At 42.7% G+C, this 144,179-nt stretch overlaps 3 protein-coding genes across 3 annotated transcripts; 2 read left to right on the plus strand and 1 right to left on the minus strand.

Annotated features, from left to right (window-relative positions):
• Window positions 1-4,296: 4,296 nt before the first annotated feature.
• Window positions 4,297-64,542, minus strand: clmpb (CXADR like membrane protein b; the record flags this gene model as incomplete). The annotated part of the gene is given in 9 exon segments (XM_079166630.1): window positions 4,297-5,080; window positions 7,369-7,510; window positions 8,022-8,144; window positions 9,555-9,722; window positions 12,292-12,496; window positions 17,377-17,528; window positions 64,447-64,498; window positions 64,501-64,521; window positions 64,525-64,542. Coding segments are annotated over 9 exon segments (1,215 nt in total). The 3' UTR covers window positions 4,297-4,746.
• A 48,689-nt stretch (window positions 64,543-113,231) lies between these two features.
• On the plus strand, window positions 113,232-118,368 carry rbm7 (RNA binding motif protein 7). Its single transcript, XM_079165946.1, has 5 exons — window positions 113,232-113,405; window positions 113,721-113,883; window positions 114,802-114,877; window positions 117,095-117,182; window positions 117,395-118,368. The coding sequence occupies exons 1-5, from the start codon at window positions 113,313-113,315 to the stop codon at window positions 117,752-117,754; spliced, it is 780 nt and encodes a 259-aa protein (XP_079022072.1). The 5' UTR covers window positions 113,232-113,312; the 3' UTR covers window positions 117,755-118,368.
• Window positions 118,369-121,424: 3,056 nt separating this feature from the next.
• Window positions 121,425-132,086, plus strand: barx2 (BARX homeobox 2). The gene is made up of 4 exons (XM_079166563.1): window positions 121,425-121,820; window positions 126,982-127,291; window positions 129,904-129,988; window positions 130,408-132,086. Exons 1-4 carry the CDS (start codon window positions 121,634-121,636, stop codon window positions 130,693-130,695), a joined length of 870 nt encoding a protein of 289 aa, XP_079022689.1. The 5' UTR covers window positions 121,425-121,633; the 3' UTR covers window positions 130,696-132,086.
• The last annotated feature ends 12,093 nt before the right edge of the window (window positions 132,087-144,179 follow it).

Genomic DNA, 144,179 nt, shown 5'->3' on the forward strand with positions numbered 1-144,179 from the left:
AAAAAAAGTGCAAAGTACATGGATGATAAATTCAAAATGAAGAAGAAGACAAAAATAAAGCTTCATAAAATTGTCTGTGAATATATTTACAATTGTAGATTTTTATTTTTTCGTTTTTTTATTTTATTTTTTCCTATTTTTAGCCGAATACAGTTATGTTACATCAAAGCAAAGCATTCCCGTTCGTCTGCTCAATCTCCTATGACATGCAGGTACCTTTGCTTTCTTCCCTTGAGGTTGACTACAGCCCCTCCATCTCCTCTCTCAAAAGTAACAATGCATCACATTCCCCTATACTGACATACAAGGCCAAACCACAAAGTCTGAGCAATCACTTTGCCCTGCTCAAAAGCTTCAATCAGAAATAAAACTGCTTAATAGAACATAAAACATAGTGGCTACGTGAGATTCACACTCCTATCATATAACGCAGGATAACCATTTAATGATTTCATGTTTACTGCACCTCTGAGTGTTGATAATAAGACAATATATAGTGCTGATGGTTACTGTTTTAAAGAATGATATTGGATGTGCCGCTTACACTCTGAGGTGCTTTAAGACTTCCCTCCTCCACCCTCTGCTGAAGTGACAAAAGCTCCTTAAAATTCATTTGTTGGAAAGAGTGCAAGTTTGTCAGGCCACAAAGCTGCACACATGAGAGGAGAGACGCAACGCGAGGGCTCATAAACTGGGGAATCTGCCACCTGAGACTTGCCGTCGCTGGAAAGCAAATCAAAAAGCTTGCAGGAATTTAACAGCTGGAAGACTTGCATCTCGTCCTCCACCTCCACCGCTACTTTCATCGGCGGTGGAGGGAATTTCAATGGCAAGAGCCTACAGCCCTGGCCCAAAATCAATCCTGTTATACCTCTCCTGATTCCCAGTACCACTCTCGCACATTCCCATGTAAGAAAAAAGTCCTTAAGCGTATGCTATCCAGATAGTTAAGATGCATAGCAGAGTTTGTATTTTCGAGTGCATGTGTGTTTGCATGCACGTGTGTGTGTGTGTGTGTGTGTGTGTGTGTGTGTCTGTGTGTGGGCGCACATGTCCCCTGGGTGATGTAGAGTGTCCCTTTCTGTGCTGCATTCGGTATCCTGGTTCCATCAGTCAGTCCTAATACCTCCAGACATTCAATCCATCAAATTGATTCTGAAGGAGCAGAAATAACAAGGACTGCCGTTTGGGCTTTTGTTTGTGCAAACCGTGTGTGTGTGTGTGTGTGTGTGTGTGTGAGCGCATGCGTGCATGTGCAAACTGTGAATGTGCATTAAGCACACACCTGTGTTTCCGTGCGGACCTGAATGTGCCACGTGTACCTGTTTGTGTGTGTGTGTGTATATACAACTTTGACCTGTTTTGTATTTTGTTTGTGTGTGTGTGTGTATGTGTGTGCCTTGAGATGCCATTTAGTACACCCAGGGCCAAGTGCATTCTATGTTAAGAGACAGCAAGAGCAAGGAGAGAGCATACAAGTGGCCTCCAGAGCTGACAATATTATGAATTATGGACGTGCTTTGTCTCGAGACACCACCCCCGCAAGCAAAAACATGACTGCTGCCTGTGAAGCCGAGTTCAACAGGCATAGAAGTCAGTGAATACTAAAATAAACACTGCCAGTCTGCAGTCACATCAATTTGGATAGAGGTTACTTTGCCCGACTGGATCCTTCTCACTCATTGAATGGCTAACATGAGGATGTGTGGGTGTGGCCCAAGGGCTTATACTGAATTTACATGCACACACCCACACAGACGCACTCACACACATTCACAAACATGCATGCATGCACGCAAGCACGCACGCACAGACACACGCGCACACAGTAGCTTCCCTGCTCAAATATGAACCGCTGTCTCTGGCTGAATATAAAAGGCATTTTTCTCTCATCTTCCCTTACAGAGTAACAAGTCACATGTGAAATCCCCGCATGTGAAAGTCAAACCACATGTGCTTTTCAGACAGATGTTGGTTTTCAAAAACTTTTGAGGTTGAATTACTTCATCGTTGCTTCAGTGTGAAAACTCGATCGAAGCCCCACTACAGGCCCAGAGAGAATAGCAACATTCGTTACAAGCTATTAAGTAATATAAGTGTTAGACATATTGACAATTTGCTCTTCTTTGAACCAGTAATGGAGCTTCAAATGTTTAGTTTGTCCTGAGAGTCATTCAAATAAAGACTGCTTATTTGCGTTGACAGTATGAACAGGCTCACAGAATGTACATTTGATATATCTTGTGCACATGTGGAAATTTGAGCTGGATATGGTGTGCCAGAGTAAAGGTCAAGGTTCACCAAAATGTTTATCATTAGTTGTCTATAAATTCTTGCAGCAGATTTTTATGATAATCTGGCAGTTACTATTCAGGATCAATGCCCACATTTTGACCCAGTGGTGGTGCCTGAGGAGAGGTTATGGGTTCACCCAAAATCTGTATAAATTATCCTCGGGGATCAATAAAATCCATACAATATCTGTATCTGTGGCCACTAGTTGTGAAGAGGTCTTGACTTTGACAAGGTTCATTTTCCTCCACTTTTACTTTCCATTACATATGTATGTACTATTTCTATCACATGAGTACTGGCTTCAAATTAGGGGCTTCACTTACTTGCGCAACATGTGTACAAAGAACACACGGTTTAAATTCACTTTGGGGTTTCCCATTTGACTCTTTTGTAAGGGGCATATCTCCCCTCACACGCCTGTAGTTATTAAATTAAATGACATCATGTGCGTATATCTATCTGTATGTACAATATAAAACAAGACTGATTACAGAATGTACAGTACATTGTCCCATGGCATGGGATTGCTTTCTCACCATGGATAATTCACTCTGCTTGGTGCTCCCTAGTTCTGCATCTGTTATTACTAGGGCAAGTTTTGTGAAGCTGAACCTCTCAGCATTTGCTACTGTTGACCCTCAAAGCTGGATGTGAACAGAGACTGAACCACTGGTGCGCTGACGATAAGGAGAAAGAAAGAAACCAGAAGAGAAGAGGGATCGCAAAGGCACACTATATAGGCTACTTGCCCCTTTTTTTTTTTTTTTTTTACTTTCAATCAAACTGCACTGGGTCTTTCTGAGGATACGACAAAAGGGGAATTGGCTGATAGCACAGCTCGACCAATAACCAAGCAGGTCCCGATGATTCAGCGAGACAGCAATCGAGTGCCACTCCATTGTTATGGATCCAGGGAGAGTACTGACAATGATACCATACACACCCTATACAATTGAAGTATCTTGAATCATACTCCTCGCTCCCTTCATTCAGACATAGTAATTGTAAAATTGAACGTCAAGGTCAATTCTTTGTGCCTTAGCTCGAATATTGATTCAGTACCTTATAGGGAGCTGAAGAGAATGGGATCCACCATCTTTGTACATCACACATTCACGGTGATAGATTTTGGTTTCAGTTCATAAATGTAGCAGGTAAACAAAAGAGTAAAAAATAAAAAAAGCAACAATAATGACCCATCCTAGGGATTGGTGGCACTTCTTAATATGGATGAATGGACATATAGCTGTCTGTCACCATTTACAACCTGTTTAGAGAGAAGAAACACATGAGAACGGAAAGAAAAGAAAAGAAAAAACAAGTCCAGCTGGTCTAATAGATGCTTATCCCCTATATTTAAAGTATTGACACGCTATAGGCCTAATACATACTATTTAATTATTCAGGAAAGATATTCAGTTCCAGAAAAAGATGTCCATAGATGTAGACAGGATGTGGGAGGGGGGTATCAATTCCACTGATTGGCTCCACTGTCAATGCTACACCCGTGTACCTGAAGTTTCCCCTGCTGATTGGTAAAGCAGATGAGCTGTTTGGGAGCCAGCTGAGTCAGTCTCAAAGACCGCTGTGGTTTCTCACGGGTTTCGTCATGAGAGCACGGAAGACAGAGAGCACTGAGGCAGATGATGTCCACGCCGCACACTGTGTCCGTCCACATGGATGGGCACAATCGGCCCGGCCCATGGGAGGCAAAAGGGGTTTGTGGTTTCAGAGCAGGTGCTGGAGGCGGCGAGTCGGAGGTGCGGGGGTGACATGAATCAGAGAATCACGCCACGCCCCCCCCCCTCCCCTCCTCACCAGAGAGAGAGAGAATCAGCAGCTGTCTTACGCGCTTGCGTTCTCTTCGTCCTTGTTTCCGTCCTGCTTGTATCCATCTTGTGTTGGTCGACAACCAAAAGCTCAACAAGCTGTATGACTCCATTGGTATCTGGCTCCGAGTTTGGATCCACTTTATCATTCTGCTTTTACTGTCTCTGTTGTTGTTTTTTTTTACCTCTTTTTCTCCACTGCATGCCGAAACCCTTTGATTTGATAAATAAATAAAAGCTCTACTACTGTAGGGGGCTCCTTCCACCTCGCTGCGCACGGTGCTTCCCTGTGTCTTCCAAAGCCAAAAGACGGAACTCAGAAAAAAAAAGCTCTGCCTTTAGCGATGAGACACAAACAGCGTTGCATCTCAGGTCATGTTTTTTCTTTTGTTTTGTTGTTTTACGTAATTCAATAGGGGGCAAGCATGTCTTATTTTCCCTTTTAAAGTACGCATTCATTTAAAGTACTTTTGGACTTATAGTATTGATTCTTTTAATTACATCCTTTTAACTAGTTGCATTTCTTTGTTTACGGAAGAGTCTTAGTCTTTGGGAGGGGGCTGGGGGTCTTGGGCTGGGCTGGGAGTCTCGCATGGCTGCAGGAAGTGGTTGGCTTTCAGTCCTACACAGTCTGAAAGGCCTTGGTCTGGGCAGGGACCATGAGGGTTGGGGGTGTGGGCCCAGACGTGTTCCTGGAGTTGTATTTGGGAGTGGCAGGGGGCTCGGGGGTCTTGGGCACCACTGTGGTGTAGGCCGGAGGGGACTGGGGGAAGCCTGGAGGCTGTCCATTTTCCTTGAGAGCCGCTACAGCAGGTGGGCGGGGGCGGTGACCACGCTGGGCGCTGTTGTGCACCATGGACTGGGTGGAGGAGGCACCGGAGCGGGAGCTGCCGGAGCGGGACGAGGAGAGGGAGTTGGGCTTCACTAGCTTGGCCTTGGGAGCCTCCGCATCCTCCCTGTGGTTGGAATACACACACAAAGACACAGCAAACAATGACGACAAAGCTCCATTTATTTTAACTGTACACACACACACAAACCCACACAATGGACCACACAACAGCTTTACAAAGTACCATTCCCGAACACTATTCTAAGACTCTATTCACACCGGTATTATGTTGGGACCTCGTGTAATTTATGAGATACCCCCCAGCTTCTGAGTTTTGTGAAAAACATTTGCATGGAATAATGAAATCTGCTGAAATCACTAGCTCCCCAGATACGATATTTGAATGGAGAAAAATAAAGTTTTTGCTTAGAGCACAATGAAAACTTTCCTTTATAATTCTACTTTCATGACACAAGGAGGATAAAAAAAATGTACAAAATGGAAAAGAAACTGCGTTGCAAAAACAACTTATAATTGCAAGTAACATTAATCACTGAAAATACGATAATTTGTGCTGTGATTGTTACTTGGATGGTATTGAAATTACAGAGGATCTTTGCAGTTATTATAAATCACTGTCACCAGGTCACCAGGGTGTGTGGGCTGCTAAGTCAGCAGGTAATATCATCCCATTGATATGAGGCTTATATTCTCTACAGAGAGTCAGAAATAGAAACTTCTCATCTGTGCACTGTTGGCTGCACTGCACCCTCTCAGACACACCAGAGATGGTTCTAAAAGTCTTCAAAAAAAAAGAAGACATTTTTTAAACAGCAGGTTCCAAAGCCATACCCAAGAGATGTGCGCTACTAAAGCTGGCGTGGTCTGGTTCAGCACATTAGTGGAGAGGCTCAGACTCTTAACATGGTATAAAAACAGAAAACACTTCATAACATCTACATTATTTACTTAAAGCTGTCCCTCGACCGTTGTGCATTATGCATTGTTACATCAGTAATGCACCTACTCGAATCTGTCACAAAAAAGAAATACTGTCGCTTTTACAATTGTCATTGGCGGTACACAGGGTCCTCTGCTGCAGTGAGGAAGGAACACGAGTGTGATCCCTCAGCTCTGATGCCACACACACACACACACTCAAGGTGGGTGTGGAAAGAAGGCCACTTTAAAGATAATCGATGAACACTTGACCTTGTAGTTGTTTTTATTTTTAGACAAACACACACACACACGCACACACGCACACACACACGCACACACACGCACACGCACACAGGCACACAGGTGCATAGGTACACAGCAAACACATTCAAGAAGAGAGGGGCTGTTGCTGTTGTCAGTTAGCATTTAACTTGACCTCTCAGTGGTTTCAGTTGAACTGTTGCTTATAGGGTAACACACACAGGTTAACTCACAGCTATGTGCTAAGATTGGCGCTATTCCTCAACACAAGCCTGCGTTCAGCTGAACTGCAGCTAAATATGAATTCAACACGGGTGTTTCAGGGGCACGCTCTGTTAGTATGATACTCGCATGTGCAGCAAATTCAATTTTACTGTATGATTCCCCCATTTCCCCTTACTTTTCCAATATATTATTTTTCATTATGTTTTAAAGCAATTGCTAAGCAGAGTCTTAGCCAGTCAGAAAGCACTGTTGCATGGAACAACATATATTGACAGTATATGTAGGCTTGTCATGTTTAATACTTGTGTATATCAATTATTAATAACCTATATCCCCTTTTTCCTCCTCTACAGAATTGTACTCAAACTGAGTTCCAATGCCATAGCACACTCAGACATAAAAATGTTTTATTCTCACACTATAATTCGAGGGAATTATTTCAGTCTAGTCTGGGGCAGTGACCTGCATAAAACGGCAAGAGAAATTTCGACCTAAAACTTTTATTGTAACATTAACTTCCTCATTTGTCTGCATTGGTTTTTTATGGCTCACCTGCCAACTTTGCATACAGTACGTATATCATATGGTCTACTAAAATTCAGATAGTTCTCATGGTAAGTACGGGTGCTGCAGCGCCCACATCTCCAGGTGCATCGCCCCCGGCCCCAGGTGGCTGAGGTAGCCTATAATTGTATTGTTGCAAGATATCTCTTTTCTGTCTCATTACACTGCACATGCTTCCGTCTCCCTCACCTGATATGTTTTTGCATGAGATATTGCATCATGTAATACATGTTTGCCAGATAATCAAAGAACACATACAGAAACACATGCGTAAGTACAGTATCTGCACTCATAATCCCACATATCCATACAATCTTAGCGTTGTAACATGCATTTTAACTCAAACAACTAGTATTTTTAACTAGTCCAAAATGGCAAAGAAAAGGGAACCATTCACGGAAGAAAAGAGGATGTCTGTACCTGATCTCATTTGGAGTCTCCTCCTCCTCGTACTTCTTTTTCTCTTTCTTGCGGAAGACGAGCCAGATGATTAATATGACAATGAGGACACCGAGGGATATTCCCACCACGGCACCCGCTACCTTACCTACATCCTTCACATCTGTGAACGAAGAAGAGGAAGTGATGAGTGACGAGAGATAGAGTCACTTACTGTCACATATTATTCATCGTTCGCAAACACTCATGGTCCATGCTCATTCGCTAGAAATATCTAAACAGTCCCTGCATTTGTGCCACAGTGCCCCAAAATTCAATTTACCACCAGGACCATCAAACTGTTTCTGCCGAGCTACGATATGTGTCATTTCCTCCACACCTGACGCCAACCGTCCTGGGCCTCTCAGGAAATGTGTTAGTGTGACAGTGAAACATAACTGTTGGGAGTATAGGTGGTGACCAGTCGCCACCAGTTTAAGTTTAGCGCAGTCCCTATAGTGTTAGAGCACTGGAGGGGAGAATGGGGAGGGGGAAGACTGTGAGGATGGAAAGGCAGACAGGGGAATAAATGTATTTCCAGCTGCAGATTTGAAACAATAACCATCAATCAGTGTGGCAGTTTGGTGAGAGGCGAACGCCACCAGATCGACTCTCCCTTCCCTCCCAAAACTCACGTTGCATCGTGACCTCAACGGTGCAGTTTTCCTCGCCCACGTCATTGCTCGCCGTGCACCTGTAGACTCCTGTGCTGTCCATGGTGAGATTCCTCAGAGTCACAAGCTCTGGGTTCTTGAGATCTGGGGAATCCAAAATTAAAAAAAAACATTTGTGTCTGCCGTATATTGTTGAGCATTCCTGCATGTTTATCCACATTGTCGGTTACATTTGCAGGACTTGAGAGACAGCTGAAATGTATTTTATGGTTGAAGAAAGAGAGATAAGGGAGAAGCGTGAGGGAGAGAGACAGAGAGACAGAGAGACAGAGAGAGGGAGAGACAGACGCTGATGGAGTGTTTATTTAAGAACGAGGCCCATCGCACTGAGGAGAACTTGAGGAGAGTAGCAGGAGTGTGTCTGAGAGAGCGATGGAGCCCAACAGCCCCATGGGATATTTAGTCATCCCCACCAATGACAACCATGTGATATTACTTTTCACCAGACCCATAAATAATGGCTGCTGACGCTGTGTGTTATCGTCCAATGAAAACTAATTAGACTGAACAGGTGTTGTTTGGTGGAGGTCATTAATTTGAGGCTTTTTGTCTGGGCACGTGCTGTCACAGATGCCAATTGTACACTGGAGGGAAAACTGAGGCAGAGAGAGGTCGGCACCCCGGGGATGTTGATGCCGGTTTAGAGAATACACAGCAGGGAGAGTTGGCCTACCATTAGCTTTTTCTGCTATAAACTGTCTCTGTTGCTATTTAGAGGCGGATATGTCTGGTTATGATCCAAGAAGAATGCCAGAATCCACACCATGTGAATAAAGTGTGCCTCAGGGCTACTAGCGAGCCAACGTTTGTTTGTTTTTGGTACAGAATGTAGTGGGAGCTGCCAGAGCAGTTCTGCGTATTACATTTGATTTTCTCCACTTTACACACAATCCAAAAAAAACACTCAGTTCCCAGTGACTTCACGCATGCAGGTATAATTCACTTGGGCCAAGCTGACATTTCAATGTCACGGACATCTTCATCAGATTTCGGTATCAGCTGGGATCCTTGTGTTTATACAACTCATCCCAACAGAGTACAACTAGAAATCACAGGGCTGTGTTCTGTTTGATTTCCTGGGGAAAAAAACCAAAAACGTTGTATGCATAATGTGGTCTTTAGCTGATGGAGGAACTGGCACTGGTCTTAAGATAAGAAAGGCATGCAGAATCAGTGGTCTAATTGGGACAATCTGAGCCCATCTAAGTGCCCTTTAGTAAAGAATTGTAACTGCTAATGATCTAGTGAACGAGTTCAGAGAGCCACCAGGAGAATGTCGTTGCAGTGGGCAGACATGGGTGTCAGTGTTCGCAAATGTATGAACATGAAGTTGGGAGGAGACGAAGGAAAGGCAGCGTGCTCAGCAAAAGACTTCCTTGGATGAATGCAGGCTATAAAAATCACTAATATGAACATGAATCTTGGAAGCATTTCTCTGCAGAGGGCTTGAATGATGAATCAGCACATCAGCGTAGTGCCAATTATTTTCCTTACCTATCAGTGCCAGGTTTGGCAACTTGCCCAGACTCTTGCCTTTGTCCAGTACTCGCTCCCACTTGTAGTTGATGGGGTCAGAACCATCGCTGGACTTGCAGCTCAGCTTGACGTCACTGCCCTCCAGGAGTTTTCCATCCATCCAGCACCTCGGCTTGGAAGGTTTGACTGTGAGAACGCATGGGCATCAGAAACAGTTTAATACAAATGTGCTTTGTCACATTGGGACATATATACTTTTGAGTTTTGCATGACATTTGAATCATTTAGATGCTTTACACCTATAGTGATGTAACGGAGCAAAGTGACCGAACAAGCAAAAAAGTAAATGTTTGAAATGTCTTACATATACTGTATCAGTACTATGTGGAGTTTGAAATAAAACAAATAATAAAAAAATATGGCAAATAAATTCATCTAAATTTACATACTAATAATCTAATTTGTGGATATGTAATCATTTAATTAGCCAGAGCTAAAAAAAAAAAAATACTAAGATTAATTTGTAGCAGCATCAAAACAGGCATTGTAGTTGTTGACAATGAATGAGACTGGCCTGTGTGACTTTATGGGAATACAGACACCTCTCCTAATTTGGAACTGTTATTGCTATCATAAAATAAAGCTTACAAGTTCAAACAAATATTCTTTGAGTTTACAAGATACATCTTCCATTCATTGTCAGTGTTTAGGCTTGTGGCGCTATTACTCTCTAAGTGTCTATGAAGTGTAGGTTATGATGGATTATCTATTTATTCCACAATGTAAAGCCACATATTAAAACAACACATAAAATGAAGTGACCTAATAAAAACTAAAGTGACTGTTTTACGTTGCACAAAGTTGAAATGTTTAACATACATTGTAAACTTTATTAGAATATGTCTTTCTCCAATTCTAATAAGGGGTTAATCTAGCATCGCAGTCGTTTCTCCGTGCTGGTGACACATGCAGAAAAACAACAGTTCCATAAGGGAATGAATCAATGTGACCCCAAAGCTGGGTGTGGACGCCTGCGGTATTATGTTCTCCACAGGTCAAAAGGTTTTGGTCACGGTCCAGTAGCTGGAGGCACAGTACAGTATAGCTGGTGCCTGCTAAACCCTGTGCAGCTGCTCTGTTTAGATACACGCTCAGAGGCACTGCACCGCCATAAAAGCGGGAAAACAGCACACGGTTTTCTCCCTCCCAAGTGATGTATTTTTAGATCAGTGGTGAGCTATTTTTAAACAGCTATTTTGTGTTTTTGTCATGCTGTCATATTAGAGATGTCGACTTTTGTGTATTTACCGTTGCAGCATAAGTAATGCTGAAATGTAGAGAGTTGGAAGTAAACGGCACACACAGCCTGATAGCTTATGTGCCTTTGTCCGTCCAACCCTCTTTTCCTCCATCCTGTCCTCATCCGTGTGTGTATGTCACAGCTTTGTCAGGGTCAGTTAGGCCTAACTACAGCACGAAGCAGCCACAGACACACACACACACAAAATACAACACACTCAAACACACTAAGTCAAAACTTCTGCACATGCAACCGGCCCCACTTCTGTAACAAGAACGGTGCACGCATCCAAGCGTTACCGCGCAAGCTCGCACGCGGACACAAACACAGCCACCGGAGGCACGCATAAACCCCGGCGTGCACGCAAATACACTCACACGCCGTCTCATGCCAAGCCGGCTACCAGCTTGGTTTGCCAAGCTATTATCTTAGAGCGGGGAGCGGGAGAAAAAATGCAAATGTTCGTCCCTCTCAGAATCGAAAGTGTCACCCCGAAGCTGAGGGCAATTTGTAAAAATCGAGGCACTAACTCACTGAAATGTCTTTATGGAAGAGAGAGGAGAGTGAGTGCGAGAGGATTAACAGACTGTTCCATTAGAAAACCAATAACCGCGGGTTGAACTAATCTCCCATGATGTTTTAATAAATCGCCTGCTTTTCTGACATTGAGAACGCTCTTGCTCCTCCCGCTGGACTTTGTGGTGGGCTTTTGTGGTGCAGCCGCTCCCCTTTTGCTGTCTGTCCTTCAGAGTTGTTTTTTTGAGATACTCAGGGAGAGACACATATTGCCACTGAGCTATAGTTGTAAAGCTAAGCCATTTAGATCCATCTCTACATTGGGCAAATGAGGAAAACAAAAAGCAAAAGAAGAGGATACAATGTAGGGACCAAAACAGGCTTTTCTATAGTTGCAAGAGCTAAGACATGACTTGTACAAATACTTTTCCCAAGTTGCTTATCAGTGGTTACATTGATGACAGATGAATTTTTTCAATGTTCTTTTCGACTACTAAATTTCATTTCGCAAAGTACCTCAAACTTAGAGCAGGGTCTGTTTTCTCATCGATCACATAGAGGACATGTATTAGCCTGTGCCATATAGGCACATAAAGCATTTATCTGGATGCCTGTCCATGTAACTCAGACCCTAACATAATCAATCATGCTCTTCCAGACCCAGTCGCATGTCTCTGGTCTCACCTCATCAACAAACCAATCCAAACGAACCCAAACAGCATGAGCGAAATCAAATCACACTGTCTGAATCAAATTGAATCATTAGGACAGTCAGCATGTCGGAGGAAATGTGCCAGGCTAATGATCCAATGACTAGGTCTTCTGTGTGTGTGTGTGTGTGTGTTCGTGTGTATATTTATGTGTGTGCATGTATAAATGGGTTTGAGTCTCTTCATGACCTGAGTGTGTGTCTATTACAATGTGTCTGACAACACTCACCCAGCACAATGAGGTTGACCTGGCTCCAGTGGTACTTTCCCCCGGTCTTGACTTTACAATAGTATTCCCCAGAGTCGGTCAGCAGCAGGTCACTGATCAGCAGGGAGGCGTCTCCACCCAGGTACTCCCCAGCGAAGGACAGCCGGCTGGCCTCGCTGCTCGTCGCCTCGTTGGTGTACACCTGGCCCCCAAAGAATGTAATGATCTATGTACATCGGAGAGAAGAAAATCAGAGAAACATTTTATCATTGTTCTGTGGTCACTGATTATTCTGATTAAATACAAAACTCTCTTGTGTGACAAGCTCCCAATGCCTTCTTCTGCGTTAGTGACGGTAAACCAGCAGTTCGCTTTTGGTGATGTCAGTATTCATCTAATTAATGCAACCAATCCCCTAAATAAGGCTTTCATATTACTTAACAACATGGTGGGATAATTTACTGTAATGTCTATGTCCCAACAGTAATACCCTTGGTATATTTGACTGGTAGCCTGCCATCAACATTTACGATTACTCTAATTATGGTGCACGTACAGCTCAGAAGTATCCACCTAGTCCCTCACTGGGTGAACAGTGTTGAGAAAATACCAGCACTCACGGGTAACATTGCTAACAATCACTTTTTAATTAACACTTGGGAAATAATATTTTACAAATGAACGCGTTCGCTGGAAGGCCAGTATCCTGCCAGTGTTCATTTAGCTGATTATCTGTGAGCGCTGTTATCTCCTTATGCGCTTTCTACGAGTCGGAGCTGTCAAATTGACCAAATAAAAATCTATTCTGGTACTGAGATAAAAGATTAGAGTACCCACAGTGGCACTGATGTGATGTTAGGGCTCTGCTAAGCAAATGTCTCACAACCCCCCAAAAAACAATACATGCTAGGATACTATATATCCAAAGTACATAGAACTTATATACAAGGTACATGTATTTTTTTTAACATGGGAAATAAAAATTAAAATTACCTACTGAACAGATTTCAATGAAAATAGACAAAAATAGGCCATGTGTCAAGTTAGAGGTATTAGTTTCATTTGTTTAGTTACTTTTCCTTCAAATTATTTCAGTCCGCCGCAAATAAAAGTTATTCTTTTGTTTTTATGATGTGATACTGTTATCTTACAATTGGTTGGCAAAGTTCTGCAGCGTGGCATAAACCGCCATTAATCATTAAAGCGTATAGTGATTGCTGCATCAAAATATTTGCATACATTAGCATGTTGGCTTGCTGGCCCGTGTCATGACCCGGGGTGCCTCTGGATCACTCCATTTAATGTTCACAGTGAACAGCTATTGAGTATCGCAGTCAGTATTGTATTTAAGTCAGGACTGTTTGTTTGTCTGTGTGTGTGTGTGTGTGTGCACCTCACACATACAGGGTACATACAAACATACGTACAGTATGTGTGTTTGTGTGTATTTAGAATCAGATGCATAATCTGTATCGGTAAGTCTTTATGCAATAAATTATTTTTTTTCTGTATGATTTGCTTATCAGAGAACTTTTGCATTTATCTAAATCACAAATCAGATAAAATACAAAACACAAAAGGAACAACGATCAGATGAGGTGCATCTTCATCAGAACTTTGAAACAAACTAAAAGTAGGCTGGAACAGACAAAGTTGTTGGTGTTGCAGTTTGTGATTTTTCTTTTTTTTCTTTTTACATGTATTTTTAGCACACGGTTCATTGATGTTTGCAAAGACTTGGTCTTCAAAGAAAAAATCCGATGATTTGAAACTTCATTGCAGACATCTAACATCTGTAAACCTGAACTGGAAAGCTTTCATTTTCTCATCTCTGCCTATTTACGTCTTTGTATGGCTTATTTCAATATACTCTCCTGGTTTCTCTTTCCCTCTCTCTCTCTCTCTCTCTCTCTCTCTCTCTCTCTCTCTTTGCCTCTCTTTCTCTCCATCCACATCCACAAACACAAACAAACACAGCTGTCACAGTGGCCTATTACTCAGGGCAAGTGAGAGCCTGCAGATGGGGACTGCTAAATGCCGGTGCCACAGTGCATCAGGGCCTAAGAAACAAGGGTACCTGCTGTGATCACAGGTGACGACTGGCCATTTACACACACACAGACACATGCACAGACCTACACACACAAGGTAGCTTTCTGAGCAAATGTAGAGTAGAAACACACTATGAATGCAAACAGACATACATTACTGTGCCACAGCTACAGGCACAGAGCGACATGGCCCTGGCACCTACACAAAGTGGGACATATTTTAAAAACAGCACCTGCCTATGGGCACACTTCAGCTGCCTTCATGAACTCATTTATTACTCAGTAATAACCTCACTACAAGTGGATATGTGTATTCATGCTCCTGGTTATGTCTGAGTGTCCTCTGAACACTTACTTATGACAGCATGAGAGAGATAGTGAAAGTGCCGGCGAGTATGAGGAATTTAAGAAGAATTTAGAAAATGGCCACAGGCTGTTGGCATAGTTTGCAATTAAAATGAGGTGGTTTGTTTATTCGATGAAAGTTGAAAATATTGTATGCAGGCATGGAGCGTTTACCTACCCTACTTTTTCTTTTAACAAATAGGAGTCATTAGATGAACTATACTGAGAATAACAGAACCTCCTCTCTGCCTGGACTGTGTGCTTTTGGCAAAAATATCAGTTCTGCATTCATGAATCTTATTTCTATATCATACATGATACTTTGTTAAAACAGATGATAGCTATTCAGCTCATTTCTGATAAAGGAGGAATTGTTGAGGAATATTGGGGCCAGATTTCACACAAACCAATAGTTTTTTGTTAACATTCAAACATTCAAGGCACTTTCATTATGTGTTTCATTAGCCTCATAAATGATATATATATATTTATTGAATGGTAGAAAAGATACAGAAGGAAATACAGAAAAATACATATTCTGCATTATGGGCCACAATTGTCCTGGTAATGAATGCCAATATAGTAGACCTATGTTCAAAATTGTGTACTGTACGGGCAGCAATTTTTGCATTTTGTTGCATTGAAAATTAACAGCATACAGTAAACCCTAGTATTACAGTGCTGCTAGTGTTTTCCAAAAAACAGGATGATAATTTGTGAAACGTGGAGAATTTCCGCTTTAAGCAGCTTACTTTCATTCTTTTATTTATTTTGGAAAATTACATTTTTCCAGGTCTGTGCCACTGCTAGTAAGTTCTAATAAGATGTAAGATGAACTTCGATGAGACGTCTCTCGCCCCTCCGTGTCCTTAACACATGTAACCTGTACATTTGGTATGTTGACAAGATGCTCTTTCCTTCTCAACACGACCCTCCAGCAGAACAAAAGAATGATTTATTCATTCAGCTACAGGCGCAGTCTCTTTCCTAATCAAATTTTCAGACGTTTGATTTTAATTAATGGCGCCTTCAATGTTATCGTCCCGTTAAATATTCATCGCAATGTGGCAGCCCCCCTCTGAATCATCAAAGCATAAGAATTGTTTTCCCCTTTCTTTCATTCCTAGCCCCTCGGTTTCCCGCTCCACACACTCTTCTTCTTTTCTTTCTCATATTTCCCTGCGCTAACCAACACATCAGCCCACGAACGAACGACTTCGAAAGAGAAAGGAAATCTCTTTCTTCCGTCAGGAAGATGGTGAGATTTTACGCTCTGTCTATCATCAGATACTATACGCTCAATTTGGGTGAAGAAAGGCAATGATTCAAAACCACTGAAACTATAACAAAAACGTCTCAAGAGGCTGTGAGACACAAAAGCAAGTTACGGCTCTTTAAAGACTTTCAGCAAGGTGAAGATTTATTTAGGACAGAATAGTTGCACTGTCATAGTCTTGAATCAGCTGCCATCTATGTTTTGAGTTTTTTTCTAGCTTTCAGGCGGACACACAGCAAAGGAAAACCAACGAAATGCCACTGTAAGTAGTGTATTGTAATAACATAAATCATGTATTAGGAAATGAAGTTTTCTTTTTTTACTTAAGCAAACAATGTAAAAGACAGAGAGCATACAAACAGATGCTTAATATGCCCAGAGGTAATTCAAACTCATGATGCGAAGCCTTGAAAATCAATGGGTAAAAACAAGTGGGCCTATAATAACTTGAAAAGAAAACAGGAGCACTTCAGAGTGACAGATATGCAGCGCAGACTGTCTTTCTTTCACGAGCTGACGTTTTCGGGAAACAACAAAATGCCCTCGGTGGAGCTCAAGGGAGTGTGTGAGCCGTCTCACGTCAGTTGTGTGTTGGTGAGGCAGGGTACAGAAAACTCTCCAGAGAACCCGGAGTCGCCACTGAAGCTGTTTTAGTGAGAAATACTGCAGTAACGCCGCTCCGTCTGTTAGCTAACTTTAGCTTGAGTTAGCGGTTTCTGGCTAGCTTACGACATTCCAGTTCTTTAGGTCGCCACCGAGCTAACAGCCACACATCAGATGGAAAGAGATGCAAACATAATTTAGGACTGTTTCTGTGTTTCTTAAATGTGACCACAAAGGAACGTCACATTTAAAAAAAAGAAAAGAAAAACAAAGCTCATCGAAAATTGTGTCCAAGTTGTTTACATCTTTGTGTCTTTAATGCTGTAGAAAAAGGGTCCAAGGTTAGAACTACAAAATGAGTTGGGGAACATTCTGGGCATGATTGTTCCTCTGTGAAAGGTACTAAAACTTGAAGTGCCACAGTAACTTTGGGCATTGAGTTAATGTGCAGCTATTATGGCTCCTTTTGTAAATCCATCAGCATGACTCGAAAGGAGGAAAGATAGAAGGTAAAAAAAATGGATGTATGAAAGTAGAGAAAGGCGGAGGAAAATAATAAGGAGGAGAAGATATACAGTATGTCAGCTAGAAAAAATACAGCAGTAGTAGAGGTCTGCGTTTTAGCGCAAATGTTTTAGTGTTTATGTTCGGCCTGTAAAACACTTTTTACCCCTGAAGAGGACACAGTTCAGGCTGCTCCTTTTGGCAATGAACAGTTAAATAAGCATTATCTTTTTTGTAAGTTTTACTTTGCAGTACTTCCAAGGGACTCATTTCAATGAATGTCTTAAAATCTCACAAAAACAGGAAGAAAAGGGACTCTTAACTCACCACTTTCTGTTTGGAGTTTGGTTTCTGCAGTAGCCACTCGATGTCGAGGGAGCTGGATGATGGGAACTGGTGGTGGCACGGTAAGGTGGCATTGTCCCCAACGACCTTCTTCATCTCAGTCTGGGCACCCACTGACAGCAGGCTGAATAGAACTGAGGAGGAGAGAGGTAGGGAGGGGGATGCAGAGAGATGTCAGATGGGGACACATGCTCGATCCAAACTTAAGACAAGAGGCAGATGCTGCAGATAGGAAGCAAAACCATGCCGATAGAGGAAATTGAGACGGAAGGCGCAGCAAGAGATATGACCCAGAATCCCAATCACTATCTGACAGATGCTGAGATACGTCACAACCGGATGCTGAAGAGAGATGATTCTTTTTTACAGGAAATTGAGTTTGGCATAGGAGGTCAGACAGAAGTATTATGATGATTTTTTGTTAAACCCTTTTGACAAGGGCAGTCAAAGAACACTTTTCTCTTCGCAGCAACAGCTCTGAGCAATTGTGGCCTGGGAAGAGAAGGTACACAGCTAAAACTGATGGGATATAGTTATTGAGTCCCTCTGTCTTACTAACATTTTCCAACCTAGTCCTGCTTACTTTCCTATTATCAAAATGGAATTGAGATCGGACACTGTCCACAAACGGAACATGCAATCAGTAAGTAGCAGTAACAGCAGTAACACACGTACCAACAATTCCCAATTTTACTCAGTGAAGATCTTGTGGTTGCAATAAAAAGTTGCAATAATTATGATTGTGTGCACAAGCGAGTGACTCGGGCACCGGCCAGACTGTCAGGGCCTGTGTCTCAGTGGGGGAGCAGCGAGGCTAATTTATTGGAGGATGCAGGACAGGCCTGCGGGCTTGAGTGGAATTAGCCAGAGGCGTCAGGGATGGTTTGCAGGAAGCTGAAGCTATGGATGGTGCTGTTGTGTGTTTTTGTGTGCGTCCAGAGGGGGTCGGGCACTGCTGAGATATTCGACTCATTCCACCTGGTAGAAAGACTTTACGATACTGCAGAGCGCCACTGAGCTTACACACTCAAATGTGACGGATATTTTTGGCTCAACATCATTTAACTTAACTACCGGTCTTTAATTTGATTGCCGAACGAGTCAATAGCTCCTGGGGATTCTGAGCGTGTAAATATAGTTACATCTCCTTTTCATTATCATGCTGCTTAATAGCACGGAGGTTCAATATTTCCCCCTGTTTGCACAGACTAAATAAACATCATGGCGTGGAACACGTATTTAAAGAAAAAAAAAAAAACGGTACTGTAAATTAACAGGTGTTGTGTTTGCGGTGGAGTGATTCAACCCAGAGCCACTCTTTTAAAGAATCCCTTTGTGCTCACCAGACACAGCCACATGCTGTCAAATGTTCCACAGGAGGCCAAATGTGGCCTGCGAATGCATCAGCATTCACTGGGCGCCTGTCCACTTGTTCACTGGTCCACCCTCACAGGAGCCAACACCCTGTCCCATAAGTGATCTCTGGGCCAATGAAAATGTCAGCTCTGTGCTGTGAAACCAATGAGTCAGTGCTGACGCAGGACACAGAGGAGTAGCCTCACACAAACCACTTCTTCCGAGGGAGCTTCAGTCATACGGATGACAATCATGTGGATTTCAGCAGTTATTCAAGTTTTGTTTAAGCTCTGTTTTCACTTTGTTGAGGCTTCCGCTATAAGCCCGAGCTCCCCACTGTCAATCAAGTTTAAGGTTTCCAATTGCATTCGCTAGTTGGACAGAGAAAGGCCATTTCATGGTTGAGTGTTTGTGTGTCCATTTGTCAGCCAAAGAGTGACAATACACATTGCCGAGGTCCTTGTGCTCTGTTGGACCACCTGTTCAGTTCAGGTCATTAGTCAGCAGAAAAATAAGTGCCACCCCTTCGAACAGCGGAACTCCAGGACCCTGAAGGTATCCCCGTTTATGACTTTTTAATGCAGCATTTGCAGGGTCATTCATCTTGTGGGCTCCCCACCGATATCAGTTTCGATGTCAGAAAAGAGAGAGTTTTGCAGTGAAAAGATGATTCAAGAGTGTGTCAAGAGTGTGTCCTATTGTGTGTGTGTGTGTGTGTGTGTGTGTGTGTGTGTGTGTGTGTGCAGTTGGTTGGACTTAATGGTGCAAGTTAATGCTTGATAGTGGTATTGGGGTCTGCTGGGAGACCTGTGCCCACTGTCTCCCCTCAGCTCCTCAGGCTAACCTCTATAATCAGGGCTCCCACAACCATCAGCAGCCCCCGGCTGAACCCAGCACTGTGTAGCAGGCCTGATAAGAGCTCCCTGGCTCTTCTCTCACCTTCCACCTTCTACTTAACTTCTCACCGCTTCAACTGTATAGGCTCTGTAAATGGAAGAGTTTACCTGAAGGATAGATAGGGGCCAGGGTGACCGCTGAAAGCGGGGCATTGCAATCTTTTTTTCCGCACAAAGTATGAGACTTTCCACAACCTCACTTTAGATTGACCTTCAAACAATGACTGGGGCCAGCTCACACACTTTGGAATTGCTGGTGTCGTAAATGTGCTTCATTGCCATAACACTGACGATTTGATTACCATAAATTGTACGTATCGTATTTCACAGTATGTATTTCACGGAAAATAAATAAACAGCAAATGTGCTGTACCTATGACGGAAAGAAAATTGTCTTTTGCCATAAAGAGTTGGCAAACAAATCCAAATTGGTATTGGTTGGTATACAGCCGCTGCTCCCCACATTCCCACGTATTAATGGTCTTGTTGAGGGGCTTTTGTGCTGTGGAATGGATGACACAGTGGTCCTAAAATAGGCTCGCCTTGGTGTGCGTTTGCATTTGGATTGGCCTCATTTACCATTTGCACAGCTGGGACGGTTGGACTGCAAGACCCCATCATTTGTGTCAACATTAACTATGAGACAAAACAGAATTCATTGCTGTGGCAGCTATGCACACACAGAAGGAAAAATTGTTTGGTCAGTCAAGTTTGGTTTGATGACCTTGGTTTTCAATTTGCAGCGAGGTGACCTAGAAAGAATAAAACCTGTGAGACATATTAAACCGAGATAAACCTCCCGGTCAGGGTGCTGTTCATGCATTCACGTGTCTTTATGAGATTCCATAAGGACATGGGAAAGGCCGTCTAAATAAATGGCCATCTTGAGGGAGAGATAAATATGGAGAGGACTTGTGATATGATAGCTTGCACGTTATTCCAGGCCATGCCCTCCATCCCTCTTTCTCTGTCATTGTGTCGGCTTTTCTCAGCTCTGTTTGGCTCAACTTCATGCTTTCAGTTCTGGCGAGGTTCAATCTTTATCCGAAGAAAGAAAGGACAGAAGCATATCATAATTAACAAAAGCAAGCGGAGGCTAACAACAGAGGTTTGGAGAGAGAGAGAGAGAGAGAGAGAGAGAGGGAGAGAGAGAGACATATAACAGAGAGAAATACAGACACATTTGACAAAGGGAGAGAGTGAGAGGCTCTGGTGAAATATGGAGGAACCCATTTCTATGAAAAAGCCCTAGGGGGAGTTGTGCTCCAGTAAATCCGCCTTACAGAGCCCTGCAATCTTGTTATAGTGTGGCCAGTGAGACGGACAGACAGACAAACAAGGCAGGCCTGGATCTTTCACACTGCCCAAAGTCAAGCCCCATATCCCTTCAGTCAGCACATTGGCCTGGCTGGGGCCTTTGCTATGTCCAAAGCTTGTGACCTCTGGTACTCAAACACAGCAGATCAGAGAAGGGAGAGGGACAGCGAGAGAGAGTGGGGGGGGGGGGGGGGGGATGAAAGGACAGAGAAAAATGGGTTGAGGGAGGGGTGGAGGGATGGTGCAATGCCTTATTTTGAGCACTTACTGTAAGTCAGTGGTGTGGAGGATGGATTAGACCATCACAAAGGTGGTTTTCGACACAGGTTAGCAGATGCACAATAGGGGAAAAAGACTGGAGGTACCGCTGTTTTATTACTCCTGACAATTTCCTATTGTGTGCATTCACGCTACTTTTTCGTGTTCAGAATACATGCGTGTGTGTGCACACCTACATTTTCTGTACGTGCGTGACTGCTGGTGTGTACGTTGTGTGCTTTATGTGAACACATGCTGCATAGCAGAGATGAGAGGGACTATCTTTTGCCGACAGTAAATAGCGCCTCAGCGCACAAACCTTCAAGTCACATTTGAGTAACGTGTACAGCCTCACTGCAGCAGGCGGAGGTAACATTCATCTCCCTGACAATATGTAAAAGGACTGCTTATCTTCTGCCAAATACAGGTTTATCAAGGTCAAGGAACGGGATTTAATGCAGGAGAGAGAGAAAACAGTTTGGGCTATGACCTCCATATACATTCTCTATAACATAGGACTTTATGCATGTAACTAGCAAAATCCTACAAGGCAAATATGAATACAATTCCTCCATTCTTATTGCTGACATGAAGCTAGTTTTTAGCTGAATAGGGGACATGCTGAGAGGAGCATGGGGCTGATGAGACAACAGTGAAATACTCACAGCTCAGCGTGTTGCTTAAAAGGCTGTGTCTGCGCCACACCAATAGCACAGCAATCCCGTGTGACCTGAATTGGCTATGAAATGCCAAACATATATGCCATAAATACCACCAATGAAGAAAAGAGATTCACAGATAGTGCATGTAGGTTACATCTTGCCCTCTCCTCTTTCCCGATATCTTCGGGGATTTCGAGACAGACCCGCTCAAAGAAATCTTCAGATGTCTCAAAAGACAAGAGGCCGCCTCCAGTTGAGTGCCTACAAAAACAACCCCCTCTGTGAGGGAGTCCTTTACTCATACAGCCACAGCTCGCTTTTTAATTACAGCTTCTTAAGGGGTACGTCTCTTTAAATGTACCAAGTTATCATGCCCTATTAAAACACATGTTTTGCATATGGCACACTACACTAGTCTCCTTGTAGTTTCAAGGTCCAACTCATGAATATATTGCTCCCGTGAAAATCAAAGGGGCTGTTTTTTTTCCCCTGACTGGAGGCTGACTCTTTGAAGGGATAAAATCCCATAATCCTCCTCGCCTCACACCCGGCCAGCGACGCTCCCTTCTGCTGACACAGAGCTTTTGTTGGTAACACTTTTACAATAAGGTACATAGAGTCATTACCAAGGAACGAGTAAGGAACAAATAAGAGTGAACTGCTAATTAGCAATAGCTTACAATTTCCGGAATAACTCCTTCTACTTCTCTCATCTCTCGAATGTTATTGTGCCACGCTCATGTGAGAATTGTACAAGAAACGTGTCATTGCATCACCAATATCTAACCGCGGCTTGCCATGTTTTTGTCTCCTCAAGGGGAAAGCAGCATTTCCAACTGACAAGCAGCGACTATTTATTGATGAATGACGCCACCCAGAGCTAGGTAGCTTACTAGTAAACATTATGATGTAAAGTAATTACGAAGTAATGATCCATTTCTTACAAAAACTAATAACGAGGCACCATCTTTTCTTGGCCAGATAAAAAATAGCACAGTGTCACCCTTTTATATCCATTATTTGTAGCACCATGAGGGCCACATGAGGAGTGAGTCATCTGGAGCTTGAAAACATCTACAAGTGAAGGGCTTCCTGTTCATGTTCATCTTTGACGAGGGGTTTGAAAGAAGTCCGGCTGGAGCAGTAATGGATAGCTTGAGGTAGAAAAAGAAGGCATGGAATCATTTCCACATCCCTTGAACTTGGAGGAGGGGGGGGGGGGGCGGATGGTAGAAGAGAGGGAGGACCAGTGGCTATAGGGAAAAGGGAGATGAAATACCACCGAGGTCTGAATAATGTAAGGCCTTGTGGTAAATGTTCACCTTGTACTGCTCTTATTGCCTTCATTAGCATCCCTTTCATGGCCCCGTCACTGCTGTCACGTCGAGCAGTAGGGACGCCGTCCCGCTGACAGATCCCCAAAATAGATCCAAAATTTGTTTCGCGACAAGCACTTTTAATTCCCTCAACGCATTCTGCATTTTCTCCCAGCAAAATAGGGAAGCAGGGAGGAGATGGGGAGAAAAGCTAATTACACCATTCCCCGAGGGAGGGAGAGTCAGTGAAACCTGCTTACAGTGCTATATGTATTTTATCAACGCTGCATCTGGTGGCTCCACCCACGCTCACGGGTGTAGCTGTCCAACATGCTCCAGTTACTCCATAAATCTGGTTTTAGAGTCCAAAGAGCACAGAGCTCCTCGTTAAGGGCTACACTCAAAGCCTTTCACTCACCAACCTGTACGACAAATGCTGCTTGCTTTTACCGACTTTGTATGTAAGTTTACTGTGCTGAGTTGGGGTTGGTCTCCAAAAATAACACATACACATATATTCAAATCAAAAGAGAACACTAAGACACTACACAGTATTGTGAGCAGCCTGACTTGTCATTCTTTCCAACGTATGCAGCTTTTGTTAATGTTGACACATGACCAGGTGGAAAGAGTGACAAGCAAGAGACTTAAAACTCCTGTAGCAACAAGGAAACAGTGATTGTCATTGGCTGGAAGTTGTTTTTCTTTCTTTCTACTTTAAATTAAAAAAACAATTTATAATTTTGGAAAGGATGGTCCTCATTTAAAATGTTAATTACAGCAATGGCATTTTAGAGACTTCAGCCTGACTTGCAGAATAATCTGCAGAAGCTTGTGTGGTGTTAAACCGTTTACAGGGTTACATTCGGCTTAAAAAAACCCACCAGTATTCGAGACATTTTTCGTCCCTTTAATGTGTTCAGACTGAACAAGGTCCGAATGTCAAATGGTCTGTTTTGCACCAGATAACACGCTTCAGTTAAATGGGGCTTGGACAGTGACCTCTCCATTTTGCTGCAGCAACAGCTCCTCCCAACATCTGGCAAAGAAAAGCCTAAACAGACCAGCATGTGTGCACATTCACTTTGTTCTGCTTGAGCATCTCCAAATCTGAGACTATATAGACGAGAGGGGAGAGTTCAATGTCTTGTAGAAACTTATCACCAAGGTTACTGAAGCTGTCTGTGGCTGCGGGCTCCCTGCAGCACGTGCACACTATCTTGAACAAACCTGCTGTCTCCCCGCGGAGAAAACACATTTTAATAGAGAATGAATCCTTTGGCATATTTAGATATGCACAAAAAGTGCTTCATATTTATTTTTTTTTGCTGCTGCCATCAACATTTAGCTGCAACTCATTTTCACTAGCATGTGTCTAAGACTGAAGAAAGAAAACAACCGGTCTCAAAGTGGAAAGTCAGCAATTTGGGCTATCAAAAGAAAACAACTCCGAATCCGGTTCGAGAAATTATATTTGCTTTGACAGAAATCAAATTTGGTCTCCCTGAAAACGTTCATGTTCCTCCGTATTCAACAAGGTCCCGGGGCTGAGCTTATTCCTTGGCCTGCGTGGCATTAAGGTGTTTTTGTTGGCAGGGCTTTGTGAATAAGAGCGCTGTTTGACCCTGCATGCCCGACAGATGGTGCAGAGAGAAACGAGATGAGCCGTATTCATTAAAACACCGTAGAAGACAGGTCTGCCTGCTGCTGATCAACTTAAAGCTCTCCTGTTGGGCATTGGTCTGGTTGGATATCATATCTCAGCACTGCTGGAGTTTGGACAGATGGGCGAGCTTTGATATAAACAGACATAATGCCCACAGTGCACACATAAACAACCTTTTTCTCCTGCCTCTCTCCCCGGCACGTCATGGAACCGTGGGCATAGTTCCCCCGGGACACGAAATGCTCCTCAATTTCCCTTGTTATTTATGTGGACTAATCTCAATTTGTGGCTGGCAAGCGTGTGAACGAACTCCTACTCACATTGTTGGAGTGGCTGGACATGGGCACTGACCTCAGCGGATCAATACTTAATAAGCTTTTGTGCTGCCAAGTCCATTTTGCTGCAATCTGCAATTTTTTTTATGTCCATTAGGTTGAAAATAGAGCTGACTAGGTGTATGACCACAGGAAGCGGAATGTATCTCGGTCGCCCAGGCTTTCTCTGATGATGGATGCTTCGCAATAGTGCGAGACCGATGTAAAACTTAACAAATACTATCTACCCCATGCACTATAAAGTACTACACCCATGACTTTTATTAAATGCAAGTCAATACCCCAGTGGTGTTTTCAAGAAGCCTTTAACAACTTGTGGAAAGACAATAAAAGCCACAGTGGGCTCTATGGTTAAGTTTGGCTGCACGTGACGAACAAGGGGGAACGGGAAAACAAGCCCAGAGCTCGAGCTATATTTGGAGCAGCTCAGCTTTGGAAGCATTGTAAGATAGCCCCAATCTGGATATGCACGAGAGTGGGGTGATTCTGGACGCTCCTCGTATTCTTCTCCTCCTCTTCCTCGCCTCTCTGCACACACAGATTAAATTCCATTATTGAGGTCACTGCGATTATTTGTCACTGTCTAAAGTCCAAGTTCACCTGGGGTTAGAGGCGAAGCCTCTCTCAGCGAAGATGCTAATTTACTGCATTGGCGTCCACGGGAAAATAGGAGCTGAATGCAACAGAGCAGCTCCCGTGTTGTACATTTAACCGGCTAATTGAAAACAGACGGGACGCTAACTCCCTCTCTCCATCCGCCCAGCTCTAGCGCGCTGCGTCACTGACATATTAGCGCTGTCCCCAGTCTTGTGGTATGCATTTGACATATCACTTTACTCGATCGGTTAAGCAGAGAATAACAAAGCAGGGGACGCCTCATACGCAGATAAGGGGATTATATTGCTATAGCCGCTCGAGCTCTATAGCTGCAGCTGCAAAGGACATAGAGGTAACCTAGCCATCCAAGCCCGTGACTAGGAAGGACACGTCGATGGCTGCCATTTCCCCAGAGGTGAGCAGATGCCACGTCTGTTTTGGCAGCTGTACACTGAGAGGTGTTGACTGGTGGGGCGGCTGACAGAGGCAGAGTCGTGGCTGCACGATGGCCAGGCAGGTCAACAGGGGGCTGAGACGCTTCCAGGAAAGGCCTCACTTAGGCTCATTTAGGAGAGTTAATGGACCAACATACCATCTGTCCTTATGATTAGCTAAGCCAATTCAGGCAGGACACTAACCTTGTTCACCTGCTACACATACATAAAAAACACCTCGTGGAACATGTGCCTTTAATTGGGCCATGCTTTTGCTTAAAGTGGAATATTGCGTATGTATGTTGAATGCATGTACCTTGACATTGAATAACAAAGGAAAGAACACATTAAAGGCAGCATATTATAGAAAGAACGACGTCCATCTATTTTTTTAAATTATAAAGCAGTTATTTAAGTGGAGAAATGCACACAGCCTCTATTCAGAAACTGTGCCTTTTAAGCGAGCTGTCAGGACTTCCATAAGGTTACTATAACCATAAACCATAAAGCCACTGGTAGAAGTGCCGATAAACTCACACACCTAGTGAGTCCCCAACTGCAATGACGCTGTGAAGATGTCATCAGCGCAGATGTGGAAGACCAGAAAGTGCTGACCAATCAGAGCAGACTGTTTTTTTTCAGGACGGTTGCTTAAAGAGACAGTCAGTAAATCAGAGAGTACCAGACAGGGTGAAGTCAGGAAAAGTTTTTTTTCAAACATTAAAGCATGTAAACAAGTGAACCTGAAAATGAGCATAATATGTCTCCTTAAAGGTCAGTCAAGAAAAGTGTGAATGACTTCTAGATGGTTTGAATCACCTTTGTCCTTTTCAAAAGGACCATACAAAAGCATTTCCACTTTTAGCAGCTTTTTTAAAGTCACCAGTAATTCCGTGTCTCCTAACAGTATTACAAAAACACACACACGCTCCTCAAAACAAATACGCCTGCCCTCTGTGCTGCTCAGCACCACTTCTTCCCAACCCCCCAATGTCTAGAAAAGGAATGCCCACGCGGCCACATCCGAGGGCGGAGAGAAGATTGAAACCAGATGAATGGAGCTCGCGTACAGCCTGCTCGCCAGGCCCATATTTCACTCCCCAAAGCCTGATTAAAACGAGGTGCGGCACAAGCTGGGCCAAGGCAGCTTATTCCGGCTCGCAGAAGGACATTTGCTTGCAGTGACACTCTGGGCGAGAAGGAAACGGGGCGAAGGTCACAACTAAAGTATCTGTAATTTGTTCACACTGTCCCTGTAGAGGTTTCTTCAATAAGGCATAGAAAGTCCCTACATTCCTACAGATACAATTATTTTAATAAAACGAGAGTCTGCCTGAAAACAAGAAAGAATCTGTCATCTTGCATTGTTTTGTCTTTTGTTTTTTTTGCGGCTGAAGAGGTATAAAGTAGGCCATTGGCGTGGAATTTGTTAACTGATGTGCCAACAGAAATGAGGGCAAACTGCAAGAATTGAGGAGCAAGAATTATTAGCATCATACAGTGGTTAGATATAGAATGTGATATGGATCACAGTGAAAACAAAAGCCATGTCATTGGATTTATAGCTGAAGTGTTTTGGTGCCAAAAATGACCTTTTAGAGTAATCGAATAACGCCCCGTTGTGAATGTATGGAGTTTCTAAGAGTATGAGGGGTATTGTAGAATATCATGGAGCCTATAAAGGGTTTTGTGTGCTGCATATTAGGGTGGAGTGCACATGTTAAGAATAAATCCTGAATTCTTAGAGGATATGACACTGTTTTCAATTCTCTGAGGCATAATGTTCATGTTTGTGTCCACAGATATTACAGTCAGTGTTGAGCAATGTTGCAAACTTTGGACAAGAATTCTCTGGGACTAAGAGGAAAGACGAAAAACTCCAATACTGTCTCCTATACTGACCAGTTACAGTGCTCACCCAATGAGTGTGTCTTTATGCTGGAGGTCAGAGAGTGACAGCCATGTTTTGTTTACCGTCCACACTACTCCCCTAAAACGGAGACGTTTAAAATCACTGACCCCCTTTTTAGTTCGAAAACTCCAGGATTGCACTTTATTCTGGAAGGGAGTAAATAGGGACTTTTGAAAAGGACGACCTTTCCAGAAAAATAAAATAAAAATGACATCAGCCTCGATTACCAGTGGTTAATTCCACATTGATAACAAATGACATTTTTCTGTTTATGCTAGCAGCCCGTTGTGCAGTTAAATCCTGCATTTTATAATGCCACTAATGCCTACATGCGCAGGAGGCAAGCTATTAGCTACCAGACAGCGAGGGAGTCTGGGTGGTGTAGGTGTGTGTGTGTCTGACTCTGTGTGCCGAGCTTAACACGTGTGTGAGTGTGACTGACTGATGAGCGGCTGTTTTCATCGACTGTCTGCAGTCGCCTCTCCCCAGATAGCGAGGCAGAGTGGGAGAATAACGTACTATTTTCCAGCGCTGTCTGCTCTCCCCTTCGCTTCCCATGCAGCTGGTCGGCCACACTCGCCACTTGATGCCAAACACGCTCCCCTCTATCCCCTTGACATTTTAGCTATGTTACCGCTGAGAGAGTTGCGGCTCGCCTGCCTGTCGCCTGCCTGTACTCATGAGTAAATAAGGCCCAGCTCATTTCATTGGGCTATAATGTTTAATCTACGTTTGCTTGGTCAACGAGAGGTTAATCTCATTACCTTTTGCTAAATGGCATGCTCGGGCATCCTCTGACAAGACGAAGGCTGGACACAAGTTAATTAAGAGAGCAATTAAAAGAAGACAGTAAGTCCCAGTGAACAGCGGTAATATGTTTCCTTGACACCAGCCCAGCGTTGTTCAGTAACACAGTTCTACGGTAGTTTGTCACTAATAACATTTTCATTACAAACAAAGGAGACTAGTTAGAGTGGAACAAAAGAAAACCCTGGCATGAGATTAGCTTGCTTTGTGGTTGAGCATGTGCTTCCAGCTAAACTTTAACACTGTTTGTGGTTTACCTGCTGTGAGGCGCCTTATTAAAAGCAAGCCTTACCACAATACACACGCACACTATTACAACAGTTAATCAACTCTAACAGGCTGTTAAAAATCTGACATGCAATTAGTTGAGACTGGATTGGAGGGGACTTCAATGTCGTATTGGATTCTAACTTGGGTGCACCAAAAAACACTAGTTTGAGGCATGTAACCTTCAAAAATTTAAATATTAGAGTTAACGTTAATTTAAATCGAGAAATCAGAAGCAATAAAAAAAAAAAGATTCTAACAATTTTCCCAGGTGGCAAGTTTTGCACAGCACTTTAGTGGTGCAGTTTTTCCCCGATGGCAACATCCAGGTCTAAAAAGTTAAGCCAATGCAAAAGTGCCTTGAACCTGCATTCTTCCTAATGGCCATCAGGGGGCGACTGATTTATTACCTCAGTAAACATTGTAATCACGTTTTTATAGTCTCAATAGCTAGTTTCAAGATTTCATCAATACTGCATAGTGTTCATTTAGTAAATTGGATTTAGAGTAAAATAAGACTGTAAAGCAGGATAGGCTTTTAGGGCGTGGCTACCTTGTGATTGACAGGTCGCTACCATTGCATTATCCTGTCTGGGAATTGTCCGTGTTTTCGTCTTACAACTAAACTTAACTTCAGCTCATGTAAGTTAATTGTAACATTCTTTTTGCATAACAATGTCTTATTCAGCTTTCGGTTGCACTTAGCTTGCGTCCACCATCTGCATTGTTTCTGCAGTGCCACTGCGTCCTAATGCGCTGTTAAGAGGTCATTGTCATTTCATGTATTTCTGTGAGATCAGGCTGAACTAATTCTTCATAAACTGAGTGAAGTACAGGAAATCTGTTTTAGTGATGCACAGCAATGTTGTCAAAGCCTATTATAAATCTAATATGTGACAAACACCCATTAACATATGCTAACAGCCAACTTCATACAAATTTAATATTGCACATCATGACGCAGGATTTACGTCATAAAGATTTACGTCATCCCGAAATGTGTAATCTGACTGTACAAGAGTTCTCCCTCTGTGTCATCTCTTTGAGGGCCATTAGGCACTTTTTAGTGTTCAGTGTCCTGTTAGGGAACAGGAAAGCGAGGGGAGCTGGGGAAGTAGCCTGCTAGCATGCCTGCCCTGTGGGTACCACTACTGGCTCAAGCCTCCCTAAAGATGAATCATAAACAAGTCCCCTCGGCCTCCGTGACTTAATCCCCTGTGACATCGCCACGGGGGCATGGAGAAAGAGGGAGCGGGGGAGAAAGGAAAACAGGCCCTGTGCTCAACTTTCAAGTGAATTAAACATTAGGATGAATGCGTATGAGGTGTATCTGAGGATATGTCATTGAGTTGAAGTAGTAATTTAACAGATGATAGCATCTGGATGCGAGGGTGGGGATGTTTGGGGGAGGGCAAAGGGACTTTAATTTTTGCTTCATAGAAGTAGCAGTCACTTCATCTCAGGCTCTACCTTCGAGCTCCCTTCTTTTCCTCTCCATGTGTGTACTATGCTAATTCATGTCCCACAGTCCTTTCATTTAAATTTGGCCACACAGCTTACGTTTGGGTAGTCTACAGAGTGAGGCAGCTACAGCTATAATCAACATCGTGCTCCTTTTAGGCATGAGAACGCATACCCAGGAGGGAGCAATAAATGGATTTATTTTAGGAACCTGAATGTAGAATCTTAGTTTTGGCCAGACATGCTAAGTGCTTTGTCCCTTATGCATTAGCCCTTGGGCAGTATTTCCTCCCTAATTAAAAAAAAAAGAACAAGGTACAGGCGCAAAACAATGTAGGCAGTGTGCTGTAACAGAGGTGGGAGCAGCCCGGCCCGGTGGTGTATGTGGTTTTTTTTTCTCTGAAAGTTTGGGATATGACTCTCACTTTGCAGGCACTCTGCAGGCTGTGCTGATGCAAGGAGCTTTTGTCTTGAGATTAATGAAAGACGTTTGGCTCTTTGGCATTTTGAATCCCTCACAAAGGTTAAAAACAGCCCGTGACCAGTGAAAGGTTTATGGGGCGCGCCGCTCAGAAGGTTCTGCTCGCTCAGGGAAGCAATTCTTTCGTCCTACACATTCTTACCGACACATCAAATAGATGAAAAAGGGGAAAAAAAACCTTTTCTTTCCAAGTATCCCTGCTGACAAATTCGATTTCCAATGAAACCCATTAACATGATTTTTTCTCGCCTTTCCGACAGGTGTTGAGCTTATGTGGCTGTGTGTTGTGTATTCCAGCATGCTGACGCTAATAACAACAATCTGGTTAATGTATGTTTATGTCAGACGAAGGCCTCAGTATAACCACCCTGAATCTTCCATGGGCATGCTGGCATTGCTATTATTATCTGGAGGAGTGATTTAGGCGGCCAGGTGTAGATTACAGGTCCCATCTGTCTACCTCAGGTATACAGTCTGATGTATTCTTAAGTCACTTTGATTTTTCTGTTCAAGAAACTTTGGGCAACAGGTTTTAACAGGTTTAGGTGATTCTGGGTGGTTATGTTCTAAAAAGCTTCCTGAGATAAGCACTTGGCCTAATCCATTGTGGTGGGACTGAGTAAATGTTACACCAGGTTGTCCCTCTGATAGATTGTGAGAATCTCTCTTATGGTGGGGCTGAAAGAAGCAGGTGTGGACATCAAATATTACTTGACAATAGTCAAGATTAGTACATAACCTTCATGCATGATTACATAAAATGAAAAGGGCTTATCCCTCTGCCTAACCTGGGAGCCTTTGAGGAAGAATGGTAGAAAAAAAGCCCGACTGTGTGTGATTCCCTGCTCCAGACCAAATGTGCCACACGACGTCCCCTCAGACCTATCTCTTCCGTGAATTGCACCGCTTATGGCTCTCAAAACCTATTCTCCATCCCTTTGCTCTCTACGCGGGTATTGGACGAGGCTGAGAGGGGGGAGGTTACTACCACCACCAGCTCCGCCCCCACAATCATCATCATCTATCTTCCGTGTCTCTTATCACTCAGCCCTGCTGTACATCAGACCGAATGAAGAACACACGCACAAACAGCTAATGCTGTGAAAGCACACTTTTCGCCCATGCATGGTGCTTGCTCAGCCGAGAGTACTTAATGCCTGTGCCATGCATGGCTGGACCAATGCCAGGAAGATGAAAAAGTTCTCCCCTGAGTCCAGAAGAAGAAACTGTTCAGACATCTCAGCTTTCCTGCTACTTGCCACATGCTGGCCCGGTACATCGCTAACCACTAATTCCATCTGAAGAGCCATCAGGGTTGGAGCAAAAAATATCATGGCTGAGATCAAGGCGAAGATGTTAAAACCAAGGCCACAAAGAAGCTTCTTATACCAAGATAAATATCAAAGACTGAGAACAACGACAGCTGCTGGAGTCTGAAGTGATCTGTGAACAGATCAATGTTAAAAGTCATTTTCATCATGTTGTAACTGGATAAAGAAATTTACATTTGGGTATCTGAAGCACCTACCAACCCACAAACTGTAAAAATACGACAACACAGTCAGTTTTTGTCTGTCATACTCAATCATTTCACGGGACAATCAGAGCAGTCAGGGGTTTTTCAGGAAAACATTAAAACATCAAAACATGTTCTCGTAGAAACCCAAAATACAAGTATAAATCTGAAAATGAGCATGATGTTCACACGTTAAAGCTTGGAGATTGATCTATGTTATTGTGCTTTATCTTAAGATGTATCATAGAAACTCCTGAACCAAAAAACTGCATTTGATTAGAAAACAAGGAGTTATCCCACTGGCAGAATTCAATTATCTCAGAAAGTGCTATACATGAGTAGAAATGACTTGATAAAAATGTCCTTCTGCAGTGTAGATCCATTTGCAACAGACATGTGTTTATTTATCCCAATGTAGCCAATCTGGGACAATTTATCTCCCCTTATCCCTAATGGATTAGGTACTAATCTGTTTGCTGAGGGGAAAAAGAAAGCGAAAAGAGCTTTTCTCCCTCATCCTCCCCATATTAATATTTCTATTAGTGTTGCCTCCATATGATGTGATGTGACACTTGTGGCTCCGCTTGAGAAGCCAGGCTAATAGGGGGGGGGGATAGAAGAGGAGGTCAGCCTGGGAGACAAGAGGATTTCCTTCCACCTGAGATCTAGCACCGCTGCAAGTCTGTGTACGTAGTGTGTGTCTGCATAATCATATGGTGCGTGTGTGTGTGTGTGTGCATTTAAGTGAGATCTGCTGGACTCGTAAATGCAGATGTTCATTCGGTGCGCGAGCAGTGCGATCGGGGCTGCATCGCATGCTGATTAAGGCTCTCTGTGCGAGAGTGATGGGAAGAAGACTACTCCTGTACGGTTTAATGAGCAGAAGAGTTTAGCCTGGAGCGAGGTCTTTGGGAGCAAACACACATTCAGCGTTAAGCCCGAATGTCCTCTTCTCTTCCCATATACTCGCTAGATAGAGCATCCATACCTAATTAATTTGTGCGCTCACATACACACCGCTCTGATTGTGCATACCTAGCAGATTTGTAAACACACGTGTGCACGCACACTTGAGTGAGAGAGGAATGCTGCCCTAAGCAATGTGCTCCTGACTCCATGCTATACGACCTTCAAGCCCCAATGTCCTCCGTCCCTGAGATGTCCTTTATTACAGCCTTGCTCCAATCCCTCGCTAATGCACAGGGAGGAGGGGTGGAAATAACATCTGCATGAGCACGAGAGCGAGGATGTGACAAGAGAATCGGTGGGTGGGTGGGTCGGAGGTGGGGGGGACTCCCCTTCTCTGTCAGCAGAACCATTCTGAATGGCTAATGTATTCTTGTCACTACAGTATCAATGTGCAATTCCCTTTACTCATACTCAGCCATGCATATCTTTAAGTAACACAACCATGCAGGTCCCCGTCGTGTATGCATAATGTGTCAAACACACGCATCGCAAATGCATCAAACATGTTAATGTCCTCGGTAACAAAGGGGATTCAGATTCTGATCACGACTAGGAGGGGGCCGTGTCCCTCCCCTTCAATCCTCCAGCTACCCTGTACAGTATACGTAGATCATCTCAACTGCTAAAGCGCAGAGAAAAATTGCCTAATGACATTTGAAGGGCTGCTCGTTGCCATAGAGTTCCCACCGGCAATTTCGGGCACCGCATTCTTCACCAAAGAACGCAGTAGATTAGAGATGGTCAGTGAATGTCTGCGCTCTAGTTGTCCAACAGTTGCTGTAATGTCACTGGGTTTTAGCAGGAATTAGTTTTAATGTCACTCTGTCTCCCACACCTGAATGTCACTGGCTTTTAATTGGCCTGCTTGTGAAACGGCGGTGTTACTTGTGGCTGAGAGCTATGGTTGGATGGATGGATGGATGGATTGAAGGAGGTTTAAATATAATGCATGGCATTGTATTTCAGATAGTTCCATTTCTGGGACCAAGCTATGGTACAGTGCACCAGACCCTGCGCCAAATAGTTAAAGCGTTTGAACATGTGCCATTGCAAATGGGCCGATCCCCATTGTAAATGGACTGCTCCACTGCTGCATTGTTTCATCAGTGCCAGGAATCCTAAACGATGGAGTGTGAAAGAAAGTGCATAGAAGGTAAAAATTGAGGGTTTTTTATGCCAAAAAATGTTGCTTTCATTATTATCAGCATCCAATAAAAAGACTTCTGCAGGGCCACTGATGCACTGCGAAGCTTTATACTAACAGTCCCACAGCACTTTAGTGGTGCAGCACAAATAATAATGTATCGGAGCAAATAGATCTTACTGCTTATAATGCACTTCATCTGTACTACAGTCAAGTAAAAAAATATCAGTCTGCAGAAGCAAATGCACTACCCTGGGATGTACCCTGAGAGTAAAACATTCAGAGGTCAGAGGTCAAACCAGTCACAGCTGCTTTAAAGTCCATATAGCCGATGGGCTCCTGGGACACGAGGAGACTAATCAGACACACACATGTACACATTCACGCTCTTGATGTCTCTCTCTCTCTCATACACACAAACACACACATTCACACATATACAGCCCAACAAAGCTGAAAAGGGCATCAGTGACATTACATGCCACTGAAATAATCTGATGAGACCTAAACTGTCCAGAATCACATCCATTATGTTCACATAGACCCAGGGAAGACAGGAATCCATCCCTGAATCTATTTCAAATATCTCAAAAACATAAATTGGATCAGAAAGTGATACTTATTCTGTCGCTGTTATGTCGACATTCTCTCCTTTCAGTTATTTGGCTCCAAACCCCCCATTGAGTGCATTCAAAAGCACACACCCAAACTCTATCACATCACTGACCATCACATACCAAACTCCTTTCAACCTCTTCCTCCCATTTGACCACGGCGACACTAATGTGCATGATGGGTGTCTCCACTTGTGCCAAAAGTGGCATCACTGTAGCCTCTTCACCACAGCCTTGCTTCAGGCACATAGCAATACAGTGAGTTCTGATTTCCTATTCTTTGCTCACACACATTGCAATTGGAAGAAATCTTGGCCATGTCTTCTAGGAGAACGAGTCACAGTTCTTCAACTGAACTGTTCATTTGAATGCTGGGGTATGCATTCAAATCCCTATTGATGAAGACAAGGGAGCAGTGTGCTGTGGCATTTTCTAGTGATCTTCAGAGTAAGTTGGTCGTGAATGAAATCCCCATGTGGGTACATCGGGCCCCATTAGCTCACTGGAAAACCCATGATATGCAATAGCCCTGTTGATGACAAGCGGCTAAAGATCCCTCTGGCTCAGGCAAACAGTCGAGTTTCCAAACCTCGACTGTATTTCACCCGGAGGAAACTGCAGATCCACACTCCGTGGTTAGAGTTCTGAAATACAACAGGAATCTCAGGAAAGAGCCAAATGAGAATGTGTTGCGCAAATGTTACTGGAATGGAAAAAAGGAAAGAAAAGTATATTAGGTTTCTACTTTGAGGAAATAATATGAGTTGTTTTTGTATCCAGACCTCAATGTCTCAGAGCAAGCACTTAGACTCAGATAAACACACGAAGAAGACGGATAAACACATGAAGGAAAAGTCGCATAGATATAGAAAGAAATACAAGTGTTGCTGTGGTGTATGCGGATGAGGTTTTCTCTTTCTTTTTTTTTTTTAACTCCCTTGTGTATGATTCTGGTGCAGACTGAATATGTTCCAGCAACAGGGAATTTATCATCTCTCTATGACTATAGATGGCAATCAGGTAAGTCTGGGGATAAGAACAGCCCGCCCACCAAGAGGCTCCTTCAAGTTAACACAGCTCTGCCTCTCAACTGCACGGTGAAAATGCTGAGCTGCATGCAGGCAAAATCAAGCGCGCGCACACAAACACACACACACACACACACACACACACACACACACACACACACACACACACACACACACACACACACACACACACACACACACACACACACACACACACACACAGACAACAAACACACTAAAACCCCTCTCAACACTCATCCTGGTTGACCCTTTGCGTCTATGACCAACAGTGCCGACATTCCTCTTTCTGGCTCAGCCTGAGCTTTGTTTGGATTAGCTGAGAGAGAGCAGAACCCCTTCGGTCCCTGTGGCTGCACGGCACACGTCAGCCTGCTGCTAGGCTGCAGTCACACAAAGATACACAAAGACACACATACACACACATTGACATGCCATATATTCTAGTGAGTGACATATACTTCAAAGTCAAACCCCAAAACTCTTGTGCGCGCCTCAAGAGTTCACAGCGGTAAGTACATTTACCCAAACGTCCATAGATAAACACGAACATGCGCACGCACTAACGCGCACGCGACACCGGCCAGTCATCTGGCCTTATACAGGCATGGTGGCGACCCATTGCCTTTCATGGGAGCTGACTTTCTGACATGCTGTCCTCGGGCTCTGTGTTCTCTGCAGCCCAACTAGTTCACAGCAGGAGAGGAGGGAGGTGAAGGGAGGGCCGGGGAGAGAAAGATGGAGAAAGACAAGATAAAAAAAAAAGCAGGGCTGGTTTGAAAATGGATCGGATCGTGGAGAGGGTGAGAAAGGAGGGAAAACAGGAATGTCACAGGGGGGAAGGGGGGAGATGAAAGACTCGAGGAGCACACGGCAGGAGACACAGGGGATGAAGTGTGCTCTCACAGTGTTTAGGTTTCAGTCATTTGGCACCAGCCTCTTCCCCTCACAAAGCCTCTGTTCCCAAACTCCAAAACACCTGAGAGGCTTCCGATACGGCTGGACTGTCACAGCAGTGTGTGCCTTCAACTTCTCAACAGCTACAGTTAATTCACACTATGTCCCGTCTTCATTAGAAATATGGAGTCATCCTTTTACAGATGAGTAGTGTCTACTGACATGTAACATGAAATGGGTTGGCATTTGTTTTGCGTACATGAGCTAATTGGATAAGGCACTTGATAATGTGATGGAATAAAGTGGAATTTTACAGAAATTGGTTACGGCGCAGGGATGAATAGTATAGTGACACCCTGACACGATGTTGGAGCAAATACTGAACCTAGAACTTAATCAAACAACAACCAAACGAAGTCTGCAACAAAGAACTTGATAAAGCATGTATGGAAAATGACACAACAAAAATGCACGAGCTCAAGCGAATCTAAAATAGCAGAATCATGCTCCCCACAAAACCCATCTAGTGCTGCCGGTTGGTAAAGAACTAAAAGAGGAAATCACAGAAGGCATCAAATGAAGGTACCGAAGTGTATAAAAGAAAATGAAGGATCTTGGAACTTGAATAACCCCTCACCAGGCACGCAATTGAGTTCCTGGCTACTTACATGCGTGTCACACATAGTACACGTCTATCAAAACCTGCGGAATTAAAAGGAATCCTTTTTGTAGTAATGGGGCTTAAATGCTGTTTAGATTCTGGATCAGGAGTGCTGACCTTTTCCAGTGTGAACCATGCAGACGACTGTTTTTTACGACACTGGAAGATTGCATCTCGGTTAATATCACTGTTATTATTATTATAATAATATATATAAATATATATATTATATATTGTGACTATTATACTGTCCCCTGTGGAAAATGCCTGTATTAAAAGTCCTACTTCTTGTTTCCTTGTTTTTTTGTTCAACAGTTCTTAGGTGTCCAGAGATCATTTTAAAAGCCTGGAGGAAAGAACAATGTGTATACCACTGACGCACGCGAGGAAGCACAGAGGTCATCAATGTATACTCATAGCTCACTGCTTTGCATGTACATTACATGAATCAAGCGGCATAAATTTGAACATGTATGATCATAAAGATATTCTGCTCATTGCCTCTGGAAGTGTGGGGCTTGTGGGCTTCCTTAAGTGCCCAATATTCATTATGAATTCATACCCTAATGACCTGAACATGAAGCTAGGAAGCTATGAAAGCTAAAGCTCTTAGATGGAGAAGTATAAATCAATCATCTATAAGGATGAAGGAAATGCTGTATGGATATGTTGAAACAAAAGCACACCTCTAAAATGTAAGAGCTTGGTACCGTGTTCAAAGATAAGCAAGATAAGTGTACTGTTTATTTTAAACTGATCTCAGATAGATAATCGTTCCTCATTGACAAACATGGCCTTTTTTCTGTGGGTTTTCAGATACGGGCTTAATGAAATTCATTCAAATGGGTTGTATTAAGCTTCAGTCCAAATAAACGCCACAGCTGGAGTTTTGTTCTTTCCTGCTCTGTGATGATAAATTTGCAATTATAACCAAATGTGTTGTGTGCTAAATAGAGCTGTATTTTTCAGCCCTCTTAAGCTCGAGATGCTTATATTACAGCAGCTCCTAAACTCTGTATGTGGCACATCCCTGCCTTCCTGCTCCAACAGGAGGTTCTGGTTGACCGAACAGTAAGATTCTGGTCTCCAGCGTGACTCAGGGGAGTCATAACCCACTCATTATAAATGAATGAGTCGGGCCGAGGCTACAGTATAAATGCACAGCACGACAGGCACAGTGTAATGGTCGGGGCATTTACAGACGTTTTTTTTTTACCAAGTCCCAGGAAATTCACAGCCCGGAATATTGATTTTAAGTTAAACCATTATGACCCGACTTAAAAGCATCGCAGGAGGAGCAGCTGGGTGGATGTTTATGGCCTTTTTGTAAATGACTCCACCTTGTGTGCTCATCCGGGGGGAGAAGGAAAAACAAAAACAGCGAGATTCTAAGGTAGGTGGTGGCCAAAGCAATGCATATGTATGATGTATGACAGGGAGGCGAGTGGGTGTAAGATGATGTCTCATGGTGGAAGTGAGTCACTGGGTAGTGTCTGAGCCAAACAGCCTTTTACGGACATGTTAACTGCTCTGAAGGCTGTGGTGGAGAGCAAGGGTTGTTGGGCAAACCATCGAGGAGCCAATGTTGTAGCGCTGCTTTTAACATTTGCCAATATCCTCCTGTGTCGCTGCCGCTAGCTAATGCGCACGGGTATGAATAGCTCGACTCAGGGTTACAGAATGACCATTAAAATAGTGCCCCTCTCTCTGTGCTGAAGGCCTTTTTAGCGGGCGCTGGCGATATACTACATTCTGGCCCTCCAGGAAAATAATGCATGTTCCCATCAGTCATGCTACACCGCAGTGCTCCGCAACCCCCTCCGCTTCCATGCACCCTCGACCCAATCCATCATTCCTGAGTACGGTGGCCTCAGGGCACTGTCTGGGAGCTCTCTCTAAAGGAATTGAGGGGGGGGAGTCAAAAAGGGAGCAAAAACAGAAAGACAGTGAGTTCCACACAGAAACACAGAGGGAGACAGGGGGGGGGGGGGTTAAGGAGACAGTGCAGGACGAAGGTGCGGTGCATGGCAGACTGCATGAGGCCACTCCCATACTGTTTCTGCAATGTCTCCCTGAGGAACTACATTTTATGGCTTGAAAATGGAGTTTTGTTTTCAAATTTCTTCAAGCCTTTCATTGCTTTTCCCCCTCCTTGTCCTCGTCGTCTGCTGCTTTCCCATGAGCTCAACTCTGCCTCTCTCTGATGTCCCCTTTTCTTCGCAGCTGTAGTTCATTTCTTGCTGTTTCGTCTTTTTTCCCTCTCTGTGCTCATTTCTCGCACATTTAGTTTTGTCCACCTCTTGACTCCATACTTTTGTCCCTCTCGCTTTCTTCTCCCATTGACTTTCTGTTCCCCCTTTTTTCTGCCAACTATCCTCTCATTAACACACCATCTCCCTCTCTCTCAGCTCTTTTATCTGTCCTCTGTTTCCCTTGCTCCCTTCCACTGTCTCATTAGCTGACAGCTACAGCAGTACTCCTATGAGAGCGCCAGATGAAACCCAGAGAGTGCTGTGACCTTCGTTTCACGGTGGGGCCACTATCAGTGACAAGCCATCAGCCTCAATGCCGTCTAAGGTGCACACACATACACACACACACACACAAACATACATGCACGTGCAAACACATACAATTGTTCTAATAGGCCACACAAAACCATCATGAGCACCCAGACACACACACACACATGCACGCAAACACGACACATTGTGGCCTATCATGGTCTGAGCGTATGCCAGCAGCCTTCAACCTTCAACCAGCCATTCACCAAGGCAAAAGAGGTGACACACACGCAGCAGAAAGAAATGACAGCCATCTTGGCCCTCCTTCTTCTTTCTCAGTCCCTCACATGATGCACTGCACGGCAGGGAGATGGGCGGGGGCGGTGGGGGTTGGGAGGCCAGGAGCCTGCTGGGGCTAGAGTCCTTGAGACGCATGCACACGTAAACAAAACACACACACACATATACACACACACACACACACACACACACACACACACACACACACACACACACACACACACACACACACACAGAGAAGGGACGTGCTGTAAATAACACCCATCAACCTGTGTTTTAATCAGCTTCAGGGACGCATGGGCGCTCCCTGTGATGCTAACAGGCCATCCTTCATCGATACGGTGGGCGGTCGGGTGGACGAAGCATGGCCGCATAGACCTGGAAGGTCAGTGATCAAGCCCTCAGCTTGACCCCTTAGGCATGATAGTGACAAGTTGGCAAATCGCTGCACCATAAACCCAGGATGAAATAGCAACAGGGCCAAGAGGAAGTAACAGCCTTGAGAGCAGACGTATTTGAAATGTGTATGTGGGCAGTGGACATAGACCTCCATTCAATCTATCTTCTTCACACCGCTATCGGTTAAACCTCAAACTACCTGCGATATAGTTGATTGTAGTTGATTCTGCACTTTGAGAGGGAAGAGACAATCATTATTATGTTGGAGCCTCTGCTGAGATGATTGCAAAGATCCACCGGATGCCAATACAGCATTAAGCGAGAGGAGCTGCACTCAAGACAGTGATTGGTAATTGCCTTGATTAGTTCCCCTCTTTCCATTCCCTGAATCAAGACAGGGTTGTTTATTGCATAAGCGCGTGTTAGAGCAACATCATACCCCTCTAATAAAATAACATCGTACCTTGGGGTAGAGAGAAAAAGCTGCTTTGACGCTCTCTAATAAAGCACAACATAAGTAAAGTAAAACAATGGTTGATGGTGAAATAGTTCAATATAATGACATCATGAGAATGTTTAATGGGGTTGGGACTGAAGCTGGGGGGAGAAAACGACTACGTTGCACACAAGCACTCTGTGCCAAAGACAGGGCTGCCTTGACTGTGCCAAGCTTTTCCACATCTTGCAGCATGCCGCAACGGCCAGCCTTGCCATATTCCGTGCATGTCCACAAACATCTGGCACCCAACCCATCCCGGCCCATCAGTGACTCAGAAACCGGATTCCTCCAGCCCCCTGGCCCCTCATTTAGCAAATCCAACCGGGCTTTCACGAGCTTCTCTGCGGTAACACCCTCATCTTCTTCTCCCTTCCATGTCAACATGCCAGCTGAGCGACTTCCTGAACTTTTCTCCTCAAACAAAATGGATTCAGTATGAAAAACTGCAAAGAATTATGACATACTTTATTGTTTTCATTAGCAACTTAATATACTGAGCTGAATTTTAATGTACTCTCTTGGAGTTGCAGTTCATCTGAATTGCTACATCAACAAATAACTTAATGGATAACCCACACAAAGCACAATACAGTACACTTCTACAAAAAGGAGATTATTAACACCGGTGGGGAATAGCTCGGGGTAACAAAAACAGAAAGAGGATTTAAACTCACCATCATTGAGTGCTTCTCATTTCCACCTGCTTTGCTGAATTGTGTGATTAACAAATTAGCAGCTATATGCAGATGAAGTGCAGCCAGGGGGTCAGAGAACTAACTAACTAACAAAAAACTAACTGTGTCAAATATGCAAAGCTTGATCTGGTGCACCTCCAGGGCCTCATGTGGCTTCTTCCCTCTCCGTGCTGCAGACACTGCTTTCATACATTTCAGAAATGACATTTCTGCAATCAAACACAGTATAAAAGATGCTGCTTACCGAACAATATAGAGAGGGAGACAAAGGAAGGAGTTATTACATAAAAAAAAGGTGTTTTATTGACCAGATCGCTGCCGTCCCCTCAATAAGTAACGGCACACACCTTGAGCTGTGCAGACTCCCCGTCTCCTTGCTTTTCCTCAGAGATAGGCAGGGATGAGACAGCATAAACCACACTCTGTTACCCTCTGTGGCTTGTCTTCAGTGGCTCTTTCAGCAAGTCAAAACTGCCTTTCACTCACTAAATCATCTCATAACCAGTCTTAGGCTTTGCTGTCATTGTCTATTTGTATGCCGAGCTAATTTTCCATGACATGTCGGTGATGCAATTGCTTTTGTAAATAGAGCTTTTGTAAATGGTGTCTTGACTGATTAGGACGCAGGTGCAGCTGCTCACATTTACCAGATTTATCAATTTCGACCCTTCTTCCACACAAAAAGGTTCCACTGGGCCCCGTCTATGACCTGTGTGAGGATGCCAGGCTCAGTCCCGGAGTAATAGGGGAGGTGTCCCTGTTACTCAAATGGAGCGTTGCGCTCCGGCTCCCTGGGTGGGGCAAGAGATAATTTGTAGGGACAGGCAGAGTCTCAAAGAAGACACTGATGCAGCTGAATAGACAGGATTCCAGACAGATGCACTTTAACTTACACAAAGGAAAAGGGTGAGCAAATGCCATCATAGTCCCACCAAAAGGAAAGAAATCCCAAGGGTCTGGTACATCAGCTAAAAGCCCTCTTAAAATACAAAAAAAGTCATACTTGTCCCCGATTAAAGTACCTGTGATCATTTGTCGGCAGCAGGATCCAATAAAGTACATATTGGACAGTACAAAAGAGGTCAGCCAGGCAGTTAAACAAGCTAATTAACAGAAACTCTAATAGCCCATAATGTGTAGGGAGACAACGTTTAACACTTTAAACCATTAAAGCCCTCTATCATCAGTATGTCGTACTTCCTACTTCGCCACGCTGTAGCTCAGAAATTGCCACCAAGAGCTCCATCTGGCAAACGCCGCTGGAACTCGAGTGATAAGGATCGGCTCCCACATTGGCCACTACCAGCATTGCTTCATCATCACAAACAGTCATCCAGAAAACACTAAAGCAAGAAAATGGGCCGTGATTAATCCGCCCCAAGCATACACTTTTCTTTTTCTGTAATGAAATCCTCTGTAATAATTAATTTCAGTCTCAATCACGGTGGATGCGGTCATTTCATCAGGAAACTGTAGTTCAGCTAAAGTTCCTTCTTCCCTGCTTCAGACTCAACCGTCATCTAGAATTGGAGGTGATAAAATATTTAGATTGGTGTCGACTCCTACATTTTAGGATTGATTATTCTCTCTGCTCGCTTGTCTAAAATGAACCCAAGTCAGCCGGAGTTCAAAAGGTTTGTTTAGCAGACTTGCTTTGCCAAACGAAGCGGAGACACAGAATCCCTGGGTGGCGGGGCTGCAGAGGAGAAAGAAATCCAGTAACAAGGAAAAGTGGAATACTTCAAAGTTCTGCTGATTGCAGTTTCTCTACCTCCAGAGGCCAGCTACATAAACAAGCAGAAACTGTACAGCAAGCACAAATGTGGCCCTGGATATGAGCTGGAGAACAACAGAGAGGCCTTTTAGTCTGTGAGCTTTTGCCGCTTCCACGCTAAGCTCCTGGCCTTCCCCATGATGAGTCCAAGTTAAACATACCTCATGCAACCTGGTGCATAATACTCACAGTCCACAGGCGAAAGCAGGGAAACATTACTTATTCAAACTTCATGTGTAGTTAACCCCCCATCAGAGATTAAAAAAACCAGGACAGCTATCTGAGGTTCTGTTTTTCCCCAGATGTTCCACATTTCCCCCAAATAGCTCAGACATTATTTCATAAACTGACTTTTTCTCCAGTTTCAGAAGCACAAGTTATCTTTCATTGTTCATGGCTTTGAAATATACGACATTATATTATTATTATTGCCAGTGGATTATCAATCTCTGTCTGATGTTAAATTTGAACATTTCTCTCATTGTCTCTCAAGAGTGAAATACAGCTCTTCTCAGGCGATCTGCTCCAATTTCTCTTTAAACAGATGTGTCATTCATGCATTTCCTCACCTAAAAGCAATCAGGTTTCTCCGATTCGTAACCATTATTTTTGAGCGGAGGAGTAAGACGTGTACGCGAAGGGACAAGAACTTTATGATTCAAATCTTCTTCCTTCAGAAATGGGGTTTGTTTCTGAAAGAGAGATCATGAAAAAAACAACAACGGCATCACATAAAATACAGCATGCTCGTCGCAGACAAATAATAGGGCCTGTGTTTGAAATGCCTATTATGGGGTTTGTCCTGTCTATGGAGAGATCTCATTTCTGGCTGGGTCACACCTTAATTTGCAAAGCTGTGGGATTGACAGACAGAGGGGAGAGGAATAACACACACACACACACACACACACACACACACACACACACACACACACACACACACACACACACACACACACACACACACATAGCTATTAGGTTTGTAGTGCAGTTGCCCCCCAATGATTAGAAGCTTGACTTAATCAGTGATGGAGGGGCTCCAGGTGTTTTTAATTGTGCATTAGGCCTGTTTATTATGACTGACTGAGAGCTTCACAACAGGATCTGCTAAACACCCTCAAACATCTGCACTCTTTCATTTGTGCCTCATATTTTTTCCTTTTAACTGGCTGTCTGTTTATTTGTCTGCCCCACATTCATTCGCTCTCCCTTTCATCCTTTCTTTGTGCCTCTCTCCCTCTCTCCCTCCCCATTCTCTGTGTTTTGTTCTAGCTTGCTCGTGACACACTTCACTGTACAATGGAAATTTGCAAACCAGCCCAACCTCCCAGCAGGTTCGGGGTTTGGGCCCATTTGTATGTGCGTGCTGCCGGTCCAGGTTGTATTCGGACATGAAATGTTACAATTTCATTTAATTAAATTCTAATTATGTCCTTGAATCAGTCGACGACACATGAGGGTTTCCATTCTGCTGCAGAATCATTCAGAATTGTTGCTTGGCTACCTAATTATTTGGCTTTGTGTCGGCACAAAGCATAAAACGTGCACACAGTAACGCAGAACTATTAGCAGTCGCCAATTTCTCCTCTGACATCAACACAGCGCTGATTCATGAGGCAGCTGTTTGTTGGTTCATCTTATTTTATCACACCAAAGGGTTTAAACGTTTTGTCCGCACATTTGTGATGCCAAATTGTGAGAGGGAGGTTAAGAGCTGAACCATTTCGATAATGGTTCATTCAAGATAATTTTTTAATCATCCAAGTGTTGAATTTTTGCAAATGCTTTTAGTCTGCTACAGTAGTGAACTGAAAATGTTTGGGTTTTAGAGTGTTGGTTGGACTAAAAAAGCGATAACAATTCTTTTATTTTTTCCACTTGCGATATTACTATAAATGCAAACTTTGAAAGGGTTAAAAATCACATACTTTACAACCATCATCCACGGATTTTCTTTCATCTCTAATTGCATAGTGGAATGCATTCCAAGATGAGGTTAAAAAAAAAACCTGAAATCATAGTGTGCTGTAATGCCACTCAATCCCATGATCTCATGACGATGAGCTCTCACACTACTGGAAAAAAAAAAAAAACTCTCCACCTTTCCCTTCGACGACTATTGGTGGCTCACGTGCCACGTGATGATAAGGCAGAAGAGAGTGATCGGATCGGACAGGGTGACGCTAATGGTCGCGCTAATGTACTGAAAGGCACACGCACTAATAAATCTATAAACAAATATTCATAAATGCAAACTTGCGTGACGAACGGATGGCCACACACACTCATAACACATTAGCAGGGATGTGCATTAATGTTTGTGAGCTGACATGCAGAGTTACTGTTAAAAAACAATCACACATGTAGTCACTCACTGATGCTTGGATGCAGTTTTCACAATTTTACCTTGCATCCACTGAATTAAAATACTCAAGTCAGGATGTGTCATATGGTACAGCCTGATTTGCTGACACAGACAGCTTTGCCTCTGAAACACACGCGTATGTTCACCCACTTACACACACACCTATTTGCACTTGTGAAAATCACTAAAGTATAATATCTGTGGAGCATCTGTCCTTGCCCGGTGCAGTAGTAAATAACCCAACCCCTTGAAGGGAGGGACCGGCTAATGAAGTCGATTGTATGCCACTGCACTGCGTAACTCACTGAGGCTGGCCGGCCGCAGCGCAGGGCTCCTGCTCACCGGGGCACTGGTCCTCGCTTTGCTACTGGCTTGTACTGCGGCGACACAGATCGATTCATGAATAAGAGGAGATCATGCCGCTTTTAACTCGCGAGCCCTCCTCTCACTTTCACTCTCGCTCTCCATATGGCGGAGATAGCTTTGAATGCAGTCATTAGAAATCCGCTGATAGAGCGGGGATACAGATGATGTAGACAGATAATAGAAGCCTCTCCGGCGTAGGGGCCCTCCTTCTTAATGCGTGCCGCGCTATCATCTTGATGTCTTTGTGCCAGTACATTGTTCCCCAGTTTGGAAAATGAGGTAAATCGGATTCAGAAAACAAGTGGATTAATTTAATCACCCCTCGGCTTTGACAATGACCTTCGCTTCTGAGGCATAATAAGGATTAGTTAGAAGTGGAAGGACATATGCCATGCAGAAGGAAAAGATTATAGTTCTCCCGTGACAGAATGATTGAAATGTGCTATTCAACATTCCTTCATGGTGCGAGGCTGCGATAAGAGTCCATGGAGCAATGCATCATAATACTTGTCTGTGATATTCAAAAGAAAAGTAACCATACGGAGTAGAATGCCTTCAGTGCAGATTTCTCAGATACGAATCTGCCTTCGGTGTATAGAAATGTACATAAACAAACCACAACACCATCACTGAAACAGGAAGGGAAGAGTTTACATTTACATTAGCGCTATTGATTCCAGGCTGGCTTGCATATATTCTCCACGAATCCTGTCATTATTGCAGGGGAGAAATAGAGTAATATTTCTTAAGGCCATTGCTACATTATTGATCCCCTGCACAGGAAGGAAGTTATTCTCAGGGCTGTATGAAAGACAATACAGATGCGCCACTGCTCCGCGGCTCAATAGGACATCAAAGTCATCAAGGTCATGCAAATTAATAACAGCCTGTGACCTTCGTTCTGACTTATGGGGAAGGTGAGGTCAGGTGGGAACATGAGGTCGCCGGGCAGGCTGCTCCAGGCGAATGGAGGAAACTAGATCCCCAATGGAAGAGGACGGATGGCAATTGATCAGCAGCGTCAGAACAGGCTGATCAATCTGCCACCAATCCCGGGATGTCCTAACACGCTTGCAGCTCTGGAAACTGATCCTTTTTCAAATAAAAAAAAATAAAAATACAGATTTGGAGAAGAGACGGAGAGGGGAGAATGTGCTGACGTGTGCTGAGTGAAGGACGTGGCTGTCCATCGCTGCTGTTGTTGTTGTTGGGATCAGGATTTATGCTATTGTTGCTATTGTCAGCTAGAGAGTTTATCTATGAAAGGAGGCTTACTGGAAAAAAAGCTGTGCATGTACGTCTGTGTGCGCCTCGGTCGGTGTATCAGTAGATTTGTGTGTATACAGTGTATGTGTGTTTTTCTTCATCTCTGTGTGCGAAGTGGCAGGACTGATGAGCAACTGCTTTAGTTGCAGACACGGGATGGAAGGAACGGGGAGGGCAAACATGCTGCAGTCCCTCAACTCCCTTTTCCCTCCTGATAGTCCTCTTTCTGTCTCTCCTTGTCTCCCTCTGTTCTTTCCCTTTATGCCTCTCTCCATTCTCTTTTTTTTCTTCTTTTTTTTTATCTCTCTGCTTCTATTTCCAACTCCCCCTCCCCCCCCTTCCTCCAACAACAAGGTGCCGTTTTGGGAGGAATGACATTAAAATGTGTTGACTGCAGTTACATAATAGGAGCTGGTGGTTGAGCAATGTCTGCATGCGTTTATCAGTGTCCTCACATCTGTGTCATCTTGTGTGTATGCGTTAAACAGCACCAACCTTCTGTGTGTGTGTGTGTGTGTGTGTACAACTATGAACTAATGTGATTGTTGACCATAGTTGTTATTATCAGCCATGTATAAGTAAGTCAGAGGATCGCATAGCGAAGTGCCTACCTGCGATACTAAGCGTGCACTGTAGCCACACACATAGCATTGATTGGTACATTCATGCACCACACTCACTGTCTTTCTAACTCTTGACGAGAGAGAAGGTGGCACTGTGTGTTGCATTTAGTACTACTCACAGCAGTACACAGTGATCTGGTAGTGAGAAGAAGCATAGAAGTGTCTCACTAGGGCTGCACAATATATTGTTTCAACATCAACATTGCGATTCGATACATACATGTCCGGTAGTCATCGCAGGACGCCTGATGTTGACTCACTGTCTGGCCTAATCGGGGACTTCATTTCAAAATGAAATTTTAAGATGTTTTTTAAACTGTTTTACAAGCAGCATCCTCCTTGCAGGAATAACTCAGCGTGTAATAGGTTGTGTGCGTAACGATAGTGAGTGGTCAGTCCAGAGAGGGAGAGAGAGAGAGAGAGAGAGAGACCCAAGCCAAGTTCCCGTGTTTTGCTTGCCACCTGCTGATTAAAGTCTAAAGTTCGCGACAACTTTGGCCCAGGCTCATTTAAGGTGGACCATTTTAGTGACAAGCTGCTCATCCGTAGAACCTGCAATATTTTCAATCCCTTCTAGACACTAACCTTCTTCATTCAAGGTGAGTAACATGCATTATAAATATCATGACATCTTAGATCATTGACTTTAGCTTGGATTGATAGGAGAGTATTATAAGAATACGATGGTGCCGAGGTGAGTGAGCCAGTGAAGCCTCTCCTAACCCCTCCAACAACCACTTCAGATGTAGTCACAGCGCTCATCTGCCTTTGTGTTTGGTGCATGGAAACCAAATGTATAGCAAGATAGTTCACACGCAAAAAAGGTCTTGGTTAATTAATTTATTTATTAAAAAATATATTATTTTTATTATCTATACAGATGCACTCTCCCACCCAAAAAAATCTATTTTTATTTCTGTAATAATTTTTTCCCCCAAATAGAGCTATTCCAGGCATAGGGAATTGTTTCCAACATCGTGCAGCATAGTGTATTTTATACTATCTGCCCCCTCTTTTCATTCGTTGTTACTAGCTTGTTCAGCATGACCCCATGACCATGACACCTATCACTCTCAGCCGTCACTGAAAGTTAGTCTGATGTGTGCTCGTGCTGAGAGTCGGAGGACCCGTGCTCACACGTACACCACGCCGAGTCACGAAGCGTAAATAGATCAACTGGGCCGCTATGCTGGAGTTGCTCATGCTGACTCACCCCGTACATTACCAGTGAGGGGAGGGACGCAGGACGGGACAGAGAGACCACGGGACTCTCACAGCGTGGTCTCATCACGCCCCCTTTGTCCCCCCACCTGCTTCCCCTCCTCCACCCTTTCCAAGGTTATCCAGCAGCGGGTGGGGGTAGGGAGGGTCAGAGAAGGTGACAACCCACCTGAAGCAGCTTCACTAAACGACCCTGGACAAACAAGGGCCCTCAAATAGAGCGCTGGCTCTGATTAGCAATCTGCCCCCCCTGGATACGCAAAGCTGATGGCTGGGGGGAAGGAGTCTGAGACTGTAGAGGGATTGTTACTGCGGCATCTATGCTGGCTGGAGAAGGTGGGGGTGTGTGTGTGTGTGTTGGGGGGGGGGGGGGGGGGGGGGGCTGACGTGGGGGGCGGATGCACCATTTTTTTAGTCCAAAATGAGCCCAATGTCACCATGACAGCGCCGCGCTCCTCTGAGGGCACCGCGGGCCAGGGGGGAAAATGATGGATGAGTCGCCAAGCAGCCTCTCCTGCTTCATCACTGCTCACACACACCACACACACACGCACACACACACACACACACACACACACGAACATGCACTCAAAGTCGGGGAAATACATACACAGAGTATACTCACACGATGACAATGCAAACCCTGCAATATGTTCACACAAAGGTATCTGGGGATGCACACATCCAGCATGCACACACTACAGATATGCTCACACAGGGCCATGTGGGGATACGCAGACACACAAACATGCGTGTGCACACACGCTTTGAGTGATTTGTTTGTGTCCACATGAGTTATAATTAATCACCGAGATACAAACACTCCAGATGCAGATATTTGCAGGGGTTGTCAGTTATACACACACACACACACACATCTACACACTCACAAATAGAGCACACAGCACTGGCTTCATTATGACTGCAGCCAAGGCTAATGCCACAGGATCAATGACAGATCCTCTCTCTCACTCTCTCTCGTTCCCCATCATTCCTATGATCCAAAAGCAGCAGCGCGCTGCCATGCTGAGCACCCTGCAGCGTTTATTCCTTCTATGACCGAGTCAGTAGCCTACAACAAGGCCCTGGGGTCATCCTGATGCTATAATACTCCACCTCAACGTGCCCATCCCCCCCCCCCCCCCCCCCCCCCCCCCCCCCCTGCATATCCCAAGCCCACCATTCAACTGCAACTACAGTTATGAGGGTTAGGGGGATTACTGCACACGCAGAGGCAATTACTTAAAGTGCTGATTACCTGCAGAAAATTGTAACCAGTAATGCTGCTTGAATAGTTAATTTACGTCGCACTCCTGTAAAAGCATTCGGTTAAATAGGGCTCATTTCAATCTACAATTCTGCAAGATGTGAAGAAGTTCCACAATTGAAACGCCACAGTTGTATTGAGCTATGCAATAACTGAAACATCATGAGCATTTGTGATCTGATTACTGCATATTTACAGTAACTGCAACAGATTACAGATGTCATCTTTTTGGAATCAGATTACTGTAATTCCATTACACCTAATCAAATACTCCTACTCGGCCCTGCTGAGCTCACAGAAAGCAACAATCCCTGACTGTCCTCATGCAGATGAAGGTGTACGCGGCCAGTGAAGGGGAGAAAGATGGCCGGCCTCTGGTGAGCAAAGCGGGGGGGAATAGCTGAGTGGCCATCCATCAAGACCCTGCGGCGGAAAGCTGTACGCGCTCCATCCGCTCAGACCCCTCGTCTCATAAGATGGAGAGGGGATTGGGAGGAGATAGGACGGTCAGAGAAAGGGCTCATAAACATATTCCCTCAGGATGGGGGTAGTGTGGCATGTAAAATCCTCCAACATGAAAAAAAATGCCTGGCCTCCTAGATTGATGGACTAAGCTTCTGCGCTCGTAGTGTTTTTCTTGCAGCACTATACACAGCGGTGTACAGCTATGATTACTTGTAGTCAAGCCACGGCTGGGAGTGGATGGCTGCTACAGTCCAAATATTAGAATTAATGACCATGCTGGTCACTCTAGTGAAACATCATTCATACTTCGAATGTGTTCCAGTGGCATGTAGGCAAACAATAGCAATACAGAGAACATTTGGGGTCTGCAAAAAAACATTCTGCTCTACAATCAAATATAATGCTGTAGATTGTGACAGATGAGATAAATAAAGTGGGATTATTTGAGCCGAACTGCAGTTGAAGTAATACAAAAATCCAAATGTAAAATGAGGAAGGCTTTCAAAACCTATGTGCTGCTGGTCACTGTGTGGCATTCAGAAGATAATGTGTGCAGCAGTATATGACAATGTGTAACCACAGGACAGGGCGGGTTGAAAAGTCTGTTCTCCCTGCCTACTGTATAAGCCCCACTTTCCCTTTCATGAGATCAATTGCAGAAGGTGAATATATATGCAGTTGGTCTGGCCGAGAGGAGGACAATAGAGAAGTGAAGCGGGGGGGAGACATAGGAGATGTCAGCTCTAACTAGGTCACAAGGAGAGCTTCACGCTTCATCACAATAACTTTCATTAATAATCAAAAATGTGCTGGCTGGCGCCGATGCATTATGATTTCCCCGAAGAATCCTGCGTGGTTCAGTTAGCCAACGACAAAACGCTGCTAACTTGCATGTCAACGAAAATATCTCCCTAAACACTTCACAGGGGTGAGTGACAGCGCTATTGACTTCACTTCAGAAGAACTGCGCCCAGGTCTATCCGTCATTCACAAGAGGGCCGTTAGCTTGAGCTAAAAGGACAGCGTCGGTATAAACCGAAGGTTAGTCATATCATCTGTCCAGGGCTTATAGCAACAGAATGTATTAAACTACACATTAGTTCAAATACAACACAAGCATAAAGGAGTGTCCCATTGTCTTCTTCTGCTGCTGCTGCTGCTGCTGCTACTGTGTGAGCTGAATATTGAATGAAAAAAGTCATTTCTCAGTAGAATGCCATCATAAAAGCTCTCTCAAGTGCATGTGGAGCCAAAGAATTAAGACTGGATTGAGATAAAGAAGACTGCAAGTGTTTGATGCTGGTGCTGTGTTATTCCGTATATTTTGCAGTAAAGGAATGCAACCTGTGGTGTCCAGTGTCAGTCATTTTAACCAGCGGCGAACACACATGGTCAGTAGCCTGTGCAGCCCATTGCTAACTGTGCACTTTTCCTGGCGCCATTGCCACTATGCACCTTTCGCATCCTGTAACTGAAAACCATCAGCTCTGTCATTCTCCAATCCTGCCACTTCAGAGACATCCGCGTCTCACACCCGAGCAGAGGTAATCTCTCAGTATTGATCGGGTCACGTGGCGAAGGCTAATATGTTAAAGTGGACACTGTAAGCTGCACAAGAGGGCCGAAATCTGATGCCAAAGGGACACCACAGTGTTGAGTGGCGCTTAAGCGCACCTTCGCCTGCTTACATAAGCTCCGATGAATCTCTTCTGATAAGTTGTGGCAGACACATACTGTAGAGGAAGCTTCGGAAGACCGGCATTGATTTCAAGCAAATCTGTCCGGACATCTCCTCTTTCTGGTTCGGTACACCTTGCCTCCGCTAATGAGCAGCAGTCTTCATTCCCTGCCGAGTGAGATATTCTTTTTTTTGTGATGCCTTGTGTCAGGAAACACTTGCGATTCATTACCAGGGAGGAGAGATGGAGGAGGGAGAAGAAAAAAAAAAAAAAAGAGTATGATGGTTAAGCCTGAGTTTTAAGACAGACAACTATGTCCCCTAATCCCTTCTGAGCAGCCGTAAGCCTTCCGTTATCGCTCGTTAGAATTGGGCATCCCTTAAACACATTAACTTAGGCCCTAATGCTGGGCCCTTTTTGTGGGCCTCGGCAGCTGCTCATAGCAGCCAGCCACTAGGCTGAAAGGGAGGAAAAATGCTAATTGCCGTCATTTAATGGGGTACCAAGTGTGTGTGTGTGTAAGTTCCTTTTTTTAATGGATGCAGAGTATCAGCACATTTAATCGCAATCAATGTTATACTGGAAAGCTCCTGAGGAAATTGCAATTCCGTGCTATTCCTCAGGCGTGTGTCAGTGAGGGGAACTGATGATAAAATCAGGAATGAACACACACATTGACGGACACTCAATCATGTATGCGCGCACATGATTGTATATCCATATCTTTCTTATTCTTTCTGCCACGCATAGGGGATCGGTCTTCTAGCTATCAGCATGCAGGTGAAAAAGAGAGGCATAACCTTGCTTTTCTCATAGGTCTTGTGGGAGTCGGATTAGAGCTACATCCTCACTTTACTCCAGTGTACTGTACAGTAAACCTCCAGCCACAATGTACACCACTCTTCAGTAGCCCGACCGCCTCTCAGTCTGTCAACCAGCAATAGCTCTTTTAGCTGCATGAATAACTCATAACATAAAAGATACATGGTAAATACTGAAGGCCAACCGGACACACAGAGGCTAATACACGGAACAGGCATCAGGCGGATATATTCACTGTTGAAGTACGATTCAGGTATGTTAACTCATTTGCTTTGCAAGCATTCTGAAGCGTTAACAAATGAGACCAGGCAGTCTTTATTCTGAGCGGTGTCGAGCAGGGAGTAAAAGCAATGGTTCACTATTTTATCCCTAAGCAGTGCACCGTGTGCCGCTGTGTTATCCCAAAATGATGTGCAAGCAGTTGTGGCCCATCATGGCGCCACAATAGCTTACAGGTAAGAGCACAAACATCATTGTAATTCAATGTTTTTCTTCCATTTTCATTTGTCGCGATTCAGTGCACATGGATAAAATACGGCCTGATGCCGCCTGTGATCCCCGGCCGCGCTGAGGGTCGCACTGACAGGGGAGGACCACAACGATTGGACGGGCCACTACAACAAAGCAGGGCTTGTTATGTATTCTGACTGCAGCGCGGCTAAGATTCTTGGTGTTTGCTGAGACAGCAGATGACTGGCCTTGCTCTCTCTGCCCCTTGCTCAACCAAGGCAGGAGAGACTTAATTGCCTCATTAGCAAAAAGGGCCAGCAAGGAGTCGGCCTCTTCCACATTGTTCAATGTCAAGAGTGCAAGCGCCAGGAAAGGTTAATAGAGTAAACAGCATCTCCCTCTCCTTAATGCAAAAATGTTTGTTTTCTAGTATGATGGATCAGTGGCCAAAAGCTTTGTTTCACTCCACAGTGACAGAATTATGCATGTAATTTCATTTTATCCGCACAGTGCATAATCTGACCTTCATTATTCCTCATCTCGGATTATAACACAGCTTGCTGTTGCTGTGTGGTAAGTCCCAAAGTCGTCTTCTCTGAGGCTTGGGCCCGTCATGAAAGCAGAGTCATCATGCCAACTTTAATTATTTTAAGAGCCTGAATTTGCAAACTCTGCTATTTCCTCCTCTACGGCGTCTTTGGACCCCAGACAGCAAATCAAGCCAAATGCTAACACTCTTGATTTCCCTCTTGAAGAAAGACACACAAAATAAAAATGATGTCTGCTGCTGAGAAAAGATGTGAGGTCCAAAAAAGCCTCATGTTTAATGATTTTGAGAGACATAAAACTCAGCCCGGCTTTCACTCACTACTGCACCGTTCGCACACTAAAGAGCATCACCGGCCTCATCCAGAAACCATAATAAGACAATTTCATTCAAAGTGCGACAGTTTGGACAACAACGCCAAACCATGACAGGCATCTTGAACGCAGTCCTAAGCCTCTGCCTGTCTCTTCACTTGAGATGTGGTGTGATCTGTAAGTCGGGTCTGACAAACTGCATGATGGGGCCAAGCTAAACAAGTGTGCACTGAAAACAGAAATGCAGGAGATGACGAAAACAAATGGAGGAAACATGCCGTTATCTTCACTGAATGAGCGGGGAGTTATGATTGGAAAGCTGTTGGCATCATTTCGCTAGTCTCTGAGGTACACTCCATTACTGTAGTGAGTTTATACAACCACACGAGCACCACTAACCCACAGCTGCAGAGAGAGAGAGAGCTTGAGAACGAGTATGAGTGTTTAGTTGCAGTAACAGGCTCAAACAAACTCCATGTTTTTAATGCCCATACAAAGCTAATGCTGCCCCCCCACCCCATGCTCATGGAGAACACAAGTCCACTTTTGGAAAAGCAAAACGTAGAGCCTTGTGAGATATAAACCGTTTGTGGATTGTATCCCCCTTATCTGCAGGGCACGTTATGACAGAGGCTACGTTGGAAGATATACGGCTACACATCTGCATGGGCAGTATAGCGTAAAGGCTCCATTTCATCAACAAGTCAAGTCTAACGAGTCGGAAAAAACAAAGGTGGTGGTGCCATCTGTTCTGAACCACTTTGCAGGGAAACGGGGGAAAAAAAGCGTGAGGAGAAGAGAGGGGAGGGAAAAAAAGAAGCTTTTTAGCACTGCAAATATAAACTGTACTCTGAACCACAGCCTGAGCTCAGCCTCAACCTTTCGGCCTGACAGAGGGCTCTGCGCTCTTTAATGTGAAATACTGATGGGAGAGCTGTAGTGCAATCAGGGACATTACATACCTAATTTGTGGACAACCTAGCAATTGATCAGTGATATTCAGTTCACAATGTTTTCTCTGGGCAATAAAAGACCAAACGGCTGGCATTGTGGTTGGGTAATCAAACCATTTGTCACACAACATCCACTGCAAAAGAACTGGGCAGGCAACCCAAGACTAGGCCTAAATTATTGTGTTTTACAGTTCCTAGTGTCAACTAAAGATTTCATCCTATGAATAATGAATCAGCAAAATTGCTATACAGCTTTAAAAGAAATTCCCAAAGTTTTGTTACAGTCAATAAATAGATTAAGCCCACTAAAGTTACTGCACCATCGTTTTTTCTCCACCCAAAGTAAAAATCCTTTTCTTGCGCACACACATTATAGATCTAAATTGGGCAGATTGCTGAGTCCTGACTTCAGCTATCATGCACTAAGAGTGGGGAGGATCCTCCAGATGGTGTTCAGGTCTTGTGCAGGTGACCGCTTTGTCTTCCACCACTCTAATCAAGGGCCACCGAATTCCCTCCCTTCCAAACACCATCCATCTTTAAGTCTTTCCTGGCGGCTCGGTGACGACCAAAAGCGGCTGAAGATAAATGTTTAAAGGGCAGAAGGGCCTCTACTGATTAAAGCTACTAACGCTTTAGGGAAGGCTTGCAAAGCAAAAGAGGAAATGGAGTGAGACAATGGAGCATGCAGGTTCAAAACACCTAATGGAGTGTCCTGCTTGCTGGGCTAATAAACTGCTTCAAATGCAAAGGAACAGCAGGCGTCTAAATAGACCGACGTGGAACATTTGCTCCTGTTCGTTCAGTCAGCTCCCAATTGGAAAAACAGATGAAGAAAGGGAAAGAAATGTATAAAACTCGCCTGGGTTGCCATTGTTTGGCGCACCACAAGTTGCTTTCATTCATCATGGAATCAATCCTGGGGATTGTATTACAGCTGAGTGCCATGTGGAGTGGAAGGAAAGTCAATGTTTTGTGCATCGGCACCACACTGGAATATATAAAATAAGTGCACATTTTAGAAATTCTTTCTGTCTGCATTGAAAATCCTTTGCTTTACGTTTCACTCGGAGGACACCCTGTAGTCGCAGTCTGGCTGTGCGCTTGTCCTTGACCTGTCCAAGTTGATATTTGGACATGATAATCTATAATCACAGAGTGAGATGAGACGCCGCACAGGTTGGGGTCTGCCAGGTGCACCCCACGACCAATTAAAGTGCTAAGCGATCAGTAAGAAATGATCAATTATTGACCGTTTACTGGGGTTTTGACACCACTCACTGAAAATGTCAAGTGTTCGTTAGAGCAGCAGTAAAAACATCAAACTGTTCAATCAGGGTCTGCTGAGTAAAGAGAAGGATTTCATATCATCTTGACTTGACTTGCAATAGGCATTATCAGGCTTGGTTTACATGTAAACAGTCGACAGAGGAAATCTCAGAAAATACACACAGGCATGACCGCTACTGAAACACAACCAATGTCACCCCTGTGCTGCTCATCGGGTGTAAATGTTTTATCAGGAGTCTGCTCTTTCTTCCTTTGTGTCATTGATGTAAGCGCTACGCTAAGCTGCTTGAAAGTGAGAAACACCTCAGCAATAGGGATTTCGGGTTTTTGAGCTGTTTATTTTCCTGCACAGTTGGATCGCGCTGCTGCGCAGAAACAGAGATATACCTGGTTTCAGAGACAGTGAACATAGATCAAAAGCATGTTCTGCTTAGAGAAGACAAGCATGCCAGCTTTATTCCGCCCTGCCAGTTTTCACTATAAGGCAGAACGCACTTGAAAGCACCACAACAGGACTGGGAGCTCTCAGATGATACCATCGCAGCCCCCACCACTGATACAAAAATATAAAATAAATAATCAATTTAAATGTTTTTTTTTGTAAGAAGTATGCATTTTGATCACCTTTGCTCTTGCAGCTGAGGAGCACTCGGTCGGTGACGGATGGAATCCTATTTCCAACAATGTCAATAGCTGCGAAGAATTAATATCAGGACAGACCTATAGTGGGGTGAATCAATGGGAGACAATTCCACGCTCCACCTCGCCGACAGCATCAGCGTTTATCCCACCGTTTTGTTCCCTCTTTGATCTCCTCACTGCTTACATAAAACAATCATAGACCTTGATTCGAAAATTCATGCACACAAGCAGCAAATCGCTTCGCATTTTCTAAGAAAATAGAAAGCTGTAATTGCACCTGCACCATTGACTTTCAAACTGCAAATAAGACAGAAATCCTCCCTTTGGAGGACATAGGCATGTCTGAAGAGATTACAGAACAAGGGGCCGATGTAATGTTTCAGTGTCTAACAGTGACTAACCAAGGTTTTAAAAAGCTACTTGTGTAAATTCCAGGGCAGCGGATGCTAATTTACCTGCTTTTTGCGTCATTTAATATTAGTTTGAAAGGGTTTGGGCTCCATGTGAGGCATTTCATATATGAAATATACATTCTTGATGCCATAATGTCCAATGCCCAAGCTATTATCTATACACATAACCATGTTAATGACATGGTTAACTGAATCCATTTGTGCTGAGGTCAGTCAGTGAGAGATCCAGGGGCAGTGGGGTCAAGTGATCCAAGAGGTGAAGGGTTATTTTGTAGTATGATTACTATTGTCATTGCTGTCTTGTAGTTATTTCATTAAAACAAGCCCTCATGCCTCACTATGACAATGTGTTTTCTAACACGCTGATCAGTTGAAATATATCACCTAACATAAATAAATGCTGAATTAGATAAGATATGCTATCAAACAATTTGCCTTACAATGATATAAACAATAGCAAAAGTCCTCATCATTTAAGAAGTCTAACATGGAGAATGATTTACCTTTCTGCTCTCGCCAAAGCAAAGGCTCTGAAACCAAACCCAGTCATTGTGAGGGTTGATTTCATATGTACAGTTACAGTTACACATGCTGGCCGTCTCACTGCTGCGCCCTACTTTCGCAAAAACGTTAACGCAAAAGTATGCTCTATGTAATGTTCTATGGGCAGAGCATGCTCACCAGAGACTCGACACGGACACTCGGTCGTCGAATCGGCGAACGTCCTGTTCAGCCTTGAACTAGCTTGAATGGGGATAAAATAGTTCAATCATGCGCCTCTTCTAGACTTTCCAAATGTTATCGGACAGAATTCTGAAAGTGAAACGAGTCATTTCGTGGGGGTTGTGATGCTCAAAACCATTTATAAATCGTTTAGCAGTCAAACAGTAGCGACGGAGTAGGATACGACTGCATGTTTTTAGCAATTATTTCTGACATAAATAATGTGTTAAGAAACAATTCTAAGATTTTACTTTACCTGGAACTTAACAAATGACTCAAATTATTAGATGGTTAGATTAGAGGTCCTATTTCCCCAAATAACAAACTGTAAAGATTATTTTTATCCCTCATGGGAATCTAATTTTCCCATGAGGAATTACAAATAAATGTCATGGCTCACCTATTGTATAAAACAGCTGGTAGTTGTCATACGTTGTATGTGTTAGTTTATCTGCACAACGTGTCTGTGCCTTTAATTGTTTGTGTACAGCAGTATACTAGTGTAGTGTAATGTCCTGTGCATACCGTGCATGTGGCTCCAGTTAATGTGAATGTGAGCCTCTCCCGAACATCTGTCAAAGATTAGCAGTAAAGTGAAATAGGCAGTTCCTGCTCATACATTCCAAAATAATCTGGCAGTAATTTCCCCAGTAAAGGATGAAAAGGGGGAGGGTGTATCGGTCAGAAACTCTACACAAACCCAGCTCTATCGAGGCATGTGTCTTGTGTTTAACAAGATGCAAGCGCCAAAAGGCCCATGCCTGGACAGCTCGGATGTTATGGGCGTGGCAGAAACACACCAGGAGAACGTTATGGGAACTGTCAAACAAAGAAATATTGTCGAGACGGCAGATGAATCCAAGAAAGCATACGCTCACTCCGCCAGCGCGACCTTTATTTTTCACCTCGGACGTCTTTGGCTGCTATACAAATCAACCTGCATAGGCCCTCGAGTAGTAGGAATAAAAGCACTTATAGTACAAAGCAGGTACACTCTCACCTACAAACACTCGCTCTAAAGCATGGAGTCCAGCTTGCTGCGACAGAACAGAAAGGCCGTCTGACTAAAAGCACCGAAATCAATGAAACATGAAGAATCCCTCAGGTACAAAAGAAGGACGTTTTGTTATTCAGGGAAGCACGCTGTCATTCAAAGGCCGTACACATCAGGGGGGAAAGTGCTTAGAAGGCAAATCAGTATTTGTTAATGATATGGGTCAATTGTTTTGAGGACGGCTTGACCTCTGTGCTCATCTGTAGGCCTCTTCGACCACCCTTGGTACAGGTTTTGTATTCCAGAGTGCTCTGTCCTTGCTGAGCCATTCAGATTTGCCACTTTTGCTTGGAGGAATAAAATCCTTTCTTGACGGAAATCTGTTTACACTTTGTTCTGCATGTCAAATCGTTGACATTGTAGGTGGAAGTCAGTTTACTATCTGGAGCGATGCACCGCCAGCTATTTGCTATTCTTCCCTCAACAGCCGCATCTTTACTGTACTGCACCTCCTATAGTTTGACTGTAATATCTACTGGATGCTGATTCTTTCGCACATATTTGTGTTGTGATTTGTCTGCATCCCGTTCATCAAGTAAACTCCTGTAAATTAATTCGACCAGCTAATTATTCAATTGTCCGCGCTTGTACAATGTGAGATGAAGGTTGACTCGCTGCAGGGCTCCACACCTAACCGACAAATGCTTTAAATACCGCGCACGTCCACGTCCACGTCCCGCAAAGCAAATCTGCCAAACTCATCACATGCTCTCGAAAAAAACAAACACGCTCAAAGCTGGGGAATGTACAGGATGCCACATGATAACGCTGAAGAATAACACGCCTCAACAGGAGATCAAAACGGAGACTTAATGTATGGTAACTAGACGTCAAACATCGAAATGTCTCTGGGTTTGCAGGAATGTCAGGAGTCTGTGGCCGGGTGTGTGTGTGTGGGAGTGTGATTCAGGCGCAAACACATCAAGATGTCACTTCATAACCTCTGGCTCAGGAGGCTCCTGTCATCTTCACATTTCAGAGATCCTCTGCCTACCCCGGCAGACATGCTAAATATAGAATGGGGACAGAATTTCTGTTTGGAGCCACTGCTCTCTTTATCTACATCTAACACTAGCAGGCGTGCACAGGCACCACCGCCTTCTCATTGTTATACACGTGTGCGCATGCAATGTGGACACACACGGCCATCAGCACGGACGCTAATGTCAAGACGCGACTGCATTCCCCCATAATCACTCACATGGCACCGTCTTGCAGATCGAAAATTAGACTCCACCAAGCCAGGGTGCAGAGGTTTGGATCTCACATAAGAGCTGCTCGTTCTTTCCAATTACATTTCTGTCAAGTGACTTACGCGATGTTATTACTTCTTGGACAGTCATTTTCAAATCCCCTCATTCACAATCGTTTAATCGTTTTCACAAGGACAGATAGGCAATCCATCACTGGCGTCCTTTACCTGGATGAATCTACCACACGGTTACTCAGTTACTCTATTTGACCTTGTTCTGTTTCTTACTTCGTATCGAGCTACAGAACTCCCTGTGGCAATTAATTGTGCTACTTATCTGTAATGTGAACAGTGGATATTACATCTCCAGCAGATATTAAATTAAGGACGTCTCAGGACTTGCGAGGCCACAGCCAAATAAAAAGGAAATGAGCCCCTATTAATGACTATCGATTCTTTTATAATAAAACAGCCACTTCCTCTCTTTACTTGGCCTCGGCGTTGATCTTGAACTAATACAGGCTATATAACATTTGAAAAAATGTCCTTCAGTCGAGTGCAGCAGAGCAGCCTAGCCTCTCCCTGGTCAAGTGAAAATGCTCTTTTGGCTGACTGGCAAATCATTTGTTGTAGAATGAGAGACACATGACCCAGGTTGCTGTATACTGTACTGGACATTGACCCTTATGGTATCGTTTTCAGCTGCATTGTTTTAAATAGTCATATCTTGTGACATGACAGGGGAAGGAGAAAACACCTCACCATGGCAACAACAAGCCATATAATACTCTAGGCACAGGCTGATGGCTATTTTAAGAAAAGCGCACTATTATTATAAATATTAGGGGAATGAAATGCTGCTGTGTGATTTCAGGTGTAATGTGTTCACCTTGGCATTGCTGGCAAGAATTTGTTGTGTTTTTTAAATCTTCGTCATCATCATCATCATCACTGCTATTTAGATAATCTACATAAGTAGCTTGAATCATATCATTATCTAATACAACCAGGCTGATGGCTGACACCAAGGCACATTGTGCTATGCAGTGTCCACTGCCGAGTCAGCAGCCTGCACAGCATCAGTGGCCCATCACCACTGAGCACATACTGTGGATCCACTGGTTGGCCAATGTAAAGCTTAACAAGTCAGCTTGTATGCAGGTCCACATATTATCTCCATCCTTCCATTTTCTATACCGCTTATCTTATTCAGGGTCACAGGGCGACTGGAGCCTTTCCCAGAATGCATCGGGCAAGGGGCAGGGTATTCTTCTGAAAGGTCACCGCAATACATAAACTGAATAATGGGAGCCGGAGACCACAGACATTGCAGGCATTTACAAGCCGTCAGCACAATCCGCATCCAGCATAAGCAAATAATGGCAGCTCTATGTCTAAACTGAAAATATGACACAAAAATGATTATTTTGATTTCCCTCCAGACTGCGACGCCAGGAACAGCGAGCATCGCTCAGGCTAGAGCACGACTTTTGGACTCAAACCAAAGCAGAGGAGCCGCCACCTCTCGGTTGCATTTTTCCTCATATGACCACTTTCAACTACTGTTACTTTAACTCTGGGGCTTCCGAACTTTTTCATACCAAGCACCCTTATTCATAACCACTTCAGATTGAAAAGCCTTTGAAAAAACGCTGGTTTAACCCCAGTTACACCAAGCTACTGTGGGGATTTCACTGCAGGTGATGAGACAGCAGAAAGGAGTGTGAAACCTCTTACTGGAAGTCATTTTTACACAGTCTTACAGTGCTACAGTAACTTCCAGTCAGTGAAGTCGCAGTGGAATTAAACAATCCCTCATTTAGCTCTTAACCTGGAATGTCCCTCAGTACATTACTGTAATATAGATGTAATAAGAGCTGTGTTGGTCACAGTATCAGCAATAGTGGCGGTGATGACATAAATAGACAAACAGAGCTTGATTTATAATCATAGGAATATTTTTCAATTAACTTTTTTTTTTTGGTTCAAACAAATGATGTATCCCAACAAATTCCAACATTTATTTTCTTTCTCAAAATGATATTCAGGACACTTAATATTGGGCCAAACAGTAAGAAACAGCATTTTGAATATATCTACCTGTCTGATGTTTTTTTTGTTGCTTTTGTCAAAATATGGTAAAAGGCATTTTGTTCATCTGCAGCAGGCCTGTTTTTCTGAAGAATTGTTGTATATAGATGTTCATACTGGGTCAATAGATCTGGATCGCCGATCTAAAGGGAGGGGTCAGGTGAACTTTTATCCCCGTTAATTCTCCGAAGCAGAGCAGCCTCGGAAACCGAGGTTGACTTGTGCGTTCCCATTTTTCAGATTTGCCTAAATATAAATAGCAATTTCTTAACATATGCCCATTAGAAAGCGTGAAGCTGAAAATAAAAAATAAATATAATCTGACATCATTCTGAATCGAGGCTGAAGTCATTTGCCAGATGTGTTGTAAGGACGTTCGAAACAATAAAAATATATACAAAAAAAAAAAAATCATCGTAAATAATAACGAGAGTCCAACATCGTCCGTAACAATAGGGAGACGAACACGCTCCGCTGCTCTTTAAAATGAACGCATTGTCTTTTACAGCAACGAGAAGTGACTTACCCAGAAACAAAGAGCGGAATATTGCAGACATCACGGCTGGAAATCCCATATGCAACGGAGCTGGAAACAATGCGCTCAGACTGCCTTCAAATTCATTCGGCTGACCGAAGCGGTACCATCAGCGAATAGAGGAGCGAAATCAGAGACAATAAATCTTCAGAGAGCGTAAGAGTCCAAGGACACTATATGTTGAACACGCCCGACATATCTATGTCTAAGCCTCCCAAGGAGCAGAACAAGGAACGTGGCTCTTTCCCTTCATCGTCATTTCCATCGCAGGCTACTTGGCGTCAAATCAAAGTTCCCTGGCTGTCTGGCTCTGGCGTGGGACGTGTTGTCTCCGGATCCCCTCTGTCTCCTCCTCAGCAGTCTCTCCTCCTTTCCTCCTCCGCTGCACAAAATGCCAAAGAGGAGGAGGAGGAGGAGGGCGAATAGGTGGATGATGAGGGGATGCTGAAGGATGGAGACCTCTAGAGTCTGAAGTTCTCTTACACAGCCCGAGCATCCTGCAACAAACACTAAAAGGCTTGTTGAGAGGATGATGACCTCTTGTTAAGTGTTGCAGACACTGAGCGAGCTGATTTCTTTGATATGAATGGATTTAATGTTGCCATTAATGGAAATCTTGTTATGAGCAAATACAAGTCCTATAATAAAGGACGGCAGATGGGTTTATAGTGAGTCGTTGGGACTATTTTATCCTAAATTTGACTATATTATTATAGGGAGAGTGTTATGTTAAGGTTTTAACATGACGCTATGACACTGCTTTAACGTTATACATGATTTTAACAGTGCGCTGTACTTTAAAGGGTTGAAATGATGAATCGTTAATGGATGAGTCGACAGAAAATTTTCTAGCAACTATTTTGATGATTGATTAATCGCTGTGAAAATGCTAACCCTTACAATTTCCAAAATGTAAAGATTTGACTGCCTCTCTTTGCCCCGGGTGATTCTAAAGTGAAGTGAAGGATTTTGGAATGTTGATCACTTTGGGCTCTGCATATGCTCGTTTGACAAAACTATTAATAAATGAATCCAGGAAATCCTCTGCAGATTCATTCGTAATCAGTATAATTGTGATTCGCAGACCTAGTATTTTTGTGTATTTGTATGCATTCACCACTAATAGTAATAAAGACTACAGATATTTTTGTTTGTTTTTCTAACTGTCAAGCTAATCTGTGATTTTACATCAGGAAACAAGAAAAAACAGCATGTTCTAAATTAAAAAGCATGATATATTTAAAAACATGATACATTTTCTAGGCTATTTTTATGTTGCAGGCTGTGATGACGCATGCTTGTGATCAAAGCCACGTTAAAGATCCGTTTTGAACCAGAAGGCATATTTTCGCTCGGTTGCCATTTTTTATTTGTCGACCAGCTTCTCAATTTTTGGATTATTCTATCAATCGTTTTTGAAGCTGCCAGACAAAATGCATCCCATCGCTGGCTTTGGGTTAGATATTTTACAAGTGCAGCATGTTCTGAGTGAGGTAAACAAGCAGCAAGGGGGAGTTCTGCTGTCTGCTGAAGGCTGCTCTCAGACCTCGAGACAAATTAATCCACCCCTTTCTGCGTCTCAACAATCTACAGAAATAACAAAAGGATTCTCACTCGCCAGTGGCCCCTCTTCTCGCTCTCTCTCTCTCTCTCTCTCTCTCTCTCTCTCCCCCTCGAGTGGCCTGCTCTTCAGCACCAGCCCTCCTCCATTCGTTTCCGTTCCAATAACTAGATAGCTTGAAAAAATGTCTCACATGCTCAAGTAGACACTCACACACTTACACACTTACACACATACACACACACACACACACCCCATCTCTCCATTGCTCCTGTTCTCATTGCAGACACAAAGAAACACATGTAAGCAGAGAGCAGTCGATGACATACAGAGGGAGGCGACAAAATACATAATTCCAGAAACTTGCAAGAGGAGGATGAGATCGGACACGCTGACGTGATGTCCTCAGTCTTGTGTGTTCGGCTATTTTGTTCAGTATGACACTCGTCTGCGTGTTTTTTCTCTTTGCCTGTGCTGCTTTGTTTAGCTTTGTATTTCCAGCTGAATATAAAAGGTCATAGTCTCATTGCAAGTCTGCGTTCTCAGAAGCCAGCTGCAACGCAGCGTAGTAAAGTACAATAGCAGAGAAAAACTACTCGAAACTGCCACAAAATCAGCTGTCAAACTATGATGGATTGCTGCTTGTAACAGACACGTTTGCCCCTGCAATCACCACAGTACTACAGTAATCTAAGTTCAGATAAAAACCCTTGACTGAAAACGCACCTGATCGCCATCATATATTACATCAATGTTCAATTCCTCCCCCCCCCCCCCCAAAGCAGGCACGTCTGCAGCACGATGCCATCCGGATACAAGGGTAGAGCATGCAGCTGTACAATGATTACACCGCACTGAGGTTATCATGGTTGCTCCTTTAAAAGATGACCTCACTTAGATGACAACTTAAAATATGGGGCAAATCCATTGTTGATAGTGGTGATTCTGCGATGTGTTGCTTGTCTCACTAGCAGCGTGGATAGTGCCATGGGAGGAAAGCTGCCTGCGTTTGGTGGCTTGGCCTTGGTGCATGATATAGCACCCCAATGCAGATGGCCTCACAGATGGTTGATATTTATACCACGGGGCCTTGAAAAGTCACTAGTGTGGAAAGTGCTCTTTCTCCCTGATTAGTTTCACATCACCAAGAACACAGCAATCTCCACACACCCATTTATCACTGCACTGAGAGCATATGACCCGTTTTAAAATGGATTATGACATATTCGGAGAAATATAGTGATTTTGAATAAATATAACTCACTATGTGGGCTGCCCCTTTTTTGAGGTGATGATGTCGTGGGACCCCTCCACCCTTTTCTTTCTTTTCAGCGCATGAAAGCGTAATCCTCCTAAGTGCAAGGTCCATGATTTTTTAAAAATCTTCCAGGCCCAACACGGCTTGCATTTTAGCTGTGAGCACTCTTGACTTATGTACTTTAAGTGGATTTGCAATTCAAATTTGGGCAACAAGACGCTCCTCAGACCTCCTGGCAGAGATGGAGCGCCTCAGTGAGAGTGTTCCCAATCCGTTAGAACAGCTGTATCTCCCTCACCATGACATCACAGGGACATGTTCATGTGTTGATGCACGGGACGACACCCTGCAAACACACACAAGCAGGCTGGGATGCCTGGATTTGGCCCCGACTCTCTCCTGACCTCGGGGAATGAGAAAAGTGGATAGTTAAAAGGATTCTTGAGTAACAATATGGATAGGGAAAAAAAAAAGCTCTTTTGTTTAGGCCTCTCTATTTTTAGCAACCGCTGTGATGCCTCACCCTTAGTGTTTCACGGCTCGCAGATCCTTTATAATTTAATGAGGGAGAGGGCGGCCCTCAGAGATTTATGGTGAGCGTCTCAAGGCGGCATTGGCCACTCGGCTTATTGATCCAAATCTGATGTTTGTTTATGGGTCAGTAAAGCTCTTTCCCTGTGGTACCATGCAAGCCCACCATTGGAACATTTAAATTGTCAGCTCATTCCAAAGCCAATAAAACAAATGCACTCCTGGTCAATGTTCATTATTTTAGTCTCTCTTTAAACATAAATAGCCAATCCTGACAGCCAGTCAGAGATGTGTTAAACAGCAGTGCCATGTAGTGTAGAGACCGCAGCCATGATGTGTAAAAAGCCAACTGAGACTACTGTGAACCTCTTCTTTGCTTTTCCTGCGTCATTTACACAGAGGCTGGTTTGTTTATCTACAGGATCAATTCAGTTCTCTGTCCAACAACCACATAACACATTCTGTTTTATTGTATTTAACATATTTAACCTGTGATAAACGCGAAGGAGCCAGACTATTTCCTATCATCTCATGCTCCGCATTCCTTGGAAGGAGCGCTTGTCTCCTTGTACTGTGAAGCCCAGTGAGTTCAAAAGTGGATGTTTCTCCTCAATTTATTTATGAGCCTTTCACGGGAAACATGAGGCAGAGAAGGATAGAGTTTAAAAACATGTTATCATGCTCTAATTAAAGGGCGAGGCAGACGACTGCATCGGATTCAGTGGCCCAGCAGCATTCCCAGTTTAACTTTACATCCGTTAGTCTGCGGTGAATAGGTACATGAATCAGCTGAATGGGAATGATTGAATGAATGAATTCATCAACCAAAGCAAGAGTAAATGGCTGCATAAACCAAGCACACGTGATGGTGTCATTTGGAAGAGTGAAATGAGACTGATTGTTGTTTATTTTAAAGCGCACCACTCCGTATTTGGGAAAAGCAATGATGTTAAATTGTTGCCTGCACCAGTTCAGGATAAACAAATCAATCACATTTGAATATAATTTCCAACGCATTGTACGCCGCATTAGAATTTGTTTTCCTCAACACTGGCAATTTCCACAGGCTGAATCCTGCCCGTCTCTAGCATACAAAAAGGAAAATCCAATACATTTTCAATTAGAGGAGGTTGTTTGGGCTATTTAGACATGGATTTTCATTAGTGCGAGAGCCTGAATTAACACCACAATACTGTATGTATAATGTATATGTAGCCTGAGAGCTACAATAATATTACAATAAATAGTATAATAAGACCCTCACAATTATTTCATTTTATTCAATATAGAAAAACTTAATTTAGCCAGTCCTGGTTCTGACAAATTAACCTAATTTCAGCAAAGCAAACTTGTAAGCTAATTGTGCTTAATTACAATGGTATACTGATATTCTGTGGCTCACTTTGCTCCTCAAAACCACCTCCCCTGCTCTTTTGTAGCCTCACCGTTTACACTTTTTTGACACGTATATGCGGATATATGAATGAAAAACTGTGGCGGTTGTATAACTCAACCACTCCGACCACAGTTAACTGACTTATGTAAAATGAGAAAGCAATCTTTATGCACATTACCAGGACATTCGAGTAGCCTCTGTGGTTAGGAAACCACATTGAACCAAGCAAATGAGCTGATTAGCCTCAGATTCAAACGCAAATTGAATGCCTTCTTTGCCATTGATCGCTTTGCCTCTTCAGGTTTATTGACACAGGACGGAGAGCTCGTGAGCCAGTTTTTGTTTAGAAAACAAACAAGGCTGGCTTGATTGAGGACCAAGCGGAGGTGAGTGGTGGAGGGGGGTGGGGGCGGGTGAAGTGTTCAGGGTGCTCATTTGATTTGGCTGATCTCGAGATTCCCCTGTACCTTCCCCCCCTCTACTCTATACTACTACTACTACTCCTACCGCTGCCCTCTGCCTGATGAAGTGGTCCCCACGCTGGTCAATGTGGAAATGAGTGATGGGAGCCATATGGTGGTAAATCAGCAGGCGCTTTGCATCATACTGTATGTCAGGTGTGGGTGTCGCTGGGGGTCATCCATCTTCCACAAATGTCACTTCATCACTTGAGAAAATGACCAAGATGTTGATATACACTTTGACCAAAGGTCATCTTTAAGAGCTACCCTCAGCCTCAAACTGCACGGCAATACCACTGAGGAACAACATTTTTAAGCGATGGCATCTAAAACTGCATTCAACGGACACTCAAGCATAATTCTGCACAGAAATACACCTGCTGCTTCTTAAGGATTGAAGGGCACCTGGGCAAACGGATACTGCGTGTTAAAAAGGTGAAGGCTTCTTTGGGGCTTTTGAACAAATCTGTTCCATTAGTCTGTTAAATGACTGAGGGATGCTTCTCTATCCCCTTACGCTCTCCAGGCTAGCGCAGCCTGCAAGGTCAAATGTGTGGTTGGATCTTTGTACCAAAAGATTCTTCACTTAGCAAGTGACAAAAGGACCTAATTTCAATTTATAGTCATGAAGTGATGTGATATGGAGAGAGGCTTGATGGTCCTGAGGGAACCCAATTGCAAAGGCAGGGGTAATTATGCCCTGGTCAAGGTATTTAAATCATTTATGGTAAAGACAGTAAAAAATACATGTATTATTTTACCTCCAAATGTCTTGTAATAAATAACTTAAAGTGGCTATTATCAATATTTTATGGTAACAATAAATCACATGAGTGCTTGAATGTGAAACTAGTCACTAGTTGTGATTTTGGCTGCAGATTTTCTTTTTCTTTAGCGAAAAAGCCTTTAAAACTGACGGGACATGTCCCGCAACAAGCGGCAGACGGACACAGATAGCAACTAGCTGGTGAACATAGCGGAGCATTGAGCAGCTGAAGATACAGATATTTCCCTCAGGAGTTGGTGGAGACCAAAACAGAGCAAAAAGTAGAGTGAATGTTGGACTTGTATTCACTTGTAAATAAGGCATGTATAAGACATTAATGAGAACATTTGCATATAAGAAGAGACAAACTAAAAGCTGTATTGAAAGATTTTAGGTAAGTTTAGATTTTCACAACATGTCTGATTAATTAGATACAGATGTGTAGGAAATAGTTTAACATATGCACGCTATTGTTCCATATTTAAATTTGCCAGTACGACAGTGGTCAGCAATCGAGAAGTGACTGGCTGTCTTTGGCTTTTGTTCTGTAGCAACTACATTGTACAACTCCATCGGCCCTTTGTCTACTTATTACCACAACATGAAGATAGGGGAACTCTTGTCTGATAAAGACACGGCCAAAGCCAATGTTGAAAGAAAAGAAATAAAGAAGGGACAGAAAAAGCCGAAGGATAAAATGAGCTGTGCGATTTATCTTTTCTTTTTTTAACTAGGCACAAAAAAAATGATGTAGGATTATGTTGTTGTGCTTTGGGGGCTGTCTAAATAAACCCAGAATCAGGGAAAAAAATCATTTTCTGAAGGGAAAAAACGACATTGGTCACAGACAATTCCATGCCCTGAGCTGAGGACTAAAGCCCAGGCAATTTTCCAGAGCAACTATGGGCTGAGGCGTGACTGATGCAGTGACCAGTGAAGCAAGATCATTTCTTTGACAAGCCTTACCAAGAAAGAATGACAAGAAATGAAAAGTTCAGCACAAAGCAATGATACCCTTATTGGCCAATGTGGACCATGTGACACACATACACACACACACACACACACACCTACACACACACAATCACGCGCGTGCACACACTCACACACACACCTGTTTGGGGCTTTCTTTTGATACAGATGATCATGAAGCTCCAGTCCACCGTGCCTCACTGAGCCTGGGTTACTCTGATGAAATATCCGCGATAAATAAATGCTATATTCTATATTTCCTTCTCAGGGTTTAGACGACACCTATTCCTCTCTGCAGTAGCTGTCTCAGCACACTGATCAAACAATAAGAATCATTTGCTTTTAGAGAAATACCAAAGGTTGCCAACACACACACACACACACACACACACACACACACACACACACACACACACACACATTCAACCCCCTCTGTCTGAGCTCATTGGGGCTACTAAGCATTCTCAGTAGGAAGCTGCGAATCATGCTGGGGGGATTTTAGGACCATCTGCAGGCGACCAAGATTAACACACTTACACAAATCAATCAATCGATTTGCCCATTCCTAAGCCGTCCACACTGGTGCTCGGTTCCACCAGATTGCTTGACTTCAGCTCGTGCAAGCAACAGTTGATTTAGCACACACATGTGCACTAAAATAAGATGTTTGTTGAAGGGAATTACATGACTACATAAAATGAAAAAAAGGCTTTTTCATGAAAGGCAAATAGGAGTTCTCTTTTCAGTCATCATTCACGATGCTGTCAGCGAACAGTTTGATGGATTAACATTGCACCAACTCATGTAAAATCGTTTTTGATCGTCGCTGATAGATGAGGCATCACCTCAGCAAATTAACAAAAAACAGAGCAGCCGACTATACGGGTAAAAAGTTCATTTCTGGTTATCACTGTTTCGATTCATCACCTTTATGGCTGTGAACACAAGTCTCCATCTCTGTCCGCACCTTTCAGGCTGGGTACAGGGTTCATTTGTCACCAAAGTTGGAGAAAAAAAAATATCTCTATAGATCCCTCCTTCCTCTATGTGATGAAAGCACAACTGTTAGCACCAACATTCTGGTTTTAATCCAGCCCAGCCATTTGGGGTAAATCACATAACTTTAGTTTAAGGCCTTGGAGGCGCGACTCTGATGTCTATCTTGATTCTCTGCCTCCTTTCTCATGGGCAAGTTTATTCATGGTCTCCCCAATTTGTCCTGATGGTATCTCGCCATGTACACACCCAGCCACATCTTGGATAGGACAAGTCATGATGAGAGTAGTTCCACATAAGACGAACATTAGCTGGAGAAAAGAAGCGCTAGTCTCCGGGGAAGGCTCGCCTGCGTATGAGGTGGAAAGCTCAGCCCTGCATGTGTGTTTTCCAATATCACAGGTAATGAATATGATAATGAAGGTTCGGTCTGCCTCATATGTCAATCATGTTTGAATCAGGTAAACTGGCACGTACTTCGGAAAGTATCACGCTTGAGTTGATGCAAATGCTCCAGAGACGTGGACAGAAGAAACACAATCAAGTGCAGCTACAAGTCCCACAGTCCTCTGGGATGCCTTGCAGCTAGAGATTGCTTCAACCTCTTGCTACAGAAGTAGTGCACTATGTCCTTATATTTAAATGCACAAACCACAACAGGATTGTTTCGATTTTGATTAGCTACAATGTGTAGCGAAATTTGCTTTCGCTGGCAAAACTTTAGTTTTGCATTAACGTATAACTGACGCTATGTAGCCTAATTATGATTACTTTTTCCAATTTACTCCTGCTTTGAGTATTTAATAAATCAAACATTGCTTATATCTTGACAGAAAGTAGCGTATTTCGATATCTTGTGTAGCTATTTTCATATGAAATAGTGCTGGTGGGTTATAATGCAAGACTGGTCTGAGAAGTTTTTATGGACCCTTTGACACCTTGGGCCATGACTCTGAGTCCACATTGGTTTCCATTGTAAGAGATGTAAAATCAAGTTAATTCCATTCAATTAAATTCCAGCAATAAAGCCCATATAGGGCGCACGTTTAAAACGTTGATAGAGTTTCAGTGAGGTAATCCTAGTTATGATTACATGTCCTTTTTGTTTTGATGTCAGGAAATGTATCCTTATAGGTAATTAGCAGACATTACCCACCTGTTTGTTTAGGGGTGTAATTAATTGATTGGCAGGTGAGGGGTGAAGGGTATTGTGCAATTTAAATATGATAACTAATCAAAAATGGGGGCTTTGGCTGTCAATACACTGCACAATTAATCAAGGTTTTACAAGTGGGCATTGCCACATAGTCAACATCAGCCATAGTGGTAAAAGTGAATGTCTTATTTTTGATCCAGGAATGTAGAAAATCAGACAATGCTCCACAGGAAATAAATGGTTCTATGCACTGAAATCAGGTTTAAATTGTATTTGATTCCTATTAGCATGTTTAATTTGAACTACCCTTTGGTGGGATTGTCTGTGGATCCTGATTTTACATTTCAGTGTTTTCACCAGCCTGATGAGTACACCACATTGCCGTTGTCTTGTGTCAGATGCAGAGAGCTGCAGTTTGGCACAGTGTAGCTTAGCAGAGATATGATTGCATCTCGCATCAGCCGTGGAGATTGGAGGTTATGTGTGCTTGAAACTGCTGTTTACTCGCCATCGAAATACAACCGGTGTGACACATTCTCACATGTAATGAGCTTGGACACCGAACTGGGGTTTTATAAGAAACAAATTACAACCTAGCATGCAGCTGTCACTTTGCTTTAGTCAGGAGGACCACCCACTAAATATCACCTAGCTCATTACTGTACCGAGCGTTATGGCTGCTGCGCATGAAAATAGAAATCCATTCTCAAGGTATTTCTAATAAAGACACACTGCGATGTACAACAGAAGAATCCTGGTATGTATTCAGCTTGCACCTCAGGATGTGTTTGTTTTGATTTGGTAGCTGCTTCTGAACCAGTGTACACACTAAATAATATATCACAGTGGTATAGGACGTGTCAGGCTTAATGCTATTCTCTTCTAAAAAAACGGCGAAAGTCAGATTTACTGAATGTACACTCACAAGATGAGGTTAAACAAGGTATTTCTTTCATACACAACATGCCTCGTGGGGATAGTTGCCATTTATGCATGACTGAACTGGTCTGCACCACGTAGGGTCAACTGCTGTGCTGTGGGTGGATACCAGGGCTGTATTTAATGCTTCTAACAAGAGCCTTCATTAAATAAGTTAAACAAGGGCCTTAAGTGAATTAAAGCAAAACGCTTTCCAGCCCCGTTACGGTGGATTGTTCACCGCAATCCACTTTGATCGTGCTCCAGCACTGCCAGCACTTGCCGCTGCTTCGCTGCAAACACAAGTTGAGGATTCTGACTCACATAACACTGACTGATTTGTGGCCCCACAAAATGAATTTGTTGGGCCGAGGCCAGCTGTGCAGCCTCTCTGTCTTCTCATGCTGTCACTTCCTCTCTCGTTTTCCATCCACAGTCTTTCATAACCTTCATCCCCTCTTTCTCTGCTCCCTCTGAGGACGTTGCTACGGTGTGTGTAACGGCCCGAGGTTGACCGTGCAGGCCGTCGGCCTTCATAAAATACTCTGGTTAGTGTCACGGAATATCCAGAAAATGCATCGTTTGACCACTTTGATTCTACGACCAACACGAAAATGGCACAAAAGCTGCAGCTTATTGCAAGCTGGTGCGAGGTTCATAATCAGGAAGATAGGGAATACGTCGGGACATGCGTGAAGCCCAGACTGTGATCATGGCTTTCAAAATGGAACGAGAAAATTATGTGTTCTAAACAATCCTGCATGCGGTAGCCTTGACAACACCGTTAACTTCAGCGAAGAACACGTGTGGCGGAATGACCTCTGCTCTGCCGTCAGAATACAGATTAGAATATGGCGTATGGCTGCCATAATTATACCTGTCACATTCAGAAATAGCTCTCTGGAAGCAGAACAGTTAAATCGGTTGTTTTTTTTCTGTTACAGATGAATGGGTAGAATAGGGAAGCGGTTCCCCGCTGTTCCACTACTCTCTCGGTCTAGAACGACAGCTCGCAAATTGGATATTTTAAGGGGATGATACAATCACAGAATCATATCACTCTCATGTCCTCGTCTCTCTTCAAAATGCTCCAGAAACAATATCATCAAGGCACTCAAGAGATTATCTTATCAGGTGATTTTTTTTAAAATGCTTAATAACACTGTGCTCTGTGTGTCTGAGGCAAGCAGCTGAAAGGGGGGAAAGAGGGGAAAGGGGGAGAGTTTTTGTTTTCTTCTTTTTCCCTGTGACTCTGTTTCTTCTCTTTTGGCAGGATGGACAGGGATAGTTACGGCTCAAAGAAAGAAAAAAAAATGAATGGAAAGAGTGAAGTGTTAGGAGGGAGAGAAGGAAATGATAGTCAAACAAAATTGAGAAGCCAAATGTTTGAGTGGAGAGCGAGAAAGCAAACGTGAGAGAGGAGCACAGAGGTGAAGAGAGAGAGAGAGAGAGAGAGAGAGAGAGAGAGAGAGAGAGAGAGAGAGAGAGGGAGAGAGCCTCTGCTCCCAGCTTGTGGTGCTTGCATAGGGGAAGAGGAGGAGTTCTCTTGCCTGCATTAGCACTGCAATGTCAGCGAGGACTAGCGTATATCACTGACTGTATGAATGGCTTTCTTGCATAGCTCCAGCAAGAAACTATTTTAAAGCCCGGCTATGCAGTTCATTAATTTGCCTCTGGCTGAGTCAAATTAAAAGACACAAGATAAGTTTTTCTAAAAATAGAACCCGTACAAATCTATGGTACCCTTACAGGACGTCTCACTGTGGTATTTCCTTTTTCTCCCTGGCGGCCAAATTCTGTGTCTATTTGTCTGCTGCCATGTGGGAGATAAAAGAGGTGGAAGAGCGTGACACCTTGCGATTCTTCAGCACATGGAGCTGAACGAGGGGGGGGGGGGGGGGGGGGGGGGGGGGGGGGGCAATGCACCGATGCCCAGCCAGCACATGGTACGATTCACAACGGAGCATACGGCATGCTGAAATACAACAACACAAAAGAGGGAGGGAACACAAGGATCAAGGCCAAGCACCAGCTGTGTTAAAAATAGCTGCCCTCCCTGGCATTTTTCTATACCTTCCAGCAGTTCTCCTAATAATAGCAAACATACACACATAGCTCAGGGCCACTGCAAACAGAGCGGGAGGGTTGGGCAGACCAGCATGCCTGGAGGATAGATGCGCTAGGTTATGGTAATGCTTTTGGAAGACAAGCTTCCTCCTCAGGACATACTGCTCACCTCACCCAGTCCCTTAGCCCAGCTTAATGAGCTCCAGCCGACAGAAATGAAGTAGATAGAGAGCCATTCGGAAGGGGAATATGGCACGGTGATGTATTGGCTTGCCCGTCCACAGCAAACAAGGATCATTTCCAAACATGCCATAAAACACAGGGAGATTTCACCTTGAGCCTGGTTGAATACCAAAGTCCGGGCCAAGTGAGGAGCGCACTCAAGAGGAACACCTTTCTGACAAAAGCATCAGATGCTCGGGTCACCCGATTGCGTCCAATACAACGACTCTAATTACATGCATTTCAAGGTACCACTATAGCAGCTACGTCACGGCCAAGTAGACAAGGCCTTGAGGGAATAGTCCAACAAATGATGGATGCTTCCCTCCACAATGGTGTACTACTAAATAGGTCTTTTAAATTCATTAAATACTTCCCTTACTTTGGATTAGCCCATGCAGGCCAGAACCATTATACTTGCAGATCACTCAGGCACGGCGCAGGCTGAAACTCATTCCCCAAGATTTTACATATCTGGCCACTGCGGCAGAATATCCTCCGTCACTTGCTGTTTGTGATTGGTGAATACACAATGTGTGTTTTCCCCTGGCACGCCAAACACGCGGGGGAAAACGTCAGAACATTGCATGGACATGAGAGTTGTGCTTGAAGGAGCACACTTTTTCCATGGCCAAACCTGGGGGATGCTCGTTGAACTGAGAGTGCCTTTTGTGTGATTCAGCAAACAAATTACTCAAAATGTGACGGTGAAAAAAAAAAAAAGGTGGCGAGACCTCCTGTGCACATAAAGAATGGAGGCGCTCAGACAAATGGTGTGGTCTCCTGCGCCACTTGAAGGGGGGGAGGGGGGGGGCATCATTCAAGCACGGCAGATGAAATTCAGGAGGCAATGGAAAACAAATACAGCCAGCCGTCTGCGGTATGATTTCTAATTTGCTATTTGCCTTGGTGATGTAAAAGCTGTTTCAAAATAAAGCATCTGAAGGTGTAAATTGGATGCGCAGTGTAACAGGCGGAGCTGTTGTTAACAACATGCGGGTCACACTTTTCCCTACCAGTGCCTCCAACTAAATGTCTGAAGGCATTACTTGAAGAAAGATGGCGTACATTTACAGAACAGAATGAATTAGCGTGTGTATGTTACCGTGAGCGAGGGTGAACCAAACAGCATAATTAAGTGAGCTTGTCTCAGTCCAATCATCCAGAAGCCTTACTGTAATGCTAATACTAATAAACAAATACTGTTACTAGAGACGTTTTTTGTGTAAAATTATAAAAGCACCTCTCATCTCCGAATGGAGTTAGACTGTTGGTATTAGTTAATATGATTTCTGTCAGAAAATGCAAAAACAGTAAAGTCATCATCATATTATCAAACACATTTTACCGACACTGCATCATTGCAGCCAAATACCTGGTGCGTTTCCTCATTTGTGAAGCGGAGACGTCCTGAAAGAAATCACAACGGAGGACAAATTGATTGATTTCCCGTTTGCGTGTTTTTGCACACAAATACAGCCCCAATTAAATTTTTCTCTCCCCTAAAATATCTATGATAATTCTTCCACAAAGACTGAACCAAGGCTTTTTAAATCCCAAATGGTCGTGTCATAATCCAGTAAATTCAGGAGCCTAATTGGATTTCTGGAAGGCCCAGAATAGTAGCAGAATATTAAATACGAGCTCTGTCAAATTCTGTAATGGAAAAGGGGTCAAGTGGAAAAAACGTCGACGACACGCACGCCTACTGCGGCCTAAAAAAGTATTTTTTTCGCATATCATTTACCCCCATGCCAAAATGTGGTCAGTCACCAGAGCCAAACGCTAATGACGAAGTTAAACTCCGGAACAAATATGAGAAGTAAGCCTTTCAACATCCAAATATAGACACTGAGGATTGTAACACAGAACCTAGAAACTAATTAAAGCCCGTCTGTGTGACGCACAGTGCCATGCAAGCATCCAAGTCAACCACTTTCCCGTCAATATGCTGAGAGAGAGGGTGTTTCGACAGACACAGAGCGTCTTCGAGCCTCCTTCTGTCTCATTCCACATCACAATGGATTCGACCAAAGCCAGACGCAGCAACCCACTTCTGTCCTTCTGAAGTAAAGAGAGAGGGAGGAAAGAAAGGAAGAAAACTGGTGTCGGTCCAACAAAGTACACCAACTCTCCAGGCTGTGCATTAAGAAAAAAATGCAAATCAAGCTTGGCTGAATTTATTGTGACTCAGACGCCGGCTGAAGGCGCTGGTGTTTACAAATGACACCTTTTGTGAGTCGTGACCCAAAAATGAACTCCCTGGAAGACCAGAAACCAAAAGTGGAATATCGGATGTGGAAACCAAATCTCATTCACATAACAGTCACACTCCCGGATACCGCCAGCATTACTTATTGATAACATTCGCATCAGAATTGTGTAATATTGTTTGTTCGTCAGCACACCATGCTCTCTGATTCATGGGGCTATTATGAAAGTGATTTCCACACGGAATGAAAACGTACAGTTAAAGACCATTTTATAGTATAATTGAGGTGTCTGAAAAGTCTCCTCGAGGGGCTGTTGTAATAGTCTTAGACCACGTGTGCATACAGTATCTTGATTTGTTGAGCTCCTAGCTTGACATTTCCTCCCCTTAGGTTTTTACCATCAAGCTGTTTCCGTGACATCTGAGTTACTGGGGGCACTCTCGCTTAATTAGAGCCTGAACCTGGACCACAGCCTTCGCCTTCAACTCCTTATGCATATTTCAGACACATCAGTGGAGGTGATGGCTCCGGGCCCTCAGTGATTACCTCCCTATCATTTCTTTTAATTGCACCTAATGATATTTAAGCGCTAATGGTTGCATACCTGGAGAAAGCTGACAACAAAGGGTGTTCATGAGGGGGAACATTCATTTGACCCTTGATAAATACTTCCCTGTGAAAACAGCGTGACAGGTGAGGAATTAGAGGTCTGTGTGTGGTAATCACGCCTCTTTGTGCACACTAATGAATGCAGAGACTGATCCATTTCCCAATCTGCCCTCTTGTAATGAAAAGGAGAGTAGGCCTCCCCCTGCAGCACTACCTTGTGAGCCAAGCTAACACACGTGTGTGCCACCACTGTGACTGGCAGATTGGATTTGCCTTTAAATGATTCACTAATCTCCATCTACAAAAAAAAGAAAAAAGCCTCCTAAACAGGCTGCTGTAGATTTTGGCATGATATATTATTTGCATTTAAAGTATTGGCAGTACTTCAAGGCGTGCGCGAGTTGAGGTGGGTCTGGCAGAGGTTTATACAAATGGTTGAAAGGGAACACAACAAGCTGAAATGTGGGATAAGACGATGCTTGTGAACTGACTTTTTGTATTCTTAGTCTGACAGACCTCAAACAATTCAAAGCCAGGACGCAATTCATTCCTACCGTGATAAGCACAATGTTACGGTATCTTGGGTGACAAATAAAAAGCAGTGTAAACAGTTTCCTGGGAGCACGTACTGTGTTTGTCGTGCAGGCGAAGAGTAGCTGGCAGTTGAAGTCTTTTCATACGCTAATACACCGCTGCTCAAAACAACAAAACCAACAAGAATGCTACAAAAGCGTGCCTCGCCAAACCCTGCAGGCGCAGTATCTACAGCCTGTCAAGAGATGAGCATTGAATCCACTGGTCTCTGGTACCTGAACGAATCGCTGAAAAGCAGCGCTCGCTAAGAGGAGCAATATCTCCAACATGCAGTACCCGCCAATGACACATTGAGCCAAGTTTGAGATTTCAGTATACGGGTCACGTGCCCACACTGAGAGCTGTCAGCACGGTGTACAAAAGCTTTGTGAGGGAGCGAGGTAAAAGGCAAACAACTGCCGAATACAAGATTACGGGAGGAGTTTGTCACAATAGGAAAGTGAAGTGCCTATTTCATGCATTGATATTTTTCAAAATATTTCATTTGATGATTAGTAATGGATTACTAAATAGGTGAGAGGTACAGGACAATGTATTACAACATGAGATGTTGGGTTTCCAGCATGCCAGCTATAAGATAAACATATACAAAATGTTTGGTCATGCAGAACCATTTGCACTGATGTTCAGGCTCTCTGGCTTTTGGGAATAGGTCAAATGATCAAATATAAATAAAATTATACTGTGTTTACTTGTTGTACGTTAATAAGATATGTAACCTGAGTATGATTATGTGCATGTGAATGCCAACAGCAAGTAAAAGGTCATATTCTGATAATAAATTCAAGCATGATAGCAACCTTGAAATATGCTGATATCTGAAATGCCAAACCTCCCGCTGTTAATATTTGTTGTGGCGTTTCTCCGAACAGTTTATAGTGACAGTCCGATCTCTGGCCCCTCCATTCAGTCATAGTGTCTTTGGTACTGAACCCCAAATTGCTGTGCTATCAGTGTGTGTGTGTGTGTGTGTGTGTGTGTGAATGAGCCTTTAGATTAGATCCTGACAAGCAGGTGCATTAAATAGCAGCCTTTACCATGCATACAGTGCTTTGAGTGGTTGGAAGAGCAGAAAGGCGCTCTATAAATGCAAGTCCGTTTACCAAGTCCACATGAAGATAGCGTCTCCGGGATACGACTTTGACTGAGGGTTAGAATGCGTATGCATAAACTGTAACTGCATTTACTGAACACTTCTTTCTGTCCTCGCCAGAGCATCCTGGGAATGATACGGGTACATTGTGGCTGATCATCAGAGGAACTTTCTGACCTGAGTCCGTTATGCTGTGGGACCTCTGTCACTGCTTCGCCATCTATTTTCACTCTTTACCTCACTTTTCACCCCCTCTCTCCCCCAACAGTGTTCAACCAATCAAACTGTACCAACCCCTCCGTGTTCACTTTACACTCCACTGAGCCCATGTCATCATTCCTACATATCTTGCCAGGTAGAATTGGCCTCCTTTTCTCCTTCCTGTTGTTCAACTGCTAAAAATAAAGCTCCCCTTTGCGGAGCTGCCATGAGGCTCCAGCCTGCTCCTCCGCGGGGCTTAAAACTTCCCTCCCAGACTCCACTTTCAAGAGTCAGAAGCAGAGTTGTCTGATTGTTCGAGTGCGGACTTATAATTACTGTCTGTAGCACAGGCTTGATCTAATTAGTGTACTTAAAAGTGAAAAATATAGTTTACGTGACGCAAAAATGATGACCCTCGTGTAAGGCACATCAGATACTTTAAATCTGCACCATAAGTCCGAATTATTTCATTACATTTTTATTATACTGGTTCATTTGACAGGGACGGTACTTATTGATTAACAGATGATAACAGATTAATGAGCCAATCTTTTTGTTTGACAATGCTATTCTGCTGTTTATTCTGTACACTTGACATATATTGCACTTCTGTCCATCCTGAGAGGGTGAATCCTCCTCAGTTTATTTTTTGCCCCAGTTATTAAAGGTTGTTGTTTTTTTTGGTGGGGGCGAGTTTTTCATCATCCAGGTCGGAAGACAGAAGATGTTATATGTTGTACAGATTGTGATTAAAATGTGCTGCTTTTGTCTTAAATCTACATCCCCACAACTCTTGCAAGTCTACCTCACACTTGAATTGCTACACTGTATAATCTAGGATAAAGTGTTTCAAGTCATTCTCCCTCAGGGACAGTCTTTGTTAGCTCTTGTAGAAAAGTAGTTCATAAGATACATACGATTATTGCTGCGAGTTAAAACTCTGCAGGCCATGTTCCAGTCTCCTCTTATATCCACAGTACATGTACTGTAAATGAGTCGGTCATTTTTACACTACGACAGCAACTTCTTAAGACTTATTCTGTTTTACAGGCGTACATTACAGCTCAGCGTGCTACTGAGTGGAATAGAACTGTCAACAACAGAACAGAGATCCATCCACACTCGAAAGCTTAGAAACTAAAAAAACAGAATAGAGACCAAACAGGGATATTTTTTTTTTGCTCCGAATTTATTACGTAATCCACACGAACATAAATGCATGTTCTTCTGTGAACTCAGGATCCACAGCACTTTGGACAATAAAAGTTATTTTGACAAGACATACCTGGATTGCCTCCACAATTCGAGTCAAAAAAAGCCCTTCTGCTGATCATCATCGGACATGAATGAACTCGACAAGTATGAGTGACTGCTTACCCGCTTTGCGTGATTGTCTAATGGGATGTAAGGCAGGAACTCAAGAGTGAGACAATGCTGTGTTTGGGACCTTTTTAATAATGTATCGATGCACTAAGTTGTGGGCCAGATGGTTTCTCCCAGCACAGTCTTGTCTTGTTTTCAGCTGTGACTACTGAACAGAGAGAAAGTGCTGGATGGTACAGCAGCATGACTGGATTATTCAGGTGAATTAAAAGAGGTCATAATGCTTAGTCAGTGGAACTATGACTTTGGGAGGAATATTTGATGAACTGTCGCCATGTTGGCACGTTGCTGACATTAGAAGAAAAAAGAAAGAATTGAAAGAAGCTCTGTAGCACTTTGTCTTCTCAGCACATTCCCATTACAGATTAGTAATGGCCCTTGTAATGTCCACATTCTTTATTTAAAACAAGGAGATAAATGTCTGTATGTCCAGAAAATAGCACTCAGCCCTGCATATTCCCCTTGCAAGTAACTCTATGCAAGATCAGCGGTCATTGTTAACACTCGTCAGGATACCTTTGGAACGTTACATTTTCGGGACGTCTGTAACTTCATTCTTACTGCGGAGAAACACTTTGATTTGTGGTTGAAAATCTATTCAGCCCAACTGTCACACATACCGGTGCAGGTGGTTGCTCACCTTGATCACTGGTGAAGTTCAGCTGTGAGCAAGCACAGAGCAGATCCTTGTGTCTACACAGATGGGACTGGACAGATGGAGGTTTTTAACAGGGCAGCTGATGTCCTTGGGCGTTCGAGAATTGAAATCTCGTGGATGGAAAAGCAGGTAACTGCCCGACATTATATTACGTGAGTGACTAGTCCTAATGCTTCAAGCTTCGCTTTCAACCCACTTTGTCAGAAGTAAAATATGACAAAATAAAAAAGATTATATGGATTGTTTGACTATATATTACTGTATTTGATATCCGGCTTGGTATTGGTTTATTTCAACATCTATTACAGTAGAATATATTGATATCATTTGGTACATTACAGTCCCCAAAAGATGTAAATTTTGTGATTTTGTGGTACTAATTGTCAACATTTCCACATGCCAAACATTTTAGCTCATTGCACGATACTTTTTAACATTCTAAACCTGTCAGCTTGCTCGGCATAATTATGTAAATGCTCAAAGCATCTAGCTAAGACTGACTCAAAGTAAATCGTAAACTGATAAAACCTAAGACAAGTGAATCTGAGATGTCCTAAAATGGCCACAAAACAGTCTAAACTATTTTTTCCTGCCTTTTTGCCTCAATATTGGTATTAAGGTTCAAAGAATAGAGATGATGTGCACCCATTTTCCATCCGGCAATTTCTTTTTTTTTTCTGGCATGCAATATTCATTACAACCTCATTACAGCCACGACTGTCACTATAGATGTTTAGTGTTGATTCCATTTTAAGAGCAGACATTCCCATTCAGACAGTTTACAAGGAGGCAGCGGTAGATGTTAGGCATCTTGACTCAGGACTCTTTAACATCACATACTGCTGCTGACTGAGTCACAGTAGGACACACATATTACGTTCCACAAACTGAATACGACGTCTCTCAGTCCACCCTGGTGCCTCAGATGTAAAGGGGAAAAAAAACATTATTGGAATATTTGTAAACGATATCTTTAAGGTTTACATTCTCATTCTTGGACACAGTCATACTCATTCACGTGAAAGAATACAGTTGATTTGACTTCAACAGCAACCTTTGACCTTGGCTGCCTCATCCTAAAAACCCAAGGAAGCATACCTCTTCATTTCTCCCCCTCTTATCGCTCTTCACTCAAGGTGATTACCTTCATCATTTTCATTTCTTTTTTTTTTTAGGGAGAGACGATTTCCTCTGCAGCTCTTACCAAAAGGTTTCTTAACCTCTTAAATGATCATAGGACAGCTAAATCGAATCCCTTTGCCATAACTGAGGCAGTAAAATGAAACAGTGCTCTGTTTTGGCGGTTCAACATTTTTTCGTCTTCATTCCGCACCAGCAACTGACACGTAAAGATGAGTACTGAAGCTTTATAAATCAATAAACCAAGAGGAAATGCTTTTAACAAAACATTGCGGTAGAAATTGTTTTGTTCGTGGAATTTAGTGACTTTGTTATTAGCATTATAACAGACCATGTATTGATTTCCTCGCCAGCCCCTCCGTTAGTTATGCTATCCAATGTATGTGTGGACGCAGATCCACAATAAAGCGGCATTGATTATTTTTAAAGGACAAAGGAAGGGGAGTCCATTGCCCTGCAGAATCTACTTTAGTAGACGTGCAGAGAGAAGCCTTGTCTGCTGGCAGGTGTCCCTCACAGACACCTATTGTGTTTGTACTTCCAGGGACACGCTGCGACCATTTCATGGAAACGTCAAACTTTGTTGTAGTTCGTGATAGAAAGTGAGTTAACAAGCTTAGGGACACATTTTGTTTATGCGCTCCTCCGGCTAATTTCTCAGCTGGAGTGTTGTTTACTTAGTGCATACAATTATAGAACACCTTAGTGTGCCCGTTGGCCAATGTCATTGGGAAGGCACTTAGTATAAAATGAAAGTTTATAAGCTGTCCACTGATGATATGAAATTACATATTAGAAATATTTTGTATCATTATGATTATTATTTTGTGTGTATGTATGCATATATATATGTATACTGTATATATTTACTTTATTTAATTACTGCTGCACCGCTCAACCACAAAACTACTTATTTCTTAAAATGTTTGAATACATACCTGTGTTTTAACTTTTGCTCTACTTCATGTCTCAGAGTTTTACTTGCTTGACTTTCTTTTTTATGTATATCTAAAGAGCAATTTTTATTAACTTGAATCATCACTAAATTCTGTTGAGAACCAGGACACCAAAGCTGCTTTGAAGAAAAATAACATGAACATTCACAAAAATTCGTAATATTGTATATTCATCAAGTTTAAAAACAATTACAAAAAAGTAATGACCAATGAATCACAGCAGTTAATCGCTGCTTTCTATTACCCAATGTGTCAAACCAAAAAATGGATCCCGCAGGTGTAGTTATTGTAATTAGTCCGCTCTAAGCAACTGGAGGAAAGAAGCCTGCACTCTTGCCAGTGGGGGGTTAGAGTGAGTGAGAGGAAAAGAGAGAGGAACTGGCTTCCAAGTGTGGAAAGAAGGATTCGCTCAGACAAAGAAAAAGTGCCACCATTTAAAGGAGCCCTCCCTCAACAACAACCCAAGGTGTTATGGTTCACTACATTCCCATCCCTCTGTCAACACACAACTACCAATACCTGAAGGATGATTCTCTGGCCACACTTAGGACCACCAAAGGGGGGAGGCACACATTGTGACCTTTAACGAACAAGAAGGTGGTCTGATTTAGCTGCATATAAGGAAGGTTTAGCGTAAAGACCCAGACGAGTACTTTAATTACATCTGAGGAAGGTAAATATGTGTCTTGATGTAAGGAGCTTGGCAGCACTTTAATATCAGAGCACTTTTAATCCCCATATTCACTTAATATTCAGACGCAGTTAAAAGGCTTTCAGTAGCAAGCTCATTTCTCAATATCTAGTTTATGCACATCCTGCTAACTAAGGCGTTCGATAAGATAAATCTGAGGGGTAACAAACGGATCAAAAGGTTTCATGATGAACTGCGTATTCTCAAATCTTTTTTTCTTCTAATCTCTTTTCTTAAATACTGGACACTTTCACCTCTTCAGATGTCTAAATTGCCTTCAAAAGAAACTATTTAACTGAAAAACAATCCTCATGACAACAATGTCCACACTGAAGACCATAATCTGTGACGACGGCTTCACAAGCAGATATGACATCATTAGTAATGTAATATGTAATATGACCTTGATTATTAATCGTATTTCGAAAGATGTGTCGTTTAAATGGATATTAAACCTTTCTTAAAGCAATAGTCCCCGACATTTTGGGAAAAAGCTTATTCGCTTTCCTTGGCTTGGATGCCGTCACCTCTTTGCCGACCTGCCAGCCTGCCTCTATTCCTAGTGACGCAGCAGTCCTTCGAGTGTCACTGATTATGTGAGAGTGTGTAGCCTTTATCAGCTAACATACTCATACGACCTCTTTGAAAGCCGCACACGAGTTGCCACTTCAACCTGCTACATCCATATTGATAGACAATTAGCAGAGTCTGAAGGAGAATTTATCTCTGGGTTTGCCTTCACAAGACAATCATTTGCAAACTCAATTGAGAGAAACAAAAGGTTAATAGGTGTGTGGAAAAAGCAGAGAACATAAATAGTTTGCAAAGCAACTTGGCGGAAATGGATTCTCCTGTGAGAGAGGGTTAACTAAATTTTCTCTTACGACTTAATGCGTGTCTCCCCGGCGCTAATCTCTATCAATACATCAGAAAGCCAGATGGCAGCGAGTCATTGTGGGAATAGAATAACTGACACACAAGAGCTCTTAAGACAGATAGATAGATGGGAGCAGAAGCAGAGGTACGCAATGAAATTATACTACATAAATAATTAAACACCCTATGACCTTTAAAAATAAAAGAACAAAAAATATATACAGTATGTGGTGAATTTGTACAATGATATCATCATTATATATAGAATATAAAAGATATAGTATTATCGTAATTAATTATATAAATGTATACATATTTCGCTTAACCATTAAAAAATAAAAAATCCTTGTGATATACAGTATGTATATGATTATTAACACATGTTCAAAGATAATCTTAATTTGAATGTATAATATAATATAATATAATATAAATGATACTGCAACTGTTATGGAGCATTTTTCCAGTTTTCAAAAGAAGATATGTTTTTTTGACATAATTCTGAAAACTGTGTCACTTCCTTTGTAGCCCAAGTCCTCAGGTGAAAAACAAAACAAATAAAATCTCTACTTAAAATGCCACTATTACACAGAAAAACTGAACATTTTTACCAAAACTGTCACATTTTATGCACATTGTCCCGAATCAGCTGTGTATTTGCTGTCTTGAACACAACACACACCATTCCTCCTGCGAAGGCATGACTTGAATCACTCACTCAGTGAGTCCCTGACTCCCTCGCTGCATGTTCGCCTGCAAGTGACTGAGAGCTCAACTGAACTGACAAACAAGCAAATTGTTTCAGGAAGGGATTCAGTTGAGTTCATTCACCCAAAAAGATTTGTTCTTTTCGAACGAATCGCTCTCGAACGATCCGTCATAGCCCTGTAAGATAATACGAGGTGTTTTCCCCCCACAAATCTTCTGTTGAGATTTAAGTCACGCTATTAACTGTGTTTCACTCAGTGGGTTCAAGCTAGTTAGCCTAGCTCGCTTGCTTGCTTCCCACTCAGCGTTGACGTTTTTTAACCTCAGCACTCTGTAAGTCACTCCCATTTTTGAATTCACTGCACGGAACAACATGTCCAGGCAGAGTCACAGAGCAACATACGGAGAGCTCAAATCACAGATGGGACTGACAGCAACATACGAATGACACAGTATCGAGGAGCAGATAGAACCATGCCACAATGCGGAAGAGCATGAAGCTTCACCTGCTGTCACAATGGAAGACATCCAGTGTGTAGATGCATGTTCTGCGCGGTCCACTCAGTCAGCGTTACAGCACGAGCACGGCCTTTTCTAAAAATACTTGACATTTTCAAAAGGAGTAAAGCAAACTCAGAAACAAAAACAGAGCCTGTGTGTTTCCACCGGGATGGGGTAATCCCTGGACATCTGTTTGTGAGGCACCCGGAGAGGTTGGCCTGTGGAGAAGAAAGTGTGGCCGTTTATTTTGGCCAGTGCCTCGCTTGAGACGATGACGAGCGATGTCCCCCCACAGAGCAGTGAGAGCTGGTTGGGTTAATGGCAGTGAAAGCAATTACAGAGAACAAGGAGACCCAGTAGGCATAGCAACTCTCGTGGTACCGTTTCCTAAAGATGAAATCTTGCCTTGTAGATATATGAATACAGGAAAGGGACTGGTTCAAAGACATTTAAGGGGAACTAATTATGACTTTGTCTCCGTCTTTGTCACGCAGACATGCGAGCACACAAACGAAAAATGCAGGCACAGAGGAAGAGGCTGAGAAAAGACAGAGAGGGGCTTTCTGTACACAGTGTTCTGTGAGGCTGGGCTCCGTTAACACGGTAGGCTATGACACAAACCAAAACTTAAAGTCCAGGACATTTTCTGTTTACACTTACAGAAAGCCATGGTTCCCCTCAGTGTCAACTCTGATATCTAGTCCTGAATATATGTCACATTGTATTACAAGGACAGTTCAGTCTGAGTGAGCCTGGTGAGTTTCAGTATGTCTTTAATGGCAGGAAAGAATTACAAACAAGACGAGGCCTTGCTTGATGGGGTTTGAGGGTAATGGGATAATATGCAATTAGATTTGTTTCAATTTTATATTCAGAATAATAACATTCTGTCTTCTGAAGAATCTGTTTTATTAATCAGATTGCAACAAAATAAGTTAACCCAATTTATTGAGTCAATTTGACCTTTTCAGTGGATGACATTAGTAATTGTTTTTAATCAGATAATCAGTAAACTGGAGCAAATCACATTTTATATTAATCTCTGCAACCTTGCCATTAACCTTGTCTATATTTTTTGAACAGTCTATTAACAGGGATTTACCATTCGCTCATAGCATTTTGCTGTTTACTTGATGCTGCTAGCCAAGTTACACATTTACCATGGAGCCTCGCCAACTGTTTGAGGCAATGACGCTGTATTCACAACACTCATCTCACATTCATGAAGAGAAAGGGTAAGGGAAACTTACAATACATGAATAAATTGAAACTGAATAAATCTATATATTTTTCCTCCTGTCTTGTTTTGACTATGGCCTCTCATCGCAAAAATATTTGTCTCTCAATTCCAATGAAGACCAACCTGTGTGCTGTCACACTCCAGGTCTCCTGATTTTTCGTGTAGATCCTGGTTTTGTTCTTACAGCTTCAACCAAACATTAAGCACATTGTCATGGTGTTTGGAGGGGATTTGATCACATCTGCACCCGAGTTCACAATACGACATGATCCGTTCTCCTTCTCCGCCACTCATCCCCTCTCCTTCCCCTGTCTGTTCCCTCTCTTTCCCCAGTTGGAGAGAAAATGACAAGCCAATGTTCTGGAGCCAGCCAGACACGCTCTAGTGGATGGACTTCGGTGTAATGAGTGACAACTGCATTATAACACAAGCATCACAGATAATTACTTGCAATATGGGCTGCATAATATACCACAAACTTTTCTTGCCTGTTACGCAAATTTCAATAACGGCTGCTTGCCGTACGTCACTTGCTCTGACCAGATGCAAAAACGTCCACATTCAACATGTCTGTGGTTTGCAGAAATGTACAATACCAGCATATTTTTTTTCCTGGAAACTGGGCTCAAAGTTTAGTTATCTGTAACTTCATTTCAACCTGATCCACATCATATTTTCCTGTTACAACATAATACCGTTTGAATCTGCCGTGTATGTATGTGTGTGTGTGTGTGTGTGTGTGTGTGTGTGTGGTGGGGAGACCATGCATTATTCAGCTCATGTCTAAGTGAGGGGGCTTAAGGTCAGAATAGAAGTTTGCAGCAAGTCGTGAGGCAGCAGATGAGATTGCTGATACTGGCAGGATATCACGAGGGCCTGTTGGGTGAGCGAGCTCCGGCATAAATAAATGCAAATGTTGGCTAAGTGTCCACAGAGGGAGCTAGCATCACACAGCTGGGCCAGCTTTGACTACCTGCCCAGGTACAGAGAGTGCTATTCTATTTTTTACTGAAATATGTGCCAGGAAATCATTAATGAGTCATGCTGACCCTTGGGTATATGGAAAGGGTACATTTGCTGAGGAACGACACAAGCCCCCCCCCCCCCCCCCCACCACCACTTTTCAACATCTCTTTCTTCCTTATGTGGTCTTTCTACCTTCCTTACTTTGATGCAGTTGTGTTTACATCCAGACACGTCTTTTTCAATGAAGGCTGTAAATGAGCCAGTTGCCTCATGGTGCTAAACAAGCGAAACCACACAAGCAGGGCAGAACACTCAAGATTAAAGTGAATATCATAATTTGAGCTGAAACTCACGTTAGATCGCACACTGTTACGCTACATGCCTCCCTCTGTTAGGATTCCTGCCCTTTTATATTTAGTGAGAGCTATCAGCGGGGATAAGTGGAAGATCAGCGATTTCCCCCTACAGACAGTTTCCATTTAGCTCAGCCAGAAGCCAGTTAGAGACCACAATCCCAGCCCATTTGCACTATTCATTCAGGGCAAATGGAGACCCCCGCCTTTTATCGCCCACGCAAGCGAGAAAACGACGTACTTGTTATGAACTACCGCCATTATAGATCATCATTTATTAAATGGCACTTCATACAGTAGGCCTTGCCACCTTGAATCAAATGTTCTCAGTAATAAACAAGAGCTGTTTATTTGTTCAAGAGCAGACAAGCGGTTTGCATTATGCACGCGTTTCACATGACCGTCAGCTCAATACCTGACAAAGGCCAAATATACATGATTTCCAAAAAAAAAAGAAGATAATATGCCCCTATAAAAAGTGACAGCAAAGAAGAGGGGGCTTACCTTATCTCAGTATTGTGATAAGGTCAGATCCTTTCCAACTGATTACTTCTCACAGAGCTCCCTGTATTCACCTTTTACTAGTCTCATGTGTATCAAAGTGTACGGACAAGAAGCTGCTAAGAGCCCTTTGCAGGCAAAGTCCTTCCTTCAATTGGATCCCTGCCTCTCTCCAACCCTCCCACAGCCAGCCTCTGAGGGATGACTGAAGGAGTGTTGGAGACAAGGTGTCCAGGATTTTCAGGATCTTGTCAGGTCGGGGGATTGGGGGATGTATAGTCTACACCTGTCAACAGAGGTGTCAGCCATCATCGGCTGGCAGGAAATACGATATGATAGGCGCATGGCCTAATATTGGGTGGTTTCCCATAGTGGGTGCTGTTTGGGGAGAATGTCCAGACGGATACTAATGACCCTCATCTGCCACCAGCTCTGCCTTGGGGAAATGAAGAATGGTTTGGTCAGAAAAATAATGCAGGAAGTTGAGAAAATAAGTGAAAAGAAGTGTAGAGTTGCCCTACCCTGCAGCAGTCAGTATCCTGCATTTTCACACAAGGCTGTCAGTTACCAGATTTCTTCGTCTGATTGTCTGACCATGAATTATTAATGGCCACGCCAGTTCTCTTGAGCCTTGGCACAGGCATATTCTGCTATTTTGTAAAGGTCCATCTTTTTCTCTGAGTCTTAGTCAAGCAGTAGTGGTGTCAGAAATCTGTATCATTTCTCAACACAAAAGATATTTTTAGCAAGAACAGACAATATCCTTGGATTTGATCCCCTTACTTACTTACTGACTTACTGATATCTGTGTGTGTGTGTGTGTGTGTGTGTGTATCTGGCCCATTAGATGGGCACTTACAGGACCAGTGGTTTCCATTAGGTCCGCGGGTCAGGTCTCTCCGTTTTCACTGTTGATTTGTTGGGACTGACGAGCATGCAGTTGTCACTCATTACAACAAAGTCCATCCACTAGAGCGTGTCTGGCTGGCTCCAGAACATCGGCTTGTCATTTCTCTCAAACTGGGGAAAGAAAGGGAACAGACAGGGGAAGGAGAGAGGATGAGTGGCAGAGAAGGATAACATATCATGTCGTATTGTGAACTCAGCTGCAGATGTGACCAAATCCCTCCAAACACCATGGCAATGTGCTTAATGTTGAGCTGAAGCTGTAAGAACAAAACCAGGATCTACACGAAAAAGCTGGAGCTCTGGAGTAAATTAAAATGGCAAGGATGAGTGGATGTGACAAAGCCATCATGAGAGAGAAAGAAGAATGGAGCATTAGGCATATATCTGATTTAATCAGAAGTGATACTGGAGTAATCCCTATGTTAGGTCTAAGAAATGGAAATGCAGATGGCAAGAACAGCCCAATCAAGTCATCGGTCGTGGTCGTCATCCGTAGGCCCGGCCCTGAGGAGCAGGCTTAGGCAGTAACAATGTAGAATAATGTTCTGACTCAGCATCCAGGCCTGATGCAAAGGGCAAATGCCATATTATAATAGTAAATTACTCCTTACTCATTTGATCAGGCTATGAATTAATGATTTTACAAGGGGATTATTTGGAGGCATTTTTATGGCGGATTATTTCTTATAGTGCAATGCTATCCCGAGGCACCATTGCATCATGTAAGAGTGAAGACTGCCTCAAAATAACCCAAAATAATATTGTTGATAATATACAGATTTTCCCAATGCTTTGTACCCGTGTGGGCTATCATGAATTAGGCATGTTAAGGCATCCTTGCAATGAGATATGAGTTGATTGTTTGTCTGTCAACTACAGTTCACACACACAACTACTACAAGTATTTCTTGCCGCCTGAACTGTTGTTCCACTAATAAGCACCATCTTGATTTTCAAGAACGTTATGTCTAAGTTTAATGGATTTATTAAATAATCCAAAATCCTACTAAAAATTAAACAGCAGGAACGAACCACGAACCTATGCAGGACCATGCAGTGACATTTATAAAAAGGAAAGCTGACTTAATTGTTACAAGGTTTATGGATGTAGCTAACGATAACGTTACCTCCAGTTAGCTACCTCAAGTTAGCTACCTCCAGTTAGCTACCTCAAGTTAGCTACCTCAAGTTAGCTACCTCCAGTTAGCTACCTCAAGTTAGCTACCACAAGTTAATGAGCTAATAGTAGGAATGAATACACATTTAATGCATTTTACTACGAGTACATTTTCACATAAAACAGACTAAAATGTCCTTGGTTTTTCTTGACTGAAGCTAACAATTAGTTGACAACTGCTAAGTTATCATAAGTAAAGAACAAGTTTACCATTTATATCCTCCTCAAAGTACATAATCCCAGATGAGTAAAGTCAATGTCTAACATCCTAGCCATCAACATGAAATAATTGCCATACGATACCTTTATACTATGATCAAAATGACCAACCTGCAAATGGGTTATCTGTGTAAGTGCACCGTCTTCCCTCTGCAGCGTCACCATTTTACCCACTTGCATCAATCATGCTTATGTCCCATAATGCAATCAAAAGCTTAATGGCAAACACAACCCAGCGGCACAATGCTGATGCGGGACATTTTTCTTGCTGGCATAAGTGGACATGTAAATAAGTGAGTTAGGGTAATCAGGGAGTAGAGATAGTAGAGGCTCGCGTGTACGCGTGTGCTTGTTTTGTGCATCTGTCTTCAACGTCAGCCCTATATCGATCACATTCACAGTTGCAAGACCACGTCGGGAAACCTGCCAGCCAGTTTGACAGGCGTCCTTGTCGGGCTAATTCCTCTTACAGCGCTTTGTCTCTCCTTCTCTTTTCCTCACCGGGGAGCAGCACCCCAAGGGGCTGTTCGTGTGACAGGTGTCCCAGACGTTATGGAAAGCACAGACAAATTCAAAGGTGAAATAGAAAGACACCTGCTTATGTGGCTCCCTCTTTAATGTGTCGCCAGTGACCTGTACGCGAAGACACGCACCTAACAAACGCTTTGGCACGTAAACAAACATCAGACGCATAGGGACACAAACACCAAGGTGTCCTCGAATGACTGGATTGAGGTCAGGTGAGAGGCGCCGCTGTGTGTGAAGAATCCTTGGAGTAGCTAGATCAGCAGCTGCGTGGCACACTGAAGGAGGTAATCACTATTCAGAACGCAAGGGCTCTTTATTATAGGGATACACTGCAATGATGCAAGGCAGTCTTGCGTGAAATTGAAGAACTGACATACTGTGTTTTCATCTCCTTTTTTATTTGTCAGCTTTGCACAGTTCAATAACAAGTTGAGTCAGTCACTCACTCAAGTCGAGTGACGCTGTGTTATTGTTTTCCTCTTTCCCCCTCATGCTCAACTTTTTCCCTCATCTTCACACTCAGTGGGGCAGCCGATTGAAGCAACACACTTTAGTGACACCTGAAAACTCGTGTGTCTGCATCTGGAAGGCTGAAACCCTGTGATTGAGGGAGAGAGACCTTCCTTTGACATGCCACGGAAATATGTCCAGGAGAATGGGTGATAAAGGGGTTTTAGGCAGCGGCTGTCAGCAAAACTGAATATCAGCACAACAGGACACAACACAGGCAGGGAACGGTTCAGTGGTTCGCCACGTCCTGGCAGTTATTCACAACGACAACTTTTCCAGACACGGCTTTGCGTGACTTTTATCTCTGAAATAATGCATTTGTCCAAGCCAACAGAATCTATCTGGGTTAGCAAGGCTATTCCAAGCTTGTGTCAAAAATTGTATTCTGGTTCTCTTTCATTGTGTTACGTGTCTCAATTCATGAAATGCTAATTAGTGGCGACAAAGATAAAGATTATTATACACATACTTTTCATTTGTAAGGATTCCTTGCGTCTTGGATAACCCAAAATGTGCTTTCCGTTCTCCTCGACACATTTTCAGAGACAGAGACTTGGAGAAACCTGTCTACTTACAGTATTAACTATTTGGATGAAAGTGAGTGACAATTCCAGTTCATCATTCACTGTTCATTTCTCTTGTTCAAGCTTATTTCTGAGTGAGTTGATACTAGGAAGTATGACACATGTATTATAGATATAGTTTTGGCCATGGTTCCATTTAAATTGCTTATGATGATAAAAAGCTGAATTATAGAGATACAATTGAGTTTAGTTAAGTTTTATACCAGACACGGCCTGTGAGGCCTAGAACATCATCTCAGCTTCTAAGTAGTAAGTAAGTATAACCAAACTGTCTCTTCATAGTACTGTATTTGTGCACACATCTTGTTTTGCAATGCAATAATAGACGATTGTAACACCAATTTGAGGACAATTGACCATTCTTTCATCATAATAAAGATAAATGATAATTATCTTAATGAAATTGATCATGTAGGTAACTGGCTTAAACTGGACCTATGCGCTGAAGCGACAACAATTGTATTATAACTGATTAAATGTATTGCCAAAATTCTGAAAGTAACACCCAAGTTATAAAACAAAAGAAAAAAAAGAAACATTCTGTTTTACCTTGTCTTTTGTCTTGTTCAGCAGTACGCTCAACAGACATTTCTTATTTTGTTTCATCTTGCTTTCTCTTTATTCTGTCAAACTCTCACTATGTCTCTCCTTCCACTTTGGCATATCCCACTAGGCCTCCTGTCCCTGCACTGCACTCTCAACAATGCACTCGACCAGCTCTCACAAGACATTTTCTTTCCTCTAGCTAAGCTCATTCTTTTGTATCCTGCCCTAAATTCTACCATCCATTAAAACACAGATCCCAAAGGTTTATGATTTAAACAAAAATTCTATTATTAGCCATTATGTCCCAATGCTGAAACAGTGGACACACTGGAAGGTAGGTTGATTACACAGGGAACAAGATTCAGTTTGCAGGTACACCAACAAGTTTCAAAGAAGCTGGGTGAAATTTCCTTCCATGGGACCAATATGAGTATTTTGTAGTTAGGTTTTGTTAGAAAAATGTTCCCAACAGGTTTGTTTGGTTCAGTCTTTACTGGTCTTGCTGAATAAAAACTATAGACACCATTTTGGGATCACACCAGCTGCAATGACAAATTGGGCAAGGGGTGTAAAGTGGGGGGCCCCCACATCCGGTGGCCTTAATCGGAACACACCCATCTTCAAACTCGGCCTTCATTTTGATCACAACTACACACCCGTTAAGTTTCATGACTGCATCTTGCGCGGTTGCAACATTATTTCGGAAAAAAAATAAACACCCGGCAAAGTACTAAAAAACATTTCTGTGGTGGTTTCCGATACAGTGGTTGTCTCCAGGACCACATATTTCCAGGATGACTCACACTCAGACTCACAAGGGGAAAACAATACCAGCCTTGCAGTCGCAGCTGGTAAATAGCAGTAGATACAATTCTGACCATTTTTGATAATGATAGGGAAAGTATGGGGGGGGGGGGGGGTGATCAGACCCTGCATGTGTTCTGACAGTTGTCTGGAACTCGTTTGGCATTCAACATCTGTAAGTTGGCCCAGAAAGCGGCTGGATGGGCAGCTATTGTTTCATACTTTGTTTGGGTCCAAGCATGGACCTGTAGTATGCAAGTTGAGTCATAATTTCCATGAAGGCAGGTTAGGAAAGTCTCAAGAATTGTGACCACCGAGTCATACACAAAGCGGAAGTCTGTCCATACGTGATACATACTGGTTTCACCTGACCTGTGTAGGCACACCGAAAACTAAGCCTTTGTGGTTAGTTTCCTCAGAAATGGTCAGAAACTGAAGTTGATAAACAGGAACCAGATAGTTCTGTGGCTAGACAGTTCTCTAAAAGGGCAGACATGTGTGTTTCCACTGTCTCTTTGTGTCTCTGTACTTTTCTATTTTGCTTTGCAGACACTAATAACAGATATATACTTAATACATATTTTTACCATTACAAGGGACACAAAACTTACAACACCATAACAATAACACTTTCACAAAATCAAACCCTAGCCTTGACATTTCAACCTCTGTCACCGTTTCATTACAGCTTGTGTGTGCTTTATATTAAGCATGCTAGCTCTGTCGTTTCCGTGGTGTTTCAGCTTTCATTAAACCTCTTAGATTTGCAATGTAAGATGTTTTATTCAATATGTCTTGTAACTTTTTTTAGGAAGCAGCAGCGAAAGCGATGTGAATGGAAAAACAGCTTCTCGTGTGTTAATATAGAGTTTTAGGCCCATGGTTCCTCAGAACTCCCTGAAACAAACACCCAGGTGCACTCAGAGGTAGGAAACAGAGGAATCAAGACAGAAAGCAAAGGCAAGCCTTGCCAACCAACCACAATAGTGGTGGATGGGTGGATAGGCAGATACGGGGGTGATAGTAGAGAGAGTGTGTGGTATAGTGGGAGGTGGAAACTGGGTGTATGGAATATGAAAAGCCCTAACACGGTTATCGTTGACTGTCTGCGCGTGCAAGATGCGATGTGACAGCTGAGCAGGGCTGTGAGGGCAGAGATGAATTCACAAATGGTAGCCCTAGGGACCAGTGGGTTGGCGGAGAGGGGGGGGGGGGGTGAGAGGGTGACGGTGCATGCTGGGCAGGGAGAGAGGGAGGGAGGGTTGAGGGTTATCAAGGGCTGGCGAGGGTAAACTCTGCAGGATTCTCCTTCAACCCCTCTGCCCTTTGATGTGATGGAACATTTCAACAACTCACCATTTATCTGTTTAATTCTATGATGGGACACAGCGAAGGAAAACACTTTAAAGATATGTTTATAGATGTTTGAAGCCGTCATAGCACACATCCAAGGTCAACAACAAGGTCAATACAGGACTACAAGCTTAAACACTTTCACTTTACAAGCAGCTGATTGTGTCTGTTTTAGGTTACATTTTAACCTCAGGAACATTGTAATTTAAACCCAAATCAAGAAGATTTCTTCCAAAACATGACGCCAGGAGTTCTGACAAAGTGTCAGTATGTTACGAGTTGGGATGGGAACGCGTTGAGAAGGCAGACATCTCTATGGCCGATATCTCCTAAGATCAACCGCAGCAATCGACATTTACAAAAGGGCTTTTATACAAACTGCCATAACTTTGCTTAATTAGTCAAAACTATTCACACTGCGACCACGGCCATTATTCTGGTTGTCTGTACTGTGCATGCTGTGCTATTTACTGTATTTATTCTGATTAACTATGATGTGTTCAACAAACCTGTGAAGCCGAAGGCAGATTTCCACATTTGTGGACAACAAATGTTATTACTATTTCGCTGATTGCCTGGTAACCTCATGGTGATGACAAGACTCAGGAAGGAAGTAATTAAAGAAACACTCTTGCACATAACCGCCTGTAAAACCACAAATTGACAGATAGAGATATGTGTTAATTTGTGAATTTTGAAGGTGCTGTTCAGTGGATTCAGTGGCTTTCACCCCGTTCCCAGGCGTTATGCTGAGCTAAACTAATTGGCTGTTGGTTACATAGAAATGTATAGATAGACATTGTTTTAATCCAGCATGTCACACACTGATACCAACTGCCAGTACAAGTACAGCAACACCACCACATTCATTTGCAATCCAACCATTTGGAAATGTTTGATATCCTGATGCACTAATGTAAAATCATTACATCTCCTGATTCATCATCCTGATGATTCAGAGAGGCTTGCAGTCTATCCACTGTGAATCCCTCCGAACACGTGTCATAAAGCTTATTCCATGTGCTATTCTAACGACAGGACACTGTACATTATACTGATTAAGACATATAATGACGTTTCGTCATAGCTGTGAATGTAAAGTGTTCCTCATTTTCTTTCTGTGACCATATTCTACATGCAACCGTGCTGTCCAGTTCCTTTATCTTCCATCCGACTCCTACAGACGGGCCTGTCCTTTACTTCCATCAGGGAAAATTCACCTGATGCGTGGTGAGTGTGGATGCTAATTCCTATTGAGATTTGGCTTTCAATCCTCCCCGACAGGTTAAAAATGCTGGGGTAATAGCAGGTTGCAGGTGACATTAGACTTCAATCAATCAATCCATCACTGCTCTGTACTTCCTTCCATCTCATTCCGTAGCAGAACAACGAAGCCCTCCTCTCAGCACAGGCAAAATGAATCACAGATGCCACAAACAGTGAGTCGGTCAGCGTTGTGAGAGAAGTATGTGTGTGTGTGTGTGTGTGTGTGTGTGTTTGTGTGAGTGCAGTGCTGGTTGGGGGGGGGGGGGTCTGTTGAGCAAGAAAGAGAATATTCGAAAAACCATTTAGCATTTTAAATAGCTGCACCATCTCCAACTCAGCCGTGCCCCATTAATTAAAAGGACATGCTCCGTTGAAGCCCAAATGAAATCTCACTCTTATTCACTGTAGAAGACGTCTGTAAGAATGATCTCCCCCCTCTGCTCCATGGTAAAACCACGTAATCTAGGCGTCAGACTTTATCATAATTGGATGAGGATGATTTATGCCAGGTAGAGAGAAATGATGAGGGGGGAAAACTACTCCACCACTGCCCCCCCTCCCCCCAGCCATCTTCCTCTCTCCTTTCCCCCTTACACACTCACACTCTTTCTCACACACTGTCAGCTCAAGAGGATGTCATGTACTCCTGTATGCACTTACATCTCCGAGCATACTGCGGGAGATCTAAATGATGTTGATTGACATTTCCATCTCATTTGGAGAGCTGTCGTCACTGTTCTGACATGTTTGTGTAATTTCAGAAGGTGTCATTTGCTCTTGATTTGTCGAGTCGTTGCTGAGCTCAGAAATGTAAATGTGATGATTTCACTTCCAGAAAACATTTGCTATAATGTGAACGAATACAATGTATGTTGCTATTTTTTTAGGTGTTTTTGTGCAGCACTTCTACTATCAACATGTGTACTTTAAGGTCTTTAAAGTCACCTAAAGTCTAAAGGTAACCCATGCTGTGACCGATACATATTCCTGTGTGTTGATGTCAAATTCCCAGTGTGCTGAGCTGACGGCCCCTTTAATACAGTGGATTGATTTCTTTGGGCCTCTGTGGAAATGTTCAGAGTGCTTTAGTAATCTATGGTTGAAGTATATATATCTTATAAATTATCATCAATGAGTCTGGATCAAGTCTGACGCCACAAAAACACACATTTCAAGGAAACTCTTAACTCTCCTCATATTCAAATGGAGTATGAGTCAAGTCTCATGTGCCCATGTTTTGCCGTGTGCCACTGTGTAGCAGCTGAATACCCTTATCAGTGTCCTTGAACCTCTAAATTTAGATTCAACCAGAACTTCTGCGTGTGTCTGCGGTTGTGTATGTGCGCGGGCAAGCATCAGCATTTGCATTTATGTTTTTATTCATGCGTTAGGAGTTTGCACTATTTCCTCCGCTGTAGCTTGCTGTGGGATTTTGCTTGTGGCTATCCAACCTGCTCAAATTCCAGGTATAGCTGCATTCCTTACCCCAGAGAGAGCTCCTCGGGGAAGGTCTTGTTGTTTGAACAAAACTTTTCAACATGTCTCTACTGTAAAAAGGAAACTGCTTGCATATTGGTGTACACCATGCATGAAGGGAGTAGAAGAGAGAGAGAGAGAGAGAGAGAGAGAGAGAGAGAGACAGGGAGAGCAGAGCAGCTTTAATAATATATCCTCTACGGGCTTTTAACCTAAAACTACGAGGAAACTACACATAGCGAAGAACTTACATATTTATCAAAAATATAACCTGATAACCACAATGAATTCTTCATCCATAGCTTGCTAACTCTCATCACAGATGGTATAGAGAAAGAAAAGAAAAGGGACGGGGAGGTGGTAATAATCCTTCCCCCGCCATCTATTTGGAGCCGATGCGCAGCTAATGAAATGGACGACACAGACGACATGTTGCTGATACAGTGGTAATTACCAACTGCTGCCACTGCAGTACCTACACAGCCTCGGTCACATGCTCTACAGCCCCGAGCATGACTTGTGAGATGCTCAGAGCAACTCTTCTCTCGCTACTCCTCTCCCTGCCTGTCACTGCTCCTTTCGATCTCTGCCTGTCTCAACCTTTACTTTAGTTCTCTGCTTTGCCCGGGCTACCAGTCACTGTGTCACGTAGCAGGGCAGTTAATAGCTTTCCTCTATAGATATTAAATGCATATGTTATCTTATATTGTTCGTTATTTCCAGCACGAATGCATATTGACATCCAGTAAATGGCACTGAACACTGTGGAGCCCTCACTTTAGTGGCCTGATTGTGACCCAAGTAAACAAGAGCATTCATACATCCAATGACGCAGTGCATAAACACAAACTTGCTGATGCACATGTTTACTTCGGTGCGTGACTCTTTTGACTAATTTATTGCCGGCCCTAAAGCAAAAGAATTCTCATTACAATGAAACATGTAGTCCATTTGGGGCTCCCGTTGTCATAAAACTGCCAAACATCCTAACACAAGTCATTGCAAATGTGTGTATCCCATACACAGTGAGCATTTGTAGCTATTTCAGTTATCCATACACTGATGTAAAAATGAAATGGAAATCTTTCTATGCATGCAACAACAGCATCTTGAAACCCATTTGCAGATATCACACCCTGAAGCTCGTGCAATAAGGTCAGAGAGCATCTATACTTTTCCAGAACCTCTTGTTGTCAATATACAACATCAAAATGTGCACACTCCATTAGCTATGTGGCACACTTGTCACTCACCCTCGTGCGATTAGCATATGCTCATATGGCAGTAGGCAAAACGCTTTGAAATAATTACAGCGCCATGAGACAGAGCGGTTTTGAAATTGCAAACCATTGATTATGCTAAACAGCAAAGATCTAATGGAGGGGAAGTGGATGCATAGGCAGCAGAATGCAGTTGTTAATACCACAGATGTTTCAGAGATCCCGTATTGCAATGATTACATAGGGGGATGAAAATAATCATAAGCTTGGACAACCTAAATGGTAGCACTTGCAGGAGAGTCTGCAGGTCAATTCCGTTTACTGTTCCAATCCCAACAGACGGCTCATTAAGCGAAGAAACATGGTTTACCAACAAACAATTATGCACAGAACCTTGCACTGCGAGTGGAATTGCAACACCTGCAGAGACCCTTAAAGCTAATTTCGGAGAAAGCCTTTGAGTGAGACATTAACTCAGCACAAATGATATGAAAAGCTCAATTAACATTTAACCAAGTGATGGAATACAACAATACATACAAGTGTGCTCTCTGGGCACAGAGAAAATAAGCACTCATTAGCCAGATGGAAATGATCAAAATAGGATAATAAGAGGACCTCCCCCAGTGCAACGATGTGCGAGTTGGAAAAGTAAAAGACGTTGCGTTTATTTACCAAAGGTGAATAATAACAACGAATATCCATAATTAGGAAATTACTGTTAATCTCGCACGTAAATTCAAACCAATTGTTGGTTATTTCAATTCAAACACTGCCACTTCGAAATGATAGTAGAAAACAGAGGATACAATACAGTTGCCAATAGAAGAAATCTAAATTTGACTGGTATACTTTCTTGAAATAGGATATAATATTAAGGCCTTTCAAGATAAAAAGAGATCTTGAAATTGTTTGGGAAAACTTGTTTTGAACTATATTTTTCTATGAGAAGGGGATGTGTGTCATAAGCCTGTAATTCTTAAAAGTCGTATTTTTTCACTATATAAGATATTTAGGATGCATTGATTAAAACCAAGTTCCTATATCTCACCGAAATGTTACTTACTAGGTGATTGTGTCTTACATCTAACGTTATGAGATATTTTGACAAGTAATTTGATAAAAATATTCGGTCCGATTTTGCATTACTGCAATGAAACACCAATTTATTCACTACGCTTATGTCCACTTCCTGTTATCTCTGTCACTGGGCTGCTGGGTTGGAGTGCTGGTGGTCTCGCCCACCAAACAGCTGTCTTATCTCAGCCCTGCATCATAATGGAATTAAAACATTGGTAGCAAAGGTTGGGAGGGGAAAGCGTTGCTCCCAGAGTGGTGATGGTCCCAAGCTTTTCCCCTCTCACGTGTCATCCATTAATGAAGCCATATATCATTGTAAGGACTGCTTATTCTGCGCTTGTCGGTCATTCTTGAACTGCGCTGATGGTGCTGCGAACGCGCCTGACATTATCCTGACCCCACAGATGAATAAAGAATTGGTTTGGGATTAGCCCTCTATCATTAAGATATGCTCACTCCACTCACTATATCTCTTCTGAATTTGAAATTCAGTCCGTTCAAGTCATTGATATTTCTCTTCTCCACAGCCTGGCAGTCAATAGGTTTATGCTGCAGTTTATGACTTTGTCCGGACTCTTTGTAAAACACAAAAAGAAAACAATAAATCTACTTTTTACATATTCTCCTTCACAGTGATGTGATCGCAATATCCTGGTTGCAAAACTGGAATGCACCGCTATAAAGTGAAGGCATGTGTTGCTATTAGAGCCACATGCAAGGCTTTTATAATATACAGATATGATTTATGGAATGCCGCCATCACCCCTCCGGCTTCCATCTATTGCCGCAGCTATAATTACACTCAACAGCATTTTGCTTGTACTTGCTGCACGGATTGATGTGCGTAATTTATTTACTTTGAGACTGATTTTAAATAGGAAGCATCAAACCACGGAGAAACCTTGGCGCCTCATCCCAGTGCAGTTACATCGCTGCCATTTTGAAGAAAACAAAGTGTGCCACAGTTGATGACTCCCTCTTTTGTCTATAAACACCAAAATAAAAATGCAACAAACGGCTAAAATCAAGTTCATTGACACTACTCTGACAATGAACTGTATATGCAGTGAGATCAGAGCCTTCAGAAACAAACTGAACTGATGCTCAAAGTCCCAGAGGTGTGAAAACAGGCGCATAGAATTGCTTACATAAAGGGAAATGTACAGCCGAGACGTCAACGGCTTTTGGCGGATGCAACACCATGAATTAGCTGGTAGGGATTCCAGCTCTCACCAAATGGCGTATGAACGACACGACAATTGACAAGTCATTTTGAAGGCAATATATAGGGCTTTTCTTACGTTTGAGAGACTGCTTATGGCGGCAGCTGGGTGAGCAGGATCGATTGACAAACACACAGGACTTGTAACCAGGAAACTGTTTCCTTTTGGAGGTTACGTTGACGTTAGTGATGTTAGTGACGTGTTTTCCTTACCTAGGTTACACTGTTTGCATACTTATTTATAGTGCACATAGATATTTAAAGCCTGATCATGATATGTTTCCTGAACCTAACTGAGTGGTTTTGTTGCCTAAACCAAGCCTGCGGCCGTTTCACGGCGACAACGCAGCATTACATGATTAGCAAAAAGCCGTTTCATGACATTAACCCTGTGGCGAATAAATGAAAAAGTGGCATATAACTTAGCCTAAAATGTGTACTAATGACACGCAGAAAGGTCCGGAAATGTTGTGCTAGTCATACACCTTCCCATGAGATCAGGTTGAGGATTCAGTGTCTTACTTAAGGACCTTTCAGCATTATGAATGCATGTCTTTGAGATTAAATGACATATAATCCAGTCTCTTTTATAACCCGATGATCGCGTTGCCCATATTAAAATGTGACTTTCTTGTAATTTGTCTTCAATTGGCCCTGTGCATATATGGGATATGAGCCAGTATCATCAATATATGTCCTACTGTCCAGTATTCCATCAACATTATCTGCTAGTTAATGCATGAACCGCTGCTGTGTTCTGTTGCAAGCAGGACCGGACTTGCCCCCTCGTCTAAGAACACCGGAGAGAAAATATAAAATTAATATTTCATAGTGCTCCAATGCCCGTCAGCCAAATTTATGTGGACATCCCATCAATAAATGGTTGAAAGATTGATGGAATATGATGTCCCCGGGTGGAGCGTGAAGCAGCTGGTGGCAGTGTTGATACAAGAGCTATTTTGGGAAGATCCCTGGTTCTTTCCTTTAATCTAGTGGGGCAGCCAACTGATGCATTGTTGCATGCATCAGTTGGGTTCTGAGAAAATGGAAAGCAGAAGGACATGTCACAGGAATGTCCCATCTCTGTCACCGTGTGTGTAACATCCCTGCTCATCTACTGTCAAATGTAAATGTGAGCAGAAACACATGTTTGGAAATATGTTTACAATAAGTATGTTTTATTTTTTTTCTTTAAATAAAAGTTTCCTATACGTAAACTGAATTACTGAGAATTACTTTCAACTACCACTATGGCAATTTAGGTTCTGTAACATTTTATTCTATAAAGACAGCTCTCCAGCAGTTCAAACTTAGCGGCGTTTTAATATAAGTGTTCACAGATTGGAGATGTTTGCATTTCTTACTAAACATTGGGCTGCACCACAAAAAACTAGTTCTTACATTTTAAATATTTACATATTAGCCACTACTGCCAGATATAACTGATGCATAGCTAACATACTATATTACCTATTTATTTTAAAAAGTGACAACTGAACAAAATGCAGTATAATAATTATGTCATATTAAAATAAGAAAACATAATGCTATTACATCAGACTAAATGACTTGAATAGCACTGGTTAAAGCATATTTCCCACTCATTTTAGTCTACATGAATACTTCTTATTCTGAAACACTTATTTAAAACAAAGGCATGAGTACATTCACACAGGATTGGCAGTTAAGTTCAACATAATGCTTGGCCCCCTAAAACTTGCTGTGCCACAGTGACTTCCTGTTTAAAGCTGATGGGTTTTAATAGGACAGCGCTACAGGTGTGTCCCAGCAACTGACTAAAGTATTTTCTATCGGAGGCATTTCTTAAGTTTTAATTATACAAACTACTATAGTAAATTCCAATCAGGCACTTACACAGAATTATGAAGCAGCAATGGATTTACGGCTAGCTGGTGCAGCCCCAATCCTGAAGTTTTAAAAGATTAATGAGCAGAAATGATCACAATCTCTCTTTTCCTCTTTGACATTTAATTCCACCTGCAGGTCTCAGGGCATGTGCCTAGAGGGTTGCATGGAGGTCCACTGTCATCCATGATATCGGAATGGATTTAAAAAATGGCCAGTGCAGAAAAAGTAAAGATCTAAAAGCCTGTTTGTCAATAATTCTGGGACAAACACGGAGACTCAAAAGCATTATATTTGATAAACTGTAATTTACAATAATGACAGGGAAATATCTTTGTTTAATATACATACATTATGTACTTCTCACAGAGTTACTGAAACAAGGCGATAACCTACACAAGAGAATCCAAATTCCCTTTTGGGACTGATCAGTTCTTCTACCTGTCCACCATGTGGACGTGATAATCGTACCACGGTATCTTCGACAATGGAATGGAGATTTATGAACACTCTACACAACATCTGTCTCTCAACTCATTTTGTGGTAGTTTCATGGCTCGCCTACAACCCTCTGACATCATAAATGCATTAGTTGAATGTCAAGGCGAATGCTGAACGTTCGCACAGAGAAACCCACAAGCCAAGGACAGAGGGACCACACAATATTAGTTGTGACAATGACAGATCCAAACCCCTCGAACAGCCTTCAATGGATCTGACATCGTCCCATCTTGCCGGATCTGTCAAACTCTTCTTGAACTTTTCTTTCTATTATTTTTTGCGGTAAGGAACGCAGTTGAGCCTAGAGCATGCAGCTCCTGCATGGGTTTGAAGTAATGTGCTTTACCCTGACAGTGAAGATAAGGGGCTGGGGCTGAGGAAGAAAAAACAACGCTGAGGTCTTCAGGGAGCTTACTGTGAATTTGAAGGTTAGCTTTGCAGTTTTATGCCAATATAAGACCGACATTTGATTCAAGTATCCCTGAAAGCTACTGCAAGAAATTAATTTACACCATGAGCACAAGATTTTAACCTTGGTATGCTCTCCATAAACACCCTCGCAGCTGGGCCAGATCAATGACAAGGCTATGCGTTATTGCATTCGCATCATATATTTCTAGTGGTTTTGGATTTTAGCCCAAGCCGATGGTAATTTAATGACATTTGAACTGTGTGACGTGCAAAGTTTGATTTAGATTTTTTAAAACCCCAACAATGATGATAACATACCACTTCAGTGGAATTATGAAATTTCAGCTTCTTAAGTACCATTTGAAGGAGAGAAAGTCTGATTTGAGAACAGCTGTGTTATCTTGTCTAAGTGGAGGCATTTCTTTATCGACTATAAAACTAACACTATAAACCCATTCCAGTTCCTTTGTAATTTCTTCAATATAATATACTGACATTACAGATGTTGTTCTGACTGACTTTAGGGTTCTTTATCAAATGAGTGTAATTTCCTCTGTGCAATTACATAATTGATGGAAGCCACAGTGCTAGCCTGAACTCAAGTGCAACAGAGAAAGAGGGGTTTTTTGCATGTAAAGCAAACATTTGCATCACAAGGAGTTGGCATAACATCCTCTGATCAGCTGATTACCATAGCGATGAGAATCTTCAAAGGCAAAACTTTCTTCTTCGGGGGTTGAGCTCAAAGTTATAGGTTATAAGCTGCAATATTGACTGTCTCTGAGGGCACGTTCTGCTCAGTAGCAGGAATATAGGACACTCCACTGTTGATTATAATGAAGTGGGGGAAAATGCAAAAGCTTACTTTTGGAAGAGAGGGGAGAGAAAAAAAAGGAAACACAGCCTCTTTTTGACGGAGCTCATTAACGTCGCTGAAGGTGTTTGAGGCTTTAAGAAGCAGCAGCAGACGCAGGAGCAGCAGCAATGACTGGAGTGGAGTTGTGGATGGAATATCCAGAGAGACTGAAGATGTGTGATGTGATGGGCTTTATACTGTGGGGGATCTCTTCCTTAATTATTCCTCTAGGACAGCCATCCACCCTCCTCCGCCATAAAACACCCTCCATATGGCACTTTTGGCAAAGGGCACGATTCTGCTCCTCAGCGGGCAGGCATCGGGGGTGAGCCTGGCCATCTGAAATGTGCTGACACCTCACTTTTTTGGACCGGTTAAAGGGGTAGAGGTAATGGGTGGAGTCGGCGTAGAGGGAAATAGTGTATATAGAAAGATGTGTCCCTTATTCTTACTATTTCAACAGATAGTGCTTCCATGCTCTTAATGATATGAGTTAATATTAGTCATTGGACACCCTCTAGAACTGGGGAATAAGACAGTGCTGTTTGAGTTAAGTGATGGAAAAGTAAAAGAAGCTTTTGGATGCCCTGCCGCAGTCCGTTTTTGTGGTGTGGGGCTGATGCCAGACATCCCTCTCTCCCTCTCTCCCTCTCTTTCTTTCTGATACTGCTACTCAGCACTGCAGCACTGTAGCAACAGGATGGATCTCTCCCTTAATGTGTGTGTGTGTGTGTGTTTGAGGGAGGGAGACAAAACGCTCGAGGGGAGTCGCAGATATGAAAATGAAGTCACAGCATGTCAAGTCGGCGGCAACATGCAGCGACAATATTGAGATAACAAGCATGTTGAAACGGGAGAGAGAACTGTAAAGTAACAAAGCGCCTCGGACACCCCTCAGAAGATCTTTGCACCCATTTGTTTTAGGAGGGTGTTGGATCTGGGTGGCGTGCTGCCAGTGACGAGCTCTTGTCTGTGTGCATGTCAGAGAGAGAGAGAGAGAGTCACTTCATCAGATGTGTCTTACAAAGTCAGGACAGAACATTTCCACAAAGTCCTGCACTTAATATTTGAAGCAAACCTACAGAAATTGATTGATTGGAAATGAGTATATTGTTCTGCTGGGGAGAGGATGAGTAAGGCGTTCCTCTGTTGTGTGGCTGGATGTGTGCACTGTTCTCCTACCGCATTATACTCAGACCTGTGCTGTAATCTAAGAATCTCACACGGTTACATACAGGATTCCAGACATAACAGATCACATGCATATAGTATATATGGACTCAGCATATATTACCTACAGCACAATACTATTGTTGGAGAGACATAATGTATGCAGTATGTGTATACCAGTTACTCAACAATCTAAAAGCGAGCCTATATGTATAGTCCGCAGTACTAAATAATAAATGACATCCACCACAAAAGTGGTTCTCCTGCTCTATTGAATTAAGTATGATTGATCCACATATGGCCACCGGAACTATAGGAACCACTCAAACACCATCCCCATCAATTGAGTCGATCCAGCAGCGCAGGAGGTGTAAAATAAGACCTGCGCATATAGGTGGAGGTTGTTGCTAGATAAGCACTGAGCATTTATGAGAAGGCACAGGCCTTTAAACCATGCACTGGATGCACTGAATGGCAAGCCGCTTCGTGACATCACACTGCCAGAGAGGGATGGCGTAATTAAACTTTCATCCGACAAATATTCATATGCGTTTAATGATCCTGAATCACTTCCTTCCACATGAATTAGAAATATTAATGAACGAGAGGGAAGGGCAGCGGAAGGGCGTGTTGTGTATATAGTTACGAGCCGAAAGCAAGGGTGGACGTCGGTGAAGGAGAAGGATGTGTCTAGCCACCAGTCAGTCACTTCACAGTCCCACCAAACCCTCCAGGCCAGAGGTCATAATTGGAAGTGAGCATACAGTGTGTGTATGTATAGCCTCATTACAGTAGCACTGAGATTTCACCCTGATCTGACCAGAGCAGGGGTAGCTGGTGGTGGCCTATTTCTGGGGTCCGGCCCTGTTACTTCTGCCCTCGATGACCGCTCGCTTGCTACCATCTTGCCCTTGAGCATTGCTCCAATTTGATCATGCTTTTTTCCTTCCCCTATTAATTAAAACAATGTGGCCAAGTCTTGTGTGCAGGCATCCAAAAAAACCCCAGTCATAAAAAAAGGAACCGTTGCACTCGTGTTAATGGCGCTGAGTGTAGGAGGTGATGTGTTTTCGAGCTGAAGTGCATCCCGCTGTTTCATATTTAGCTCCGAAAGGGTTTCTGTAATTGCTATAAATTAGCACAATGTTTTTTTCTGCTTGAGCACTACTTGTTTCCAGACATATTAAAAGGCATAACAGTGCTCTGCTTGTCAATGTCTTGGATCATGAGGTAAGGCAATTCTGTGAGTTTCTACAGTACATTAAACTTGAGCATCTGAGTGTGCTTTGTAAAATAACGTATTGTAGTTATTTTGGTGACATTTGATGCAAACCACTTATCTATTAGAATTCAACCTGAGATCTTCCAGTCAACCGTATAGTAGGCCTATGTCAGATTGTATACAAACTGGAAAACAAGATATTAAATGTTATGATACTCACATGAACAGCAGCAGAGGCCTCATAGCGACCAAATATTGCCATATTCCTGATGAGTTCAGGACATTTTACTTTAAGTGTAAAATGTGAATCTGTTCTGTGGGCCACTGACTTTAAAAACACAGGAACTCCTGCTTTGGATTGAAACATAAATACTCTAGAAATAGTTCCATGGACAACAAAACCACCTCCATAACAAGCCATGTAGAACCCTCTAATGGTATAAGAAACCTGAAAGTAGGCTACAGGCTAAAAGAGAAACATGAAAGGATGATATTCCCATGACGATCAAATCCAATTCCCTTCTCTGCATAAAGAAAAACGACAACCAAGATCTTTAAATTCTGCATTTTTTTTCTTCCACAGTGCATAGCAACCATCTGACATCCCCACAGAGATGAAGCACCGCTAATGCAACATCGGCATAACCAGTATCTTTGGATCAATGCTGCCATCTACTGCCCCTTTTCAGCCTCTTCAGCATAGATAAGTTACCAAGCTAGTATACTAAGCATTACAGTACTTAGAGTAATGAATGGAATGGTTATCGTTAAGGGATTCTCTTTAGAAATCAAAAGCAAAAAATAGGCTTCATGGCGTTGCATTCAGTCTGTTTCTGTGGGCAGTAATGAGGGTTTTACAAATACAGTTTTGTCTTCCAATTCACTTACCCCTCTCCCCCATTTCCACACTGCACTTTCATAGTGCTCTCCTGAATTCCGTCCAATGGTTATAAAAAAAGGGAGGAGGGAATACATCAGGGAGATATATGGGGTAATGGCAATGTAGGGGGACCCAAAATAGATTCAAGGGCTTTAGTCATCAAACAGTATACTGCACAGGTGTGGTTTTATGGTTTAGGCTTTTTTACTGCTTCCATTGCAACCTTGCAGTATTTCAAATCATAAGACATTTTTTTTTTGGAAAGCACCAATACATCCAATACGTCAAGTGTTAACAACTATGCACGGCAGCAAAGGTCCCACAAGACATGCTGACAGCCAAGATTTTGGTGTTAAATTGCAGTGTTTATTACCACGTGAGAAATATAAGTGACGGAAAATGCACCTTGCCTGGAATAAATATGTCATAGCGATTTGCAAGGTGTCTTCTATAATGAAGTATAGCTCGCAGTCCACTTTGTTCTTTCATGAATTAAACAGCATGAGAAGTAAAAGATTCAGATTCAGTCTCTGATGTGCCGATTTCTCTTACTTAGACCAGAATCTATAAGGACATTTCCCAGGCATGAAGGAGAAAATCATTAGTTTAAATTGATCTAATTAATATGGAGTACAGATGCCGTGGCCCATCTGATTAGGGTGGAAGTCAAGCCTCTCACGCCGCTCGCTTGACCTCCACACTCAACGATGTCGCAGCCACCAGAGGCACTTGGTTCCAGGCGCTTGAGTCACTGACCCAATCAGTGAGCCACAGGGGGAAAAAGAAAAAGAAAGCCTTATCTATGTTCAGCAATCAGGCAGTCAAATAAACTGAATACGCCATAGAAGAGAAGAATTACTTTATATTAGCAAAGTTAAAGTTGCATCTAGACTTACCAAACAAGACAGATGCAAGTGCACAGTATGGACTTTGCATAAAAATATGATGAAAATAAATGAAAGACCTACAGTCAAAACAGGTGGGAAAGGGATATGGCAACATGCATAACCTTCTGTGGGGCTTGTTTGACTTGTCTTTGTAGGGCAACAATACTGTAAGTAATTATTGCTGCCTTCCTCACAGAAGGCCTTCTGACATGCCACAGGAGAACAACAAAATAAACGATTACATTTCATTCAGCTGTTTCAGTTTCAGGGTCTTGATATTGTTTGTGCTTACTCACAGTCACACAGTCATGGCGTATTGAGACACAAGAATAGAGTGGAGTCATTGCTAACATTATTGTAATACTTGTGCTTTTACTGCTATGACAAGTCACAATGTCTGCTGTGGAGAAAAAAACTTTTGTGTCCCGGATAGCAGCCTATCTTGATCACTGTTTGGCCTTAAACTTTTACATCAAAACAAAAAACTGCTTCAGATATTGCACATATTTGTACACACACACACACACACACACACACACACACATCTAACAAACATTAGATGTTAGTTCATTTATAGATTAGTCAATCGGCAGAAAATGAATCTACAACTATTTTGATAAATTATTTATCTTTTGAGTTTATCTTTTTGTAAGGGCAGCTGTTTGTACTACAAGTTAAAACTAAAAAGAAGTATGCAATTTGAAATGCATGCTATGTGATGGGACATACTTAACAATTCGTAAATAACGTGGTAGTATGGGTATTGGAACGCACAGTATGTTTCAACAGCTCTCCTGTTCTGTGTTGTTTTCATGATCCGTCAATGCTCTATGGTTGTTTTACTTAGGTTTGGGCCTACACTGCAGGAGCTCCCAAAAAGCCCTTAGACCCCAAATATTAAATATGCCATGTATTATAACACATTTATAATGAAAACATGTTTGCATTCATCCTTGCAGTTCGAGTTTAACCAAATGACTAATCCTAAAAGCAAAGGAAGAACATTTCCGTTTTAGATTAACCGACCGTAAGTGTCGTAAAGCTACCGCTGTTCACTACGACGGAAGCTCGAGTGTAATGCGATTTCACTTTACGATACTAGGCCTTCCGGCTATATTTGTCAGAGCGCTTCCGACGTTAGCATTTTATATCGCTTGAGAGTGCTAGTATCTGCTCCAACACAATGGGAATAGAGCAGGAAACGGACCGAACGCTCTTCATAAGGAATTTGGATACAAGAGTGACGGAGGAGCTTTTGTTCGAGCTGTTTGTACAGGTGCTGTTGTCGCTAACGTCAGACATAGCTAGCGCTAGCTAACAAATGTCCAGTCAACAGATAGCATACTGCACAAAATGCTAACACATTGGAAGCTTGTCAGAGTTAAAATGGTCCAAAAATGTAAAATGATTAGGCAGTACGCTCTTTTACAATAATTGTAGACCTTTTGTACACATGTGATAATGCTAGTGTTCGTTGTATGCACGTTGTGGACAAGTACAAGAGCTATGCACTCACGGGAGTTAGCTTCAGCTAGTTGTTGTTTGGGTAACGTTACCTCATTAGCGTTACTTGTTTTTGTCTTGTTTGCAGGCAGGACCTCTCATCAAAACGAAAATTCCAAAAGATGCGGATGGGAAACAGAAAACATTTGGTTTTGCTGTTTACAAACACGAAGTGTCCGTGCCATATGCCATGCAACTAATCGACGGGACGTCGCTGTATGGGAGAACCATTCATGTGCAGTTCAGATCGGGTAAGTTATTCTGACAACTGATCATAGACGAACATTAACGTTACTCGGAACATATGAGAGACAGAGTTACAGCCTTACAATGCCAGACATGTGTTCAGAAGTAGCCTCAAGTAGTAACGTTATGCATTGGTGTCATAAAAGTAACCATCGGTTTCTCAACAAGATAACTGACCGGCTCTGTTTGGAGAAACTCTTACCGCTCCTCTGATCACATCTTCGAAATCCTCTAAGGGTCTTCTAATGACCTGGATGAAAACATATTCCATCAGATACACGATTAAAAACATTTCTAGCTGGAATTATCTGTTACTTGACTTTTTGGAATATCTAATTAAGGACATGAGTTAATAAAATGTCCTCACACAGGTCTAACGTCACTGTCACAATCGACTGAAGCGTTCCTGAACCTGCGTCTCTATGTAACCCCAGTGACTTTCTGTGTGAAAACTGCACCCTTTGCATATACAGCACAAAACGTCACGCTTCAATTCTCGCTGAATCAATGCCAAAACAGCACTTTAAGTTATTCAGCGTAAAAATCCAGGCCTACGGTTGATTTGACATGTTTTTATGCCATGTGAAAATAAAATGTAATAGGACTAAAACAGACATTAAATTATCACACTTTGCAAATATAGAGAGGTTCAGTCATGATCAATTTCCTGTCAGGCGATGTGGTTAATATTCTGATCGTGTGGCTGGTACTAAGATGATGTAGTCTACTGTATCATATGGTGAGTGAACAGCAGACACTTGGTCGTTCATCATTTTGTCATACAATTTAAAGTGTTCCCTATGTGACATAATAAAAGTACACAATTGCTGTACTTGCAGAGTATATGTGGTAGTTCCTTTCAAACTGGAATTGATTTGTCCTTAACTAATAAACTGTGTTTTGTTCCGTTTGCCTTATCACAGGTAGCAGTCACAGCAGCAGTCCAGGGAACTCGCAGAATACAAGTCCTGCAAATATCCCGAATCCGCATGGCCAGAGGTAAGAAGTCCAGCAGTGCCGGACACTAAATCTGGTTTCCCTCACTATCGGTAGCATCACAGTCTCAAACTTGGATCGAGCTTTTGTGTGCTGCCTCAGCGTAGCAGATAAAGCTCTCATGGTGGTTCACAGCTGCATCTTAAAATGTGGCTCGAGCACAGATTTTAAGTCAACCAAGGGACTTGTTGCTTTGTCATCACATTGTTCACAGAGAGAAGTCCACCTGGTATATTTCATCTCAACTTTGAGCTGCCAATTTTCAGTTTCTTGGTGCAGCACAGGTTACTCAATACAAACTGGACTAAAGAGTCAGGGTGTTGTGGTAACAGCATTACCACAGCATTGGCTGTTTCAAGCTATCTGAGGGGATGCAACGAACAGCTGTAGCAGCTGAAAGGTTTTCAGTTTTTTTCTCTAGTGTGAGGTTAGTTGTGTAAAACATATTAAACACTTTTTAAAGACAAGTCTTGGAGGCAGGTCACAGTGCCATACTTTTCCCACATATGCTAGAATACGGTACTATATTGTACTATAATGACAATAATAGCAAACACACGCCCACTTTTTTTGGGCTGTGAATGGAGCCTTCTCGTTGCCCGGTTTGTCAGTAGTTTATAATTTTGAGGAATGGCAGTACTGTATGTTTGTAATTGGTACCAGATTTTCTTAAGATGCTTCCACCTTATTGAATATTACTTGGACATGCACAGTTTTCATGCTCTTGGCAGTGCCCTCTGCTCTGGCAAAAGATGTGGCATTGAAATGGGATTGGACCGGTCTGTATTTACTCGTATAGAAGACTCTGTGTGCAATCCTTTCCACGTTTCATGCCCAATTTCATGCAGCAGTGCCTGCTGGGGCATTTGCTGGGAAAAGGTATTGCCCCGAGAGTTAACTTAGACGCTATCAGACCGGTGTGATGTTTACAATATAGGTTTTGTTTGTGTTCAACTACAGCGGATAAATAATGGTTCTAAATGTATTTCTTGGAAAACTGAGATTAGATTTAATAGTTTGAAATAACTGATCTTCTAGTTCAGAATGGAGATTTTTTTTTAATTGGTGTTTAAACAAAATATGTACTTGAAAACATAATGGAACGAGCTAAAACATAGCTTTGCTCTTAACCCAATGGTGTCTCTAACCTGGCACACATCCGTTGCTACATGGTAGAGGTGTTTCAATCCAGTCAGCTCAGGTTTCATTACAATGCAGCGTTCATATTTGTACTCAATATGTTGTTGACAACATGTGACTGAACTCAACTCAAACACACTTCAAAAAACACATTAGCTACACTCTTACACAAAAGAAAATCCGCTCTCTTCACTATCTTTATCTCAACAAAAGTAAAGAGAACAATGAAAAAAAACAGTTTGGAGGAACATTTCCTCAAGATTAACATCGCATAGCTGGAATGCAGATGGTTGTCACTGCCTTTGTTCAGTTGATTAAGCAACATGAAGTGGCATGGATGCATCAAAGTCATCGAGAAGTCACGATTGATGGCAAACAGACACACACCTGCACCAGGCGACGGTGCAGACAATCCACTGGTTGCAACATTACCTTCAGGTCAATCCAGTCCCTTCGGGATGGGATGTGACAGACTCGGCTTCATATCAATGCTGATGGACTTCCACATATCTTTTACCAGTGAACAAGAATGTTTCCATACTTCAACAACAACAGGGTTCATCCAATAAGAGGATTATCCTGAGCCTATTCCCAGTGGATGGTGATGTCGCTGTTAGATGGATGAATTGTGTGTTGCTATTGTACGTTGCTGGACCGATTGCTCTTGGCTCCAAGTCTTGAGTTTGCCTTCACAGGACCTTGTTTACGTCACGCTCGACAGAGGGATTGTACTGTGCTTGAGCTACTAAGATATGTGTCCCCGCCCTGAAGATGGATGATCATGGTGCAGTTGGATCACATTCCAAACAAAATGAAACTACTTAAGTATGGGCGTGGCTTCATGAAATCTCCCTAAGGCGATGCTACAAAATGTTAAAGCACACGACCTATCCGTACATGCCAAAAGAGGTGAAATGAGGTTAAAACATCAACTAAAAATACCTTAATTTAAATAATCAAATGTCACATGGATTTTGCACAAGTGGTTGGTCGTCAATATGTGGAATGTGTACCTGACACTATGTTGTTCTTTCCTTTTCGTGATGAAATATTTGACAATGGTTTGCTTAACTCTTACAGGACCCAGTTCAGTTCCCCACCATATAATCCTCCGACCCAAATGCAGAGGTCCTTTTCATCTCCCGATAACCTCCAGAAGCATGTCATGGTAACATTTCTATACTTTTATGACACAGCACTGCACAGTCACGACATAATTCGTAGTTCTTCTGTTAACACGTGACACATTCAGACCTGCTCTTTGCTTGTTTTAGCAGAAAATGAAAAAAATGTCCACACTGTATAATTTGACAGGAATAGAAACAACTCTTTGTTCTCAATTAACCGCATGAAATCGCCGGTCTTTTCCTTCGTCCGTAGCTGAACAACATGACGTGGCTCCACATGCAGCCGCTCGAGCAGCTGAATGACGGATTCTCCAAGCCTCAGCAGAGGCAGCTTCCTGCAGGTGGAAACTCCGGCGGAGGGGCCTCCAGGCAACCCGATAACGCCCATTATCGGCATTCGGCGCAGACGAACAGCGGCGGCCGGAATCAGCGCTACGCAGAAGAAGCGGCTCCCGGCCGTCATCAGCAGCAACAGGGCCACGGCCGGGACGGCTATCACCATCAGAACGACAGGAGCGGCAACCGTCACCATGACAACAGAGGTGGCAACAGACATCACGACGACAAGGGAAGCAACCGTGGCCACCAAGATAATAGATGGCGACGGTACTGAGACACGTAAAGACTTCAGTTCTTCACATTTGTGGACGGCTTACTAAAAAAGAAAAGAAGAAGTTCTGTTGATGACTTCACATGTATACTCAGGTTGTTTGTACATGATGCGACCAGCTTGAAGATTTGATAACTTATGCCTTCGAGACATTTTTGTTTTTATTTTTAAGGCGTTTTTAAATTTGTACACTTCTTTTATGTGAGCTTTTCCTCACAGATGTCACAATTATTTTGAGCTGTGTCAATGAGAGCAAGGCGACAAAAAAAAAATCTGACTTGACTCGGAGTCATTTTGGAAGATTTAAGAAGAAGAAAAAAAAAAAGTATTTAAAAAATGAAAAAAGATTTAGAACATTGGCGAGTTTTTATGTTATGCAAACAAATATTGAAATGGTGCTCTCAGAAATTCTTCAGGTACTTTGCGGAATGTTCAGCTAAAGGTTCCACCAGCACCACTTTTACGGCAGCGGGGCACCATCCTTTCTTAATGTTAAATCTGTTGACCTTGCTCTTTCTGGAAAATGGGCTTTATTTCAATTTTTTTATTCTGAGTCTGTAAGACTTAACTGTTTTAAAATGGAACATTTTCATCACTATAAAGCCCCTTTCATTTGACTGTTGCATTGTCTTTCCTCTAGCCACAACACGACACTGTGTCTTGGCTGTAGATCATGAATGCTATTTACAGCTTTGTGTTAACTAAGTGAGCCATTGTATGCTGATGCTACATGCTGTAATGCATGCACACATGGCCTTATCTGCACCTATAAATGGCCCCCGTGTAACTAATACACTTGTGCATCGGGTTATGAAGTAATCTACAGGTGGCGCCACACGCATCCTTTTATTGAATCAATTAAGATGTTAAATATAACTGAGCCACATGATCAGCTCCTGCATTTCACCTTTCTATTTAGGATGCTTTCAAGTCTTTACATGGATTTCACACGTCCCCCGTTCACTTTACAGCTTGCAATTATGTGAAGGTTTTGTGGCTTGTTCACCAGCGTTGAACAGGGATATATATACTGTTGTCTTTCATCAGAAGAGTCTTAGCGCCACTTTGTAAATGGCGCAGGTTTTTTTGTTCATTTACAGATGCGAAAGCAGCGTTCCATCCCATAATTAGCAGCACTTTGATCCTCAGCGTCTCATGTTGCAATCAGCCTTACAGCATTGATGCCCCAGTGCCTCTGTTCGGACTTGTTTATAACAAAGTTATGATCAAATCCCTTAATGTCCGAGTTGAGGTCATAATCTACCCCACCGAAAGCGCTTATGACACTTAGCGGCGGATCCCGCGCTGTATCGACAACTATATCCCCCCACCCGCACACCGCTCCACCCAATAAATCTCCCAGTGTCCCGAAGTAGAGGTGCATTTCAAACCGCTCTGCACTAAGCTCCGTCCTGCCTTTTAATCTGCCTCGTGTCAGATTGCATCCTGATGCTTCCCAAATCGCTCTAATAGAGAGTATCCGCCGCTCGGTGTCGGTAGGCTCCTAGGAAGGCCCTCCTCGCGCTTCTGGCCGTGGCATAACTCTTTTAATTGGTTGATCTGCCTGGCGTCTCCAGCCCTGGAGCGGGCGGATTAGAGGGGCCGCTCGGTAGCCGCTGCTGTGTGGACTTATATAGAAGCGTGTCTGCTGAAATGATCCACTTCCAAACATCCAGAGACCCTCCCTCCCTCTCTAGCAAGTCCCGCAACTCGCACCACAAGTGTGACAAGATGCCTGCAGCCGTGATTCCCGGATCTTTGCCCCACCTCAGGTTGTTGGGTTCATTGGTGCCACAGTAGGCCGGGAACACAGGCCTGATTTAGCTGGTCATAGTGCAATCTTTATTCCCTTTGAAATATGAGAGAACGCGGAATTATCTCATATTTGGTTTTCTGGAAGCAACAGATGCAGTTAGGTTACTCACATTTTCTTTAGTGAAAACTACCAGAACACATTATTATTATTATACATTATTGAAAATACTGAAATGAGGACGTTTTACAATAAAATGATCAAAAAGAAAAGTTTCAGATATTTTAGTGGAAAGATGTTGGTTTAGAAATGGTACGGCAAAATCTACTACCGCCGTTCTTTTTTTTTTTTTGCAGTGGCTTCCTCCACCCCAGAAAAGTAAAACGTGCTCCACAGCAGTTGTTCTCATCTCCCCCTCTTTGATCAAGCCATCAAACCTCTGAAAAGAAGCCGAGCTTTCCTGTGCAGAGCTCCCACATTTCCTCCTCCACTTTGAACACGGCGGCGTCGGAGGCACAAGCCTCCAGCGAGTTACATTTATTTCCAATTCTTCGGATGATTAACAACATCTGCAATATCTGCAAGAGTTCAGATAGGGAGGCGTGAAAAAAAAAAAAAAAAACATAACTTTGCCATAATATAAACATCATTAGAAGGCAGAGTTATAGAGAAATAAAACGATGGAAAAGGCACACAAGGTTGTTTTGTTTAGCCTGTGAGAGAATTGAGCGTACCGATGTGGTTTTATTCCTCATCAGCCCGTGACCCTGATAAGCCTACATTGATCTGATCGACAACATAATTGGCTATTCATAAAAAAAGATATATATTTTGTGCCAACATAGAACTAGCAAAAGGACAGGTGCTCTTATTTCGCGGTGGGGTATTTTATTTATTTGAGACCTTTGTGTCTTTTATTCGGCGTGCCCTCACGTCATGCGCGCGTGGGCGCGCAGTTGTTGATTAATAATAAATTATACATGCGTCAGTTTCCATTGCAAGTAAGTAAAGACAAAAATGGCATTATCGACTTGGCCTTGGACCGCAGTTCTGACTATTGCCTTCTTGCTGCTATTTAACCTCTAAATGTGGAACTGTTTTATAAGAATCATACTGTTTCAACAGGGATTCCCTTAATTTTGCCACACATTTTGTTATTATGATTTTATTTTCAACTGTGATTTAATTCAAATAAAACGAAAAACAAAGATTGCACAATTTAATTTAACGTGTATGCAACCGAACCGACACCGCAGCACAACCCATTAAGGGGTTAATAACTGAAAAAGAAAGTAAGAAAGAAAAGATCATTCACCCCTTGTTTGGTTTGTCTTGACTTTGGATATGACACGCCAAGTGTTTTCAATCAGTCCAAAGTTAAGATATCGAATACATGAAGCGAACTTAGGATAAAATAAGTTATACGTTATATTTATATGAAAACACGTTAGATAAATGAATTAAGATAAAAATGATTCAGTGAATCAAAGGAGCAGCACGATGATAGTTTACCTCAAATGAGTTCATACCACAGAGGTCTTTAGATTCAATATGAACTTTATATAGCAATAGGTTTAACATAGCCTCTTTGCATTAACGTCCTATTAGGTTTGCATTTTTTAAATATGACCTAAGTTAGACGTTTTTTAGCTTCGAAAATGATAAGTTGTACAACTAATATGTAAAAGAATCATAGAGAGAAAGACAGAAAACTTTTTAGTGGAAGTGTGTGTGTGTGTGTGTGTGGGGGGGGGGGGGGGTAGTTTTCGGGAGCTGGCCATGTGTATGTGTACAGTAGGCGACATGAGAGAGAGAGAGAGAGAGAGAGGGAGAGAGAGAGCAGGGCGATGGATGAGTTCAGGGATGGTTTATATAGCAGTGGGTGTGAGCGCAGATCGCAGTCAGTTCATTACCACCGTGGCGCTCAGCGCAGCTCAAGTTGAAGGCAACCGATCTTCACCACGACACTTCAGGGAAAAGCTAAACTTCAATTTCGAAAGACAAACAATGCATTGCTTAAACGCATGAACTGCACTAGTCGCACGGCGAAAACCCGCAGAGCCTTGTAGATATCAGTGAAAACAGCATATTGTGCAGCGAAGGTAGCGCACGGCGCTCAGGGAGAGATCATGCACTGTCAAGCCGAGTTGAGGCTCTCCTCCCCCGGGCAGCTGAAGGCTGCCAGACGGCGCTACAAGACTTTCATGATTGACGAGATCCTCTCCAAGGAGACTTGTGATTACTTTGAGAAACTTTCTCTCTATTCGGTGTGTCCTTCGCTCATCGTACGGCCGAAGCCTCTTCATTCATGCTCCGGTAAGAGGACTGCTTTTTGTTGTTGTTGTTGTCAATAATTTAGACAGAAACAAATTAGCAAAAATTACAAAATTGCAATTATTGCATTTGCAGATTGGTGGGAAAATGAGAGGTTATTTGGAAAATAATTTTGTGCATGAGATCAATTTAATTAATATATGTTTTATTGAAGTCAAAGAGATGATATATTGTAATAGTGCATAGATCATGAAATGTGGATTTACACTGCAGAAGGTTCAGTGAGATTTAGGTTGTGTGAAGTGTGTGATCAGTGATGCTGGTGTAATAACAATATTTGTGTATTACCATGAAGTTGTAGGCCTAATTATTATTATTTTAAAATTAGAATTACCTGTCCAAGCAACTGTGCCTATGGGAATATTGATATTTGTGACAATTATAAATCATCAGTCATTTACAATTTAATTTCTTGAAATTAAACAAATGCATCAATGTGTTTTTGTTTGTCAAGAAGTTTAAAATGAATCACAAGTAATTTATGCTTCGTCCACAAGTTGCACCACCTTCCTCACTCTGCGCTTCACATTATATAAATCACTGCAGCGAAGTGTTGAAAATCAAAGACGAGCAGTAGAGTGGGTAAATGTCAGTGATGCTTCGCGGTATTTGTTGAGCTGATGAATGACTCAATTGATGAGTTGTTTTAGTCAGTGAAGTGGCAGTTGGACCGATAAAAAAGAAAGACATGGTCGTCAGTGGTGGCTTGAAACCGTTGTCTATTTGCCAATTTTGTTTGATTCATTCTGTTATTCTGTTTAAAGGCCTTCCCTAATGAGTTATGCTGCTGCTGCTGGACATTTGCAAATGGCAGGATTGTGTCTTGTTAGTGCGCTACTGTGCCACAGAAATCTGTGACCTAAAGTTGTGCCCCCCCAAAAAAAGGTGTTTGTTTACAGTGTGGTTGTGGTCCTGCCACCCTATAAAAGATGAATTATACGCCACACGGATTCGTCTTGATTGATAAGGAAGGAAATATAGAATGAAAACAGACAAACTATTGATTAAAGCTGATTCCTTTGAATGATAATCACTCTCCTACCAAATTTTCAACAGCCCATGCAGCGTTTTCTCTCTTTACCCCCTCGATAAGCCATAGATACACTGACAGATTTCAAAGCCCTCTCTCTGTGTCTTGTACTTGCTGAAAACAACCAAAATAGTAAGACAAAGCTCAGTCGGCAGAGCGCACGTTATCTTGTCAAAACAAAACTTCCCTGACTGATTCTTAATTGCATCTCCGGATGAATCCAAACAACTGAAAGGGCTACTGCACACTAGTAACCATTAGGATAATTGCTCTAAAGTCTGAAATAATAGCCACTGTAATTTGATGACAGCGGTGGGGTGGATAAAAATAGGGGACGCGATTCCCTCATCCCTCTGATATGGATTGGTGTATGCGCGAGGACACTATGACTGGGCTCTGGCACCCCTCTGTTCGGCTGGATAGAGTAACCCGCTCTGCATATCAGAACACTGTGCCCACCACTTATTTGTAGCTGCGGGGGTGTGAGACACAGTATATTCCCTAACATCAATGGCTTTTAGTGCTGGATATAGAAGTTGGCAGGCTTGCAGGTCCTGGGCCAAAGACAGGCGACTGGCTCCTGCGCTGCCCCTTAAACAGTGAAAGTGGACTTCTCTGTTCTGCAAAGGAAGCGATGCTATAACCTCCTGCTACCAGCGGAGGCCGCCGAAAGACAGTGATGCCAATTATGCTGCCTGAAGGAGTTGACAACAAATTAGTTGTTTGTTCTGCGGTGTATGTCACTGGTATGCCACTCAAACATACCGACATCATTGTCTTCCTGTTTTTTGTTTCGTGGCATTTGACTGTGAATTGTGAAATACAGACCAAATTGTTGTACAGTTAAAGTGGCTAATACCCGAGGAGCTAATTCCCTGTCAGTTACAGCAGGATCAGAGACAATGAGCCCTGACCTGGTGCTGAACAGAGAACAACGTAATGGCAGGTTACAATATTTCATTTGGAGTCCCGTCTTTCAGCAGGACCCAGGGCAGGGCTTTTAGTGGTGCTCTCTGGAAGAGGTGAGAGAGATTAAGATCAACTGTGGTGTAATCTCACTTGACAGCACGTTGAAAAAAACAACACAAAAAACAAAAAGCAGGAGTGTGTGCAGCCCAAGCGCCTGCTGCATACTGGTTTTGTTCTGGCTGCGGGCTTATAGAAGAAATCCATGTGAGCAAAAGAGTTTTCATCCCATCTTAAACCCTAATCCGCTGCAGACAATAACATTTCCCATTAAGCATAAATCCGCCTTGAGAAGGTTGATTACACCCATGTCAACACACACACGGGCAAGTATGCACACACACAAAGACCAAATGCGCGAAGATGTTCCATCTTCAGTTGGGGATAATGTTCGACAAGCTGTCACCGCCCTACCTTCTACGCAGCCACTGCCATCCGATTTTTCTATCTGGACAAAGGATCAGTAATGAATCAGTTCTAAAAGTAGTAGTGGAACAGGCCGATTTCAGCTGCCACAGCAAGACATGTGCGGATCCGGTTACAGATTAAATAGTTAGTGCTTGTGTTTAATGTAATGCTTGGCGGGAACCTTCGGCCGGAGAAGTTTGTCAGTGGGCCTGGAAAAAAAAATAAACTGTGACAACAAAACTCAACAAGATGCTCCTGTCAACGTCCTTCCACCATTTGTTAATAACCATAAAGTTGCTCCAATCATTCCCTGTAGGTGAAAGATTCTAATTAAAAGCACTGAGTTAGGACAGATAAAGAAGCTGTGTGGCCTGTTTCCCTTCCCACCCAGATAGTGTTTGATTTGTGCTCAAAGGGCAAGGCTTAAAAAAACAAACCAAAAAAAAAAGAACCCTGTTTAACTGAGCTGTCACCAGACAGTTTATTTCCTAAAACATACCAAACATTCATGTACGCCTGTCATAGCTAAGCAATGAATCATCCATTTCAGCATCCCATTGACAAAAAAAAAAGATTATAGATTACAGTGAGCAGGCTGTAGCAGGAAATATGATTCATTTGATTAGACTTGTGTCCTAATAACTACATGATCAATAGAGCGAATTGTTTGTATTAGAAGGAATTCTTAACAAACGTTCTTGATCTATTCCGAGCAGGTATGTCTTCCGCGATGGTCACCATAAGCGCTTGTGCCGGTCCTTACATTCCGACTGTGATTATCAAGAGTATCAGTGTGCTTGTTCATGGGGCCGATTTGTTCACTTGCAGCTCAAACAGTTTATTTGTAGACTATTGACAGGACACTAGCACTTGTCAACAACACGTCTGAGAGAGACGGCTTCGCTGTCAGTGGAAATTCACGACGGCTGACATTCACCTCTTTGCTTTCTCTCTCTCTCTCTGGCGCTCAATCCGAGGGACCGTCCGGAGACAACTTCAAGCTCTCTGTTGACAAGAGATTTCCTGACAATCGTGGAGTCAAACCGAGATGTTGTTTTTTCCCCCCCATTCAGCATGACACTCTCCCTTCACGTTTGTACCAAATTCGATACACGTTCATGTGAAATTCCTCCTACAGAGGCACTTTAAATCAGATCTGATGATATCGGAAAATCTAACATTTACACACCTGATTTACAGCGAGAAAAAACGGAGAGCAATACAAATGGAAAGGTATAAATGGAGAGTGAGAGCGCACAACCAGAGAGAAGAGGTCTTCTTGTCTAGACTTGCAATAGCAGCAATCTCACGTTGGAGGATTAGCGATGACCTCAGCGCCTCACCATGATGTCATGATGAGCCCAAGGCAGTGTCTGGTGTGTGTGTGGGTGTGTGTGTGTGTGTGTGTCTGTCTGTGCATGAGTAAAGAGCAACTGTGCCTACCTGGATGTGAACTGGTGTATGTGGGGGGTAATTGTGAATTTGTGCAGTCTATACGTGTAAGCATCTGCATTCATGTCCTACTACACTGTACGGTTAGGAAAGCAGACATGCCCCACTTCCTCTTGAGTCGTCGGCCTCTTCTTCTTCTTGAGTCGTCCTCTTGTGTCGTCCTCTTGTGTCATCCTCTTGTGTCGTCTTCTCGAGTCGTCGTCCTTATCATCTTCTTTGTCTCCTTGAGTCCCAGTATTCTCGAGTCTTCTTCTTCTTCCTCTTCTTAAATCTTCTTCCTCTTAAGTCTTCTTCTCCGTCACATTTGTACTGAACATATTTTATCCCCTGCCTTAAGGCAGAAATCAATCAAGGAACGGGAATAAAGAAAATCAAAGTCAACGTCTGACTTGTGGGCTTTTGGGTTTTCTGTTGGGGTCGATGAGGAGATTAAGAACACAGATCCACCACAGACACTCTCCATGTTTGATAACCTCCTATTTTCTGTGCTCCATTGCAGCCTTTTATCTCCCTCTATATCTTCTACCTCTAATCCCATAATCCCCACTGTGTCCTTGCTGCTGCTCCTTATCGGCCCATGCAATGCAGCCTGCGCTGTGCTCCGTTGGCTTGTACATTTTGGTGAAGGGATTGATTTTATATTTGAAGCCGTAAGAATTTTTCTGGCAGATATTATATTCACTTTGGTTGACCCACCGCATCCTCTCGACCAACCTCCTGGTCTCCTTCCCTCCCATCTTGGCTCCAGACAAGTGTTACTTTTTATTGATTCTGGCGTCTTGCTGCTTCTGTCTGTGCTGATAAAGAACAAAAGTGTGTGTGTGTGTGTGTGTGACTGCGTACATGTGCAAGAGTGAGAGAGAAAAGTTTATTAGCTGAACAGTGTTTGATTTAGTTTTTCAGGATTTTATGTCCGCATGTGTCTGTGTGCATGTACATCATGCTGTCAGACTCGGTGTGTGCATGTGGTTTTGTGCTGGGAAGCCAGTTATTATTTAACAACCGCTGAAAAATAATCATTCATTTGAAGGGTTCAGAGAAGCGGTGTAAAACACAGTCTGCGTCATTGGGATCACAGCCCTCTACATGGAGGGGGTCAAAAGCAAAACACTTTCCACAGCAAACGCAGGTCAATTAAAAGTGAACCCGTCTTATGCAATTACTGGCGGTCGATAGTGGTACAACAAAGGTGACTGAGTGGCACATAAGAGCTCACTAAAAACAGTGATTACAAAAAAGATTTTTTTTCAACCCAGCAATCCTCTGTTTCTGTCTCTGCTCCTCTAGGCTCCTCGTCACTACGTGCCTACCCTCTCCTCTCGGTGATCACGCGGCAGCCCCCCAACCTGCCCCTCCACCTCCCGCAGCCGTCGTCCCCAGTCGGAGTCCCCGCGCACCTGCTCTCCCCGCAGCATCTGCGGGGCTCCGAGCCCTCGCCCAGCCAGACGCCCCTCAGCATCAGCAGCGAGTCGGAAACGGAGCACAGCACGCCCCGCCTGAAGAAGCCGCGCCGCAGCCGCACCATCTTCACCGAGCTGCAGCTGATGGGCCTGGAGAAGAAGTTCCAGAAGCAGAAGTACCTGTCCACACCTGATCGGTCAGTGCCGTTGAGAAGCCCTCTCTCTCTCTCTTAGAATTGCAGTAAAAGTCTGTTACACATGAATACACAAATCAACAGCACACACACACACACACACACACACTGAGAGCTGAGGCAACACATAAAAGCACATCAACAAAAGATGGTAAATCATGCCCGCTAACCTCATAGCTACCTCAAACGATTTTGTGATGAAGTTACTTAAAAGAAAGCAAACCACTGGTGCGTTAAAGGCAAATAATAGCTCAATTATTACATTTCAACCAAACTGCAGTCAGCCATATAAGCGTCACTCAGCTGTGACATTTTGATAACCTACATACCTGGTCTAGAGCGCATTTTGAAAGTACACTAGGTGCACACGCACCCACGCACATTCACAAAGCCACAACTGCAATTATCAAGCAGCGGTTCACCTAACATCATCATTTTTGATTTATCCTGCGGGGAATGTCTCATGTTATATGAATTTGTCTAAGCCAGAGCATTACCTCAGCATTCTAGTCGAGACAAGAGTAACGTTTTAACCCTGGGCCCTTCAACAGCAAAAAAAAAAAGCGCCCAACAAAGAAACACTGCCTTATTCAAGGAGGCGGGGACGGGGGCCAACACAAGCAAACGTGAAATGTATTACATTGATTTACTGCCAATCATTTCACACATGTGCAGGTGTATAGAAAGTACATTTCTGCAGTGAGATGAAGTAATCTGCATGTTAATATCTGTGTCTTAAGTTCCATTTTCTGGGTCATTTTTGGGACCTGACATGAGGTTAGACTATATTTTCCAGTTTTATCGTAAGCCTCACTTTTATATTTGGCCTGCAGGCTGCTTTTCCATCATAACCAAGAATAGTATTGAACCGTATATGTTGTTAAAAGCTTTCCTTCACATGCACACATTTTAATCTGCTTGTGAACCTTTGCATCAGGCAGAGATTGGAAGTCTGTACTCTCCACCCCCATTACTCATCCATGTTTTCAAATCAGCGTTTGTTAGAAAACACAACTGGCTTCATGAGTGTCTTCATGCGTTTAGACATGCAAATTGCGACACAGTCTCACACGTCGCATCCTCTTTGCAGCGTATCTGCTTACCACACCTAATCTGAAAAGACATTTGCATACATGGAATAAACTAGATTTATTTTTATTTTACTGTGCATCCCATCTGTGGGGAAAACTCCCACGATGTATTATTAAATATATCACATCTTGGCTTGCCTGGAGCTGTTGGGAAGGCGCCATGCCTCATCTTAAAGCAGAAGCCCCGAGGCTGAGCACAACTCACTGATCAAAAACCAACCACCCTTTACGAATGGCTGTGCCAAAATGCTGTGTCCTGTCAAAATATCGGATTCTGACACTGTGTTGAAAATTAATTAAATACACAGCTGGCGGAAAAACATCAACAGAGAAAATCCTCCTTTAAAGCCCCACATCAAAGGTGTGGCGTGCTCCCCACTCTGGTTTGTTGTGATCCAAAGATAACTTTTATTTTCTCTCCCTTGGAACCTCTGCGGCTTTGAATTGAGAACTCTACGGGCGGGAGGAACCAAAACTATAACCTGAAAAAAAAGACTTAATTATTTATATCATATGGCATCAATGATTATATACAGCTTCCAACTATAATGATTAGTGTCACAATAATCCTCAATGTCATCATCATCATTCCCTTGTGAAAGGTGTAAGAATGGAACAAAATGGAACAGTCTTGCAAGTAGACTGGAAGGAGTAACTCAAATACTGTTTCTCTTGCTGCGAGTGTGTGGATTCTCTCCATTGAGAACTAATGACCGTAAATAATAGGGGTATTTTTCCTTTTCTGCAATTGCTTTTCCTTACCTCCAGTCGTGAACTGCTGCAGACTGGGGCACGCATGCTAGTGAAGCTTGATAGACAGCTTGATTGCCCGTATGCGTGGTGTTCTTTGAAGTGCAGATACATATACACACACACAAAAACCACACACAGCTCTTTATGTAAGGTATTAAGTTATGTAGAGGATCCTGCTTTTTAGATTCTTCTACGTTCCTTTACAAACGGATGCCTTGTTCACTTTATCTGTCCCTTCCTGAGATATTACATTACACACCATCCAATAGCCCCATTAGTCATGGATCAACACATGTGGTGGATGCATTCACAATTTCCTCCAGCAGCACCTATTGTACAAGCGCCGTGTTTGGATTACGGACCTCGGTACAGATGTTTCAATTCAAGCAGTGTTTCCTGAGCTGCAGGTGTACAGTGTCAAACTCAGGCTACGAGCGAATCAGCTTTGATGTGAGATTCAAAGACAGAGTTAAGAGTTTAAGAGCGGTCTTACACTGTACTTAAGCTAGCAATGCTGGCAACCTCTAGGCATGACGCTGCAATCTATATTTGGTGGAAAGTTATAAACCACAATTAGTGTCAAGATTCTTATCGTTTCAATATTTTTCCTGTCAGTGGGAGAAGGCAAGCAGCAAAGGCTGAGACGGATTCTACCTGGTGCTTTTGGGAAACATTAAAATGGTGTATGCCATCCATCCGCGGCAGTACGGGCAGAGCAACTGACGATACGTCCATCTAACATGCTGTTTGTTTTGTTTGTGACTTTTGCAGGTTAGACCTGGCCCAGTCACTTGGTCTCACACAGCTCCAGGTGAAGACGTGGTACCAAAACAGGCGTATGAAGTGGAAGAAAATGGTAAGAGACACAGTAAAGCCAGGCAAGTCTGGGTTGTTGTGAAAAATACTCCTGGTATCTCTTTATTTTGCTTAAAAGCACAGTTTTTTTGGTCCAAAAGTGTGGCTATAATTTTGGTGCTAACTCGCTGTTTCACGTAGTGCTGATTTAAACTTAAATAGTAAGGTAGCAGCGTGACAGAAAGAGAGGGTGTGGTTCGAGACGTGAGCGATGACGACGGCAGGGAGAGCAAACACTGTTGAATAAGGGTCGACAACTCAGAGAACAAAAGGGACCTGAAATCATTAAAGATAAATGAGTGCACAAGGGGCAGCCAGCAGCAATACGTCTTCTCTTAATTACTATAATAGCCGGCGTTGCCTTTGACTGCTGCTGCCATTTATTACCAGTCCACTAAGATTGTCTGTGTGTTATTCTAGGTGCTCAAAGGAGGTCATGAGGCCCCGACTAAGCCCAAGGGAAGACCCAAGAAGAACTCCATCCCCACCACGGAAGAAATAGAGGCCGAAGAGCAAAGGATGAAGGTGGAGGAAGAGGATAGGATGAGCAGGGAGACAAAGGAAGCAGCGCTGGCTCACGGAGGAGAGGCGTCTCAGCTGGAACCTCAGGATCTCAGCGCAGTAACTCACAATCCGGCCGCAGCGATGGAGGAATCTGAGCGAGAGCTGCCGCTCCTGATGCCGTCAGAGACTCGTTCAGTCAGCTAAGCAAGAACCAAGAATAACCAAAGACTGATGCCAACCTGAAAACAAATAGTGCCTCAGAATCACTGTAAAAAGCCTGTGTGGTGTTGAGATCCATTTGCTTTAACAATTTGACTGGAAACATATTGCTGGAGTCCAATCTTTACCCAACGCAGCCTTTTTTTTATTTCATTGTGTATTGGAAAATACCAAGAGCTAAAATGCTTAGACGCTGATTGCACTGGTAAATATGTGGCCTTTAAGAACTGTATTTGAGCAGGACCCTGGTGTAAGGAGTGTAAATCTAAGGTCACGTCAGTCAAAGCAGAACTCGCCTCACTGCACCACCTTATTGCGCAACCACGAACGATCAAAGTCACCGCCGATCCTCCGAGCTGCCTCCCAAAGCGCATGTGCCAAAATATCAAGATTTGCCTTACCGTAGTGTCTCTATGTATCTGTGTGTTGTAAATCACTTCACTGCCAAAAACTACATCATATTTAATGGCTACAGTGCCTTGTCGGTCTCAGAGGAAAGCTTTTAAAGTGTTGATGAAATAACTATCAAATGCAAGTATATTTTTTACAGTAGTTTTTGATTACAAGTTCCATTTTTGGAGACAGAGTTGTACCGTTTTGAAGAGCACTTCTATGTTTACTCTGGAGTTCCTCTAAACTGCTTTAAGGCGCAATTGTTTCATTATTTGGTGAGTAAAGCGTACATTTGTTATTTTTTTTTATTCTGAAAAAAATCCATATTTCTGCCAAGCCATACACTGTATCATACTGTAGAAATGTGTATAAAGTTTAAAATATATGGTCTTTCAGATATATAGGTAAAACAGTATTTTTAACTGCTGTTTTAAATTGGATTAAAATAGTTTGTATGTATGATGTTACTGCTTTCCCCTGATCTTTCTTCTCTTGTCATGGGAGTCAGGATGACTCTACTTCCTGCCACGAGGCCACTAAGACTCAAACTGTCAGAGATTCTCAGAGGGCATAAATTATAGCCTGTGCCAAAGATGTACGGCAAATGCTGAACATTTTAAATCTCAAACCTATTCAGCCTGCAGGTACTGCATGAGTACCCCAAACAGTGTGTTAGACTCACATTAACATAACACTGTCTTCAGCTGCCTGTCGCTGCCTTCTTCCAACTCTCCTTTCTCCCGTCGCAAAGAATTGTAATTAAAGAGTTTCACTTTTTGAATTACACAGATTTATTTTTATTTGTTGTTGTGTCATATAAAAAGTGCAGTATTTTTCTGATGTAAATAATGTTTGTTTGCTAAGTTTGTTTGCATTTTTTTTAAAGTTTGTTTACAATCATTTTTACTATATACAAGTGTGTGTTTACGTATTTAAATACACTTAATAAAACAGCAATCATTTAAATTCCACTTGGTATTATTTGGTGCAATTGTTTGGAGTTCTGGGTAATAAATGTCAAATGCATCATACAGATGCTGGTTTGACATGCCTCTACTTTACCAGAAACTCAAAGAACAGATTATCTACTTTGGTGTGTCTCTAATAAAAATGTTCATCAACAAATTAAAGTCTCTCACAGGTCAGATGTACTGTCATGTCATTCTAAGTGTGTGTAAATCAAACAGTTAAAGTAGAACTGGCAGGCTGAAGTTCAGGCAGGTCCATTACTGAGGAAGCTTTTGAAGATGTATTCGCTCCAGTCAAAGTTCGCCATAAATCACCTTCAAGAGAACAAAGCATTTTAGCATTTTGTGTTGTGACATTTATCATCTTTATCTGTAGAGCAAACAAGATGGCTTGTAAGGGCTCCTCTGTGACCCTGTGCGAGTCTGAAGTGTATTTTTAGTGCCTGATACCGGACATGGATGGTTTGTAAAGCAAACAGCACAGGCTTGCAGTGAGTAATGTGTACTGTGCTTTTACGCCTTGTGTAAACATTCTAAGCATGCTTCATAGGTGTGCATGCAACGGCAGAGGCCTCATCGCTCCTTGGAATTATTATTGAACATTTGACTCTTTCAGTCTCAGTGAATAAATTGAACTTGTTTCATCACGGTAAAAAAGGGCACGGTTGTCGAAACGTGCCGATTTGAACGGGTTCTACAAGCACAGGCAGAGCCCTCTACTGGGATCTATGGGTGACGTTCCAGGTTCCACTACCACCCGGTCGTCTTATTTCTGCATACCACGACACCAAGTGGCGTCCTGGGGCTGACCGGAATGACCTCCGACTGCTTCTACCTGTGGTTTGAGTAGAGTATCACCCATAGAGTTCAATAGAAGGCGGAGCCTGTGTGAGTTGGAAGTGTTTTCTACGTCCTTATTCGTTTTCCGTAGTATTTGGTTGAATATATAAAATATAACAGAAAACGTGTCTTCCTTGACTTCATTTTCTTTGTTTTTCCTGTGCAAAATATGTTTGCTGATGGGGAATCTTATTGTTTCTGTTTGAGCTAATTAACAAACATAATTATAATTATTGTGTGATTACATCAAATACAGTATATGACTGGGATTTGGTTTAAATGTAGTGCACTTATCAGGAACAACCTAATTGAGCATATATTTACGATGTTCAAGCCATGAAAGGTGTGCGCATGGATTCCTACAAACAATGCAATTGCTTAAATACTGAAGTACTGCTTCCAACCGCCTGTTTAAAAGGCACAAGAACTATGTTTTAGGTCTGTAAGAATAATTGCTAACAACTGTTGGCATATACAGTAGCTATTTATTTTGAATATGTTAAACTTTGATTCTTCAGAATTGGCCTTGCAGCTTGCCAGGCTCATGTAGAAGTATGAACTCTGACTCAGTCTCACCACCTGTACAAATTAAGACTAAAATAACAAAAAACTTTCGAGCAGGTTCAGGGTGTCCTTAATTGCAGGGACATATTCTTATTAAATATGCTTGTGAAAACATAGGCTCTGGTTGGCAGGCAGCTAGGCAGGTCTGCAAGGAACCGCACTTTGCAAGTCTCCACAGGCTGTTGAGCTCCTCCAGGCTAATTGTTGTGTGGCGAGGTGAGACACTGGCGGCCTAATTGGAGAACCTGTTCTTTTCTCAAAAGACCAAGTTCAGCTGTGGGTCACAGGAGTGGAGTGGTGTCAACCCTATAGCCAGCCCCCCTCCACCCACGAAGACATCCATTGCACACCTTCACCTGTCAGCTTAGCGTACGCTCGGGCAGGGGCTGATGTGAGAGGGGGAGTGGGCGTAGCTCATGGTGTGTCACCCTCATTTGTGTCATGACAGAGGAAGTTATCTCTAAATGTTGAGTGCAGGAGCAACAGCAGGGCTTACTTATGTCAATAAAGGTGGAGGCTTTTCTACAACATGCATAATGCTCCCCATTGTCTTCAATAACAGTGGAAGAGAAGCTGTAATCATCGGCGATGTCACAGGGATCACCTCCTCTCCGAGGAGCGTGTGCAAGAAGAAATGTGGCTGACTGTGCCTGTTGCTATGATTCTGTTGAGCAAGATGTGTGTTAAAGCAAGTCTGCCTGGTGTAAAACTTTGTCAAGGCTCAAGTTTTCAAACTCCTACTAATAACTTTGCATATCTCAAGAACTGTTCATCTGATCTACTTCACCCAAGTACGAGCAAATTCGAAATTTGTTTCCGGTTTATGCAGTGCTGTTGTCTATTTAAACACAACTCCCTCGTATCATTATGAATAATTGAGAGGCCTTTGTGCATTCTAGATCCTAATGTCTTGAGTCTTATGTGACATCAAAACATATTTAGGAATGTCTTTAACAGTTCGGCTACACTTGTAGGTCATTGTGAGCATCATTGCACTGCTGTGACTCTATGTTCTTTGCATTCATTCAGTTCTACACCTTTAACTTTGATTAAGTTAGTACAAGTGAAAAAAATGCATTAAAGATACAGTGGATCTAATGCTAAAAGGGGAACACATTCTTTCCCTGAGAAGAGCGAAGCTAATGTGGAAGTGACTTACATTCCCTCTCCTGGCCATCAGAGGGCGTCTCTGAAGTCTGATTGTATAGAAGTCTATGAGACCTTCTTCACTCTTGATTTATCACCTCAGTAAACATTGTGAACAGCATTATGTTCATTTTGTAAATGATGGTTCCATTTAGAGTAAAATAGACGATAAAACTGGAACGCTTTAAGGTGAGGCTATCTTGTGATTGACAGGTCGCTATCAGAGCCGTAGGGGCGTCGGCGTCGCTACGTCACTCTTCCGCACTCCAGATACGATCACGTCCGTAAACTGGATGCAAAAAAACAAGATGGCGACGGCCAAAATGCCAAAGTCGAGCCTTCAATACTGCAGTCCACAAATCAATGGGTGATGTCACGATGACTACGTCCACTTCTTGTAAACAGTCTCTGGTTTAATCCACAAACTGTTTGCTAACAGTGGCAGAGAGATGTCCCAAGTACAACTACCTACATGTAGACATCACGCACCATCTATTGCCCACTAGAGGTCACTTACATAGATATAAGCATATAAAAGATTAATGTACATTCCAGATGAATGGAAGTCAATCAACATGTTTACTTTATTTTAAAAGAGCAGGACCTCCACTAGTTGAGATCGTGTCTGAATTGTTTTTCCAGAAGAAGCATCTAAAATGTAAAGTAACAACTGAGAAACAACCCAAAGAAGCTTTCATGTGTTGCCAGGACCTCATGAATCGGATTTTCTTTGAATCACTTCCGTCATTTACGCAATCATCCTTAACACAGATGCTTTGGCACTAAGTGCCCAAATCATTTCTCAGTTCATCCCCTGTTGATGTACTGTGGGATCTTTCAGCCTAATGCATTTAGTGCTTTAATTACAGTGCTGCCCGCCTCCCTGTCGTCTTTTGATAGCTCGTGCTCTGGTCAACATGTCTGGGAGACGACGACACTGCCGCCCACCTCCAGGCTCTCAAGCTCATAAATCAACCAGTAAGCACGTGTGTGTGTGTGTGCGTGTGCTTGTGCGTGTGTGTGTTTTGCTGCAGGGATATTGAAGGGCTTGTTATGGAAGTCATGATTACTAGCTCAGAGATGTACATCCGCCTTCGGGGGAGATGGGCAGTAATAGACCTGTCAGTTGAGTTTTACCCAGGAGCTACCGTGTGCTGCTGTGTCCAAACGACTGCCGACTCCCCCAAACCCAGTCATCTACGATCCCAGTCAGTAATGACTTAACCCCTACACTGGTAACGGCCTATACATGTGTGGATGTAATGGATATACCATGTGAGTTTGAAATGTTTTGCTCCTTAGCTGTAAATCATGTAAACTTCAAATGTTTTTGCAAACCATATTTTATTGCACGTCTTTAGTTTAGTTTTTTTATCTTTTTCAAATGAAGAGAATCGAAGCTCAAAGGTCCACTGATTGTCGAATGATTCAGAGATTTAAAGCCAGCCCAGTCTCCCTGGGAGTAGCCTTCAACTATTCTGCACCTCTTGATTTATGTCTACTACCAACGTTTTACCTGCTAATGCAGGATGTTGTGCCCTCGATGTAAGTAGGCGGAGACGGAGGGTGTGGCGGTGAGGGTGATAGATGGGCCTTGTAGCAAGATAACAATTTTTTTCCGAAGTCTAACCCTTACTTAAAATATCTTAATAACACTGCAGTCACCATGTAGAGATAATGTAATTGAACGTTATCTGTGATTTCGCAGAACCACAATGGAACTGGCTCAGGTGTCATCATGTGAACTAAATGTGAACTTTCAGTCGTCGCAGCACAAATCGTTCAGTCAGTTACACATTTTTAGCCGTAGATTTCCAATCACTGAGTTCCATTCATTTGTTTGTACAAAAGTCTCAGGATTCTTAGAACTTGTTTGAAACTTTGAATCCATTACGGTGAACATCACACCAACCTTTTCAAATGTTGTCAAAGTCACATTATCTTGTGTGGCAATGTAGCTTGAGTGCAGATGGATTTGAAAAGGCTCATAACTACAATGTAACTTTTGCAAAAATGACAATAGACAATGTTCATTGTGATGGGTGACGCAGCTCGAGGAAGTTTCAAGAGTCTATATATCTTTCACTTCCTGTTAAAAGGAATGGAAGCGAGCGGCTGCCTGAGGAGGAATTAAAATGCAATGAGTTAATAGGACAACCCCACCAGCCACATTTGAAATGATCTGAACCTCCGTTTTGGATGCGAAAACAAATGTGAAGGTTAAAATAATTTCCCAAATTGCAATTTGCTCTTCGCATTAGATCATTTGATTTTGGAGAGAGAGAGAGACTTCTTATTCATTCATGGTGCAACTGCAATGCGGGTGGTTGCACCTTGCTATATTGATTATCAATGATTTCTTTAGATAACTGTACTTGGGCACTTGTCTGAAACTTTTGTCACCACCTAAACAATTATTGTATTTCCTAGGTTGTTGCTTTCCAGATACCAGCAATAAAGTTATAATATGGAATAATGGTCAAAAGTAGAAAAAAACCAATGCAGGTTTAGAATTAAATATATTGGGCTCATCACAACTTTACTAAATGTTTCATGTTTGGTGATTAATACTGTAAACCAAGAAGTTCATGTGAAAGCCAGAAACCAAGATGTTTTTCATTTTTTTAATCTTCTTGTGGTACACCTGTGATTTCAGAAAATATTATGTATACTGTATATATAGTATATTTATGACAAAATGCATACAAACAACAGCAACAACAGAATAGAAAAATCCAAAGTGAGACCAGGGCTATGTGGGTGGTGCGCACTGTCAGAGTTTCTCACTGTGATAGTAACTCATTCTCAGGGACAGCTGAGTTGAAGGGAGTCATCCATACAAAATCCAACAAAGCCTGCTGTTCTTTTTTCCTCCCGTGACCTGGTCTGGCCTTTGAGAGATGTACTCGCGTTTACCATTTAAGTCAAGGAATTTCATGGTGCTCTGCCTCACTTTGCTTTACAGTAACAAATCAAACCTTTCAGATAGAAAGTAATGGCGTAAAGTAATGGCGTACAAGGGCTGTTTACAGCTGGCGGCAAATCAATTACTGACAAGACACCGTATATCTCAAAAAGTTTTGTCTGTCAAACTTCCACGACAAGGCAGAAACTTGTTGAAACAACCCTCCATAAAATTCTATAAGTAAAAACATGGACTTTTAGTTGTTTGGTATAAAAAAAAAAAAAAAAACACATTAACTTTACCGGTTCGGTACATTTCACATTTCCTTAAACCTCTTTTTCTTTTCACATCTCTTTGTTTTTACACCACCCTCCCTCTTTTCTCAAGGCTTTCACTCAGGTTTTTCCCTCATGGTAAAGAGCAGCGCCTAATGGACTTAATTTAGACTACATGAAAAACTGAGCTCAATAGGCTTGTAATCCACATTTTACACAGAGTCTTGAGTTTATAAAGGAAGCCGCTCTAAAAGCCAAGGAAATGTCAAAGGGAGTCGGGGGAAACGTGCAATAGGGCCCGGCTGTGTAATGCGGGATCAACCGAGTGGCAGAATGACTGAGCAATTACGTATTTGTTGAAAGCTCATTTCATAGATCTGTGCCCAGCTGAAATAAAACAAAGTGAACCAAGGAAAATGTGTGAGTGTGTGTGTGTGTGTGCTTCTTGCCTTCTCCGACAGACTTTCTTAGTTCTGTATTCACATTCAGACACCTTTTATCAACCGATGTTTTTTCTTCTACGAGAGCTAAGAAAACTTCCTCCTTGTCAACATTTCTTTGAATAAGACTTCTTTTTGACACGCATCCGGGCCAGGACTCATTCCTGTGCTGACAGTCGACTTTCCTTTTCTGTACAGGTGGACACTTACACCCTCTTCCTGCAGAGAGTAAACTGTGTGTATAGAAGGACTCAATGTCACTTAAAGTGTGCTGTGTTGGGCCAGCAGGCAGGTAATGAGCTCAGGTGAGCGATCTGTCCTCTCTTCAAATATTTCCACTTGGCTGGGGGGGGGGGAGAGAGATAAATAAACAGAGGATGTGTGATGTATTGGTGATTGGCAAGCTGTGAAGAGCCTCTATCTTCTCAACATGTTTAGCCTGTCCTCTGTCAACCGCTTTGACAGCAGAGCATGTCATTGATCCCGTGAAGGGGCTCTGCGCATTTCTGCCTAGGCTGATGTCAGGGAGCAGCCAGGGGTCATCCGTCAGCCAGAGGGGTGGATTTAACACAGCGAGGGGGCGGAGCCGGCAGACTGGCATGCTTCGCTAGCTGTTACTGAATCCCATATGTGGTTTTATGAATGAAATAAACCCAGTATTCTTCCAACTGTATCATAATAATAATCATATCAGTTATTTCGAGATAATTGTGCCGCCGTAATTACAATGAGATTATGAGTTGTGCTGAAACAGCTGTGCTTCTGGCTAAGGCACATACAAGCTGCTACACGCGAGGCTGATTCATGCGTGACTGATCTGTGGGCTATTCAAAAGGGAAATATACCACAAGTCTCTCGTGATTGTCATAAATAAGAAGTGTGAATTACAAATCATAGACAGAGGTTGACATAATTAGTTTTTTGTGGATGACTTCCGTTAAATGAATCACACCTCGAGTAATAAAAAAACCAAAAACCATGCACAGTGTAGATACGCACTGTGACTACACAAGACGCAAGTAAGAAGGAAATGGCACAGTGATGTACAATTAGTTTTACAAGGTGTAGTTTCAAACATAAATGCAATGCAGGTTACCACAAAAGACACAGTAGATCAAAACATAATGGCTGTTGTTGGCGAATCACTTCAGTAATACGAGAGCATGCATTTGAGCACTTTCAATCCTTTCTCGGCTGCAGACAAAACCTTCTTTATATGGAACATGCTCAAGTGAGTCAGTTCCTCTTGACTTGCTGTCATAAGGCATCACAAACCACAGCTCCATGAAGAACAAGACCTGCGAGCCTGCCAACGGTTCATCCATCTCCACCTGTTGTGGCGCTGGTTGCTATAAACATTTGAGTAATTTGAATTGAGTATGCAGTTCTGTAATGTTTCCTTCAAGATGTTATCTGCCTGCATCTGGCGCCGTGCCATGCACTCAGGGTGTATGCACAGGCCGAAACACACACACACACACACACACACACACACACACACACACACACCATCACAGTCACAACACACATTCGCAAGTTGGAAAATTAGAAGAGATGCTGGGGGGAAATAAGAAAAAAAGAAAAAGAAAGGAGGAAAATGAGGAGGGGAGTGCAGCGAGGATGAAGAGGTGGATCTCTGTCCTTAGTCCTGACAAGGTGAGCTCTCTTTGCCCCGAGGACTGCCTGCACAAACAACATTGCTGGCTGGTGAAGCAAAAGGAAAAGGCTCTGAGCCATCAGTGAATATAGATCATTTCATAAGCACTTAAAGGTGATGAAACATAAGGGCATGGCAGATGGAAGAGAGATACGTGTGTGTGTGTGTGTGTGCTAACTGACAAAAAGACAGATACACTTTATCAGCAGGTGTCAAAAGGGAAAGGCCAGTGAAAAAAACACATTCTTTGACAATGAATAACACATCCTGAGAAAATACTGATATTATTGTTTTGCTAATTTTGGTTGACTCTCTCTGCATCAACCCCCCGTTTACGACTGCAACTCAGTTCACACGTTTTGTTTACAGATTCAGCAGTTAAGTATTTACTCCCGATCTGAGCTGTCAGTGCACGCACTGACTCGCCGCAACTCTGCTGCTGCTACGCAAGGACGCAGCTCAGAGTTTCATTTGGTTTTTGATAAGATTGACTTTTAGCCAATTGCCTGCATTCAACACCACTCTTCCTTCTTTGCACCAGAAAAAGCCACTGCACTACTCCTAAGTGTGAATCATAAGTGATTTATAATTGGTCTTAAATTCTCACATTGACAGGAAGATGAGCTTGCCATCATGACTTATTATCAACATCTGTTTTTACGACGTGTGGATGACATGTGACAGCGTTTCATTCAATGTGCATTTCTCTGTCTGTCTGTCTGTCTGTCTGTCTGTCTGTCTGTCTGTACACGGATAATCTTGCATACTGCTGGACCAGCCTAATATTTTTCATCAAAAAGCTTGGGAAAAGATCATACATTTACAAATTAGCGAGCTACCGGCAGCTGAAAAAAAATCAGCCTTTTGCTATCAGCTGGTAAACTCAACAGCCAACTGCTGGATATAAAGAAAACTGCTTTTGTCTGCCTTGGTCTGAAATCCAAGACTAATTATTTATATATATATATATATATATATATATATATATATATATATATATATATATATATATATATATATATATATATAATCATTTGGAAAATGTTCCACCATTATCTTTGTAAAGGGCACTATGTGCCAATCCAGTCTTTAAAAAAAATGGAAAATTCTAGTCCATGTACAAGAATCACAAAACATCAATTAGGTGACTATTTCACGAACTGTTGTGAGACTGCGTTGTATGTGCTGTACGAGCACAGAAAGCCTAACACATGTAACAGCAACTAACGGTGGGGGGGCTTAGCAAACCTTCTATTGTAGTGTGTTTTATTCCTGCTTTTATTTTGTTTAGGGGTTTATTTTGTTTAAAATGAAATTAGCTTAAACCTTTATTTTGTGTATATACAAATGGCGGAACATTTTGAGTTGAATTGAAATGAGCTGAAAGTAGTTATACGGAGATATTTACATAATATTTACTGATGAAGCGACCAACAATGTAAGATTCTTTTAAATTCATACCCTATATAATATATATTATCTGGAGTTATATAGCGATGTATTGGGACATTTTCCTGTGGGACACTTATAACGGAGCGAAAACATGGCCATCTTCAAAGGTCACATCTCAAGCCAACTCGTTTAAAGAAGCTCAAAGCATTATCATTAACCCTTTGCATCTCTTAAAATGCATAATTGCAATCACTATGAATGCGGTCGCAAAATGCATTAGACAATGATGATGTTTTTCTTTCCTGTGGTGTGGGTGGTAATGATTCAATTTCCATGATAAATAGGGACTAGGTGCTTCCTGATTAGCGACCAAACTGGAGGCGAAAAAAGGGAAGAAGAGATGAAGACATGATGAAAATGGCCCGACTATTAGGTTTGGAAATGATGTAGCAAAGGACCAGCCAAGCTTGTCGATCACCGAATGAAAGAGAGACAGAAAAAAATGTCACTGTGCTATTTTATTTCCAACAAACGACCACGGTAACAGAGCCTCTAGGGGGGGATTTTCCTCACAGTTGAGGGGCTTATTTGAATTGGATCTGCTGTTGATTGAAATGAATCGGCCCAATATCACAACTCCTTATAACTCGATCCTGGGGACAGATGGACGAGTCATCCGAGAGAACACTTTCTCTAATCCTCAGTCCTCTCATGTGCTGCGGCATTCTGGGATGTCGGAGAGGGAAGAAAGAGGATGGAAGAAACCGATGACCCTTCTGGCCTTCAAACGTATATGCGCACGCACGCACGCACACACACACACACACACACACGCATCTATATATTCACACACACACACACACAAAGATTCATCCGAGAGGCGTTTGTGACTCCTGCCTGTGGGGGAAACCGATTTCATGGTGGACAGGAGAATGAGATCAAAAACAACAGAAAGGTGTAGAGGAGAGTGTTTTCTTAGTTTTACTTCTCATCCAGCAGTCGGAGCAGCAGGGTGCTTGTGTCAAAGGTCAGCTTGTCAGGCGAAGTTATCCAAACGTGGCTTTGACTCTCGATCACTTTTAACAGGGTTGAATTTCAGTGAGTCTGAAAATGCTTTTTCAACTGTTGAAGGACGGGATCATTGGTTTTAGTGTAATTCAAAGGGAATGTGCTCTTTGTTTTGTCAGATAGAAGCTACACTTTTAACAGTCAGAATAAGTATATTTTTGTAGTTGGGAATGCTTTTAAAACAAAGCTATTATATCAAAGAAAGATTATAGGTGTGGTGTGTCTTATTGCATCTCAGATAGGATATGGAGACGGCACAAATGGCCGTTTGTCTTACGAGGTTTTTCAACCACACAGCTACTCTTTTCTTTTCTCAGATTTCCACTCTACTTTCCTTCGGAGCGATCTCTGGTATTTGAATCCCTTCTCTTTACACTCCCTGCTGTTAAATCACTCTGGTGCTGTCAGCACCTCGGATTCTGGGGCTCACATCCACTCATCCCTGTCGGCAGAGCGTCCGCTCTGTGGCAAAGTTATGAGATGAAGCGTTTTTCTGTTGTTACTACAGAGACACTTCAGGGGAATCCACTAATGATGAAATATGAATAAATAACTATTATCTACCACTGTGAGCCAATGTTGTTGCTGCATGCGATTAGTTTCAGAATTAGATTAAGTTTGATATTTAAATGAATTTTCTCGTATTCTAAAAAAGTTTCTAACATGCTTAGATTGTGGACAAGAGAATCCTTCCTTTCTGTGCATCATGCAAGTTTACAGTTAAAAAAAAAGATGCCGTTGTAGGTTCCATTGTGCATTCATGGAGTCATTCAAATCACAATAACAAATGCAAATACAGCCTAGAAATGTCTCTTTGTAAACCATGAGGTATCGTTGCGTTACCAAAGAAAGGCTGTCAATAGCGATGCATCACTTTAGCTGGTATTCAGGGTGAGTCAGTAGAAGACAAGACACAATGGAGGCTATTGTTCAGGGAGGGCCTTGGATAAAAACGAATAGTTGCTATCTTTATCAACACAGGCTCAAAACACATCTGGTAAACTTGAGTGGCCATGCACAAAGACAGCCAGTGTTCCGAGTTCTGTGTGACATTAATGATTTACTCAGCCTTTAAAACCAGGGCAGGGCACAGCGCATGTGCAGCAATAGGCTGGATGACACACCAGAAGAACAATATACCTGTTTTGTCACAAACCTGTCACTTATACGTGCATGCATTCACTATACATGTGTGCAGACTTCGATGCATGCACTGCACATTCATCTGTATGCAACTGACCCGTACCGACTGTTGCATACAGCACATGCACATACGCATATGACCTCATGCACACAAACATGCACAATCACACCTTCATCGTGTAAATACTCATGCATACTCATACAGGGTGTTATGGCTTTGTGGAGCATGTGCACACTTCATCGTATGTTGTTGTCAGTGTGTGCAGGGTTACCCAAACAGAGACGCAGCCAAGAGATACACCTGATACTTCTGTGTTTTCCATTAACTGTCATCCATGACACTCAACCCTTTTTTCCGCACATTGAGAAAAATGTATTGACAGTAAGTTTCTGTCCAGATCTAGATTCATACGAGTGGCACAGAGTCCTTTATGTTTATGGCTTGGTTTTGCTTAAATAAGGTTTTATTTAGCTTGGTATCTTTATTCATTTTACTCTGAAATGATCCAAAGATTCAATAAAAGTACTATGTTGGTGCTCACAAGTGTTTTCTTTTCCCCAGCTGTACGATCAGTGAAGACCTCATTTGTAGAAATAGGCATTATAGGCCTGAGTTACTGAGAACAAAGGTCTTGTAGACCCCTCTGGCACCGTGCACACATAAATTATTGTTTTCTT

This window comes from Pholis gunnellus, assembly GCF_910591455.1.
Source record: "Pholis gunnellus genome assembly, chromosome: 9".
Taxonomy (NCBI): domain Eukaryota; kingdom Metazoa; phylum Chordata; class Actinopteri; order Perciformes; family Pholidae; genus Pholis; species Pholis gunnellus.

Excerpts from the sequence above, each read along its gene's own strand:
- rbm7 (XM_079165946.1), top strand. The coding sequence starts at position 113,313 with ATGGGAATAGAGCAGGAAACGGACCGAACGCTCTTCATAAGGAATTTG. Across the intron at positions 113,406-113,720 it reads TGTTCGAGCTGTTTGTACAG|GCAGGACCTCTCATCAAAAC; the intron begins GTGCTGTTGTCG and ends TCTTGTTTGCAG. Across the intron at positions 117,183-117,394 it reads ACCTCCAGAAGCATGTCATG|CTGAACAACATGACGTGGCT; the intron begins GTAACATTTCTA and ends CTTCGTCCGTAG.
- barx2 (XM_079166563.1), top strand. The coding sequence starts at position 121,634 with ATGCACTGTCAAGCCGAGTTGAGGCTCTCCTCCCCCGGGCAGCTGAAG. Across the intron at positions 121,821-126,981 it reads GCCTCTTCATTCATGCTCCG|GCTCCTCGTCACTACGTGCC; the intron begins GTAAGAGGACTG and ends CTGCTCCTCTAG. Across the intron at positions 127,292-129,903 it reads TACCTGTCCACACCTGATCG|GTTAGACCTGGCCCAGTCAC; the intron begins GTCAGTGCCGTT and ends TGACTTTTGCAG.